The 144179-nt window shown below is 42.4% G+C and overlaps 3 protein-coding genes across 3 annotated transcripts; 1 reads left to right on the top strand and 2 right to left on the bottom strand.

Annotated features, from left to right (window-relative positions):
• Positions 1-38719: 38719 nt before the first annotated feature.
• On the bottom strand, positions 38720-115704 carry LOC147886197 (NAD(P)-binding Rossmann-fold superfamily protein). The gene is made up of 14 exons (XM_087395377.1): positions 115520-115704; positions 99410-99484; positions 99188-99301; positions 98692-98820; positions 91738-91806; positions 61676-61831; positions 60845-60881; positions 60554-60636; positions 60274-60348; positions 54898-54972; positions 54616-54702; positions 43614-43735; positions 39800-39855; positions 38720-39518 (listed from the first exon to the last, which is right to left on the bottom strand). Exons 1-14 carry the CDS (start codon positions 115607-115609, stop codon positions 39367-39369), a joined length of 1320 nt encoding a protein of 439 aa, XP_087251503.1. The 5' UTR covers positions 115610-115704; the 3' UTR covers positions 38720-39366.
• On the bottom strand, positions 83668-85800 carry LOC147886199 (uncharacterized). The gene has a single exon (XM_087395042.1). It carries the CDS (start codon positions 84715-84717, stop codon positions 83668-83670), a length of 1050 nt encoding a protein of 349 aa, XP_087251168.1. The 5' UTR covers positions 84718-85800.
• On the top strand, positions 88632-89375 carry LOC147886198 (uncharacterized). Its single transcript, XM_087395041.1, has one exon. It carries the CDS (start codon positions 88632-88634, stop codon positions 89373-89375), a length of 744 nt encoding a protein of 247 aa, XP_087251167.1.
• Positions 115705-144179: the final 28475 nt, after the last annotated feature.

The following is a 144179-nucleotide window of genomic DNA, read 5'->3' as shown; positions in this document are numbered from 1 at the left end:
CGGAGAGGTTGTATTGTCATTGTACTCATTGCAAGCGAGAAGTACGACATCAATGTTATATTGTCATGTGGCACTTGTGGATCTATGGAGAGGAGCCTAAACCAGTACCCACTGTTGGTGTTGCACATGGCGATCGATCATCGGTAAGTCAATGCTATTTGACTTCGTGATTAATATTGGATACCATTATGACACAAAACCTTGAGATGATATCTTATATTTACACAAAATCTTGAGATAGGATGAGGAGGGTGGTGAGGGTGTGCATATACCTTCACACTTTGAGCAAGACTATAGTCTCCCGGATGTGCCAAATGATGACGAGGGTATGGTGGACATGATGGATTCTATTTTTAGGGGCACTACATCACATGTATACGTGATGTCAGAGTCTGAGGTCAATATGCGAGAGTTGCAATCAACACAGTCACTTTTTCTCTTTTCACTTTCTCTCTTTTTCTCTCTTATCTCCTCTCTTTTTCTGTCTTTTTTCTCCTCTCTTTTCTCCTTTTTCTCCTCTCTTTCCTCTCTTTTCCTCTCTTTTCCTCTCTCTTTCCTTCTCTTTTTTCCCACGTGAAGCTTCAATAGCCTACCATTGAGCAAACAAATACATACTTTTGTCACTCTAATTCAAAGAATGTAGGAGTCTGTAAATGTTTGCTCAATGTCAGGTTGTAGGATTCTAAGCTTAATGCTCAATGTCTTACAGGTATTCTAAGCTATAGGATTAGTGACATGACTTATTTGTTGCTTTGAGAATCATCATTATTCGAAGCCTACGTATGTTTGAATTGTGATACATTTCTCTAGAAGATGTTGCCTGCATCAAATACCAATGCCCGCATCAACAAATGAAGCGAAGAAGATGCTAACAATGGTGGGTATGGATTATGATACCATCCATGCTTGCCGTAATGACTGTATTCTCTTTTGTTGTGAGCATGGAGATTTGGCTAGTTGTCCGAAGTGTGGGGAACAATGATATAGAGATGACTTGTAGGGTGAGCAGATCTTATGGAGAGGAGTGTGGGTTTTTGATATTTCCATAGCTCCTAGACATACCAATGATATTTTGGTCAGGGGTATCTTGATGTGGACCATGCATGACTACCCAGCATATGGAGAGTGCGCAAGTATGTGGTTGTGTCTTTACATGTATAATATAGGATTATGCTTTTATGACTCTCTTTTGCACGCATGTCATACTAACACATTCATGCACGCGTGCAGGACTTGTTACAAGTGGGTACCATGCTTGTCCTATTTGTGGACCGGGTTTGAAATCGCTTGCACGAGACTCCAAACATATGAGGAAAAATGTTTATGAGAATCATGCTCGATACCTTCCGTTAGACCATCTCGCACGTGGAGGCCAGCTTGATCCACCACTACCATATTTGAAGGCAAGTGACTAGATTTAGGCTTGGAGGGCGAATGGAGAGGAACCTCCTCGTGGTATGAAGAGGCTATCGATCTTTCATAAGCTTCCTTATTGGGGTCAGTTACAAATCAATCTTCTCTTGGATCCCATGCATATCTTCAAGAATGTGGGGGCTACTATTTGGGCACACTTAGTTGGTTCCAAAGACTCGAGAGGAGTGCGAGAAGACTTGCGTGCTATGAATAGGATGTCTCGTTTGTGGTCCCAATTGTGTGCTTTGGAAAAAGTTATCCTCCCGAAAGCAACATGGATCCTCTTCACGAGAGAGGAGGCAACGGTCAAGGTGGACATTGCCTCTTTTCAAACACCCACAGGGTACATGCGTTACTTGAAAGGAGCATTTTCAAAGGACAATAAGCTTAGTGGGCTCAAGTCCCATGATTGGCACAAGGTCTTACATGTATTCTAAGTTGTAGGATTAGTGTACCGATAATTGTGATGCATTAGTGTAATTATGATTATGTTATATTATTGACATGACTTCTTTCTTGCTTTGAAAGTTCATCCTCCCAATTACAATAAAAGAGTGCTTACAAGAAGATGTTAGAAATGCTATATTCAAGATCAGTGGTATTGTGAGGTATGCTTACTATCAAACCGCATTGATTGCATTTTCTTTAATTTAATCTGAATAATCTGTAGATTGATTATGAATAGATCTTACATGGGCATGTGAAATAGGTGGATATCTCAAAAAGAGATCTCCATATCAAGCATCGAGAAGGCTAGGGTGGAATCCATTGAAGCCGTATGCTTGCTTGAGAAGCACTTTCCCTCGAGCATTATAACAACTCAAGTGCTCTTGCTTGTGCACATAGTTGATGAGGTGGCCATTGCAGGTACCATTCATAGTAAGTGGATGTTTTTTCTCGAGCAGTTTATGAAAACTTTGAAGGGATTTGTAAGACAAAGAGCAACACCAAAAGCAAGCATGGCAGAGGGATGGCTTGTGCAAGAGTCATTAGTATATATCATGGAGTTTCTTGTATCCACGGATCCTGATATGCCAGAAGCTTGGCATAACAAGGATGATGATCGCATCATTGGTGAGGTTCCCCAAGTAAAAGGGATTGAAAGAAATATGAGTGAAGAGCAAATGGAGAAATTCAATAAGTTTTGTATCCTCAATAGCAAGGAGATGTAGAAGTGGATTGAGAGATATGAAGCAGCCAGAGTAGAAAGAGTAAATGCAAGGACGAGATTCAGAGTAATGTATAGGTGATCGCAACCATATCCACGGGATCTCACCCTTTTCCCCACTCACATGTCACTTGATTGGCTACAACTGGCTCTACGTAAAGCCGAACATGATGAAGAGACAATAAATGAGCGCGAGCAAGAGTTATCATTTGGATGTATGATGCATGTAAGTTTCTTACCTCTTGACGTAATTAAGTCATTATTTGTTGGCAATATACGCTATAAAATAGATGCATCTTCATTGTTTTAATGATGCTCTTTTGTAGTACAAAAAGTACTGTGCATTATGGTCATATGGATGACATTTTCACGTGGAACGCATCAATTCAAAGAGAGTCGTGTATGATTATGGAGTCATGGCTAACTTCACACAAGATAGCTGAGCAAGTGCTTCGGATACCAATCTTCTCTCCTCACAATTGGATTATTGTGGAACCATACGCGAAATCTATGAAATTGATTTCAGATGATTTAGTATTTTCATTTTTGATGTAAAATGATTTAGAACTATTCACAACGGTCCCCATGTGATAGTGAGAAAAGACAGTAGCAGTTTCTTTGCAATAGACTCCACCAAACTTTGGACCGATGAAAGTGATACTTTTGTTCTTCTCGAGCATTGTGAGTAGGTGCAACTAATGATTTAATTAATCGAAGCTTTGGTTTTTAAAGATCCATTGATACATGTACTTAAGCATAATTTCATATATGTAATTGATGGCATTTGACACCCATCTTCAATATAGGTGGTTTTTCATTTGGATCGTTTTGATCCAAGATGGTGGTACATGATCCAAGTTGCACCACGAAGTAAGCAAATTTTTTAAGATAGAGATGTGGATATGGAGATGCCACTACCAATGCCGAATCCAATTGATCCAGATGGATCTAGCGAAGAAGATGAAGATCATAATATGAGCCAAGAGGAAGATGCACATAATGACATCGTACGGGAGGAAGATGGAGATCACGATATTGAGGAAGAAGATGACGATCATCAACAATCACCACACTTTATTGAAAAAGATGATCAAGTACTCTTAGGTGAACGAAGATGCTAGATTATGATGATGATATAGGAGATCAACAAGATATAGAGTTAGACATAGACTTTTTGGCACGTTAGACTTGGCTCAGGATGAAGCCGTTGATGTAAATTCTCTTCATTGATTTTTTTCATCTCAAACTTGGACATGAATATATGAGCTTCAAATGCTTGATGTACGTGCTCTTGTACTTTTATTCTCTCAAAGGATTAAACATGTATGAAAAAGAAAAAAAATTGTCATTGGGAAAAACTATCTTTTAAGGTCGGTATGAGAAAAAACACTCTCTGTAAAACGTTGCTATAGGAAACTGTCTCAGTGTCGCTATATAGTGACCATTCACAAGTCTAATAAGTGTCGCTATATAGCGACCATTTACAAGTCTAATAAAGGTCGCTATATAGCAATGCTCTTTAAATGTCGCTATATAGTGACGTTTGCCTAAAGTTGCTATATAGCGACCATTAATGAATCCCGCTTTGATTACTGATGATTAGCACCCCACGCACGCTAATCATCGGTCCTTAAGCGTTGGAATAGGACCCATGTGTAGTAGTGGTAGAACTCAAAGTTATAGGTGCAAGATCCAATCCATAATAATTCAAAGTTTTTTCAGCATATAAGCTATTATGGAGAATAATCAAAACCCCAAAATACCTTATTGATGCTTTTGAATAATTCTAGGAAGTGTCCTAGGATATTTTTATGTCCTTCTACCAAACTAGTGTTAAGCCCTTCAAGTGCTTGAAATGAAAACAAAAATATAATACATTGACAGTCTAAACAAAGAGAAGAGCTTGATTTTATATTGTTCAATGGAAGGAATGGCCTTTTGACTTTATGAAGGTGTTAAAAGCACTACGATTTTCAAAATACCAATCTTTGTAATGGATGTTAAATTTTTTACAATAGAATATGGTGAATTATTTGAGAAAAGTTAGTCTAGCTTCCACCATATACTTCTAAATTCACATTCATTGTATGGAAACACTTTGTACCACACGTATGCAAGGGCAATTAGATTCCCAAACTTACATATGTGATTTCAAATAGGTGGGGTAGAAAATTTGCTTTTTATTTGAAGGTGTTAAAAGCACTACGATTTTCAAAATACCAATCTTTGTAATGGATGTTAAATTTTTTATAATAGAATATGGTGAATTATTTGAGAAAAGTTAGTCTAGCTTCCACCATATACTTCTAAATTCACATTCATTGTATGGAAACACTTTGTACCACACGTATGCAAGGGCAATTAGATTCCCAAATTTACATATGTGATTTCAAATAGGTAGGGTAGAAACTTTGCTTTTTATTTTAAGTTTAACAAAAAAACCACTTATGTCTGTCAAATTTATATGAATGATGGCCTAGTTTTATTAAACACGTGGCTTAGGGGACTCTATATGTGCATTGCTCCAAATTGCACTTAGAGGAATGATCTATAGACAAACTATAATTGCAAGCATGTCCTACTACATATGGGGCTACTTTTATCAACTTCTTGCTACATTTCTAGTGCTTAGAAATTTCTTCACTTAAAAAAGACAATTACCAAGAAAAATTTAGTAGAATCTCTGTTACAGCCATTGAGCATATGCTAATGGATCAGGCTCATCCAAACCCTGTGGATTTTGAGCCACAGATGGCTCAATTTCAAAGTACTCATTGTGATCGTCCCAATTGGCAAAGATAACACAAGAGCCATTTGGATCTCGTATATGGATAACACAAGAGCCATTTGAAGACAAAGAGAAGGTTTAGAGAATCATCATATGCCTTGGCACCATATGGGCCCAAGTAAGTGTAAGAAAAGACTGGTAACCCTCTCCCTCCTAGAGTCTGACGTTTTACTTTCATAGTTACAACCCCGATGTTTGGGGGATTAGCCTTCACATCCACAACGTCGGTACCGGAAAACCAATGGACCCCGCTACCATGGCAAGTCTTGAGGTTGCCTCTACATGTCCTATTAGGCCCACAATAGTGCCACCTCCACAAGCTTCCTAAACAGTGTTATCGGATAAGGGGATGCGCATCCTAGTGGACACACTATGAAGGGGGGCCGCTCTAGCCCCCGCTATACCTGTATTTCTAGGAGGGGACACCAGTGCCTCTAGGAGTCGACCCATAGCCATCTCCCAGATGATAACTAAATTTCTCAGGGAAGGAGATCTGGTCTCCCACGTGGAGCGATTTGAGAAAATATGCAAAGCATTCGGTGCTCCGGGAGATCTGGAAAAGGTTAATGCATTTGGCCTCAGCCTAGATGGCAAGGCAGGCCAATGGTATAGGGCCCTCAGCGTGGAGGAGAAACTCAACTAGGAGGCATTGCAAAAAGCCTTCATTGTAGGGTTCGCCCCTAGTGGTCACAAGTGGAGCCCGATTAATCAGTTGTATGAGGTGAAATAGAATGAGAATGAATCCCTTCAAGACTACATCGCTAGGATCAAACACCTCAATTCCCACTGCAAATCGCATGAGAGGATGAGTGACGAGCGATTGTTGCCATGCTTCCTCATCGGATTGGTGGACCCCAAGCTGCATCACCACTTAATGGTTATGAACCCCACCTCTTTTGAACTCTACGCAAGGTAGCCATCCATATAAGTGACAATATGATGGATCAAGATGTCAAGGACAAAACTACAACACCATCCAAGGTATCACAATCAATAAGGTCTTCCAGTACACGGAGCCTACCAAGGAGGATAAAGAGTCTAAGGGTTTAGATGTGGGTGAGTTGGCCTCTAGTCTACTGAATCCATTGGCCCAAAAGTGGAAGAATAAGGATCTCTAAGGAAACACCGAGTAACCCCCACTTATTCCCGAGTAGAGACAATGTTTTGTGTGGGGTATGCAATGGCAATCACCCCTCAAATGAGTGCCCCTGCCTCAGAGCAAGGCAAGCCCACTATTGTGCACACTGCTATAGATTGGGGAACCATGACACCTCTTAGTGCTGATTCCCAAAGGTCCTTCCCCAACCGACCTACCAGCTGAGGCCCCACTCACCCTGACAACTCACCCAACCCAATGAATGGGCAGAGGGCCCCACCCAACCCGATGAATGGGCAAGGAGCCCCTCTAGCCAATCGAGGGCAATATAGGGCACAACATGCTCCATTATTTCCACTCATACTAGGACCGCAACTGCCCCACCTCGCATAACTCCAGCCAACCAAGTATTGGTGGAAGAACTACCTAATGATTGGGAAGATCCTGAGCATGATCATGGACATATTTACTATCACCCTTATAAGGAGGGTAGTGGCATCATAAGTCACTACCTTTTACATGAGGATCAGCATGTCCCAGTATATCAGACAATGCCCATGACCTTGAGGGCAAGATACATGAATTCCTCACTGCGAGGCCCCCAATCCAATGCTATACATGTCAAGGTCCACACAGGGCAAGCATATAAGGGCGTAGCAAAACCCTATATCATGTTTTAAATGCCAAGGGCTGCACTTTTTAAAGGATTGTCCATACATGGAACTTACCCCTATGGTCCCACCCATAATAGGTCCCACGTGCTTGTGCGCTAAATGCAAAGTGGAGAATTTATTCAAGGATTGGCCCCTAAGGAGACCAGTGACCCCACTCAAGAGTAGTAACATCAATTTACTAAGCATTGAACAAGGTCAACTAGCGGCAGTGCCCTTGAAGATCATCACAAGGATGCAAGCAAAGGCCCTAGGCAAGGAAATGAAGAAGCATGCAAGGAAGGACACGACTCCCACGTCCCAATTTCCCGAGGCACCCCAACCCCCACAAACCAAGTCCAAGAAGGTCACCTAGGTGGGCGAAGGAACAAATCAAGTGCTTATCCAAGATGATTCAGATGAGGAGACAGCCTGTCAGCCACCCTCACCACCTCCTCTACATTCAAATGAGCCCCTTCCCTTGACGATCCTAGTATGATCCTAATATGCCTTCATATTCGGATGTAAACAAGCCATTGCGAGCCCAAGGCCTCACATCTCCACCTTCCCATAAGGGAGCTTATCTAGACCTAGTCTTAAAGAAACAACTCTTAATAGATGCTCAGAACTTAGTATGATAATGCCAAGAGAAGTTTGAGCCTAGCCTCAAGGTCAACAGAGGGTCGGATACCATCCACCCTAACCACCTAACCAATCATAGGGGAGCAAGGTCCGATAACTCATAGGTTCTGAACTTGATGCAATCGATGTTTCAAGAGGACCCAGTGCTGCAGAACCTAAGAGAGGAGGAAGACCTTTGTGGCTTTGAGGAGCCACTATCAGTGGGGAGGGAGACCTCCTAGGAGCCATGTGATATTGTCTGATTAGTGGCCTTCCTCTAGACATAGGTCAAGATGCCAATTGCATCCTTGTTAAGGGGTGGGAATCCTAGCCCTCCGGTGAGACCTCTGAAGATGGATGAACGGGCACGTTTTCACGCAAAGGATATTCAAAATGACACAAACATCAGGAAGTTTCTCAGATCAAGGCTTGGATATAAAGATTCCAATGCACTACACACATCAAAGGATTATAAGGACAAGCATTGAAAAAATGTTTTTGCAATGATCCGATAGCTTGGAATGCCAAAATTCTTTGTGACATTCTCGTGTGGTGAGAGACAATGGCCAAGTTTGGTGGAGTGTTTGCAAAAATTCAACCCAGATATCAAGCAATGTGACAATGAGAGTGAGGGAGGAGTGAGGGAGCATAATTTTAGCATCTCTTTTTCTCTGACCCTATTACTATGGCTAGGTATTACATGCATTGATTCAATATAATCAAATGACAACTCAAAAGAGATGACATAATTGTTGGCAAAGCACTCTAACGTCTTCCTTGTCACATAGTTTCAGCATAGAAGCAGTAAGCATGACCATGGTCTCCTATGGATCAAAGATGCTCCTACTCTTGCAACCTCAGATATAACAAACATAATCACATTTCTTGTAGAATTCATACCTGTTGACTGTGACTTGCTGCCCTCATCATTGTGTGATTCTCAAACACATCACCATTGTTAAGGGTGTAAGAAATCACAAAGGGAGTGTAGATATGGCTTTTCCAAGCTGCCAATAATAGAAACATGCATCCTAGAGACAATTGATCCTGACCTTCAGAAGAGCAATTTAGATAGTCAACTACTGGCAAAGACAATCAACAAACGACTCCATGATCTTGGTTGGGACACAAAAATTTTGTTTGAGGAGTGGCAATATCTCTTGAGACAATGAAACTTGCATGCATCCAAGCGCTAAGGTAGTATATTAGCAAGCCAAAAGTCTTCATAAAAAGATAGCCGACGGACATTTACACGAGCAATTTGAACCCAAAGTTCTTGGATGCAAGCATCGATATCCAGTTTATCCCCAAATCCACATGCTGTAGCTGCATATTGTACTTCTTATATTACAAAAGTAAAGACAAATACAAGCAAGGAAATGAAAGAAGCCTTCAACTATTACATCAGAATTAATCTCAATACATTCAAGTAGTTGTAAAAGATTGGAAATACTTTCATAAACACTCAAGAACTAAGCTTGCCAACAAGCTATCTATATTGTGCTCTCATTGCCCTTGACAAGTCTCTCGCACTAGTTTACATGTATCAATACTATGCACAAAAAGATAGAACTCTATTACTAAAATGCAAAGTAGCTTTACATGCCTTGGATGACCATGGCACAAGTGTGCTCTTTGAAGATATCATCTAAAAATATTCAAAGCACCAACTACTATTAGATGATCTTTGCTTGGTTGAATATGCATAACAAAACAAAACAAGGGAGACAAATAAAGCTAAAAGACACTCAAATCATACGATATGTGATCTTTAATCAATACAAGGAACCCATGTGATTCTATGAGGAGAATTGCTTGCTCTACTTACTAATGTCTAAGTACGACACATGGCATGATGCCTACAAAGAAAACTTAAGCATCATCAAGAAAAAAAAAGAAAAATTCACGAGATCAATTCTTGCAAACATAAGAAGCAATTAGATCACATAATTAAGAAACAATTGAACAAGCAAAGAATTGACCTATGATATTGCTCTCACCATTCCAAATGCATAGAAGCATTTAAAATGTGAGTTACAACATCCATAGGACATACATCTTTATGCCAAATGAGGATTATCATGCTGACATAAGGAAGCTCAACTTCCAATAGCGCATTCTTCACAACAACATTTTTCTTTGTAAGAGAGTGGAAGAAAACAACACAATCTATCTATTCCTCACGGGTGATGCTAGCACTAGTAAAACATTTCTGCTACATGTTGTTGTGCAAGGGATCATTTGAAACTAGTCATGGATGATTGGAATCGATACAAAATGCTTGCTAGAATGGCTTATGGCCTACATAATCAAGGCTTCTTTCAACATACATGTGGCAACAAAATCCACTCAGCCTTGCATCTTCCCTTACTAGCTCAAAACCTAATGAATCTTATAGGTTAAAAACTAGACAATCTCAGTATCTTATATAGAAACTTGAAGCTAGTTGTATTCAATGAGGCATCACTAATTGGACAAATAACGTGCAACATCATCGACATAGGCTATGCTAAATCAAGCACAATCATGGAAAACCATTTGGTGGCTTCGATGTTATCTTTTGTGGAGACCTTTGTCAAGCAACACCTATTAGAGATGCATGGAGATTCAAAAGGATATCCCAACCTCATTAAGCAATTATTCTAGGAAGATACAATTCGATGCTATATGCTAATGAAGATAATGTGCCATAACAACAACACATTTACAGAGGTCTTGAATAGAACTAGAGTTAGGCAACAACTGATCTATACTTGGCCTATATCAATAGCATGTTTCTTAAGAAACCCAATGTTGACACAGAGATCCCACATCTCTTCCTTAAGAAAGACAAAAACAATCCATAATTGATACATATCCGAAAAGCTTTCTAGTGCACCCTACATTCTAGATGCTATCGACAATACTTAAGCACAAAACCTACAACAAGCATATCAGACCATTGAAAAACCCACTGCAATAGCTGGGCTACATGCGACGCTAGCTTTGAAGAATGGAATGATAGTTGAGATATGCCTTGGGAATATAGACATTAGTGATGGACTCGCTAATGATGCAGATGGATTTTGGAGACCATAACAATAATTGGCCAGCAACACATAGTGTGGATTCAATTTGGGAACACAAGCATAGGTCCCATAGATTAAGTTCATACACAATTGTCAAATCTTTAAACACAGTCTCATTCATTGCACACAAACATGATATTCTAGCAAGTGATAATCTCATGTTTGCTAATATCTCATGTCTCCAAGAAACAAGTACTACATAACCAATAATTTCTTCTCTGCCAAACTTTATTGTGCTATCTTGCTTTGGCAATCATGGACTTTTACTTCTATACAACAATTGATCAATGATGCAATAGTAGCAAATGTTGCTGTTGAATTAATATATGCCAGCTTTGAGAATGAAACAGTTGTTGAGATCCAAATAAATTGGGCTATACAAGGCACCTAAAATGAGCGTGGTTATTTTCAGTACAATTCTTGAAGATGCCCTTCGAAAGCTAGGTAATAAAAAACTAGTAGTGACCCTTGGGGACTCCAACATTGATCAACAAAGCTCATCGTAAGGATACAACATTCTTGCAGTAATCATTCAATGCATCTCATGCTTCCAAGTCATCGATCATGCGACAATAATGTGTTAAATTACACGGCACAGCGGAATAAAAACTGAACAAAGAATAGAGAGTACACAACAAACTGGAGAGGAATAAACTTTTCTTTCAATACTGATGTAGTACAGATGATGGCTCCATCTACCCATGTGCTCCCACAATGGAGCTTAGATGGCGATCTAGACAGATACTAGGTAAAGAGCTACTAGCTGGAAGATCTGATCTGATCTGAACTGATCTAATACAATGGACAGGGGAGGTCGCCTCTTTATAGCTATGAGGGTGGTAGTCGGATCAACATAGTCGGTGGAGTCAACCAGTCGACCTAGTTGGTGGAGCCGACTTTCCTCCAAACTCGTAGGCTCCTTTGCTTCTACAATAATCTCAACCATCAAGGCCATATTGACTATGTGAGCAGAAGCCCTCGTTTGATCCTTGATTCTCTGAGACCACCTTGGTCCATTTTCATGCTACTCAATAGACATAGGCATCTGGTTATCATGGTCGTAGAGCTGCCTTACCCATCGTGACAATGGCTTTTTCGGTGGTGTAACAACAGGTTGGTGACTTATACCTTCATCATCTTGGGACAGGTCCATAGTGAATTACCTCTTCGCTTGATGATAAAGTGGAAGAGCTCTTCTCTACCTTTACTGTATGTGGCTGCTCCTTGAACACCACATCATGGCTCGCTATGATCTTCTTTGCCTCTTGGTCATACAACTTATAGGCTTTCTTCTCATCACAACAGCCTAAGAAGATACATTTGGTGCTTTTTGGTTGTAGCTTGTTTCTCTCTTTGTCTTGTACATGCGCATAGCATTCACACCCAAACTTTCTGAAGTGGGAGACATATGGCTGCTTACCGTTGTAAGCCTCATGTGGTGTTTTACCTTTGAGTGCCTTTGTATAGCTGCGATTAAGGATGTAAACCGCAGTATTGACAGCCTCAACCCAAAAGTGGTTTGGCAGTCCAGCACCTTTCAACATACACCTCTCCATCTCCATCGTGGTCCACATTCGACGTTCAGTAATTGAATTTTGCTGAGGCGTATGTGATGTCATCGTTTGTCGCTTGATCCCTTTGCTCTTGCAAAAATCTCCAAACTCTATAGAAACAAACTCACCACCACCATCCGATCTGATTTTCTTCACTTTTCTCCCTGTTTCATTTTCAACAAGCTGTAGCCATTCTTTAAATTTACCAAAAGCTTGAGCCTTTTCATGAAGAAAGTACACCCACATCTTCCTACTACAGTCGTCGACAATCAATGAAAAATAGGAAGTTCCCCCTAGGCCTACGTAGGCATCTTATCGCACAAGTCAACATGCACTAACTCTAGAGGAGCGTTTGCTCTATTCTTGCCTTCTTGTGGGAATGCCTCTCTCTGTTGCTTGCCCATCATGCAAGCTTCACACGGTTCTTTGATTTTTGTGACTAGAGGTAAGTGAGCAACCATACCTTGCTTCTGCATCTCCTTCAACACTAAAAATCCAATGTGGCCGAATCTTTCATGCCAAAGTCTGCTTGTGCCCACTCCAGTGGTGGCTATAAGAGCACTTAGCTCATACAGGTTGTTCCTCCTTACTCCTATGCCAACAAGATTGCCTGCACTTTCCATAATTTTTGCTCCAGTCTTGTTGAACCTCACCTCATGGTCAAGGTCAGTTACGGAAGCAACTGATAGCAAATTTCTCTTGATTTGCAGAACATACAGCACATTAGATAATTTCTTAACATCTCCATTTATAGAAACAAATGAAACTGTACCTATACCCTCAATAGGGCATTTTGCATTATTACCAACTATCACGGTGATGGGTTCCTATAGAGGCTGCATGGAACAATATAGATCCTTCTTGTAGGTCATGTGACAGGAGGCACCACTATCCAACACCCATGAATCAGTGGTTGAAGCTTCTTGAACTAAGGAACACTCTTCCTCAATGGCCAGAAATAGTAGATCCAACTCTGCTTCTACTATGTTAGCTGTCTCTTTCCCCTTATCTGTCTTCTTTAGGATACCATTCTTTTCATCTGCTTTCTTAACTCGGAAATCTGCAATCATATGGCCCTTCTTTTTGCAGTAAAAACATTCTCCCTGAAACTTCTTCTTGTCGCCCTTCTTTTTGTCACCACTAGTAGAGGACTCACCCTTGGTGGAGGAACCACCTTTGCCTTTTGCAGTGGCAAAGAAAGCAGCATCCCCATTGCTGCCTCCATCTCGAGCTTTAAGCCTCAATTCCTCCTCCATAAGTAAATCACAGAACTCCTCAAATGACAATGGTTGGAGTCTCACCTGAGTGTTAAGCGCTATTACCAGTCCATCAAACCTTGGTGGACATATCCGGAGACACCGCCGAGCTAGCTCTTCGCTAGTCTTTTGTATCCCAGCACCAGCCATCTGGTCACATAGATTTTTGATTTGGGTTATGAACACCTCTGCTATCTCTCCTTCATTAAACTTCTCAGCTGCGAGCTGATTCTCCAGGTTCTGGATCCTTGTCTGATTCCGCATCTCATACTGACTCTTCAATATGTTCCAGGCCACAGTTGCCTTAGATGTATGCTGAATCAAGGTCAAAACACTATCAGTAGTACTTGTAACCAGGGCACACAGAGCATCTACGTTCTTGTGTTTCTAAGCTCATAGAAGGTCGACATTAGGAGGTATCGTACTCCCCAGATTTTTTGCATCGGGGGTTCCTTGTGGTTTTGGGTCAGTCCCCAGTACTGTCTCCAGAAGCTCATATGAATCCAGAATAGCAGTATTTTTAAACTTCCACAGAGTGTAGTTCGTACCATCTAGCTTGCCTTCAGTGAAGGCTAGTGGGTGAATCCTCAACGCCTGGATTGTTGGTGCAGTAGCAGCTACTAAACTCAAGCCACTTCCTGTGGAGCCAGTTCCTATTGCCATCACTTTGTATGCTGTTGAAGCCCTCGCCTCTCTTCTATTCTTCGATCCTTAGAGCCGCCTGGGCTCTGATACCATGTTAAATTCCATGGCACAGCGGGATAGAACTGAACAAAGAATGGAGAGTACATAGCAAACTAGAGAGGAACAAACTTTTCCTTCAATACTGATGTAGTACAGATGATGGCTCCGAGGCTCTGATACCATGTTAAATTCCATGGCGCAGCGGGATAGAACTGAACAAAGAATGGAGAGTACATAGCAAACTGGTGGAGAGGAACAAACTTTTCCTTCAATACTGATGTAGTACAGATGATGGCTCCGTCCACCAGTGCACTCCCACAATGGAGCTTAGATGGTGATCTAGACAGATACTAGGTAAAGAGCTACTAGTTGGAAGATCTCATCTGATACAATGGACTGGGGAGGTTGCCTCTTTATAGCTATGAGGGCAGTAGTCAAATCAACGTAGTTGGTGGAGTTGACCAATCGACCTAGTCGGTGGAGCCGACCAGTCAACCTAGTCGGTGGAACCGACTAGTCATCCATGGAATATTCAAGGAATATTCCCTATACCATCGCCTCGAGGGCTCCCGCCCTTGAACCCCCACCAAGGGGGCCACTGGCCCCCTTGGGACCCCCCCTGTTGGGGGCCAACTGGCCCCCAGGCCCCAGTAAGAATAAGGGGTTCCCACACAATCACCTTTCTACCATCAACAATCTTGTTGATAAACCTCATCTGACATGCAAGTCAGGATCCATCCAGTGTCCCGAGCTCACACATGGCTTCTCCTCATATGGGGGCCTTACAACTTGAGCACCTTGGACCACTGGTGGTTACCAAGAGGGTGGGTCATTGAGCATATCTAACACAATATACGGATCAACATTAGACCACATTTGGACAAATATCTACACAACCCACATTCTAACAGGAACTAGTTTTTGCTATTGGTTTGACCACTTGAGCACATATGTACTAGATTCGAAGAAGATACACTAGGATCTTAAAAAACAACATTTTTTTTCTCACAAATATGTGCGCTTTTGAACCAACACAAATTCTCTTCAGATGTGTTTGTGCCTTCACCTATGAGTAAAACCATAACACTTAACATCCCTTCCAATGTATATGCTATTCCCAAACTCCTTCATGCATCCTCATTTTGAAGATGTAGCACTGTATCCCAAGTAAACTTTCTTACATCACTTGTCGTAAAATCTTTCTCTGTAGTCTCTAGCCATCCTTCCTTAGCCACCTCTTATTTAAAACATCAAAAACACTTTGTTGTTCGAAAAAAAAGGGGCGAATACAAAAACATCAAACACACCTAAAGATGTCTCCTTCTCGGCTACATTCCATTGGTACAAAATCAAACCTACAATTTTGCCTCTCTTACCAACCAATTGTCTTTGGTTTAGTATCACATGATAGTAACCACCACTGCTACCAATGCACTTTCTCTTGTCAACCATTTTCACCGATCCAAATACACAATCTATGTCCCAATACCTCCTAGACATCTACACATAAGACTTCCATACATGAACTGCAATAATTCAAATTGTTCACACTCCCTTCTCACATTTATCTAAACAAAGTCCCATACTGACTATCACACAAAATTCACTTTTGTTATGGAATTAAGAGTCTTTTCCAAAACTTCTTGTCACATCTTAATATTATATAAAACCAAAATATCAATCTCATGACCAACAAAGATATTTGAAAAATGTAAGAAAAAAAAAGCTTCCATTTTGTCCAACATAGCAATGACTTGGTTCGACATAGATTCCTCTTCCTTCAAAATCTTCTCCTAGTGTGACTTCAATCCTGAATCTATATTGCACCTCACACATGAATCTAGAAGACGATATGCCTTCTTGTAAAAGTGCTTCTTCTCATGATGATGGGACTTCCTTTGAGTAGCTTGATGCAACTCGTTTGTGAAGCGTCCTCAAGAACGTGCCACATGGAGTCTATCCCTCTTACTTCCGCTTGCAATCCCTTGCCATGACAAAGAATTTGATTGCAAACCAGATCGAGAGATGAAATAGAACAATTGAACACTAAATGATCACCAAAAATACCAAATAGGGCACCTCACACATGAATCTAGAAGACGACATGCTTCTTGGAAAAGTGCTTCTTCTTATGATGATGGACTTCCTTTGAGCAACTTGATGCAACTCGGTTATGAAGCGTCCTCAAGCACGTGCTACATGGAATTGATCCCTCTCCTTGCCATAACAAATACTTTGATTGAAAACTAGATCGAGAGATGAAATAGCATGATTGAACACTGATCAATCACCTAAAATGCCAAATAGGTCAAAAACAAAGAACATGCATATGAACTGGGACCAAACTGGTTGTTTACTTTAGTCTTTACCTGGATTTTTGAAAATAATGTTGCCCATTCACCTTCATCATGCAAACTATATGTAGATTTGAAACAAATCACAATTACCAATTTAACCCAACCAATTCATCCTCTTAACCATAACACCAAATTTGTAGTTTGCCATTTCACTCAACCACATTTGTCCTCTTAACTTGAGAGAAAAAACCCATTTGAACATCTCATTAAACCCCCATTGGCAGGCCATGTGAAATTTTCATCTTGTTGATCGAGCATCATGCATCCAAGGACCACTCAATAGTAATTCACTAGTCCTTGTCTAAGCCCATCGCAATGCATTTGAATCGGGTTTTGTATCACCGTGTCTTAAGATGGCATTTGTATTATAGCCTGACTCTAAGATCAATCGCATGTGCTTAATGTAGTCTATCCACAACTTTTCAGTGTCTGCAGTCACCATTTCCTACAAATTAGAAAGATTTTCTACATCCAAAAGGGTAAGCATAACCATTCACGTGGGCCATTAAAAATCAGGCACAAGATGAATGCTCTGTGATCTAGTCCTTAATGCCCTCCATTACTTGGACCTACTCTTCCATTTGCTAATAAGTAGTTAACAATTCTACCATCAACCCCACATTCGGCCTTTCCTAGACTACCAACTTGTACTGAGTCCTTGTTCCATTTTGCTTTAAGAGACACAAATTCCTCCTCTAAGCAAGACACAAGCTCATGGGATGCAGCTTCACATTCAACAAAGCAAGACAAACCTTTGAATACACTCTTGAGCATCTTTCAGACAACTTCATCCGTTACCATAGTCAACTATCCTTGGGCATCCTTCTTTGAAGCATCCAAAAACGGGGATAAATTGCCTCTTCCCTCCACCACATACAACTCCACATTCTCCTAGGACACTACCACAAGCTTGTGCTTAAGAAGAGTGGACATTAGCATTTTTTATGAGTCTCCCAGTCGTCGTCAACGTAGATGTATCCTCCATCCTACTTGGCTCTACAGTTCATATCTACATAGGTTCCTTATAGGATCCACTCGCACCATGTCACCTCAGTCTACTTATTTGCTACCAATATAATTTCCTTAGTACCCACCATCTTTGCAACCACTTTAACATGCTCGACTATTGTTGTAGCTTCATTTGAGTAGCAACACTATATGCCTTGACAACATAAAATTGTTGCTCTAGATGCACACCTTCTTCCTCAAGGAATAACACAAATAATAGTTGGCCCAAATGTGTATAAATATTGGGTTTCCTCATTCTTGTAATCTCCACATGAAGAAGTCTTGCACCCAAGCCATGATTTGCCTCATTTTGCCTTTGGAATCCATGATATATCTTGTTCAAAAACATGAGTTGTCTTATTTTGGATCCATACAAGCTCTAGAAAGAATTTATAGCATTGTAAATGTCTATTTGCATCATTAAAATTTCCTAACCTAAACTCTTTATCTATAGGCTCCCCAAAAATCTACATGAACATAGAGTTATCAATAGTTTGCACATCTTGGTGACCATCGATTGGCAAAAATATTTTCTTTCCTATTAACTCCAAAAGTATAATATGCTAGCAACCATTAACAACTACCTCATCCCGCTTCACAAATACTACATGATCTGCTCTATAGAAGAATGAATAGGAACTTGTTTCCATAGAGTCACCACACTATCATATAAATAGGAATTCTCTAGCCACATCCCCACCATCACCTTGGAGTTAGAGAAAAAAGAGAACCTGTCAAAATGTGGTAAGCAAAATCCTTTCAAGTGAAAAGTAGTAAAAATCAGAAATCAGGTTCTACAAATATGTTTGAATATTCCTCTTCCCTTGGAACACTAATCAATGCGAACCTTAAAAATATTAGTGACCCTTAACCCATTATTAAAGAGATATGCTAACAGGAAACCATCGTTTTGGAATATTTCTTGTTTCCTCAAGGGTTGTAATTGTTCTTAACTAATATACGTTGGAGTTAGGTATAAAGAAAACGGAAAACAGTCCCATACTCAAACTTCCCATAAGTTCTTTTTTTTTTGGTAGAAAAATAAAGTGACTTTATTACTTTATAACATTTTGTACGTCATAAGAGTTCAACTATACTAGCAGTGCTGATCACATCAGCTCTTACATCCTGGAATCATAGCAACAAAAAAATAACATCCTCAAAAAGACTGAAAGGAGCTTCTCAAAGGTGGAAGGAGAAGCTAGAGGAGTAACTGTGAAGGGAGTCTGAAGCAACAATAGCAGTACATCAATAGAATGACCAGGAGCAATAGTAACACCTTGAGAAGGGTCAATGGACATGGCATCCACATATTTCTTAAGATAGGTAGAACCAAAGAAAGTCCCTAAATCTAAGAGAAAGGGTAGAGGGTAGCTGAGTAGAGAAACCAACAGATTGGATGTAGGAGCCAGGAGAGGTAAAAGGTGGTTGATATGAGGTGTCCACAACCATAGAGGGGGATTTGCTGGAAAGGCTAACCACAAGGGGATCGAGAGAAGGGACATCAGCATTTGGGGGGCACTAACCATGGGCAACTTCAGTAGACAATTGATGTGGGAGTGAAGAGGCTCTGATAACAAATATCAATAGCAAGAGGGCTCTGTGTACCTACAACAATAGCAGTGGAAGGAGCTTTGGCTGACAGGCCAACCAATTCAGAAGGAGCTTGGATGGGGCCTTCAAAAGGTAGAGAGGATGATCTTGGAGAAGAAGAGGGTATCTGCAAGGACCAGCTGCTTGCTACTGATGTTTTCCTTTGTAAGAAGTTGGGCAGCTTGGCATGTTCATATGAGATAAAACAATGATGTTTATGTCTAGAGATGTATGCATTTCATCTCTGATGTTCAAGGTTGTATGCACTAATAAAGAAGTCTGAAAGTCTTTTGTTTTCATGTCCCACCATGAAGCAAATAGAGCATCAATACACATATCTTTATGATTAAATTGAAAATTATTTCTAGAGACCTAGATGAACCATAGAGCATGGGCCCTTATTAGAAACCAAGGCTCATGCCTTACTTTTCATGCATCCCCTAGTAAGATGGCTTTCCAGTTTATAGGCTAACCAAATTCAATGTGAATAAACTTCCATACTCTTCTGGCATGAGGACAAGAAAAAAATAAATCAAAAACATCCTCCATAGAGTCTAGGCATCTCATACATTTGCCATCTCCCTTACCAATGCTTAGCCCTCTAGAGTTTGACCACACTACTCTGTGAAGGATTAGCTAAGCAAGATAAGACATTTTCTCAGGCACATTGCTAGCCCAAATTGTGTGAAATCTGGTATACCATTTTGATGTATCATCATTCAGTTTCCATCTATTGTTGAGGGCTCTAAATAAATCCTCCATATCTGTTGTGGGTGTTGGTATAGGCAGTAGAGAAGAGGACCCTATCTAGCTCAACTCTTTGTGTATGCAGAGGACTGAGCCTCCCTTCCAACTCACTTCTCCCTTCCATAGGTCCAATATTTCCATGACCAATCTCTGGTGTTGGTTGGTTAAGGAAAATTCCCTTCTGATTTCAAGCCAAGATTTCCACCTGAAAAAGATCTTTATTACACAACTGACCCCAAGATTGGATACCCTTCTTGAATAAGATGGCTACCACTAAAAATTGCTCATTTGTCAAAGTGCAAGATCTGAATATTGAGGACACCCAAATTGAGTCAATGGGGCCATAAATGTTCCTTTACCAGAGAATTGGAGGAAAGCATTTATTTCTTTAAAATCCCCCAAGATACTTCCCACAAGGGACTCCCCTTGGATTTACAGGATTCAAGGTTAATGAGAGCAGAAAGAAAAGGGTAATTTTTCCAATTTGGAGCCCTGTAGGGTCTAATGTGTCTCATATTTCTCAAAAGTAGCTGAGCCCAATCCTCATTTGGATGAAGTGATGCTTTGATAATCCAAGTAGTAGAAAGCTTTTTGGCAGTAAAAGAGATGTCTATCACCCCTAGTCCCCCTTCTTCTTTGGGCTTGATACAGTAGTCCCACCTTACTTTAGATATTTTATTATTCCCTCCCCATAAGAATGATTTGCACAATCTGATAAATCTGTCTAGACCTGTTTTAGAAGGAGACCAATAGGAGAGAAAAAATACCAATGGGGTAGAGGAAATGATTAAGAACCTTTTTTCTTCTAGCTACATTTGCTTGGAAGCTTCTCCATTTTTCCATCTTCTTTTGAAATCTATCCATTACCCAGTCCCACCTCTGTTTCATTGTAACCTCAAATCCCATTGGAATGCCCAAAAGTCTAAAAATTATCATTTTTTGTATTTTGAGGCATCCTAACTATTGGAGAATCCCTTGCTCCTTGCCACTGAGATGTCATATCTTGTTTTGGAGTGGTTAATAGAAGATCTTGAGGCTTGACCAAAAACTTCAAGACAATCCATTACACATCTAACATCCTGATCAATGTTTCTAGGGGTCAAAAAGGTATCATCAACAAACTGCTAGGATACCAATTGTTTACCATTAATCAAATCAATGCCTTTCAGACTTCCCTCTTGGACTTGACTTCTAAGAAGCCATCCAAGGGAATCTGCAACTATAGCAAACAGAAGAGGAGCTAATGGACAGCCTTGTCTGATTGATCTCTTAAGAAAAAAAGGGTCACTCAACTTCCCATTGACATTGAACTTGGATGTAGCATTAGTGAGAAGAAGTTTGACACTTGACACAAAAGAAAGTCCCATACCCATGTCCTGTAGATATTGAATTATTAAATCCCATTCCAACTTGTCATCATAAGCCTTATCAATGTCAACTTTTAGAAAGCAAATATCATGTTTAGTTTCTTTAGCATATTCACATCCTTCCCATGTATTAATAATGGCTTCAAGAAGGTGACGTCCCTTGATAAACCCCTTTTTCTCTGAGGGAATCCACTCTTTAATTTTGCCTTGAATCCTAAGAGCTAAAGCTTTTGCAAAAATTTTATCACTACAGTTTAACATCGTTAAAGGTCTCCAGTTCTTAATCTCAACTTTGGGGCCCTCTTTAGGGATCAGTTTGATAATGCCCCCATTAATGTGAAGGGGAAGAACACCTTTCAATGAACTTTCTTGCCATAAAAATAATAAATATGGGCCAACTAGATTCCAAAAAAACTTATAGAACTCAATAGGTGACCCATATTCTCTAGGTGTCTTACCATTTGCCATCAGTGACACAGCTTCTTTCAACGCTTCCAAGCTGAAAGGTCTCTCCAAGTAGGGTAGATCAAACTTTTTGACAGCCTTCTCTCTTATGATTTGACATAATTGTCTTGCTCTTTGAGTATCCATTAAGGGGACTTGTATTGGATAGTAATTCCTAAAAATGTTGCTAGATGTATTCAATATTCTCATTGTTTATTGAGTGGGAGCTTTTAAGAAGTGGGATCTCCTCTTGCAACCTTTTTCTTCTGATTATTCTAAATGTTCCCTTACGAGAGGCATGCGCAGGTGATGACCCTGCAGTCGAAGGGGCACGAGGGGACAACTGGACAGTACATCTTGTTTGAGCTCTATTCTGTGCTCTTTTCTTTTTAGCTATTCTTAAGATGATTTGGGCATCCTTAACAGCCTGAGCACAAGCATCTGAAGCTGTGTTTTGCTTAGAGAAAGCACTATGCCAAGCCTTGCCAATTAGAGTTTGCACACTCTTTATGTGGAAGAGTTTAGGGTTAGAGCTTTGAACCAAGAGGAGCTCTCACCAGAGCCAAAATCACATTTAAATGAGACAGGTTTGTGATCTGACAAGCTTAAAGAGGAGTATGTTTCTATTCTCAAAGAAAGATGACTGTTCACTAAACCCTGAGAGACATAGAACCTATCCAATCTAGCCTCCCTTCTATTGTCACCAACTTGACTTTTGCACCAAGTAAAATCATGAATTGTACCCACATCAACCAACTACCAATAGAGCCTATCCAATCTAGCCTCCCTTCTATTGTCACGAACTTGATTGTTGCACCAAGTAAAATCATGACTTGTACTCACATCAACCAACTATCAATGATCCTTGCACTCTTCCCATGAAAGCGGTTCAAAACCTCTGGTGCATGTACCCTTTCCCATCCATCTGTCTGCCTTGCTCTCCACCATATTGAAATCCCCCTTTAGAATGCGGTTACCATCTGCCCACTACAAAGTCTCCCATAATGCCTTCCTCTCTAAGGCTGGTTAGAGGCATACATAGAAATAACTCAGAACTTAATCTCCTTCACACAACATTGCAGCATTACCCATCTATTGTGGTCATCTATTATGACTTGTAAAATGCTATCCTTGTAATGAAATAAAATTCCAATAGCTGGGGCCCCCTTTGCCCTCCTCATGTGAAGTGTAGTACCAAAAGCTTCTTCTTTCTATCACTTTAAGTCTATCATCTAAAGTATCCCTACAAGCTTTGATTTCTTTCAATGCTAGAAAAAGAGGTGATAAAGAGTTAGCTCTCAACCAGAAAGCTAGCTCTTCCCTTCTACCAGGGTCTATAAGCCCTCTAACATTGAGAGTCAAGAAGGTCAACACTTTATCTAACATTATAATTCAATCTCTTTTTAGCCTTGGGGTTGGGACTGTTCACTTGGACTGTGGTAGCCTTAGATTGCCTCCTCTTGTCTTGAACTATAGTGAAGGCCTTACCTTGACTAGTGTCCTCTTGAGATGGTGAAATGACTGGAGTACCCTTCCCTTGCTCTTTCTCTTATTCTTCCTCACTCCCTTCTACCTCTTCCATGGCATCTTCTCTATTCACATCTTCCTCAAACTCTTTGGACCATCCAACCTCTATAACCATGTTATCATCCTGGCTGACCATGTGATTGTTCTCCAGACTCTCTTCTTGATCCTTGAGAGGTTCAAAAGAGTTTTTATTTGTTGTTTTTGGTTGACTAAGATCCTTGTCCTTATCACTAACTATAGTGATATTCTCAACATTGATCTAGTTTTTAACAAGAGAATTTTGAACTTTGGGTACCCACTTTTCAATAGGAATAGTCTATTTAGTAGCAGGGGATTCTTTTTCTTTGACTTTGGTTCTCTTCAAAGGGTAGTTTTTTACCACATGGGTGGGCAGCCCACATAAAAAGAAAGAGTGGGGAAGATTTTTATAAGTCAGGGGCTGTTCTCTAAAAACACTACCATTTCTGTTGAGGATAGTGAGAGTCTTGGGCATCGCTATCTCCATCTTAATGTAGATTTGAGGAATGCTACTAGGATTAATTAAATTCTCTTGCTCCACACCCAATACTTCTCCCATCCTAGAGGGAAGCTGGTTGCACAAATAAAGAGGTAGATCAAGGAGTTCCACCCAAACAGGGATCTTAATGTTGGGATAAGTATGGTCAAGCGCTTACTCTAAGGTGCGTGTGTGCATCTAGGGGAGTCACATGTGTGTGTGTGTGTGTGTGTGTGTGTGTGTGTGTGTGTGTGTGTGTGTGTGTGTGTGTGTGTGTGTGTGTGTGTGTGTGTGTGTGTGTGTGTGTGTGTGTTGTAGAAGCACACCTAGTGCTATGAGGTGTCTAGTGTGTGACCTAAGTGATGATGTAAGCACAAAGGCCCCCACATGGGAGGTTCCTTTGATTTAGGCCAGTCCCACTGATGTAGGGGCTGATTGCCACTGATATAGGGGAAGTGCCTACACCATCCTCTCACTCTATATAATGGAGGATGTTCCTTCATTCTAATACAATGGATTATTCCTCACTTGAGCTCTCTCTCTTTGTGCCATGATGCATCTATTCTATCCCACATTCTTCTGCATTTGGTATCAGAGCTGGTAGGCTTTGGAAAACTCACTTTGGTAGTGCCACCTCATCATCTTCTCCATCACCTCTTTTTGAAGCTTTCTTCTTCCTTCCTCTTCAAAAATGGATTAGTTTTTTTCTCCCCATCCCTTGCGTCTTTTGCCAAGCCCTCCTAGCTGAAGACTTTACCCTATAGTAGTATGGGACATACCTCTGGCTCAGAGCATTCCTCTAGAGATGGTCTATATCACCCGCGCTGATTCAAGTTGACGAAAAATCGTGCAATTCCATGTCAATGCTCACTATTTGCTAGATTCCTTCAAGCACAAGTTATTTCATGTCTAGAGCTTGATGTTGGTGAATTTTGAAGACCAATTCATGCTAGAGCGAGGAGAAAACAAGAAAAGAACAGTCGAGGAAGGCACAACCCTTCCAAACAGAATGGCACACTATTTTGCCCAAGCTCTATGTTGAATCTACCTTGGTATTCAAGCTTTAGTTTTGCACAGAAAGCCCTCTCAAGTTCTTCTCCAATTGTGTGAATTCTACCCTCCAAGTTGAGCTAGTATTCTGCAAAGCATTTTTGATAGTTTTGGAAATTTGATGCTAAAGTAAATGCTAGGATGATGTTTGAGGAATGGAGTGATGCTAAGGTACAGATTAGAGAATGCAATTTTAGATTGGAGTTGGGACTAATCTCTTGTCAAGATGCAAAGTTCTGATTGTTCTTCAATGCTAAGCACTTGAAAAAGACTACAAGAAGGACAAAGTTCAAAGTGAAGAAGACCTCGGCCAAGAAACTTTGGGAGAAGCCAACTGGGTATGAATATGCTAAACAATTAGGCTTTTCTGAATTTATCTCTAGCAAACTACATTTGTATGATGAGGGAAAGGTAAGACCCTCTCATGGCTACTTATGAAATTGACAAGTTCAATGGCCAAGGCTTTCATACTTGGCAGATGAAGATAAATTTTATGCTGATGAAGGAAAATTTATGGGACTTAGTCAAGGTAGGACCTCAATTCTCTCAGGCTGGTGAATCAACTACAACCAAAGGTAAAGGAAAGGCCACTGAATCTACTTCTACACCTGCAGATGCAAAAAGGATAGAGAAAGCCTATGCAATAATTGCATTAGGTTTGGGAGATGATTATGTACACCACATTTCAGATTTGGAACCCCCTTTTGAAGCATGGCATAAGTTAGACATATTATTTGGTGCTAGCTCTTGGTGCTAGCTCACATACGTCCAAATTAAATTTGAAAATTAAGTTCTTTGAACTTAAAATGGAGGGAGACAATGTTGCTACTCATGTCAACACTATTAGTCGTCTTATGACACAACTAGCCTCAATTAACTCTCCTATCACTGAGGATGATGCTATGGCAGTGCTCTTAAAGAGTATGCCTCAAGACTTTGAATATGTGGTTACTACTTTGAAGAATCTTCCTCAACCAACATTAGAGGGCATCATCAGTGCCTTACAAGAAGAGGAAAGAAAGAACACTTCAAGAATGGGCAAAATGCACACAGAAGCACTTGCACTGAAGTTTTCAAAGAGCAGGTACAAGGCATGTAAACATTGTGGGAAAAATAATCATCTTGAGAAGGATTATTATAAAATCAACCCTTGCTCTTATTGTGGCAAGAATAATCACTCTGAGAAGTTTTGCAGAGGAGTATGACAAATCTAGTTGAAGAGAGAACTCCATCAACAAATGAAGCATCAAACTTTGTGGTAGAAGACAAGGACTTTGCCTTTTGAGAAATTTGTCTTTGAATTTTTGTTTATCATCACTTGGTCAAATTTTGAGGTTCTCTGCCTGAAGTAGTACTCCCAAAAGAATGTCATGTGTTTTGTCTTTTGTAAATCACCTCTGGTCACCATATGGTCATGTGATATGTGTGCTTGGTTTATCCCATATTTTGTTAACCTTGACCCTTGGGCACCTTTGCTAGCATGAGATCCTAGCCATGGATTTATCCTTGACCACCATGAGATGGCATGTGTGACCACCATGAGATTGCATGAGAAATTGAGACTAGATGTATCCTTGACATAGCAAGAGGCAAACCCTTGAGGGGGGGTATGTTGGGACAAGTATGATTAAGGGCTTGCTCTCAGGTGCATGTGTGATCTAGGGGAGTCACATGTGTGTGTGTGTGTGTGCGTGTTGTACAAGCACACCTAGTGCTATGAGGTGTCTAGTGTGTGACCTAAGTGATGATGTAAGCACAAAGGCCACCACATGGGAGGTTCCTTTGATTTAGGCCAGCAGTCCCACTAATGTAGGGGCTGATTGCCACTGATATAGGGGAGGTTCCTGCACATCCTCTCACTCTATATAATGGAGGATGTTCCTTCATTCTAATACAATGGATTTTGCCTCACTTGAGCTCTCTCTCTTTGTGCCATGATGCATCTATTCTATCCCACATTCTTCTACACTTAGTAGACCTAGGGGCATCAGGGGAAAATTCCTTGGACCACCATTCCAAGTACAAGGGTTGGTTTCTAATAGTCCATAGACCATAGCTCTAGGAGCCACCTTAGGTTTCTCAAAAAGAAAGACAAAAAAGCCTTTCTTTAGGAATCTTATGTTCAACACATTGATCCCTTTCCTAATCTAGTTGAACATTCTGATCCATGACCTGTAGCAAAGTGTCATCCAAGGAGGCCATTACAGTTTTACTTGCTCCATCTACTTGATTCTCTCCATCAGACTGTTGTGCTCCACTAGCATCTTGTTGTGTAGGATGCTTGGATTCTAGGACTGATGGTGCTGAGAGATCTTCAACTTCCTCCTCGTAGGTCGTGGAGATCCTCGACTCTCCCGGAGTCTGCCTAGAATTTTGCCTATCTCCTCGTTCGTCTTTGTGTGCTGAGTCTCCACTGATTGAGGGCAATCTCCGTCATCCTCCATCTCCATCATATGCCCCAATCCTCCGTCTGTATCAAAATTCCCATAACTTGGATTATAACTAATGCATCCTAGAGTCGGAACATATCAATCCAAAACTAATTCTTTAGATTGCAATGTTTTTTATTCTTTGAGATCAGTACAAGCACTTGTCAACCCACTTTAATTGAGAGATCAACACAAGCACTTGTCAACCCACTTTATTCAAATGATCTACAAATTTGTATGTACATTGAATTGCATCTAACAATATTCATTTGTCTGGAACAACGTAATTAGTGGAGTCTTCCTTACATGCCATATAGTTGTGCTGACCACTATTTTTATCACAGGCGTTGCATAATTAAGGTGCATATGTAGGAGTAGCTCATAATTAAGAGAACATATGGATAATCAATTTGCCGAGTAATCAAAATGGAGTTGCATACATTGAGAAGGTTGATAACCCTCGGCAAAGCTGCACAAAAAAATCTTGTTTTCGTTTTGTGAATCCCTCCATGCCCAAACTATTTAACTCTATGATATGATACATTATCAAATAGCATATTGAATTGTCAACTAGCTAGATTCACTTACAACTCAATCTGACGACACTTGTAACGATGGGAAGGCAGTAGTTTAAAATAAAAGTAGGCTAGACATGACCTCAAACATAGAATAGAATCCCCTACAATAACTCTCTTGATGTTGATGAATACACTCCAACTCGTAGAGGACTTGTTGTTTGCTGATGAATACACTTCATCCCATAGTTAGTAATTGTTTATGAGGCTATCTTCTGTGTGAAGCACGAAACGTGAGTGGCATAACAACATACACTTTAATGAACTTAACTTAAAACATCTACATTATTGAGATCTTACCTCAATAAATATGCCAGAAACACAGAGGAGAGAGAGAGAGAGAGAGAGAGAGAGAGGGAGGGAGGGAGGGAGAGAGGGAGGGAGGGAGGGAGGGAGGGAGGGAGAGAGAGAGAGAGAGAGAGAGAGAGAGAGAGAGAGAGAGAGAGAGAGAGGGAGGGAGGGAGGGAGGGAGGCAGGGAGGGAGGGAGGGAGGGGAGAGAGCAGAGAGAGCAGGGAAGAGAGAGAGAGAGAGAGAGAGAGAGAGAGAATTCCCAAATAAGATTTTTGTAATTTGATTTCATAAGAATAGTCAATATTCTATTAAAATGTTCAATAAGAAATGGATCCTTATATTAAAATACCAATTATGTAATGGGTTTATGTGTACCGTCCATGCACAGGTGAATTTGGTTGAGAATTAAGTAAAGTTGGAAAGAACTTAATCCATATGCAATATACCCCCTAAATCTTTAAAAAAGTGGCTACATCTGCTATCAATGCCTTTGGATCGAACATTCATGGCAAAAAATAAAAAATATTGTTTGAACTTACCACTATAGTGTCGTCGGCTTCTATCCCTTCCTCATTTGCAATGTTGATGGAACCAGGTGTTGGGTGATGTTCCATTTGGGAGGTGGAGGCTTTCTCCTAACCTGTCTTAGAGGTGGAAGCTTCTGCATGAGAGGGTTGTGCATCGTATACAGACATGTCTGCATCCCTCATTGAAACCAACGTTGTCAAGAGAAAGTCTTCCATTGTCTAGTCTTCGGAACCTAAAACCTCGGGATCTTTGACACTTGTGTCAACATAGAACCCCGATAGGACTCCGAGTTCTCCTAGTCCAAAAATAACCTCTATGTCATGGAGGAATACGTACTCTTCTCCATCAATGATGAGGGGGGACAAGGACCATAATTATGATTCTGGTTCAGTGGTCTACGATGCAGATTCTTGCTCTACTAGGGGCTCTTGAAGTAGGCTCAATGCTTGAGCTGCTTCCATCTCCTCTACTACATCATCAAGACTCTCTTCCATGTACATGTCCGAGTCTAGTCTATTGATGACCAGATCAGCAGTTCTACTAGAGGGAGTGCTAGACGATGAGGCTTCTTCCTCTAAATTTCCTTCTTGGAGAAGGAAGACGAATGTCATCTTCCATGAAAGGAATTTGGTGCTTGTATTTCCTATGATCCCTGTGTCTAGGATGTCTTGACCTTCGATTGTCCTAAACCCTTTGTCTGTAAGGTTGTCACAAAAGCGGGCCAAGTGCTTTACAAACTTGGGTTCCTCTACGAACATATACTTTACGTAATCTATGGGAATCCATCTCTTTGAAGAGTGGTCAAGTGTATAAGCAAAATTTGAGAAATTATCTTGCATGTAAAGGATGAGATCTGAGAAGTCATCCTTAGCTTGCATATATGTGCCTAGGACATCTAATGTCCTATAAAACACTAAAAATAGCTCTTCCTCACGATCTGCCAATGCAATTCATGAGATGAAATCTTGGAACACAGTTGTAGCTGAATCCATGGCAAATAGCAGTTGATGGAGGGAGTAACTTTTGAGAACGGGAGTTTCTATGGCTCTCTAAACATGAAAGTGAGAATGTGACGTAAAAAGGGCTCTTACCCCTTAATATATATCGAAATCCTAAAAATTAAAATTAATCATAAAATCCCCAAATTTTTTTGAAAAACATTTACCATGAACTGAAAGGAGAAAACGTTAAAAGAAATGACATTTTAATTTAATTGTCCATCATCTTTTGAAGCAATAACTAGGATTTGACAGATAAAAAATTAAATGTTGCACTAGTCAAACACATTGTTAGCAATCTTCAAAGTTGCAGGAGGAATTGAATTGGCACTATGCATGCACTTCTCCACATGGCAGCTGACCTTACCACCATTTAAGGTTTAGTAGAAGGACTCTGACATGCCGTCCTCCATGACCAATAGGTGTTCTCGCACATCCTTTAAAGTCCATTGTGATGTGACATTCACATTCTTGACATCTCCCTCTTCAACATCAATAGACAAACTTACCCCCATATTGTCTTCATCATTAGAGTCTAGGGGAAGCCACCAGCTATTTGTTTTCTTCCAGCGCCTATACCAAAAAGCTAAATACAACATTTGGCATGACAAATGGTATCTAATAACCACATTGTCTTTACATTCGTGACATTGAAACACATCACCCTTTTGGTCACTTGACCTGGTTTCCCAATTCATCCCAAGTAAATCTTCAAGAGCATTTTCATCTACACGCTTGTAGGACCACATAGTTTTTGTTCTATGCATATGTATATTCTGAAATAAAGAAGCAAAAATGTGAAGAGGCATAAACCAAGATAACGTTGCCCATTTGGATCCAAATGTAAACTTCATGGCCATGCCCACATCCTTTGCAATCTTGTCCTTGTACGATCGCAATGTCCTCGATTCCACATTGCTGCAATCCATGTCTTGAAGATGTGGTGGTGCAATGGTTTACAAACAACCATAGCTTGATGATGTCGTTTGATTATACCAGTACACATTCTTCATTCGCAAGGAGGCCAACTTCTCCCTGGCATGCATTTGCTTACCTAAATCCTCATGAATCGCAGTAGTGAACTTGCCTACGAATGATTCAACTGGTTCCCACTCCTCTAAGTCCGAAGGGAAAACATCTGCCACCATGTATAAGAGCTCTTAGAAACCAAACACAAAATTTCCAAATGGACTCATTACACTTACAGGTGAAAAAGGTACATAGATAGAAAGGCTCATTGTGTGATGGTATCCTAGATTGATTGAACGATGGAAGAAGCTGCATATCTTTTCCCATGTAAACATGTTGCACTTTTGCGAGCCATCCTTTCTTCCCAAACTTGAACTTCAAGATGCGGGCCTTCCACTCATGCAAGATGTCACCTCTCTTGCTCTTGAGAAGCTTATGTGGACCTTTGCCTGATCCTTTCATCACTATCCAAACATTTAAGTTGTAGGTGCAAGGGATCCACTCATCCAATGCATTTCTGGGCAATGCAACTCCAAAAGAGGCACAAAAGAGGGAGAAGGAGAGGGACAGAGCAGCAGCAACAGAGACATAGGAGAGGGAGAAGGAGAGGGACATAGCAGCTCCAACACAGGCACAAAAGAGGTAGAAGTAGAGGGACAGAGTAGCAGCAACAAAGGCACAGAAGAGGCAGAAGGAGAGGGACAGAGCAGCTCCAACAAAGGCACAAGAGAGGGAGAGGGGAGAGAGAGAGAGAGAGAGAGAGAGAGAGAGAGAGAGGAGCTGTAGCAACAAGCAGGCCAAAGCAGAAGAGAGCAGAGAAAGAGGGGGAAGAGGAAAAATGTGTGGGATTTGGTTCAAATGGAGTGATTTGCCAGGCTGGACCAGAACAGTGGGGGGCACAGGCCCTAGAAAGAGGGAGGGGAGAAGGAAAATTCACCAAAAGTGCTCTATCATCACATTGAAGGCAATTTTGGGCTCATGTGGGGGAGGTGCACCTGATAGAAGGGTCAAACATGGGTTAAGAGGGGGAGGGATGGTTTGGGTGGTCCCTAGTGTAAGAGGAGCAACCAATAGGGGCTCTCTGTAGGCCTACCCACCCTCAGCCTCAACATACCATTGCCCCACACCTTCTAGCACTCTCATTGGTGGACCTCAAATCACTCTCTAATCCCTTAAAATTAGGAAACACTAACTGGAGGCCCCTTTGAGACCCCAATTCTCCGCTAATGCTATCAATACTACATAATCTAGAGAACCAACTTCTCTTAGGGAACAATGGCACAGACAAGAAAGACATTTACAACAATGCTCGACTTGTACCTTTGGACCAGGTATACGAACTGTGCAAATACCTCATCAAAGTTTCTCAGTAATCATGTCGTCATAAATAAAGATCTTTAGTAGGCACTTTCTCATGGAATGAGAGCCTATGTACCATAGGATTCCATCCAGTAATTGATAAGCTTTGAAGTAGAAAACCCTGTTTCCCATAGATGCTGACATCATCAATGTGCTGAAAATTTGAGTTTTGTACATTGTAATTCAAGATGAAAATATTTCGTATTACATGAAGTGTGCAAGTAAGTGCACACGATAACTTATTTGAGCAGGAGGATTATAGGTTGGCATCTATTGATTGATTCCTTGCTTCATTGATGCGACCACCTTCAATTGCACATAGTAATGATTTGTTTTAGAAGATCCTGGTGAATTTAATTGTAGTGAAAATAAATTTATGGACCTGCTCTAGATGATCTTGGGGGAAGTATACAACCTGATTGCCTATACAAGGAAGGGTAACCAATGGCCTTGTGCAAGCATGCGAAAGCTTTGAACATATAATTTCTTTTTCACTCAGAGACACATCATAGAAAGTTGCGATTATGCTGCCATAATAGCAACACTGCCAAGTTAAATGCAGCATAGTTCTAGGTGTGTGCCTAGAATTGATTCAAAGGCTTATGATATTTCACTATCATACCTCTCCCCCCCTTCCTCCCCTCCTTAGTTCTCTTTTCTATCCTCATTTGGTTAATAAAGTACTAGTGTTTGCTTTGAGGGCTTTGCATTCCTTGTTAGAGTAAGGAAAATTCTAGTCATAGCTGCATTTTCTACATGGGATGTTGCTTTTACATGTGCATTGAAATGTTGACTTAGATTTGTGTGTGCACCCAATAAAAGAGAAAAAAATGCTTGCGATATTGCCAAACATTGTCACTATAATTTAAGTAAGCAATGTAGGACTGCAAAAATTGCAATGGATTTAAAGTATAGGTGTACTGATTTGTTTAGAAAGATATATGTATGCTACTTGTGCTTTGGAGTATCGCTACAAAGGTTTGCTCAAATGGCAAAGATGTTTGTGTACAAGCGATGATTATGGCGCATGTTGCCACGATTTTGCTACATAAGTTTGATGTGTATTGCTTGTACTTTGGAGTATTCCTGAAATATTGAATGTGCATGTAAAACTCCCCACATGAGTCATCAAGTATTCGTGAAACATGGATGTGCGTGTGAAATTCCCTCATGATTCATCAAGTGAAAAAATGTCTTAGCTTGCCCATACATTTAACTTGTGGCCATGATTGAAGCTTTGAAATTTATACAACTAATAACTATGACAAAAGTTGCAAATAGCCTTGAAGGAGTTGTATATATTTATTTAGCATTCACATGCTCGATCGTGGTATGCACCATGACATGTTCCTAGGCCTAGAGCTTTTGCAAGTTAAAGTGAGTGATTATCATACACTGTACACAAGTAACTAGACAAATGCAAAATGACATGTTATATAGAAACTTATCACTACATCACTAACTAAGAGGCTTTCATGACCAATAAGTAAATGTGCTAACAAAAGTAGAGAAATTTGAATATACCCAATTTAAATAGGTTCCTATTTATTTTTAATCATTCCACTCTCATTGTGGGGACGATTTGGTCTATGATGTAATTACAAAAACATTGTGGGGACGATTTGGTCCGTGACTTAGCATTTTTGTTACCCATTCATGAAAGGAAAAAGTTTGATAAGTTTGTCTGGCGTATATGGAGACAGAGTAGAGGCTTGGGTCTACCGGTAATTCACGTAGTGTTAGAATCTTTAGGGAATTCCGGGGAGAAAATGCCCTCTCTTAAGCCATTAAAAAAAAAAACCCCACAATTGTATTATGATGATTTTCGACTGCATACAAAAGAGCTATGACGGTACTGAATGTACATAAAATTGCTGCGCTAACTAAATCTGCGATTGCATCGTTGATTGCAATTTCAAACTGACTCCTCAAGCTTAAGTGTACTGTGCTAGAATTGCATTGTAATACGAAACTAAACCCTTACATGGAGACAGGCGATGGCCTGCGTAATTCTATATCGTACGTGTAAGATGTTGTTTGCGATATCAAATAAACAGAAGCTCATGCTGCAGTACATGTGGGAGAATTCTTTGAACGGATTGACTGCAAACTTTGAAAAGGCATACTTTTGCAGGAGACGTGGGAGAAAGGATGGACTGCAAACTTAGGTGAGGCATAATTTTGCAGTAGATGTGGGAGAATTCTTTGAGAAGGATGGACTGCAAACTTTGAAATCAAATTAGCTAACGGTCACTTGCGGAGGGAAAATCAAGGATTGATCCGGTGGCAAAGCACCTTCGTGGAAGTGATCTCGAGGACGGAGCCGGCTGAGACATCATCGGTGTCTTGGATGTGCGGGTTATCGAGCAGGATGAAGGGAGCATGGCACTTATCGCTGATTGTCTGGAGCGTTTCGCCCTCCTTCACGATATAGATGTCGTCACAGGGTGAGCAGCCTCGATCGCCCATCAACTTCCTGTGGTGATTCTGAGACGATGGCTGCAATCCGGAAGCCACCCGTTGAATTTCTCCAAGCGAGAGCAGCGACAGGGCGATGAGGGCTGCAGCAATATTCCTGCGCCGTACGTATGCGTTTGCCATTTTCTCTCTCGTTCTCTAATTTGCCTCCCAGCGAGAGTTATAGGAGCTTGTACATGCGCGCTCTCTCTGTCTCTCTCGCCTTCTCTCGATTAGCTTCGGATCTCAGAGATTTTGGTGCACTATAGTCTCTCCGAAGTGCACCCAGTGATACGTCTCGACCACCACCCAACCTCACGCAACGCTGGATTGCTTTGTGTGCTTCACAATCAGCCCCCCTCTCCGCGAAAGCAAGCTTTTTGTAGCTATCTAATTCAGCCAACCTCGCCTGTCTACCTCCCCACTTTTCTCCCTCTCTGGCTCTCGTGCCCTTCTACCTTCCTGTCTCTCTCAAAACCCACCTCTCAACTACACTCTGGCCTGCGACCGGTATTAACTCAACCACCCGCGGACTGATCCAGACTCGCACGCAACGCCCTCTCGCCAGGACGAATATAAGGGCGACTTTCCGAGAGGCCTTGAGCAAAGATTCATAGGCGCACGCATAGTCCGGCGAGAAAAGGACCGGAACCCGCACAAATTTGCGCCAACATGGACGAGGAGCCGCCGAGATACGTCCTTTAAGAATCAGATACACACAACAAACACATAGAATCCTTTGAACAATCAACTCTATCGAGCAATCAAATAATCACAATGGCAATATTGACACTCCGAAGAAAACCACCGTCAGCAACACCATCATCGACAAAAAGGCTTCTACTATCAAATATGTTTCTTGTCTATAATTCTTGACCTATTAACCACGGATACTCGAACACGTTGTAGTTTGGAATAGAGAGGCCAACAAAGACGTTTCCACACCTCCCTCATCTCTTCCATAGCCACATTGCATCCAAGTCCTCCCTGCCTTGCCATTCCTGAGCACCATGGCTGGCCCCTCTTCAAGGGTCTTGAGACTAGAGTCTTCACAATATCCCAGGAAAGAGACATTGGACACTGTCGCCACCGTGATGAAAGGCAATGCAGAGACGACTCAGGGAGTAAGGAATAATTAGTGAGATCATATGCTAGGATTGAGTATTCGTTCTCGCCCTCCATCAATCCATTTGACCTTCCAAGATTGAGTATTCGTTCTCGCCCTCCATCAAAAACCCATTTGACCCATCATATGCTAGGATTAAGTATTCATTCTTGCCCTCCATCAATAAGCAAAACCATTTGACCTTCCAATTGTCCAAGCCGATGAGCAACCTCCTCGACCTATGCATGAAAGTAAAAAAGGACGCTTACCTTTCTTCAAATTGCACATCGAAAGTAAAAGACAATAGATGAAAGCCACAATTTTTGAGAAATTTTCCTCATCTTTGTCCACCCTTAAGGTGCTCTTCTATTTGTTCACATCATTTTGAATCTTAATAGTTTGTTGCTGCTTTCCAAATTAGCGAATAGGCTTCGAATGTAAGGATAAAGCTATGTTGCCAAATTGCGACAGCTCATTGTTAAAAGGAGGTGTCAAGGGATGGCGATAGCGCAAGGCTGAGTAGCTGCTAAGATGATCAAGCCACCATGGCTTGGTTGTACTTTGGATAATATGGAGAGAAACTTGAGTTCGGCAGAAAGGAGACCCTAGGTGCTTGAGAAGGACTATTTGAGAGCTCAGGATTGTTAGCCCTTGACATGGCCAGGGTTCTAAGTGTGGTTACCGAATGCAGACTTACTCGAAAGCGGTGGAAGAACGTTTTGGACTGAGCACCATTTGCAACTAGAGGTGCATGAGATTGCGATAGATCAACCACAGTAGCAAGTAGCGGTCTGGCACACCGAGCGCGATGTCTTTCGTTTGGAAGGCGTTTTTGCATAGTTAGTAGAAAGAGATTGTAATGGCTAGAGGTAGCGACCAAGAGAGTAGTGTGCCAAGTTCTCTCCCTCTTACCTGAGCTTGCTAGGTAAGGAAGCTTACACTGAGTGTTCATTTGTAAGCCAAGGCAGCTTTGTTGTAAGTAGAAGATCAATATAAGTTGATTTTCTTATTTATAGTCTTTTTTATTTTTGTTGTTTGGAGACGATGGATGACTTGATAAGAAAATATGGGAGGATGATTTGGTGGCCGCAAGGAAGGAATAGTATGCTCAATGGTTGAAAGGATATATGATTGGAAGAGCTTTATTCTATCTTTCATACAAAAAGGTGGTGATGCCCTGATAGATCATGGTGCTCCATACTATTTTCATTTTTTCTTAAAGGAAGAAAAACCAATGATGCAGTGACAACACTATTCTCTTTATATAAAATGAGAACCTGAAGAACCTTACTCTCTCTTAACTTCAATTCTGAGCAAAGAAATGCATCCAACATGGCCTTCTATAAAAGAATTCAGCGAGAAATCCAAAGATGAAATAGAAGGCTTAAAAGCTTTTATTACATACAAAGAGGAAGTGCTCCGGAGATTTCCTGATTGGAAGCCCTATTGGAAGGACCACAATACTGTTGTAATTAGCAAGACCTACCAATTGATAAAGGACCTTGCAATAATGCGAGAAGATGATATTAAGGCAGAACGACCTTTATTTTGACCAAATGTTAGTAACTTGTGCCCATGTGGTCTCTTTGAAAATGAGTTTAAATTACTGCTCCCACGTCCACATTGTGGACCCAAGAAGGGATTTTATGCCACAAATAGACATAGATGTCCATTGTTTTATTGCAGCTCGACAATCGGATGATGAACATGAAAACGTGAAGTTTTGGGTTGCAAAAGTGGTGGACGTGAGAATGGATGACTAAGGGAGAGCTACAACATTTACATCGGTATGGTATGAGCCAAGAGATAGGAAGGAGAACCAGGATAACAATACATTGTATAGTAGTTGTCTGAAAAAGAAATGGGTCCCAAACCATGATGCAATTTCAAAGCTTTTCACACAGACAGTCATAGTATCTTGAAAATCAAGGATGAAGAAAACAAAGCACATGGAATATGATGTAGAAAAAAAAATAAAATCACAACTAATTATTTCGCACATTACAGATTTCATAAAGATGCTCGCCAAGGAGGAAGTAGAAGGAGATAGCGCAAATGAAGAATGCCCATGATAACACCATTTTAATATCAAGAAAGACTGAAGGTGGTGGTGGTGATCAGATGAGAGCGAATGAAGATGGTACCCAAGCGACAAGTGACGACAGAAAGAACATTCGAATAAGCAAATGTTTGGATCGCTCATTTCTATGATGACAGAAAAGGACATTTGAACAAGCAATGTTTGGATCATCCATTTGAGCAAAGGTTTTGGGTTCGAATCTTTTCTTGAAGATTTGGGGAAGCCCCCTTGCACATAGTCTATGCATAAAATAAATTAAGACATGCATAAATAAATTAAGCCATAGACAAACATAGCTACAAGAGTAAGTAAATTAAACCACAAATAAACATAGATTAATTAAGCCTCTATGCACAAAAACTATTTGAAATCAGTAGGAGAGGTGATAAAGTCGTAGTGATGGTGAGTTTAAGATACTTGGAGCCACATGGCATCCTATCAAGCCCCCACAAGCTTATTACTATTACCAAACTCGTTGCACTTCTATATGATTTAACTTGACTTCCATTTATCAACTTAGAAATTACCAATCTCTCCAAATTAGCTTAACTCAACTGTACCATTATCATGCACCTCAATCACTCTGTATGAACCATTCCAACCAAATTTAAAATTGGTCTTCATCTTGCCTTCCCTTACATTATACAATAAGACCAACATGCCTTTCTTTTAATTTTTATACACAATGTGTCAATCATGCCAAGCCTTCCTCTACCTTTGTACCTGTTGTGTCCACACAGCTCGTAGAGATAGTTCATTTAGCTGACTAAGTTGTTGCAAGCATTGCCTAATGGCACCGAGGTAATGATTGCAACACACAAACTCAAAACCAAAAATTCCATTGGAACCATAGCCTCTAATCCAAATGTCATAAAAAATGGAGTAAGGTTGGTCGAAATCTTGTCAGTTGTTCTATAAGCCCACAATGTTGCATGCAATTTTGTATCTTAATCTGGCGATTTGAATTCACGATTTTAGTAAGAACTAACTTCAAAGTTTTGTTGATGTAACACTTCATTCATAAAACGAGTACCTTGATCGCTGACAAACTCAATTGGGCATCTATACCTACGTATAATATACGATTGCCTGATTACTCATCATATAGATTCCACTATCTACTTGTCATATGTTGAGATCTTCTGATACTTTGTAATAGCAAGTTCTCTCTTTGAGAACTGCTTCTTTTAATATAAACAAATATGGATTTCCTCCCAAAAAAAAGGTAGGGGTGTGTGTGTGTGTGTGTGTGTGTGTGTGTGAGAGAGAGAGAGAGAGAGAGAGAGAGAGCATGAACACATGTACGTCTGCGAGTGCATGTTTGATGTGCAGCATCTCCAATAGTAAAGAAGTATCCCACCTGCATTTTGTAAACACACCATGTGTGTACGTGAGAGAGAGAGCATGCACACATGCACACCTGCGTGTCCATGTTTCACTAGGACTATGTGCAACATCTCCAGAAGTAAAGAAGTATCCACCTGCTATTTGTAAACACACCATGCCTACTCATGACATCTACCAAACATTTGCTGGTAAGAAAGGGTGGACCCTTGGCAGTTTTATGCCCAGAAGTTGAGCCAGCTTTATCAAGTTCCAAAATAAGTTAATTACTATAAGCCACTTGATCATGCAACGCCCATCTGATAAGACCAAATCATGTGGATGAATGCAATTTCAATCAATATTTAAATTGAAGGTTTGGCATTAAGAGCTTCTAGTTGCTTCTGTAAATCATCCAAATCTCCATTGGCTGCCACAAACAAGTCTTCCGATAGCACCGATTTGTCGATTACATCAGCATCTGGAAGCTCCCATATTAACCCCTCTGGAAGGCTTCCTGGAAGATAAAAAAGGAAATCAGCAAAGATGCTCTTCCCTACAAGAACATTAATAGTGAAAAAGTAAAGAAACTCAAAAGAGACGACTGGCTGAACAGCCATCGAAAATATTAATATTAGTATTCCCATCCATGCAGGGAGAAGGTGGCAATGATTTGCTTTCTTGATTTGTCATATTTTTTAAGGTTGGCAAGGACAGGGAGGGTGGAGAGAGCTCTAGAGCGAGAGAGACAGACACAGAGAGAGAGAGAGAGAGAGAGAGAGAGAGAGAGAGAGAGACCTGCAGAAGTTATGCACGTGGTTCCAGATGCAGTTTCATCCTTATCATCGACCACGCTGTTGCACAGTTCAGTTATTGGTTATTGCAAAAAAAGAAAGCAACATGTACACTGTATGCGATTTTGTACACTGTATACTTTCATCGAGTTATCACAAACAGCATATAGAAGATTGGTGTGGCTATAGGATAGAAGAAAAAGTAGTAAACAGAGTGTCCTAAGAGTAGATTTTTGACATTTGGAATGTTTGCTTTCCTCAACCATCTAGAAAAACAGCAGCTGACCATGTACATTGAAAAGCCAAATTTTGATGTGCCTGTTTATGTACAAAGGACATATGAAAGTTTTAACTGAGAAACTCTTGTGAGCACAATAAAAGTAGAAAGATGAAGACATACGAAGTATTGAGAGAATAGCATACAAAGAATAAAGCCTGCTCCATTCTGACAGATAGAACCCTTGGTCTTACTAGAGCATGTAATACATTTCCTCATACCACTTTGCAAGAACTAACCCCCAATGACAGAAGGTTCTAATCTTACCCCACAAAAACAGAAAACTGACTTGAATTTCGAGAGTATTTGTCAATCCAAATTTATTATCTTTCTCATTCTTATATGCTTTTCAGTAGACTCACTGCATGACCAGTTTAGACATTCCTTTATTAGAATATTTCCTTGCAACTGGTCATTCACGAGTCAAAGAGTTAACACCAGCTGAGCCTATATCTACCGTTAGTTGGCATGAAGGTTCCCCTAAAGGCGCTACATGGAAGAGTGCATTTGTGGGTCTTTCGCACTAAAGGTGGGCTCTTGTTCCCTACAGGCTACATCAAAGAGTGCATTCATGGTCTACAGGGACTCGTAAGAATGGAGGATATTCTCCCTCTAGGGGAGAATAAAAAGCTATCCTACGCTGATATGATCAAAAGAGTTAGCTGATATCCTTTATTGTGGCAACATGATGTCACAAGTCATATATTTTACATTAAGGGCCTTGGCATATGGGACTGGTTTAGGATTGGATTACGATAGGAATCCAATTGTCATCGTTACTCCCATCATAGACCACTTGGTCAGGGATGGGTTTGGAATGGAATTAGCCACTTTTTCTTCCATCCTAGACCATCTCGACCCTAGGAGCTCAGGAAAAAAATCTCTTTGTAGGTATTGGATGATGATGTGCATCAAATGATGCCATGGGTCATCTACCACCTAACAAATCCAACTCCTTGTGCATTAGCACATGGTGGACTAGATTGGATACGTATGGAACCACCTTTTTCCATTCCCATCATATTTTGCTTCCATGTGCTAAGACTCAAAGTCTACTTCATCAACCTTTCCCACTCCCTTATAGTGGCAATGATTTGTAATGTATAAAGAGCCATACAGTACAATGAAATTGTGTATGTGCCTCACCCTCTCCAAATGACCGATTTCTTATCCATTTAGGGGTCTCCTATGATCAAATCAATCATACTCTACATGTACGCAAGGACTTGCATCTACATGTTTGGGGGAGAGCATTCACATGCATACGAGTGTGTGTTGGAAAAGGAGGGAGTGAGTGTGGCCCTAGAGATGGACGTGGGCATGATAGGGGGTATGTACAGATGCAAGGGTGAGTGTGGGTGTTGGCACATGCGAGAGTGGATGGGTGTGCACACATGCGCACATCAACACACATAGAAAAAGGGATCCTTCTCAACTGTGGTGCTTTTTATCCCAAAGGATCCATGGATGAGTCTTCTGTTGCATCCAAAGGTTAGGGGATAGCCAATACTTACTCTAGGAAGAGTTCTTCCCTAGGTCCAATCCTCGGCAAGCCAATTGACCATCTTCATTTCCAATGCTTGAATCTCTCTCTCATAGTCCCATAGATCCTAACGGGTCTCCATTGGACTTTAATACAAACATTCCCTTCATCTCTCTCTCTCTCTCTCTCTCTCTCTCTCTCTCTCTCTCTCTGGCCCATCGCTCGTCATGCCCCTCAGGCAACCGTTGCCCCTCAGGCCTGTCGTCGTAGTCGTTCAACCCTCAGGCCCAGCCGCTCGCCGTCACCCGTCGTTCGTCACTCAACCCTCGCCAGTCGTTGCCCGTCGCTTGTTGCTCTACCCTCAAGCCTAGCCACCACCTGCTCGTCACCGTCAACCAGTAGCTCCAGACAGTTCATTGTCAAACAGGTCGAGGAGGAGCTTGCCATCGACAAACCTTAGAAGCCGTCTAACCTTAGTCGCCGCCACCGCCGAATCCTAACCCATCTACAAGGCCAAACCCTAACCCGTTTACTAGCAGAGGCAAACCCCACCCTAGGTTGGGCTGAACCCTTGGCCCAACCTAGGGGTTAGCCTTACTAAAAGGGATCCTTTAGCAAAGGCCACTAGATGGGATTCCCCAATACTAAGCCTTTTGTTACGACTCCAACCAGCAAGCAGCCCCTCTTACGCCTCCATAGCCTCAATGCCATCTCCCCATGCCTTGACCTACCACAGATTCCATAGTAAAGTTGATCCAGCACAGATTGATAATATTATAGCAGCAACCCCTCAAATTGAATAGGACTTAAAGAACATAGCCTGTTTTGCCCAAGTTGGGACACAAGCCAAAGTGGTTCTCAATGATAGGAGGGCAAGAGGCAAGATACTCATGCAAACCAATAAGCTGAGAGGTACCAAGATATGGATCTCGGAGGAGCTCACCCATGAAAGCCATAGAATTGAATAAAGTGAAGGACGCTCGCAAGGAAAGAAAATGGGCTGTCTATAGAGATGGAAAAACACTTATCAAAGACTTCAAAACCAAACCCAAGGACTCTCAGTCTTAAACTGATGTAATGCAGGCCGATTATCTTTTGTAGTATATCGTAGCTAGTCTATAATAACTTTGGGAGTGGTATATGCACTTCCAAGAGACTCTCAGTCTATAACTGATGTTTGGTGTTTACCCTTTTTTGTGTGCTTTGTCTCATAGGCCCGTGAGGCCTCCTACAGACGTGACTACATCTATCTATCAATCTATCTCAATACAATGCAAGAAAATATTGTTGACAATTAAGAATATTCCTACCTTGCGAACATATATTTGCATATAGTATAAGTTGTGCTGATAATGATTACCATCACAGTTGATGTTCATAGGTTCAGATTTTGCTGAGGGTCCCCAGTGATGCCAAAATGTGTCAGGTTCCCATACTTTACATGGACCCAAAAACTCAGCCTAAAGATCGGGCAAAATTTTATCCTATCACAATCTGAAGAGAACAGCCCTTGGTAAGTAACAAATATGGAAGGAAGAAACTACAAGTGCTCCTTTTCGAGCTGCTGCCGTGAAAACTGGGGCTTGGAAGAGCCTTTCTGGGTTTGATTTCACAAAAGCTAGAGAAGACTCAAAGTTCTGCTGCACGAAAGTGGACTAGGAGAGCATGGCAACTGACTCTTCCAAGGCTGAAGTCCGCATGAAGAGAGAGAGAGAGAGAGAGAGAGAGAGAGTGGAGGGAGGGTTATTTCAAAAGTAATGTGTGACTTTTGCGTGTCGGAAGCACTTTCTCTGAAACAGTAGGAAGAACACTCACGTAACCATCTAGCTCGCTTTCAACAGGTAACAAAGGAAATAGCAACCTTGGCAGTGCTCACAATGGCATCAATGGTATTTAAGCAAAAACGGAGTATTAATGTAAAGGATCACTTTACAACAGACTTCATTTTGAGAGGAATTAGCAATTATTCAATCATTGTCAAATATAACAATGTACAATGTACGCCCAACACTGCTATATGCTCAGAAAAGCAAGGTTCTACCAAAGCAGAGGAGATACCTTATATTCCACTCATTCTCTGCATGTAGAGGAGTGCTGGATAAGGCTTCGGCTTCTGCTATTGCTGCATCTGCTGCAGCCTTGGCAATATCTCTTGCAGGCTTGCTCTCCATGTATTCTTTCTGCCAGCTTTGGCTTATCAGCATTTATAAAATATAATTGCTGAGCTTCCATTTAAATCAAAGTGTTGCATACAGTAGCCGCATACAATGAACAATCACTCAATGAGAAGTGTCTACCTTTTGTTTCAAAAAGGGAACGTAGCTGTTCAAGCTTACCATCATAAACACCAACATCCTATCACAGACTGGCATGCAGAGCATAATCACAGTCTCTTTCAACAACAAACACTCTGAGAGATGATTCTGGCACCTATGTGTGCTCATAAGCAAAAAGACTCAGCATTCTATTTTAAAAGGACAATGGCAGGATATAAATAAAAAGAATTAGTACTGACCCGCACTTAAAACATCTTCAAAGAGACTCGCATATTTACTTGTGCCAAAGAAAATTTATTAGTTAAAAGCTCAGGTTTGTTCTTGGTATTAGATCATAAACAACTGGTCTTTTGTTTACAAGAGTGTTCTCACATGTCTTCAAGCTACAAACTTCAACCTACCTAGTGCACGCAGCACACTTCATGCTGTGCCTTCAGTATTACTGTCATCAATGCCCAAAGGTATGAGTAATCCAAAGATAAAAGGCTTTTGGGAGCCCTTCAACGTGTAAAAGATTCCATCATCTCTCTCTATACTTTTCCTATCGTTTAATATTGTTCTGTTCCATAAAATTTTACAAAAAAAAAGGACAGAGATAGAGAAAGCAAGAGAAACACACACACACACACACACTTTTTTGGTGAGAAGAATATTTTATTGCTGTGAAATAATTACATTCATAGGTACTCCAAAAGCGGAGTAACTACTACTCAACCGAAAATCTCAATATAAGCCATATATACATCATGGTCAATCAAACGAGTCTGAAAGCAATCATAAAACGATTGCCGCAGAGATCGTTTGAAAAAAACAAAAGATGGAAAAGTAGGATCACCAAAGACTATGATTTCTGTCCATCCATAGAGTCCAAAGTGCCCAATAGTGCACCCAAACAAAAAATAAATCAAAACCTTGTCTAGCTGGATGAAAACCAAATAACCAGAAGAACCTCCCAAAAGTAACAGTAGGAAATCTCGCTCGAAGCCCCTGACGAATGAGAGCGAGGAAATCACAAGTATGTGGACAGTGCCAGAAAATGTCAGGCACAGATTCAGCAGAATGTAGACATCGGTGGCAAACAGCCGGGGCAATATGTTGATGCACCAGTAACTGCGCACATGGAAAAATGCCAAGTAGGACTCGCCTGAGGAAAACCTGTTACCGAAGAGGGACTTTATAATGCCAAAGGAGATGCAGCCGCTTTCTCCACCACTTTGATGGGCAATCCATATGCCAAACAGAATTGGCTCTGTCAAAAACCCAAGACAGAGGTAACAATACTTTATATAGAGAAGGCACTGTGATATTGACAGCTTCAAAGGACGGGCTGAAGAAGAGGAAGAATGGAGAGTCCAATCCTCAAGCCTATCCTGAAGTTCCAAACGAGGTACCGGTAAGAAAGGTTGAAGCATTTCTAAAATTTTGTGCCATAAAGGACGATAATGAGCTCCCAAACCATACTTGCTAGCAGCCGCAGAAAAAGATAAAAGAGTGCCATCATCCTGAAGTACATCTGCCACAGAAGCAATACCTTTGAAAGATATAAAATAAGAACGCCTGGGTTCTTGTCTAGCCAAAGAAGGGTGGAATACTCTAGACCAATAAATCTTCTCAGCCCTCAAGAAATTTCCCCATCCCGAAACATCTGCCACAGAAGCAATACCTTTGAAAGATATAAAATAAGAACACCTGGTTCTTGTCTAGCCAAAGAAGGGTGGAATACTCTAGACCAATAAATATTCTCAGCCCTCAAGAAATTTCCCAACAAAGAATCCCTGCCATTCCATTCCAAGTGGGATAAAATATGCTTCCAATCAAGAAGCAAACGAGAGACAAAAGGGCAGCCTTTGATCTTGCCTTGAATAGGGCCAAGTAGAAAATCCCACTGTGTAGGCTGCCAATGCCCAAAAGCAGAAGTATCAATATGCAACAAAAGAGAGCGGATCATGAAAGCCCAAGGCTGATCCCCTTGCATAAGCTGCAATATCATTTTTTCCCTATGAGCAAGTATATGCACTTGAATATTGAGTATGTTCAAACCCCCGTGCATCTTTGGAGAACAGAGACAATGCATAGAGAGTAATCTAAGACTTTTCTTGCCATTTTTGGAACGCCAGAAAATCTTCATGATAGTAGACATAAAGAAAGCCAGATCTGCCTTAGTAAACATAATGAGGGACAGATAGAATTGTATGTATGCTATCAAAATGGATTGCGTTATTCACAAACGAACATGTAATGGCCAAGTTGCAAGCTTCCAATCTTCAAGTTTTTTCCTCAACTTTGTGAGCACCCAATCAGTTTGTTGAGAACGAGTGAGCCCCCAACCTAGAGGATAGCCAAGATGTCGAATCAATTGAGAAGGTGGAACAATTTCCCCAGGCCACAAAAGACTATGCCAGTCTTTAGCATGCAATGGCAAGAGCTTGGATTTCTGAAAGTTCACATGAAAACCAGCAGCCAAGCCATATGTGGAAAGAGCCTGCATAATCAAGGAGAGATCGCTCTGAGTATTTTTCGGGGTAAAGAAAGTATCATCAGCATATGCTTGAGCGATCATGCTGCGGCTGCCAGGAATTTCCAATCCATGCAACAAGCCAATTTCCAAAAGGTGGTCCATATATTGAAGCATTGGATGAGTAGCTATGGCAAATAGTAAAGCACTAAGGGAACAGCCTTGCCAAACAGAACAACCAAGAGTCCAAATTGTAGAAATATTCCCTAAAAGTATCCACGCATCTTTACTATCTTGATATAGCCAATTGATAACTTGCTGCATTTTTTTGCCCAATCCCAAGGCCTGCATTGTTTATGAAATAAAGTCCCACAGAACAGTGTCAAAAGCTTTGGCAATATCAACTTGCAATAGCAAAACATCCTACTGCATATATTTGGCATATTCTATTCCAACATAGGCATTAGCAATGTTGTCTATGATATGCCTATGAAGAACAGAACCATATTGCGCAGGATGCAACCCATCATGCAAATAGCCTTTTATCCGATCGACAATCATTTTGGTAGTAAATTTGTAAATAACTAGCATAAGCATGATAGGTCTCCAATCAATCAAAGATTCACAAATTTGCTTTTTTGGAGGAGCTTAACAAGACCTCTCTTCCGTGTGTTTGGCATTTTCCGATTTTGCCAAGCAAAATTCACCATATGTAGCAAAGTATGCTTCAAAAGAGGCCAATATTCTTAAAAAAACTCAATTGTAAGACCATCCCATCTTGGAGATTTCCATCTACCACAGGATTTGATTGCATCTGACAATTCCCTTTCAATAAAAGGTTCCTCCAATTCCAAAGCCTGAGTAGTAGAGATAATAGGAGAAACATGCTATAAAAGCAAATTTCTTGCAGACAAAACCTACTGTGAAGGAGGATCTGCATAACCAAACTGCTGAGAGAAATGATGTACACAAACAGAAGTAAGTTGTGACCGTGATGTAGTCCATGAACTATTAGGCATAAGCACTCTGCAAATGTTTGTGTTTAATCTCTTCTGATGCAAGCTTTTAAAAAATTATTTGGAAGAAGAGCCTTTATCTATGAAAGCTCTTTGTCTTGCTCTGGTCTCCCATTTGGCAAGTTTCCTGTGATCATTGATTTGGAGACAATGTTTAGCTTGGCATAGTGTTGTTTGCTCATGCAAGAATAAAGGACGAAATTGACTGAGCTCAGTGAGTTCTTGGCAAGTCAATTTAGCCTGAGCAACAGTTTCCCTCATAGTCTTCATGTAAGACTTGCCATAACCTCTAATTACAACTTGCATTTTGGAAACAAAAGAATCCCATGCATTATCAATATCAAAGTGGCTCTGAGAATACAGAGATTGATAGGCATTAGTAACCATTGCCTTGAAAGTATCATGCTGCAAATAGCTATTGTTCACAATCAGATGTCGCCTTTGAGGCAGTCTATCATCTGGCATATCATGAAAAGATAGCCTCAACCATAACGGTGCATGATCTGAATGCACAAAGGCGTAGTCAACCTACATTTTGCATGTGAAATCATCATTTTGTTGCGGGGCTAGACGTGCCTGGTAAGAAGAAAGGGCATTATGTTGGAAAGTGTATCCAGGTGACAAAGGCTACAATTCCTTCCAAAGATCAACCAAATTAAGATGAATCAGTAATTGAGACCATGCATGCCTTTTAGAGGTTAACACATGAGTATTTACTGATGTATTGTCACCCTATCACGGAGAATTATTGAAATCCCCACATATAAAGGCATGATATCTATATGGATATCGGTGCATGGCATCTCAAATTGTACTTCTATCTTGAGAAGATTGAGGTGCATATACAGAAGAAAATTCAAACACCTCGCCTTGAATGATGCATTGAAGAATAATCCATCTGCCTTAATTGTCATTTAAAGCAATAACTAGCTAAAGCTCATGCTTAATCAAAATGACTACACCTGAGAAAGAGTGCTCCCCAACATAAAAGATATCATAGCCACAGTAATGACCTGTCTTTCTTGCATAGACATGTTGATTGTGTTCTTGTAATGCCACTATATCAAGCTGAAATCGATTGATATACAGCCACACAGATTTCCATTTCCTACTGTCGCACATCCCCTGAACATTTAAGGTAAGGCATTTGATATGAGCAAGCATATTTATAGATATTTATAGGAAAAAATAGTTATGTACAACAGGATGTCAACCCTGCATTTCTACCTCAAGGTCAGGGCCTCTTCCCTGAGAAGAAACATCCGCCTGAGGATTGGACAGCAATGCAGCAACCTCTTGTTCAGGGGAGAGCGTTCTGCTAGCTGTCACTGCAGCCCACGTGATTCCGATTCCTGAATTGACCTCTGGAGAATTTCCACTAGAAGATGCACCATTCCAAGTGTGAGGGGGTGGTCTTCTAACAGAAATAACTTTTCTTGGACTTTGCCATCCATCAATTGGAGTTTTTTGTCCTTTTGCTGAAAGTTGAATAGCAGGAAGCAAAGGGAAGGAAGCATTCCCATTTCAAACAACTGGGTCTTTGCCTTTATCCTGATTCAAGAAAAGCTGCCTATTACCTTTATTTTTATTCCCAATAGAGACAGGAGCATCCTTATTGGGCATCTGAGAAAGCAAAGTAGCAAGAGGCATTTCATGTTGACTCATTGGACACTGCGAAGCCATGTGCCCAAATTTTTTACATTCAAAACAAGCCCCTGCAAACAATCCCCATTTCAATTTATAAAATGCACTTCCCATGTCAACATTGTTCACCGTGACTGAATAAGACTCCGGTATGGGATTATCAGTATCTTAGAGAATGCAAAATTGATTAGAGTTGCCGTTAGGCCACGGTGGGCAAACCACTTTGCCTAAAGTTGCTGCAATTTTAGGCAAAAGTGAAGCCATGCATTGCGGGAAGTCTACAACTTCAACCCAAACCGGACATCGATGTCGAATCAGAGCCTGATAATCCCTTGTGGGAGACCATGGCAAAACGTGCACCATTTGCTGTCCAAAAAAGACTGGCGAATGTTCCAAAAGCATTTGCCTGTGAACCTCATTTACCATAATGACCTCAAAAAAGCTTCTAGCTGCATAATGTATACACTTTACGAACAAACGAGCCAGCCAGTGTTCAGGTCAACCAGTTGCCTACCTCTACAGCAAGTGGCATCTAACCTGGGAAAAATAAAATGACTACATTTTTGGCATATTCTCTAATTGGATCCACAATTTCATCCTCTTCAACCATGAGACCAACCGATGGAACAGAGTCTTTCCACTCTTTCCTTGTGTCTGTAAATCCTTCGTGCATGACATCATACACCAGTTGTGCTTCAACAGAATCATGCACGGGGTCATGCTGACCCTCAGCCTGCTTTTGCTTTTTGCATTGAGCCGATCGATCCTTTTGAAAAGTTTTTTCATAAGAGTATTCAGCCATGTCTTCTGAAGAAGATGGAACCCTAAAAGGGGGTACCTGTAAAGTGATAAAAGAGAAAAAACAGCCCACAAAGAAGAAGGAAATAGTGTATTTGCAAGGAGAAGAAGAGGAAAGAGATATGTAGGGATTTAGAGAGAAGAAAAGATGAGTTCTGGAGAAGGAAAAGAGAAAAAACCAGAAAAAAATCCAAGATGAACTAGAAATTAGAGAAAAAAGAGGAAATCTGGCGATGGAAAGAGAAAAGATAATCAAGTAGAAAGATTGAAGTTTTGAGAACAAACACCAAAACAGCATACAAAGAGAAAGGAGAGAGAATTCGATAGCAAGAGCAAGCAAGATGTGAATTCGAACAAGAAGTGCCTCCCACAACTTGCAGGTCCCAGCAGCGTCAGCAACAGCAATCCGTACAGCTCTACAGTTCCGTACTGACTGCATGGAAACTGTACGGGCAGGAAGGGGGTCAAGCCTGGACTTTGGCGGGTTTGTACGGCGAGCAAGAGGCGAGCAGAAGGGTGCTGGCCATACCGTACGGCAAGTAGGGGCTAAGGCCTCTCTCTCAATCTTGCCCCCCCTCTCTCTCTCTCTCTCACCTTCACCACACACTTTTTTTTTTTGGTGAAATCATTGATTGATTATATTATATGAGTAGCAACCTCAAAAAAAGGTGCTACAATTACATCAACTGAAAATTTCAGTATATGCCAAAAAGACCTCATGATCTATGCAGCGAGTCTGCAAGCAATCAAAGAAAGATTGCTACAGAGAATGCCTAAAAAAGCCAAACACAGAGAAAGTAGGATCACCAAAGACTTTACAATTCCTATATGTCCATAAAGTCCATAGTGCCCAGTAGCGAACCCGAACGAAGAAAAGATGAAACTCCAGTCTGGATGGATTAAACCCAAATAGCCAGAAGAACTTCCAAAACGGAACAGATGGGAATCTCGCTCTGCCATGTTTGGATCGCCAGAAGAGTTTCATAAAGATAGACATGAAAGATGTAAGATCTGCCTTAGTGAACATGATCAATGGCAAGTAAAATTGAATACATGCCACAAGGATGGATTGCACTATTCGAAGACAAACGTGCAAAGGCCAGGTTGCCAGTTTCCAGTACTCAAGCTTTTTCCGAAGCCTAGCCAAAACCCAATCAGTTTGTTGTCGGCGAGTGAGTTCCCACCCCAAAGGGTAGCCAAGATGACGAACAAACTGAGTGGGTGGAATGATATCCCCGGGCCATAATAGACTATGCCAGTCTTTGGAATGCAAAGGAAGCAGCTTAGACTTCTGAAAATTAACATGGAGACCAGCTGCCAAACCATAAATAGAGAGGGTCCGCATCAAGGCACCAAGATCATGGGGCGTATTCTTCGGAGTAAAGAAAGAATCATCAGCATAAGCTTGAGCAATCATGTTGCGATTAGCATCCAATTCCAAGCCATGAAGTGATCCTGTAGCCACAAGATGATCAATATATTGCAGCATAGGATGAGTAGCAATGGCATATAGTAAAGCACTGAGAGGGCATCCCTGGCGGACCGAACAATGAAGAGTCCACTCATCAAAGATATCCCAGAGATAATGCAAGCCACATTGCTATCTCTGTAAAGCCAGTAAATAACCTGCTGCATTTTTTGTCCAAACCCCAAAGCTCGCATAGTTTGCGAGATGAAATCCTATTGAACTGTGTCAAAGGCTTTTGCAATATCTACCTGCAAGAGTAGAACATCCTGCTGCGTGTATTTGGCATATTCAATCCCAATATAAGCATTGGCAATGTTATTTGTGATATGGCGACGTGGAACAAAGCCATATTGGGAGGGATGCAACCCATCATGCAAATAACCTTTAATCCGATCAACCACCATTTTGGCAATGATCTTGTAAATGACTGGCATGAGTGTGATTGGCCTCCAATCACCTCCAATCACCTAGTGAATCACATAGCTGCTTTTTTGGAATCAGCTTGAGAAGACCCTTTTTCCATGACAAAGGCATCTGCTGATTGTGCCATGCTGTATTTACCATTTGCAGCAAGGTGAATTTAAGAAGATCCCAGAATGCAAGAAAAAATTCAACAGTGAGACCATTCCATCCTGCAAATTTCCATCTGCCACAAGATCTCAGTGCATCAAACAATTCCCTTTCAGTGAAGGGATGTTCAAGTTCCAAAGCCTGAGCATCAGACAGAATTGGATGAACATGCTGCAAAAGAAGCTGACGTGCAGACACAACCCGAGGAGAAAGAGTATCCAGATGCCCCAAATGAGTGGAGAAGTGCTGCACACATAAATCAGCAAGCTCTGAACGAGATGTTGACTAAGAACCATTACGCATCCGGATCCGATAGATATTGGCAGCCTGTCTTTTGTAGTGTCAACTCTTAAAAAATTGCTTGGAAGAGCAGCGTTTATCCAAAAATGCCCATTGTCTGGATCGAGTTTCCCATTTAGCAAGCTTTCTGCGATCACTAGATTGAAGAGAGAATTGAGCCTGACATAAGCGCATGCTTTCCTCTGAAGACAAAGGGCGAAGATGAGCAAGCTCAGTCAAACTCTGACATGTAAATTTGGCATGTGCTACAGCCTCCCTTGTGGCTTGCATATAGGATTTGCCATAATCTCGAATAACTGCTTGCATCTGAGCAACAAAAGCCTGCCAGGCATAATCCAAACCAATGCGTATCCGACAAGAGAGAGGCTGAATAGCATCAGAGACCGAGGCTTTAAAGTCAGCATGCTCCAGATAACTATTATTAATCAGCAAAAGCCTTCGGCAAGGCAATCTGTCAGCGGGAAATTCATGTAAGGAAAGCCTCAACCAAAGAGGAGCATGATCCGAACGTGTGAAAGCATGATCAACCCAAATTTGACAAGTAAAGGCATCACAATGCTATGGATCAATCTGATATCATCTGTCCAAGCGTGCCCGATAAGAAGATTGAGCATTATGCTGAAAGGTATAACCTGGAAGCATGGGCTGTAATTCCTTTCAGAGATCAACCAGGCGCAACTGAAGCAAAAAATCAGACCATGCCTGTGTTTCAGAAGCCAACATATGAGTGTGGCCTGAGGTGTTGTCACCCGATTGAGGGGCATTATTAAAGTCACCACAAATGAAGGCATGTTGTCGCCATGGATAAGTATGCATGGCAGCCCAGATCAAAGCTCTATCATGAGAAGACTGGGGGGCATAAACAGATGCAAATTTAAAAAATTTTTATTGAACAAGGCATTGAACAATAATCCATCTACCATGGCGATCATTGAGAGCCACAATAGGTTGAAGGTGGTGCTTTACCAAAAAAGCCACACCAGAAAAGGAGTGCTCTCCAGCATAGAAGATATCATAACCAGCAAAATGGCCTGTTTGACCAGCATACATATGCTGATTATGCTCTTGCAAAGCAATTATATCAGGCTGCAATTACCTGATATACATCCAGACCAGTTTCCATTTGCGACCATCACACATTCCCTGTACATTGAGAGTAACGCACTTCAGATGATCAAGCATATTTACAGTTATGGGACAGGTATGTACAGCAACTAACGGGCTGTCTACGTCTGCATTTCCACCTCAATGTCTGGGCCTCTGCCCTGGGATGAAGCATCGGCTTGAGGAGAGGACAAAAGTATAGCAACTTCTTCACAAAGACAAGGTCCGATTTGCAGTCACAGCAGCCCAGGTCAAGCCAACAAGGTCAAGCCAACACCAGAGTTTTCAGCAAGTGTTTTCCCATGAGAGGATGCACCACTCTAAGTCCGAGAAGGCAAAGGTCGCCTAGGGGAGATCACTTTGCGAGGAGTTTGCCATCCATCAGTCAAAAAATTTTCCCCCTTCCCCTGAGATGGAGAGGACAAAGGCACAGGAAAAGAAGCATTACCATGTGAGACTGCCGGGGCTTTGCCTTTGTCTTGAACAGAGGAAAATTGTTTGACCCCTTTGTTTTTTACCACAGAAGAGGCATTTGCATTCTTATTCAAAGGCTGAACCATTTCAGCTTGCACTGGCATCCGTGGAGCTCGGGAAGGGCATTGTGAAGCCATGTGCCCAAATTGCTTGCATTCAAAGCAAGCACCTGCAAACAGCTCCCACTTGACCTTGTAAAAGGACTCCCCATGGAAACATTATTCAAAGTGACCGAATATGAAGCTGGAGTGGAATGATCTGTATCCCACAAAATGCAGAAGCGATTCGAATTTCCATTGAGTCGTGGTGGACATACCACCTTACCGAGGGAAACTGCAATTTTAGGTAGAAGAGAAGACAAGCATTGAGAAAAATCCACAACTTCTATCCAAACATGGCAATGATGCCAAATCAATGCTTGATAATCCCGGGTGGGAGACTAGGGTAGAACATGGACCATCTGCTGGCCATAGAAAAGAGGAGAGTGCTCCAGCAAAACCTGATGGTGCTCCTTATCAGCCATGATGATCTCGAAAAAGCCCCTCGCTGCATAATGAACTTTTTTGACATAAGAACCACCCAGGGTTCGAGTCAACCAATTCCCAACATTTGCAGCAACAGGCATCCGTCCTGGGAAGAAAATTATAATGGCATGCTTTGCATACTCCTTAACTGGATCAAATATATCATCCACTTCCACCATAATGCCAGTGGTGGGAAGTGGATCTTTCCAACCTTTACGAGTGTCTTCAAACCCTTCATGCATAACCTCATAAACAAGCTGAGCCTCAGCACAGTCATGAAGGGAATCATCTGAATCCATCACCTGTTTTTGTTTCTTATTGGAAACCGACTTGTCTTTGTGAAAGATTTTCTCATAGGAATAATCTGCCATTCGAGTTAAGCAAAAAACTTGGCACACACACACACACATAGAGAGAGAGAGAGAGAATACTTGGCGTTCTTGACAGGCTTGGTTGGAGCATTGTGTGTTTGGCCACATTTCCATAGTAGGAAAATAATCTTTCAATGCACTATAGCCCTGTCATTCCATAAGTACACTTGTTAAGTAATCAAGCACACAATCAATGGGTAACATATCTCTATCATCAATGATGCATGCAGCCAGAACTGCTTAAGGCCCACATGTGCATGTGCACTATGAGGAGCCAATGAGGAGCTCAACATATACAGCAATGAAAATTTTCAACATACTTGAGAAAGCTGAAAAGGATACCAAGTATTTAGAAACATTGCCAAATTGAAGTAGATATTTAAGAGAGTTCTGGACAAGAAGCCCAGCCACAATGCCCTGCAGATATTAAAAAAATGAAAGGTTAACATGAAGAGAATTCAAATCTTTGAACCACAATTTGCATTGCTTGAAGACCTTCAGAGTCAGATGTAAATTGCCACAAAATATGCAAACGATAACACATGCACCTTCTGTTCCCATAGATACAGTTTTAACGATAACACATGCACCTTCTGTTCCCTGGGCACCGTACCCTAGCATCCCTAGTCTCTAACATAAAGCACCTTGTGAATTTCATATGTGACTTTAGGCACTCGAATATTGTAAACGTTCTCCAGACAGCCGATTCGTGTAATACAGAGGTTATTCTACTCATAATCCTCATTCCTTCAAGATTGAGTTTAAACCTAAATGATAGCTCCTTTTATTAGCACACTGTTATTGATAAAGCAAAATATATTTAAATTCAATGGTAATGTGTTCAGGGCTTATTTTATACGTGTGCTACAGATAATGATGGGGCATCAACTAGTGGTATTGGGACTTTCAAGACCATGCCTCTCTTAAAGGGGAAAACTCTCGGAGACTTAGGGATCATTACGAGAGTTCAATACGCAAGACTAATAGAACCCAGCTTGTCTCATATAGATGTAAACCTGGAAAAAGGAGAACATGAAAGAGGACCTCCACTCCTATCATCCTACCTACATCAAAGTTAAGGCCTAATGAGTAGATCCATTGATCAAACTATCAAATAGCAGTGGCTTTCGGGATTATCATATCCACCAGTATTATTAGCAGTTTCTTAGTTCAGGTCAACAGATGTCTCTCTTGAGGGGGAAAAGTCTCCAAGACACTTCAGCCCATTACAAGAGGTCAAGACAAACAGGTCCTTGTACCCGTAAAAAACATGCCTCTAATACCATCTACTATGTGCTCATACTCATAGCGCTAATGAATGTATCATTCAATACAAAGGAGCATGATACTTGTTACGTTGTGGAGCTCAAAGCACTTAGGATTCTAGTCGAATGACATTTCTTGATTGATTACCCTTCTAATATGGATAGCGTAGAATAAAAAACAATAAAGTTTCAATGCCACCTTAATTTACACGAAAAGAGACATTGAAATTTTGTTATTACAGATTGCCTCACTACTTTACTTGGATTCGAGATCCTTTTGTAAAACACTTATCGTTATTTTCCATTTCCAATCCATCATTCTTTCGTTTAATACAAATAATCTTTCTTAGCTAAGTTGGGCTTGAGGTTAATGATTTGACCTTGATTGTTAATATTTAAGGATAGACATTATGAATTCTGGGAAGAGTTTTCAGGTTTTCACCATAGCTCTTTATTTAATCGCTTTCAATCAACCACTTTCACTCGTAGGCCATTGTGGTGCCATCTTCAATTTTACAAGCACCTTGATTTTGGAACACTTTTATCGGCTGAAACATATGATTTCAACCATGGGTGTAGTGGTAAATCTAACTTACTACTTAGTATTGAGTATTCTTGAGGATCCAAAAAGTTCCAAAAGTATCATGGCCATAGCTTTGGCAATGCATATTTTGTACCTAGAGTTACAGACAACACTAAACATGCCATTTTCATTAGCCTCAAGATGATGCCTGCGTTTATGGCTACATTGATGCCACTCTTGCATCGCGACTTTAAATGTATTCATTTGATCCCCACCATCAGCCACTTGGAGCTTGTAAAATAGTCTTTGAGGTGTCCAGGAACATCTAATGACTAAGGTGATATGCCAGCCTATGTTGTACGAAATTGATAGGTACTATTAGAGTGAGTCCATGGGCTGCTTGAAATGGTATCATTTTGATAGCACAATGGAAACAATCATTTTATGCAACCTCAATGAGTGGCAGATACTCTTACCAAGATGATACTTGTGACTAGATTTAGTAATGCAAGATGTCTTCCAAGATTTGATTAATCCATTCATTTCACCCATCCACTTTTGGGTGATAAGATAACCTAAATCATAATGCTATGCCAAAAATTTCAAAAGAGAAATCCAAAGTGATTGATAAACTTTAGATTCGTCTATAAGACAATGCTCTTTGGCAAACCATGGAATCCGAAAATGCCACATATCAAAAATCGTGCGCTTGAGTACTTTTGTTGCAAGGTACAAAGTCTGCCATTGATTACCATAATCTATGCATTGCCTTTTTGAAGAACAAGGCTTCTTTAGATCTAGAAATTGGATATTCTCCTAGTACCATATCTTACAACTGCATGTTCACTGTTCAGGTACACCATCTGTCCGTGGAGATGCTTTCTGTGTTTTCAATTGGAAAAGAAGTAGTAGGAGAAGTGGCAGTCTTCTCATTGCTTTCATTTGTTGGCAATGCAAACAAAAGGTTACCATTTAGATTACATCGCTTTCAACCCTACGGCTAGTAGTAAGTTGCATTGAGTAATTCATAGATTCTGTCGACGCTGGGACATGTGGCATAACAATTTGCCTGGTACTCTCTATTAGCACAATTTGTCAAGTATGAGTATTATGAGGAAAACATGTATGATGATCAAAGAGAACATCATTTGTATATGAATAAGACAAGAAACTATCCTACTTGCATGGAGAAGGCTGATCATTCAGAACCCATATTGATGTGCCCAAGTCCTTGTTTTGAAGTTGTCTTTGGCATATTAAAATATTCACGAAATTGATGGTGAGGATTTTGAGAGCACAGTCACTAGATTTTCGATAGGTTTTGTATTGATGAGGAATCCAGGACATCCACAAAAAGATTGATGATCACCATGAGATCTACCTACTCACTGCATGTGCAACCAAATTGCGTAATCCTAGAATGTGAGCCAGGGCGCAAATTCTACCCAACATGCTTGTGTAGCATCCATAACTGCCCGAGTAAAAATACACTTTGGGTGAGCGTGATCTACTTCATCATATATTGGCACCGAAAGAAATAAACTGTCCATTTGAGGTAAGAGTGAACAATAGGAAGCAACTTTTTGTCATATACCAGGTATCTTGGTTGTATGTCAAATGCTAAATCAATACTTATCGTCTTGCATAACAGCGTCAATGCTTGAGTTCTTAGAAGCTACTCTCTATCTTAAGTAGCCATTGGAATTTGTTCTTCTTTCAAAAGTTACATTAGAGCAGCAATCTCAAAAAACTGATAAAAATTATTATGCATCTGCTGGAACCAAGTTGTTATCCAGGCCCTAGGATTAAGGGAAGCAGGTTGACGTGGGACTAGAGGAATTGGACACTTGCAAAGGGCCACTTCGCTATATTTAGCCAAGGTGTTTTTCATAAAGTAGGATGCTCTTCCGTTAAGAGTGGCCAAGGCTATTGTGTTGGTATTCAGTGTGCACACAGCACTGGATGGTCTGGTCTGGACTGATCCTATACCCCTGCCTTCAACATAGCAGATCATGAGATAGAGACGATGATTCCTTGGGACTGGTTCTCAGAGCTAAGGGTATAGGCTCATGGGAGTTTGAACATTAGCCCACATGCTCCGGGATGGCTAGGAGGTGAGTCGCCCATGGATTAGTCTGATTGTGACCCCAAATGCACATCCAAACGAATGCAGTCTACATGTAAGCAGCACACAGTTCACGCACATTATTTTTGGTGGGACTCTAGTTGGGATCCAATTTAGAGTCTTCAAGGTATCCATGACTACTGTCAAATGCTTCCCAAGCTACTCAATAGATATGACATTATTTCCTCATTTGATGCTCTACTCAAATTTCTTGGCATTACTCCTCTCCTTCCAATTTCATACAAAGATGCTATTCATGAGTTTTTATGGTTTTTGTATGCTTTTCTTACAATAGGTTGCTTTGGCCAAGATTTCAGAAATAACCTTTTTCCAAAGAAACAAAAATGTCAACATGGTATCAAAGCCTTGGTTGAACATTAGGCCTCCATTGATGTGAGGGGTTGATTAAACTTCCCATGCCACAAATAGCCATCCCAATGATGAAGATCTATGTCAAGGCACATAAAACATCTTAATATGGAATTGTGTCAAACACTCATTGGAGCTGAATTAAAGCTTCACTCATTGGAGGAGAATTGCTGGTGATGCCCGCAATGAGTGTCCATAAAGAATCAGGCACTATTGGCCCGCAAGGCAGACGTTTGTAGTGGCAGACACAATAGATTCTGGAAAAAGTTCATCGTGTAGGTGTATTGACCAGGCCTGAGATTGGTGCAGTGATGCCATTGGGTGACATTGCCTCCCTTAGTCATGTGAGAGATTACAGCAGGGCCGCTAAAATTAGAGACTGCTTTACAAGAGTTGAAATTGAAAAGCTCAAGAGGGAACATCACACCTAACCTAAAGACCACGGTCAACCCAAAAAGTCTGTGCAAGTGCACACCAAAATACCGAATAAATCCAGACATGTCCAAACTTACGTGTAACTGCATGCAAGAGTACTTGGCTAGACATAGTTGACAATCAATGGCAGCCATCTCAATATGGCCATGCGTTAGTCACATACAAAGCTCACACAAGTAACTTGATTGATCAAAAAGAGGCTGTACTTATTGTGATGGAGGAACAAGAAGCATCAAAAGAAGCTATTTTCTCATCTCAGGTTAAGTCTGCAACCCTGGCAAGCAGGATGACAAAGCTGAAACTCATTTTGGACTGATCCTTTCGAGCAGATTTCAGATTCATCCTCTGTGGTCAATGTTTGTGAAGTCATTCTGCATAAACAAACTTCCATCTAGAATCTATTGGGCATGGCTCACCCATGTTGAGCATGATGAAGAGTCTTTGTGTTTTCATGGTCCTACATCTTGTTTGGTCCTTTCCGAAGGTGGATCGTGTTGAAATAAACTAGCCTACGAGCAAGGGTCCCACCTTGGCCCCTCAACTGATGCCTATCTCTTTATGTGTGTGTGTGTGTGTGTATCGTCATTTCTTCATAACATCCAGGTCTCGCTGCTCTTTATAAGACTATCTGCAGTCAAAACTCTATGTCTTGTTTGAGCTTGTTTTTGAGCTTGTTTTGAAAGCTACACTACACAGCATGTTCATAAGAGTATCTATCTCAATCAATAGATCATAAAATATATAGTGCTAAAAGGTTCTCTAAAAAGGTATAAAAACGGTAGGTTTCACTGTCTTTTAAGACTTACTACCGTCAAGACTTACTAAAAAGGTATGAAAACAGTAGGGCTCCCTGTCTTTTAAGTCTTACTTCAGTCAAACATGCTTGCATGCATACAGAGGCAGTGCCAAAGACAGTATTATGGCCTGTAACTTATTTATGCTTGTTTTGAATTTATAGCTTTCACAATCATTCAGATGAAATAAAATATGATGAATGCTACCATAGTAGTGGGCAATGAAGCAGCACAAACTCCCTCGCGCTTCAATGTGCGCTCATCTATTCCAGAGGCAACAACCTGCAATAGAAACAGGAGAAGAAGTAGCCTTTCAAAATTTTCCTTCGGAAGTAATAGGGATGCAAAGTTAACGTCTTTTTACATATCAAACCTCGCACTACTTCGCTTTTCAAAAGACAAAGTTTTGTTCACCGCAGATCACACCCTTCTAAGATCCTACTAACCCAGTTCAAATTGCTAGATTAGCATAAAGACCAGAAACTACCAATGGAGGAGCACATGCAAAGCAAGCTGTTTCTCCAGGAATCAGCAGTTGTATGTGTCCAGAAACAGCATCCTCTGATACACCTGAATCAACACATTGCAAGTTAAGAAAATCAACGATCTCATGCCTCAGTCTGACAAAGGTTCAGTTTGGATTGTAGTAAATGAGATTAGCCTCTTGACAAGAGACCAGACCACCCCATGCCATCACAATTACTTATTCTAAAGAGCCAACGACCATGGATTATCAACAAACAAGGGTTCTCATAAGACATAAGAGTATATAGCAAACCTGATTCCATCCATGTCTGTCCAAGCTCATTACATGCCTGCAGAATTCATCGTACAGATTTAGATCCCTTTGGAAAATTAAGAGCAGACCAGTTCGTCATGATGATCCACAAGGACAAGGAATGTCTCTAAAACTTTCCATCACATTTAACCTCGCCTGATACAAAGGTGATGTGTTTACACTTTTGAATAGTGCTCTTAAATCTATTGTTGTGTAAAGAACATCTTGTTATGTGCATCAGAGTACATGGGATCAGAAATTGATAACCTTGAATCACTGATTTATGAGAGATTTGATAATAGATACATCTTAGTAACACATTTTCCAGGAATAAGCAGTCTGCTCCAATTTGCGTAGAATTTTCGAACTTTTTGTTTTAGAAAAAATGTTTATTTTACCAAAAACACTAACAATATGGCAGAGAAATGGTGCATAAAATTCCAAGAATCATGCTCTCAAATCTAATCCCCTCCAGTGTTGAATATCTTCCAGTATGAGTAGCATCAGCATCCTTTGATGCTATTCAACATCACAATTAAATGGAGGAGGTTTGTTTGAAAGTTTTAGATTAAGATTGCCAAAAGGACATCGAACCCTAAATTGCAAGGAACAACAACAGAAATAACCCCCAGTCTCAATTTTGAAAAGATGAAAAGGGTGTGAATACTCTTACCAAAATTGGCATAGTTCACACCTTTTTCATTCAATTACCCAGAATCAAGACTGCAGCAATAAAATTGCATCATGCATGCTCAAATAATTTTATGAATACAAAATAATAACACAATTGAACTACAACTGCTTTTAATTGGTGTGAGAATATTAATATACCTGGTTCACAACCATCCGTGCTTCATAATTGTCTACGCAGCTCAAAACCAAGTCAACACCAGTTGTCCTCCCTTGCTGCCCACTGACAATTTGACGTGTCAAGCTCTCCATGAACTTTTTGAAACCTTCGACTGTTGTGATATTTATTGTATAGCTCTATCATCATAAACATCATTTAGATTAGTCAACAAAAATATTATGTATCAGAAATGACGGAAGCAACTAAAATATCATTACATGTTACACATGCAGTATCTTAACACAAACATGTGTGTACGCAGGTGCGGTGCGCGTGCGCATGCGCATGCGCATGCGTGTGTGCGAGCAACTTTCTGTTTCTACTACAGCAACGTCTTTGAGCCAGATTGTGTGTTTGAGGGGTGTGTGTGTATGTGTGTGTGTGTGTGTGTGTGTGTGTGTGGGACTCTGGTGTTGGCTTGACCTGGGCTGCTGTGATTGCAAATCGGACCTTGTTTCCTGAAGAAGAAGTTGCTGCACTTTTGTCCTCCCCTCAGGCTGATGCTTCATCCCAGGGCAGAGGCCCGGACATTGAGGTGGAAATGCAGACATAGACAGCCCATTAGTTGCTGTACATACCTGTCCCATAACTGTAAATATGCTTGATCATCTGAAGTGCGTTACTCTCAATGTACAGGGAATGTGTGATGGTCGCAAATGAAAACTGGTCTAGATGTATATCAGGCAATTGCAGCCTGATATAATTGCTTTGCAAGAGCATAATCAGCATATGTATGCTGGTCAAATAGGCCATTTTGCTGGTTATGATATCTTCTATGCTGGAGAGCACTCCTTTTCTGGTGTGGCTTTTTTGGTAAAGCACGACCTTCAACCTGTTGTGGCTCTCAATGATCGCCATGGTAGATGGATTATTGTTCAATGCCTTGTTCAAGGGGAAATTTTTGAATTTGCATCGGTTTATGCCCCCCATTCTTCTCGTGATAGAGCTTTGATCTGGGCTGCCATGCATACTTATCCATGGCGACAACATGCCTTCATTTGTGGTGACTTTAATAATGCCCCTCAATCGGGTGACAACACCTCAAGCCTGTTGAGATATCGAGCTCCACTCGCGATATGCCAAGGTGACCGTTGTGCATTTATGTCACCGACTTGTTAGCTGCAGATGCGGTTGGTACACCGCCCATGAATACTAGCTGAATGACAGCTATTCTTATCTACTCTAGTTCGTGGCTCAGTTAGTATGCCACCTTAGTTAGTTGAGTTTGGTTTGAGACCCACATATAGGGTTCTTATATTTCTTTGTACTAGAGTTCTTTTGGCTTACACAACTAAGAAGAGGAAAACTGTTTTCAACCTCCACCTTTGTGTGTATTCCCCCATTGTGTATGTGAGAAAGCCGCAAGTGAGACTCCTTTCCTCTCTCCTACTATCTTCACATGGTATCAGAGCCTTGTTCGTGGTAAGGAGCTCAAGAAAGCAAACCAAGTTCGCGGTGTCCTGGTAAGAGGACTAGTGTTGCTTTCCTTTTTCGAGTTTGGGAGCAAATCTCTGCAGATAGCACAGTCGGAAGTGCAAGAGTGCACCGTTTCAGATTGAGACGCCCTTCGCGTTGTGGCGATAGGACAGTATATGCTGCGGGTCAGGGCAAAGCTCTTAGTGACTTTATTTTTTTGATTCGAGGCCATTTCGGGGCCCGTTTTGAAGGCAAAAGTTCTTCGTAAGCACTCAAAAAAAGGCCCTGTTTTTGCTGTGCGACCACTGCTCTGCTGGTCGATGAAAAGTTGCCGCAGAAATTGCACCGTATGCCTGTGTGCAGAGATATTGGGAGTTGCAGAATCATGCTTGTTACCTGTTGATGCATAATCGTCACTAGGAAGTGACTGTGTGGTCAAATACCACTTTCGTCCGTTTTGCAGATCTGCCCGTGTGAGGCAAAAGCTGTGTTTTTTGCAGTGACAGAATATTTTGCAGTGTTCTGTAATGGCGCCTGATTCTCTTTCACAGATTGTCACTGAAAAGCTTGACAAGAACAACTTCCAGGCATGGAAGTTTAGAATGATGAATTTCCTTATGGGAAAAGGCTATTGGGAGTTCATTACAGGAAATGAAGAAGAACCAGTTCTTCCTAATGTTCCCAATCAACAGGAAATGCACGCATTTAAAGGATGGCATGAGAGATCCAGAAAAGTTATGTATTGGTTGTCTATCAGTATTTCAGATTCTATGATTGTGCATATTCAGGATGCAAGTACGCCAAAGGAGGCATGGGATACTTTGACAAAAATCTACAGCACAAATACACAAGCCAGGAAAATGCAACTCAAGCAGGAGTTGCACAATGTGCAGAGAGAAAATATGAGCATCAATGACTACCACATGAAGGTGAAGAAAATTGCAGATGCTTTTGCTTCCATTGGGTCGCCAGTGGAAGATGATGATCTAGTTTCTGTGACCTTGAATGGTCTAGGAAAGGATTATGCACAGTTCCGGACATCCATTGCCGTGCGTGAAAAATTTCTTGATTTTGAAGAGTTGTTTGCTCTTCTAATTTCTGAAGAGCAGAGAAATACGGGGTGCATCTTCTTCAGGAGGAACTTTAAAAGAAACTGTCTTCTACTCAAATGCTGGAAGAGGTAGAGGTAGAGGTAGAGGTAGAGGTAGAGGAGGCCGATCTGGAGGTCGTGGTAGAAATCAGAATATGCAGCAAACTCAAGAAAACCAGTCCTATGGAGGAGGACGTGGTAACTCTAGAGACAGGGGGAGCCAAAGAGGCCGTGGTGGATGGCAGAGAGGCCAAAATGCAAACAACAATGTTGAATGCTACTATTGTGGTAAAATGGGTCATATGGCTAAGGACTGCTACAAAATTATGAATGGAAAATTGCAGCAAGGCAATTATGCATCTTCTAGTAGACAGGGTGATGACAAAAATGAGCATCTATTTATGGTGCAGCACATGACCAATTCTCTGACAAGTGCAGAAGAACAAAATGATGTGTGGTATGTTGAATCAGGTGCATCAAACCACATGATAGGTCATGCAGAATGGATGCAGGATGCAAGGAAAATGGAAAAACCAGGATTTGTGGAGACTGGTGATGATACTGCACATCCTATTGTGCAGATTGGTAAAATTCCTTTGTCTATGCAGGATGGGAAAATCTGATGTATTTCATGTCCCTAAAATCACCAAGAACCTGGTTTCTGTTAGTCAAATGGTTGAGCAAGGCTTGCAGGTCAGATTTAATCCTCATGGATGCTTTGTTGAGGACATGAAAAATAACGGTCGCTTGATAGCAAAAGGAAAGAAGAAGGAAAGGATGTTTACGTTGGATGGGATGCGGACATGCCTGAATTGAGTGCAGCAATGTTTGCACATGGGACCGGTGTAGTTACAGATATTGATATCTGGCATAAATGCATTGGTCATGTTAATATACAGCGACTTAAATCAATGCAAGCCCAAAATATTGTTGCAAGGTTGCCTATATTCAAGGTTGCAGAAATGCATAAGGTTTGTGAAGCCTGTCAATTTGGAAAACAGGCAAGGAAACCATTTCCTAGGCATGTTCAAGAGAGTAAAAAGCCATTGGAATTAATCCACTCTGATGTATGGACTACTAAAGCTGCATCTATTGGAGGCTGTCACTATTTTGTCACTTTTATTGATGACTACAGCAGAAAAGTTTGGATGTATTTTATGAAAAAGAAAAGTGAAGTGTTTGGGCACTTCAAAGCTTTTAAAGCTATGGTTGAAAAAGAAACAGGCCTGCAAATAAAATGCCTAAGGTCAGATGGAGGGGGAGAGTACCTCTCAAATGAGTTTGCAAGGTTCCTGCAGGAGCATGGCATAAAGCAGCAATATTCATGCAATCATACCCCATAGCAAAATGGACTTGTAGAAAGGAAAAACAGGCATATTGGAGAGGTATCTCGGGCCATGCTAAATGAAAAAGATCTACCAAATTATTATTGGGCTGAAGCAGTTGCTACAGCAGTTTACATAATGAATAGGACTCCCACTGCAGCAATACATGGCATGACGCCAGAGGAGATGTATACTGGTAGGAAACCAGATATTTCTCATTTGAAAATTTTTTGTTGCATTGCCTATGTTCATGTGCCAGATGAGTTGAGGTCCAAGTTGGATCCAAAAGCTGAGAAGTGTGTCTTTATTGGTTATTCTCTACAGCAGAAAGGGTATAGATGCTATAACCCTTCTACTCGTAAGTTAACAGTGAGCAGAGATGTTGTTTTTGATGAGATGAGCAGCTTATATAAACCAGTAAATGTAATGATTGATGTAGATGCACAAAATGGTAATGCTGCACAGAATTCACAGCAGCAATCACAAAAGATCAGTGGACCTGCAGTGTCCTCTAGCAGTGGTTCACATACTTCACCATGGACAGGCGGATTGAGATCAGGAGAATCTCCTCAAAGCAATGCAGATAGTGGTACGCAGGTATCACGAAAAGGAAAAGAGAAGGTAGATCAGCCCATGTTTGATGTGAATGCAGGTCACTCTTACGTGGATGGTGAATCCACTGGCTCAGAACAGAGCATTGATGATGAGTTGGGTATTCCTTCTGTTGTTACACCTGGAGTAAGGAAGACCAAGGATGTTTTGAGAGCACCTGGTGTTGGGATATCTCAAGGTGTATGCCTCAGGCACACCTTATGTTTCTATGTGTGAGTGCTAGAGGCACAGTTAGGTGCCCACAAGCACAGTTAGGTGGTGGAAAAGCCACATAGAATGATTGAGTGAATCTAGGAGCAGATTGAGGAGATGATTGAGGAGCTTTGAGGTCATCAGTGATGTCAGTGACCTTGTATGAGGTGCCTACTTAAGGACCTCTTTCTTCTTCATTCTATAAGCAAGTATTCTGATTTTGTGTCCACTCTACTCTTTCTTTCAGTATTCCAACATGGTATCAGAGCCATTTGATCCTCCTTGAGCCCATTTCTGCCACATCATCATCATCTTCTTCTTCTTCTTCTTCACCATCTCTCCCTCTTCTCCCAAAATTTTGCTTGAGCTTGTTCTCCTTCAATCCTCAACCATTTCCCACGCCCTTTCTGCTGGAGATCCCTCTGGTTGGGGCGAACTTTGGGCTGGAAGGAATCGACGAAATTCGCGCGCTGCTCGTCGCCATTGCAGAAAAGTCGTCGAAATCCTCTACTGCAAGTTCTCTGCACCTGCTCTGTCTTTTCCTAATTCCTTCCAGGGCAAGCTTCTCCATACCTAGAGCTACCTTGTGCTGAAATCTGAGCAGCAATGGCTGCATATTGAAGGAGAAAACAGAGAAAAACCAGTCGACTTTGTTCATGAAGGTGAAGGCGACCTGACGCATATTTTCGCCTCTTCCTTCCAGAGGATCTACTGTGGTATACCAGCTTTCTTTTGCCTCAGAAAGCCCTCTTTCTTTTGCTTTGAAGAGTGTGATATGAGCCCTCCAAGTTCAGCTCTTTAGTTTTGACAGTTTTGACATACTTTTGAAAATGATGCTACATAAAATGCTACTCTAGCATTTCTGGTCTTTTGAAGTTTTTAATAACTTCACTACAAGTGTTGCTTCAGCTTTGTTTTGACTTGCTAGACTTGGATGTGATTGGAAAGTGTTTATTTCATTCACTCCTATGAAGCATGCAAAAGTAGCATCATTGTTTGAAAACTAGTCACTACTATTTGCTACATCAAGTGGCTATACTTTGGAAGTATTTCAGTTCTTTTTGCCTTGTAAGAGAGATAGACACTGCCCAATATCTGGGTTAGACCCTCTCATGGCTACTTTATATAATCTTGAGAAGTTCAATGGAAAGGGGTTCCATACATGGCAAATGAAGGTAAAATTTGCATTAATGCGGGAGAACTTATGGGGACTTGTCAAACCTACTCCTACCGCCTCTTCTACGGCCTCAAATGCTGGGGAATCTTCCGCTCCGACACGACCAGCAAGGGATCCAGCAAGAGAAGAAAAAGCATATGGTATAATTGCTTTAGCTTTGGGTGATGATTACATACATCATATATCTGACTTGGAGTCTCCATCGGAAGCATGGCAGAAGCTAGATTTGATTTTTGGTGCAAGCTCTCATATTTCTAAACTATCACTTAAAATCTCTTTCTTTGAATTAAAGATGGCAAGTGATACTACTTTAGCTGCCCATGTCAACTATATGCGGAGTCTTATGACTCAGTTAGCTTCTATCAACTCTCCTATCACCCCTGATGATGCTATGGCAGTACTACTTAAGAGTATGCCTGAAAGCTTTGATCACATTGTAAGCACTTTGAAGAATCTTCCCAATCCAAACCTTGAAGGCATTATCTCAGATCTCCAAGAAGAAGAAAGACATATGGAGTTAAGGAAAGGCAATGACACTGCTTATGTTATGAAATTCCAGAAGGGCAAGTATTCTCCTTGCAATCACTGTGGAAAGACAAATCACCTTTCAAAGGACTGCTTCAAAGTTAATCCATGTAAACACTGTGGCAAAAACAACCATAGTGAGAAGTTCTGCAGAGACAAAGCAAAGACAGAAAATGCAAATCTACTTACAGTGAATTTGCCTCCACAAGATGAGGCATCCCATGAAGATTATGCATTTTAAATCATCTCTATGTATGCTCCAGATCACTCTTTTTATGTCAAGGTACTCAGCCTGGATAGTCCTCCAAAATGAATGAAAATAAATTATTGTGTGTTGTGATGTACAGACATATGGCATTGATTATGAAGAAACATTCAGTCCGGTTGCAAGGATGGCAACTGTAAGAGCAGTCATTGCTATGGCTACATCAAAGGGATGGTCTTTACATCAGATGGATGTAAAGAATGCCTTCTTGCATGATGATTTGCAAGAAGAGGTCTTTATGGAGCAGCCACCAGGTTATGTTCATGCTATTCATCCTGAGTTTGTTTGTAGGTTGAAGAAAGCCTTGTATGGCTTGAAGCAAGCACCTAGAGCATGGTCTGATAAGATAGGACAGTATCTTGTCACTATTGGCTTTCAGATTTCCAAGGCAGATTTCTCACTCTATGTGAGAAAAACAGAGAAAGGTATTATGCTGCTTGTCATTTATGTTGATTATTTGATCATCATAGGTGATAGTGATGAAGATATCCTTCATGTGAAAATGCTATTGAAGCAGAAGTTTGAGATGAGAATTTGGGAGAGCTGCGTTATTTCTTGGGCATTGAGGTGATTAGATCACCAAGTGGGATACAGCTCTTGCAGAGGCAGTATGGATTGGACTTGCTGTCCAAATATGGGATGACAGGTTGTAAGCCTATTTCAGTTCCTTTGGAGCAGAATGTGAAGCTGAGCACAGATGCAGGTGAGCTTCTAGAAGACCCTACTATGTACAGACGCATAGTAGGAATTTTGATTTATATGACTATTACCAGGCCAGATTTAAGCTATGGTGTTGGATTGGTAAGTCAGTTTATGCAGGCTCTAAGGAAACCGCATTTGGATGCGGCTAGACGCATACTCATGTATGTGAAGTCCACATTGCAGTATGGACTATTTTATGAGGCTGGGGTTCAGATACAGTTGCATGGATACACTGATGCTGATTGGGCTGGTAGTATTTCTAATAGACGATCTACCAGTGGATATGTGTTCTCTTTTGGGAGTGCTGCGGTCACCTGAAGCAGCAAGAAACAGCCTACAGTTGCCTTGTCGAGCACAAAGGCTGAGTACAGGGGTGCAATAATGGCTGCATGTGAGGTAGCTTGGTTGCATAAGCTACTTTATGATATGCATCAGCCTACAGATGGGCCAATTGTCATTTATTGTGACAACATGAGCAGTATACACTTGGCAAATAACCCAGTCTATCATGCTAGAACAAAGCACATTGAGGTACATTATCACTATGTGCGGGAGAAGGTTTTACTAGGTCTTATTGATCTAGTTTATGTCAGCACAGAGGATCAGGTAGTTGACATATTCACGAAGGCATTGGACGCAGAGAAGCTGCGCAAGTTCAGAGACCTGTTTGGTGTGCAGGAATTGGGATTGAGCTTGAGGGGGAGTGTTGAGATATCGAGCTCCACTCGCGATATGCCAGGGTGACCGTTGTGCATTTATGTCACCAACTTGTTAGCTGCAGATGCGGTTGGTACACCACCCATGAATAATAGCTAGATGACAACTATCCTTATCTACTCTAGTTCGTGGCTCAGTTAGTATGCCACCTTAGTTAGTTGAGTTTGGTTTGAGACCCACATATAGGGTTCTTCTATTTCTTTGTACTAGAGTTCTTTTGGCTTACACAACTAAGAAGAGGAAAACTGTTTTCAGCCTCCACCTTTGTGTGTATTCCCCCATTGTGTATGTGAGAAAGCCGCAAGTGAGACTCCTTCCCTCTCTCCCACTATCTTCACAAGGCCACACTCATATGTTGGCTTCTGAAACACAGGCATGGTCTGATTTTTTACTTCAGTTGCCCCTGGTTGATCTCTGAAAGTAATTACAGCCCATGCTTCCGGGTTATACCTTTCAGCATAATGCTCAATCTTCTTATCGGGCACGCTTGGATAGATGGTATCAGATTGATCCACAGCATTGTGATGCCTTTACTTGTCAAATTTGGGTTGATCATGCTTTCACACATTCGGATCATGCTCCTCTTTAGTTGAGGCTTTCCTTACATGAATTTCCCACTAACAGATTGCCTTGCCGAAGGCTTTTGCTGATTAATAATAGTTATCTGGAGCATGCTGACTTTAAAGCCTTGGTCTCTTATGCTATTCAGCCTCTCTCTCATCAGATACGCATTGGTTTGGATTATGCTTGGCAGGCTTTTGTTGCTCGGATGCAAGCAGTTATTCGAGATTATGGCAAATCCTATATGCAAGCCACAAGGGAGACTGTAGCACATGCCAAATTTACATGTCAGAGTTTGCTCATCTTCGCCATTTGTCTTCAGAGGAAAGCATTCTCTTATGTCAGGCTCAATTCTCTCTTCAATCTAATGATCGCAAAAAGATTGCTCAATGGGAAACTCGATCCAGACAACGGGCATTTTTGGATAAAGGCTGCTCTTCCAAGCAATTTTTTAAGAGTTTACACTACAAAAGACAGGCAGCCAATATCTGTCGGAACCGGATGCCTAATGGTTCTTGGTCAACATCTCGTTCATAGCTTGCTGATTTATGTGTGCAGCACTTCTCCACTCATTTTGGGCATCTGGATACTCTTTCTCCTCGGGTCCTGTCTGCGCGTCAGCTTCTTTTGCAGCATCTTCATCCAATTCTCTTTGATGCTCAGGTTTTCGAACTTGAACATCCCTTCACTGAAAGGGAATTGTCTGATGCACTGAGATCCTGTGGCAGATGGAAATCTCCAGGATGGGATGGTCTCACTGTTGAATTTTTTCTTGCATTTTGGGATCTTCTTAAATTCACCTTGCTACAAATGGTAAATACAGCATGGCAAAATCAGCAGATGCCTTTGTCATGGAAAAAGGGTCTTCTCAAGCTGATTCCAAAAAAGCAGCTATGTGATTCATTGGGTGATTGGAGGCCAATCACGCTCATGCCAGTCATTCACAAGATCATTGCCAAAATGGTGGTTGATCGGATTAAAGGTTATTTGTATGATGGGTTGCATCCCTCCCAATATGGCTTTGTTCCACGTCGCCATATCACAGATAACATTGCCAATGCTTATATATATATTGGGATTGAATATGCCAAATACACGCAGCAGGATGTTCTACTCTTGCAGGTAGATATTGCAAAAGCCTTTGACACAATTCCATGGGATTTCATCTCGCAAACTATGCGAGCTTTGGGGTTTGGACAAAAAATGCAGCAGGTTATTTACTGGCTTTACAGAGATAGCAATGCGGCTTGCATTATCTCTGGGGATATCTCTGATGAGTGGACTCTTCGTTGTTCGGTCCGCCATTGATGCCCTCTCAGTGCTTTACTGTATGCCATTGCTACTCATCCTATGCTGCAATATATTGATCATCTTGTGGCTAGAGGATCACTTCATGGCTTGGAATTGGATGCTAATTGCAGCATGGTTGCTCAAGCTTATGCTGATGATTCTTTCTTTACCCCGAAGAATACGCCCCATGATCTTGGAGCCTTGATGCAAGCCCTCTCTATTTATGGTTTGGCAGCTCGTCTTCTTGTTAATTTTCGGAAGTCTAAGCTGCTCCCTTTGCATTCCAAAGACTGGCATAGTCTATTATGGCCCGGGGATATCATTCCACCCACTCAGTTTGTTCGTCATCTTGGTTATCCTTTGGGGTGGGAACTCACTCGCCGACAACACACTGATTGGGTTTTGGCTGAGCTTCGGAAAAAGCAACTTCTGACTATCACAATGCAAAACTGGCATATCTCCTGTAATGCCCAAATCTCCCACCAGCCGAGTAAGCCATATTGCTTCCTTGCAAGCCTCAGTGGCTGCAATATATTCAGCTTCAGTGGTTGACAGTGCAATGCATTTCTGCAACCGAGACACCCATGATATAGGACCTCCTGCAAATGTGAAAATATAACCGGTAGTAGACTTCCGGTTATCTGCATAGTCTGAATCTGTAAAACCATGCACCAATGCATCCTGCCTACCATAGCATATGCACAAGTCTTTGGTACCCTTGAGATACCTCAAGACGCCTTTCACTGCTTCCCAGTGCCGCTTGCCTGGATTTGCCATATACCTGCTGATGACTCCCACCGCAAAAGCAATATCCGGACGAGTGGCAACCATGGCATACATCAAAGAACCAACTGCAGATGCATACGGAACCTTGGCCATCTCAGCCTTATCATCATCTGATCTGGGGCTGTCCTTACTGCTGAGTTTTAAATGTGGAGGCAACGGGGTACTAATAGACTTCCCCCCCTCCATTTTAAACCTCTGCAGTACCTTGCCAATGTACTCTTCCTGTGATAGAGACAAAAGTCCCTTAGACCTATCACGAGTAATCTGCATACCTAGTATGTGATTTGCATCACCCAAGTCTTTCATGTCAAAAGACTTATGTAGTTGCTTCTTCAAAGCAATAATCTCCTGCTGAGATTTGCTGGCAATCAGCATGTCATCCACATACAGAATGAGTAGCATCAAACTGCCATCCTTTGCCCGTTTGGTGTACAAGCAGTGATCGGTCTCACACCTATGATATCCTTGGGACTGCATGAAGGCATCAAACTTCTTGTACCATTCCCTTGGTGCCTGCTTGAGTCCATACAAGCTCCTCTTGAGCTTACACACAAGCTTCTCTTTTCCTTTAACAGCATATCCCTCTGGCTGACTCATGTAGATCTCATCATGGAGATCTCCGTGAAGAAAAGCAGTCTTCACATCCATCTAACATAAATCCATGTCCTCATGAGCAACAAGAGCTAACACTGCTCTCAAAGTAGTCATCTTGACTACAGGGGAAAAGATCTCATCAAAGTCAATGCCCTTCTCCTGCTTAAATCCCTTGGCAACCAATCTGGCCTTATACCTCGGTAAAGCATTTGAATCCACTTTGACTTTGTAAACCCACTTGCATGGCAAAACCTTTCTGCCTGCAGGTAGCTGCACCAAGTCCCATGTATCATTTTGAAGTAGGGAGTCCATTTCTGATTGCATGGCTTTCTCCCACTTCCTTTTCTCTGTTCTTTCCATAGCTTCCCTGAAGCTGGAAGGCTCACCACAATCTGTCAGCATGATAAAATCAGCCACATTATTGGCTCCTGGAACAAACCTGTCAGGAGGCCGTTGTACACGGGTGCTCCTCCTAACAAAATGCTCCGTATTAGGCTGCTGTCTAGCCTGTTCGTCATGCATGACGGGTGGCTCTACCACCATATTTGGCTGTCCTACAGCGCCATTTGCTGGCATATCCAGTGGTGCATCATTGGCAAAATTGTCTGGCTGATTTTCAGCCTGTATACCCTCTTGAACAGGGTTATTTACAGCAGCCTGCTGCTGCATATTAATGGGCATTCTTTGCTGTCCGACATCATCATAAACAACCCTCCTGTATTCCACAGGTTGCATGGGTTCTTTGTGTACACTATCCTCTTTAAAGATGACGTCATTGCTGCGTATAATCTTCCATTTGACGGGATCCCATAACCTGTACCCCATTTCACCTTCGTCACCGTAACCCATGAAGATGCATCTGAAAGACTTTGGCTCCAGTTTGGTGCGCAGTTCTTTGCGTACATGAGCAAACCACTCGCAGCCAAACACACGTAAGTGCTTATATGAAGGTGGCTTGCCAGACCACACCTCCTCTGGCACTTTCAACTCCAAAGCCTTGTTCGGCAACCTGTTAATTAGGTGAACTGCTGTTTGCACGGCTTCTGCCCAAAAGCCATGGGGCAATGCAGCGTAAGACAACATACATCGAACTTTCTTCTGAATAGTTCGATTCATCCGCTCACTCACACCGTTTTGAGATGGATTATGAGGGGCTGTGAGTTCCTGTTTAATGCCCTTAGCTTCGCATAACTGTACAAAAGCATGTGACACATACTCACCCCCATTATCGGATCTGAGGCATTTCAGCCTGCATCCTGTCCGATTCTCAACCTGAGCGACAAACTTCTTGAAAGCATCTAAGGCATCGCTCTTATGCTTCAAGAAATAGACCCACACTTTGCGTGTGGCATCATCAATAAAAGTAATGAAATACTTTGCACCCCCTAGTGATAGCTGTGGCATCTCACACAAATCAGTGTGCACTAGATCAAGCAGTGCTCTATTCTGGGGAGTTCTCCTCTTATGAGGAGTCATAGAATGCTTTCCAAAAATGCAATGATCACAAGTAGGCAAATCTGAAAAAGAAAGAGACGGCAGATAACCCAAACGTGACAGTTCTTGCATTCCTTTAACGGACATGTGTCCCAACCGGCTATGCCACAATGAAACCTTCGGCAGCTCGGTTATGGCAACAACATGATTACCTACACTGGAAACATAAAGAGGGTACAAGGTATCACTCTTATAACCTTCAGCCACTACAACCTGGCCATCAGTAATCACCCATTTGGAATCCCCAAATGTGGTATGGTAACCACTGTCATCCAACAAGCCAGTGCTAATCAGATTTTTCTTGATTTGCGGCACATGGCGAACACCATCAAGTATAAATATGCGTCCATCAGGGAATACTATCTGTATACTGCCAATCCCTGCAATCTGACATGCATAGTTGTTCCCAAGGTGAACAATTCCATGAGTACCTGTGTAGGAAGTAAACCACTCCCTATGAGGCGTAACATGAAAAGAAGCACCTGAATCCAAGATCCAGGTGTACATGTCATGGCCATCAACAACCAATGTATGTGCAATTACAGCAGAAGAACATAATACATCATGTCTGTCACTGTCACTGTCCTCTGCTGCAACATTCACTGCATCAGTGTCATCTCCCTTGGCCTTGCCTTTGCCTTTGCTTCCACTGCCTGCATCCTTTGCCTCAGCCTTCTTGGCTTTCTGATCCCGTATAAACTTGAAACACTTAGACTTCACGTGTCCCTTTTTGCCACAATAAAAGCATTCAATATCTTTCTTACCACGGGACTGACTATGGGATTTGGACTTGCCAGCAGATCTCCCCTTCTGCTGAGTCCTACCTCTATCTTGTACCTGCAAAAGCATTGGAAGACTTGCTGCCGCATTATTCTTCCTGCTCATCTCCTCCATGAGAAGAGAGCTCTCCACATCAGCATACATAAGAGTGACATTTGAATTTGACAGGGTGGTCTTGAAAGTGTCCCAACTCTCAGGGAGGGTACACAACAAGAAAGTAGCCTTGAACTCCTCATCAAGGTTCAATCCCTGTGCGATAAGCTGTGTAAAGATGGCATTGAACTCACTCAAATGTGAGGTCATAGCTGTACCTTCCTTCATGCAAAGGTCAGTGAGCTTTTTCAGCCAATAAACCTTACTGGCTGAACCCTTTTGGGCATACAACTCTTCTAGCCTCTGCCATAGGCCATAAGAGGTCTTTTCTGCCTGAACATTGAACACAAGAGAATCAGTGAGAGTAAGCATGATAGCCGCCCTTGCGGACAAATCAAGCTCCTCCCACTCATCATCTGCCATCCCAGATGGCTGGACACCCTTCAACCTTATGGGCTTAGAAATCTTCTTTAGCAGAAGTACATTCAAACACTGTTCTGCCCATAATGCATAATTGTGTGCCCCTTCCAATTTCTTTATGTTCAGTATTGAGGATTCACTTCCCCCTGATGCCATATCAGACAAGGAAAGTGCCCGACTCCCTGTAAGTCAAAAAAATGACTAAATAAAATTCTGATTTCTCAGAAAAACTGCTCTATGAAGAGCCAGGAGCACTCACAATAGTGCTGTTTTTTACTGTCAAAAATCCTGCAGCAAAACAGAAAATTTTCCCTCCAGTCATTGTTCCTTCTGACACACTGTACCGTGCTCAAATAGGCATAAAACAGTAACTACAGAATGCTGCAGCTGTTCCACAAGTGCTTTACAAGTGCATCATCATCTGACGAAACACAAAACACTGATGTCCTGAACACTTCTCCCACCTCAGATGAGGTATTGCACTGATTTTATATGCATAAACCACTTGGCATACACTGTTTTGTCCACTGAAAAAAGCTCCAAACACCTCAGCCTGTCACAAACCTGCAACAAATCATGGGACAAATCCCAACCAATCACCCTTCTGCCAAGGGGATAAAAGGCATCTGAAGTTCTCAAACAGTAACTCAAGTGCTCACAAGCAAAATCTGGGCAAAAGCCCCTTGATTTGACACCTGTACCAAGTGAAAAACACCCTCAACAATGAGGTAGCATACAAAGTTCAGCGCTCTCCTGGCACTTTCACCTGACAATGTAATGCATAAATTGCCTGTGTGCACAGTAGCAACACAGATCCCAACGTACAAACACCGAAAAGAAAGTCTTTTGAGCTCTGTCAACGATGGACAGTTAGGGACCGAGTAAACTCGATGCGCCCTGGCCAAGCGTGGCTCAACTGAGATTTTCAAAGTGTCGTACACAGAATGTGACCTGCAAGAAATGTCACTGAGTACACTGCGGAAACAAGACCAATGTGGGCACCCTGGCTCCACACTACCTCAAGGCATACACTACATACACTTCCAGGCAAAAGCCCTTTGTAATAGTCACCCGAAAAACTGAGATTTGCACTCAGTGTAAGCATAAAAGCCCTCTGCAAATCAAGACATCTGACCTTCCCGAAAAATAACTGTGCAACCACCACACACTGTGGCACTAGTCACCTCAAGCACGAGGGACACGAGTGTACTTGCTGTCCCTCAAACACAGTTTTAGAACTGAAAAATTCCGGAAATGCATCAAGAAAAAACCTCGTTGTACTTTTGTACCTGCGTGTACTTGCAAGTACCACGCAAAAGAGCAGAGTGCTCTCACTTTTTCCTTCTTCCCTAAACAAATTCTGTTTGTGCCTGTGCAGCTGTACCTTCTGTACCTGCGAGGGCACGGATCCCCAAAAAAAAATGTCAAAATTCCCTTGGCTGAGGGTACAGCCGGTACGGCTGTACCTGTACGTGCACGCATCCCGAGGACGCTGCTGTTCACAACCCGCTGATCGAGGTCGGCTGCCTGTGTGCAACCGGCTGCTGCTGGTCACACGACCCGACAGCTAACAGCTGCACGGTCGGCTGCCTGTCGCGGCTGGTCGCGATCGATGCTGCGCGCTACGCGCACTGGCTGTGCCCGCCTTGGAGCTGCGGACGCCGGTCGATGCTGCGCGCTGCGCGCGCTGGCTGCGCCCGCCTTGGAGCTGCGGCCGCCGGTTGCTAGCAGCAGCTAGCTGCTGCTGCACCTATGGCTGCTCGCGCTCCTGCTGCGCGCGGCTGGTCGCGCACCTGCTGCGCGCGACTGCTGCTGCTTTGAGCAGCGTGCGTGCTCGCTGCTGCCTACACCGAAAGGGAAAACGCTGGAAGAGAAGGGATGGGTAGACCGGAGTGAGAGGGAGAGGGTAGCTCTGATACCACTTGTGAGGGAAAGGGGGGAGTGCAACAGTAGGAGAGCATGACACAAGGAGTGTGGGTGTGTAAGAATGTGTTGAGCCACACCACAAACTCAAAGGTTTTAGTAGGATTAGGTATTCACCTATGACTGTCTTAGGACAGTCATAGCAGTCGTAACATTTAAAGGGTGGCAATGTGCCTTTACCCCAACACATCCTTGTGGCATATATTCAATTTTACTTGCCATTCATCATGTTCACTAAGGCAGATCTTACATCTTTCATGTCTGTGTTTATGGAACTCTTTTGGCGATCCAAACATGGCAGAAAAAGTCTCAAGCTACTTTTGATGCATCACATTTGTTCTCCCAAGATGCATGGTAGATTGAACATCACGGATATTCATGTGCATATTCTTGCCCACAGGGGGAAAATGTTGCTGCAATTTCTACAAGGTGATCAGCCTTGGGCTCTTATGATTAGGACTCTGGTCGCTCATATCAGTATTTCTGTGTTTGGTCATTGGCAATTCGATCACTGGGATTTCTTTTTTGGCTGCACTGATGGCACTTTGCCTGGATGCCCTTTTGTCTCCCGCTTGCTTCTTGACTGGAAGCATGTTCTTTCTCATCTGGAATGGAATGGACGGCAATCTTTGCTTGGGAATTCTTTGAGAGCTGAAAGCATTCACTGGTCGAAAGTCTTTCAACCTCCCTTGGCTTTACAGGAACCTTGACGTTCCTACTTTGTCTCGTTTAAAGGCATGACCTCGGTTGCTGATGTTATAGATGATGATGGTACTGTGCTCCCCTTTTCTCTAGCAGCCACTACATATGGATTGGGCTCTCATTATCGTCCTTTGTGGCGACAAATTACTTCTATGCTTTTGCCCTTTGTTCCGATTCCTCCTTTGGAACTCCAGGACCGACTGGAAGATTGGACTTTGACTTCTCTAGGGTCCTCTTCACGTCTTTGAGGCTATCTCAGATTATTGTACTTGCATTGTATAAAATCCTTTTGCCTCGACCTTGGGTTTCAGAGAGAGGTGATTCTGTTTGGCGAATGCATCACCCAACCAAGTGGTGGAGGAAAAGATTACACCAATTTTGGGCCTATAAAGTACCACTTCGGCAACAGGTTTTCTTTTGGCGAGTTCTTTTGGGAGTGTTTCCATCTGGACAGCTATTAGCTCATCGACACATTGCTCCTGCACTTTGCCATAGATATTCAGCTTCTTCGGAGACTGTGCCTCACTTGTTTTGGCATTGTCCATGCTCTCGTGAGTTTTTTGATCTGCTTCGACAGCACCTGCGAGCGAGATTCCCATCTGTTCCGTTTGGGAAATTCTTCTGGCTATTTGGGTTTCATCCATCCAGACCGGAGTTTCATCTTTTCTTCGTTTGGGTTTGCTACTGGGCACTATGGACTTTATGGACATATAGGAATTGTAAAGTCTTTGGTGATCCTACTTTCTCTTTGTTTGGCCTTTTTGGGAATTCTTTGAGAGCTGAAAGCATTTACTGATCGAAAGTCTTTCAGCCTCCCTTGGCTTTACAGGAACCTCGACGTTCCTACTTTGTCTCGTTTAAAGGCATCACCTCGGTTGCTGATGTTATAGATGATGTTGGTACTGTGCTCCCCTTTTCTCTAGCAGCCACTACATATGGATTGGGCTCTCATTATCGTCCTTTGTGGCGACAAATTACTTCTATGCTTTCGCCCTTTGTTCCGATTCCTCCTTTGGAACTCCAGGACCGACTGGAAGATTGGACTTTGACTTCTCCAGGGTTCTCTTCTCGTCCTTTGAGGCTATCACAAATTACTGTACCTGCATTGTATAAAATCCTTTTGCCTCGACCTTGGGTTTCAGAGAGAGGTGATTCTGTTTGGCGAATGCATCACCCAACCAAGTGGTGGAGGAAAAGATTACAGCAATTTTGGGCCTATAAAGTACCACTTCGGCAACAGGTTTTCTTTTGGCGAGTTCTTTTGGGAGTGTTTCCATCTGGACAGCTATTAGCTCATCGACACATTGCTCCTGCACTTTGCCATAGATATTCAGCTTCTTCGGAGATTGTGCCTCACTTGTTTTGGCATTGTCCATGCTCTCGTGAGTTTTTTGATCTGCTTCGACAGCACCTGCGAGCGAGATTCCCATCTGTTCCGTTTGGGAAATTCTTCTGGCTATTTGGGTTTCATCCATCTAGACCGGAGTTTCATCTTTTCTTCGTTTGGGTTCGCTACTGGGCACTATGGACTTTATGGACATATAGGAATTGTAAAGTCTTTGGTGATCCTACTTTCTCTCTGTTTGGCTTTTTTAGGCGTTCTCTGCAGTAATCTTTCTTTGATTGCTTGCAGACCCGCTGCATAGATCATGAGGTCTTTTTGGCATATACTGAAATTTTCAGTTGATGTAATTTTAGCACCTTTTTTTGAGGTTGCTACTCATATAATATAATCAATCAAAGATTTCACCAAAAAATGTGTGTGTGTGTGTGGGCGGGTGGGGGCGGGGAGGGGGGGGGTCGTTTTGTGTTGGTCACACCTATGTCTAAAGACTAAGCATTTGGTAGAAGGTAGGAGTAACAGATTCTTATTACTGATTTTATATGGAAGGAAAAATGAAAGCTAGAAGCCACTTTTGTGCAGCCTTAATAATATGAGAGATCCATGCAATCCCAGCCATCATCAAGGTACAATCATCGATTGTCAATATATAGTCAACACATCCCACATAAGCAAATATAATATGTCCTATTCCACCCTTCTTCAGGAGAAGAATTTATTAACATTTACTATAGAGAAACACAAGACCCCTATTGGAGGAATTTGCCTGTGATTGTGATTCTACATAGCAAGGATGCTCCTTAGAGTAAACACTCTTGCTCTCTATCTTGGGCAGCCAATGTGATTAGGCAATATTGATCATTTTCCTCATGTACATGGATGAAGACCTTATGCTAATCACTTTCAATTCTTTGGCACCATCGTTTAAAAATTGTCTCCAACCTCAACATGGCAATTCATGTCAAGATGCCTTCATATCAAGAAATGCTTGGTTTGCTCTACCAGGATGATATAATATGAGTCTTTTATACAGCCACTTGATGCCCAACCATGTGATTTTTCGGATGCATCTATAGCACAGTCATCTGATTCTTGAGGGTGAAAAACAGTCCACTCATGAGCAGCCACAAAATATGCAAGTTCTAATTATCATCTTGATGCCATCCTATAAGGAAAAGCTATGTCGGCAAGATCATCTCACGTTAGCATATGAGAGCTACCTATGGTAAACGCTGCCATCTTTGATTTAGTGTTGATAAGACTTAGGTACTAATAAGCACATGACAGTTTTAAAAAGTGGTTTCAATAAATAAATGAGTCCACAAGTAGCGTGGTGGAGGTTGCAAATACCTACAAGTCGAATATCAAAGGACATGGGAAGATCCCACTATGGGATTGAAATGAAAATATGTGAGTAATTGAAGAAGGTTAAATTTGTGCCAGGGCTTAAAAAGAACTTGCTTCTAGTTTCTACCATATGTGATCACGGGAATGATGTTCTTTTCACAAGCTTAAACTGCACAATTAAGGATTTGTTTTGTCTCATGCAACAGATATGGAGACCTTTATACATTTAATGCCAAAGTTATGAAGCCAGAATATGCATGTCTTACATCCGAACAGTTCACTATTGACTTTTTTGCCAAATCAATTCCAAAATCCTTTGCACGCTAACATGGTGGATGCCTTTGGTCCAGTACAGCTACAACTCTCTTTTTGTGAATGCTACGTTTCCAAGAAGATGCACAAGTTGCCTTTCCAAATATATAAGAAGATAAGGGCAAAAGCCCCTCTTAATCTTGTGCACACAGGATCTATGAACACCAAAACTTTTTATGAAAAGAAATATATCCTTACTTTCGTAGATGATTGTTTCAAAAAAATTTGAGTGGATTTGTTAAGCAAGAAATCAGACACATTTTCTCAATTCTTTGAATTCAAAGCTTCTTATTGAGAAACAAAGTGGCAAGAGATCAAAATTTTGAGATTTGACAAAGGGAGTGTGTACAAAAGTAATAAGTTCAAAAATTTTTGAAAAAAAAAAGGCATCAACAACAGTTCATCACTTCCTACACTCCTCAACAAAATGGATGTTGCAGACATGAAGAATAGACATTCATTGTTGAGCATAATCCCCACGCTCCTTTAAAGCAAAATGGTTATAGATGTCTTCCTTGAAGCTTAGAGATTGCACTAGCATGCATTACACTCACCGTTTAAAGAAACAAGTTATCCTATTGTACCACCAAGATGCTTGCGTAGGCCTTTGGCAAAATCTTGGTCAATGTACCTATTGAATTTTCCTTGGTAGAACAATAGATCATTGGGACCTACTGATTTGCTACCTTCACATGAATGAAGTGATATCTCATATCAATGTGCTTAGTCCTAGAATGATCCACAAAATTCTTGGCCAAAGCAATGCATGATTGGTTGCCACAACCCATAGGAACCGAACTTTGTCTTCATCCTCAAAGTGTCCAATTTTGAGTCACAAAGGTTCGGAAGCATCCCCTTCCACTTTCTCCTCTTCATCTATCCCAATGTCTAGCTGCAATTTTGAGACAACATAGTGGCTTTTCTTCTATATCCTGCTAAGGTTTATGTTGTGGATTCAAGATGGTACCGCCTATATGCTTTGCTTTGCTCACTGTACCTAATGGAAATGCAAGTCTTCTTTGTTGTCCATTCTTCCTTTGTTGTGTTGGAACATGTGCATAATAGATACAGCCAAAATCTCTCAAATGCATAACACTTGGCCTCTTATTTTACCACACTTCATATGGTGTCATGTCATTCACTGCTTTAGTGGGACACCTATTCAGTTCATATGCAGATGTAAATGTTTAGCATAGCCATATCTTTGAGCATCAACCTAGTTGCCCCAATTAGATGTATGTTCTTTCTCTCTGCAATCCATTCTATTGAGGAGTATAGGCAGTCATGAACTCTAAAAATTTGTTGTTGATGCCATTCTTCTTGCAAAATCATTTGAAATCATTGCTTTTATACTCACCTCACTTGTTAGATCTCCAAATTCTGATTTTCCTACCGCTTTCTTTCTCAACAAGAGCCTTCAATTCAAGCATTGAGAAAATGTATTTGATTCTTTGCTCAAGAAATACACCCAAAGCTTTCTGGAATAGTTATCTATAAGAGTTTGAATATATTTCTTTCCACCAAACGTTTCGTTGTTCATAGGCACAACCACGTCCATGTGCACAAGATCAAGAGAGATTGCTACCCTTGACTACTCATATCTTTGGAAAGGCAAGCTATGCATCTTACCATAAACAAATCCCTCACGAAAAGAGATATCAGGCCGTACCAGACCCAAGACGTCTACCATGTTAAGATTCTTTAGCATGCAAAGGCTTTTGGGAATGATGTGAGCCATCCTCTTATGCCAAAAGCCACTAGTGAGCTGTTCAGATCATAGTTTTTTCCATACATTACCAAACGCATACGTCATACGAGTACGGAAGTATGATTGGAGTATGGTTCAGCCCTTGGGGCTGAAACATACGTGACCCTAGTTTTACCTAAAAAATTTCAGAAAAATATAGATTGATCATTGATCATTGTACACATTAAATTGACATAGAGGTATTAAACTGAAACTTGAAACTTGTATTAATTTTAAAGTCATCACTCATGAGTCATGAGTCGTGAATCGTGATTCATCATTCATGAAAGACTCCAGCCTCCAGAGACCGTAGTCATCTAGATTCTAGATTTTGATACATCATGATTCATACATAGTGTCCACTGTCAAATGATGGAATCATAGATCATAGATTAATAATCAATACTACACCAAAACATCATGATCAAAGGAAGTAGGTACTAGTAACTACACCAAATTTCAAAACATGAAAGCCAAAACATCATAAAGAAAAGGTTGCCAGTGTGCCACAGCCCGGAAATAAAGCATGCATGACAATTCACAACAAATGAGGCTCAAGCCTCAAGCTGCATCTTCATCCTCATCGTCTTGCTCATCCTCATCCTCATCATCATCTGCATCAATGCCTGCATCCTCCTCCTCCTCCTCATCAGACTCGCCATGGAACTCCAAAAGACTACAGCTCCTTGAAGCTGCAGCAACATCCATCATTTCTGTAAGTGTAACAATAGGGGCTGCAATGTCTTCTCCCTCTGTATCTGCTTGCCTTGCTAGTAGCCTATCATCATCCTTCTCCTTGTTGATCATTTCTAGGGTCACTTCTATCTTCTCAAATCCCCTTTCCTTGATTTTGGAAATGAGACGCAAATTAGTATGGATGTATACTAATTTCTCGGTATTCTTTGGAAGCAACCTATTCCTTCTTTTAGTATGGATAAGAGATAATGTGGTCCAATTCCTCTCACAAGGAGAAGCACATGTGCCTTGCAAGAGCACTCGAAGAGCTAACCGCTGCAAATTTGGCATGTGAGTCCCAAATGTCTCCCACCATTTCACCCTTTGGTGCATTCTCTTTTCATCCTTTGCAATCGCACGAGCAAATGTGTCTGACATGGATTTGTAAATATCCAACTCATCACATAAGGTGCCTTGGCTGTCAACATCATACTTGGTGTACCGCTCTATGGCATCCATCCACCCATCGTGCACCTCCTTGTCGCTATCTAGATTTTTCTCTCTCCAAATAGGATGGAGAACAAACGCTGCCACATGCAATGGAGAATGCATCATATTCCACCTGTCAACACACAAGGCTCTAACATCAGCCAGCTTTGAGGATTCAATCCCATCAATAGTTGCCATCTTCTCGACCATCCGATCAGTGAGTTCATATACAAGTCCCATGGTAGCCCCTTTCCTATCAGCCAGGCGAAGGATCTTCAAAATAGGTGCACAAAGCTTCACAATGAGTCTTGCATCTTGCCAAAATGAAGCACCTAATATAATAGAAGACACCTGTTGTGCTTTCACAGTGCGTGACACCTTCTTCTTGCAATACTCATGAGTCATCACTGACAACCATGCGACGCAATCCATTGTATACCCTCTCATCCAACAAGTTTGCTAACATGATAAATATGTAAGCAAACCATGTTTGTGCTGGCTTCACCAATTCCTTCTTGCTGAATTTTCTATACATTGCTAACACGGTGTGTTTCCGGGTAACAAATATCACAATCATGTTAGCATGTACCAACACTGGCTTCACCCATGCAAGCTTTCCAATGTCCTCAAACAAGAGGTCAAGGCAATGGCATGTGCATCTAGTATAGAAAATGTGAGGCCACTCTTCCTCCACCAATTCTCCTGCCCGCACACAGTTAGATGCATTGTTCATACAGACCTGCACCACATTTTCAGCCCCAACATCAAGAATGGCATCTTTCAGTATGCCAAAGATGTACTCCCCTGACTTATACTGCCCACTTGTGTCCACGGACTTCAAGAAGGCTGAACCAAATATGCATGAGACCATAATATTGATTATAGGCTGGCGTCGAGTGTCAGACCAACCATCACAAGTTATGGTGCAGCCATATTTTTTCCACTTATCCCGGAACTCTAGCATCTCTTGATCTATGCATACTGCTTCATTAGTTAGCTCTGTTGGGCGCAAAACATTATAGGATGGAGGCTTGAAGGTAGGCCCAACTTGGCCAATGGCACGAACCATCTCCAAAAAATAAGGGCTCCTCACCTTCCAATGAGGAATATCCTCTGCAAAGAAAAAATGACGGAGAGCAATGTATGCATCCTTCCGTGCTTGTGACTCCCATGCCTTTTCCAAGGTTCCCTTTGACATCTTCAACATCTTTTGCTTTGGCTCATATGCACTGCCAGATGCCCACTCACTGAGGCATCTCCCAAATCAGCCACATCTTCAACAAGCTGTTTTGCAGCAGTTTTTAGGGCCGCCTTTGCCTGTAATCTTCGACAAGTATCTTTCACATTTTCAGGAGGAATGGTACACTTGTCAACCCCCAAGCCTGTGAGCCCAAAAAAATGTGCCCTTATACGGGTCAGTCCTCCATCCCATGAATGAGGGCAATATTTACATTTACAAGTGTATTGGCCCTTCCCCAAAGGCTTTAAGGCCTCTACAAATTCCCATTCTGGCCCTTTTTGTCTTCCCATTTGTAGATCTGCAAGCTGCAAATTTGCAAAAGAGGGCAAATAAGGCATTGGGCAAAGGAACAATTTCCAAAGAGGGCTTGAAGCCCTTGCAGGCTGCCCTGTTAGATGGCATCAACTAAAGAGAGAGCACTTGCTGCAAAACAGGAAAAAGGAGCAACCATTGCAATTACCTTGACGCTTGGAGCAGGTAGAGCGTAGAGGCAAGCTACGGGCTGCAACTGTACAGTGACCACTAACCTCCAAAGCAAGTAGAAGAGGGCAAAGGGCTGCCTAAATAGAGGGCAGCAAGGTGCTGAAGAAGAGGGCAAACTGAAGAAGAGTGAAGGGCTGAGGGGAGTCGGGAGTCAGGACTGAAGAAGAGGGCAAAGGGCTGCCTAAATAGGCTCTTGAGAAGAGGGCAAAGGGCTGCCTAAATAGAGGGCAAACGGCTGCCTAAATAGTCTCTTGAGGTAGCAAGGTCGGTGTGCAGGCAGAGAGTTGCTGATTGAAATTTGGGCGTAGACTGTAGTATGTACAGCCTTTCTTGGGATTCGGGAGCCTTCACAAGGACGTCGTACGGATTAGAAAATAGGAGCCAAGCAATAATATAAGGTACGCATCCCGATCCCCCCCCCCAAAAAGTGACGACCGGAAATCCGTACATACGGCCGTACGGAATCCGTACAGAAAATAGGACCGTATGCATGCGGATGCAACAGTGGTTCAAATATAGATTCCATACAGCCGTACGTACAGATGTCCATACAGATTTCCATACGTCACTTTCTTTTTTGGGGGGGAGGGGGGGGGAATCGGGATGCGTACTTTATATTATTGCTCGGATCCTATTTTCTAATCCGTACGACGTCCTTGTGAAGGCTCCCGAATCCCAAGAAACGCCGTACGTACTACACTCTACGCCCAAATTCCAATCACCGACTCTCTGCCTGCACACCGACCTTGCTACCTCAAGAGACTATTTAGGCCGCCGTTGGCCCTCTATTTAGGCAGCCCTTTGCCCTCTTCTTCAACACCTTTGCTGCCTTCTATTTAGGCAGCCCTTTGCCCTCTTCTCAAGAGCCTATTTAGGCAGCCCTTTGCCCTCTTCTTCAGTCCTGACTCCCGAGTCCCCTCAGCCCTTCACTCTTCTTCAGTTTGCCCTCTTCTTCAGCACCTTGCTGCCCTCTATTTAGGCAGCCCTTTGCCCTCTTCTACTTGCTTTGGAGGTCAGTGGTCGCTGTACAGTTGCAGCCCACAGCCTACCTCTACGCTCTACCTGCTCCAAGCGTCAAGGTAATTGCAATGGCTGCTCTTTTTTCTTGTTTTGCAGCAAGTGCTCTCTCTTTAGTTGATGCCATCTAACAGGGCAGCCTGCAAGGGCTTCAAGCCCTCGTTCCTTTGCCCAATGCCTTATTTGCCCTCTTTTGCAACTTTGCAGCTTGCAGATCTGCAAATGGGAAGACAAAAAGGACCAGAATGGGAATTTGTAGAGGCTTTAAAGCCTTTGGGGAAGGGCCAATATACTTGTAAATGTAAATATTGCCCTCATTCATGGGATGAAGGACCGACCCGTATAAGGGCACATTTTCTTAGGCTCACAGGCTTGGGGGTTGACAAGTGTACCGCTCCTCCTGAAAATGTGAGAGATACTTATCGAAGATTGCAAGCAAATGCGGCCCTAAAAACTACTGCAAAACAGCTTGTTGAAGATGTGGCTGATTTGGGAGATGCCTCAGTGAGTGGTACTGCAAGTGGAAATGCATCTGGCAATGCATATGAGCCAAAGCAAAAGAAGTTGAAGATGTCAAAGGGAACCTTGGAAAAGGCATGGGAGTCACAAGCACGGAAGGATGCATACATTGCTCTCCGTCGTTTTTTCTTTGCAGAGGATATTCCTCATTGGAAGGTGAGGAGCCCTTATTTTTTGGAGATGGTTTGTGCCATTGGCCAAGTTGGGCCTACCTTCAAGCCTCCATCCTATAATGTTTTGTGCACAACGGAGCTAACTAATGAAGCAGTATGCATAGATCAAGAGATGCTATAGTTCCGGGATAAGTGGAAAAAATATGGCTGCATCATAACTTGTGATGGTTGGTATGACACTTGACGCTGGCCTATAATCAATATTATGGTCTCATGCATATTTGGTTCAGCCTTTTTGAAGTCCGTGGACACAAGTGGGCAGTATAAGGGGAGTACATCTTTGGGATACTAAAAGATGCCATTCTTGATGTTGGGGCTGAAAATGTGGTGCAGGTATGTATGGACAATGCATCTAACTGTGTGCGCGCAGGAGAATTGGTGGAGGAAGAGTGGCCTCACATTTTCTATACTAGATGCGCATGCCATTGCCTTGACCTCTTGTTCGAGGACATTGGAAAGCTTGCATGGGTGAAGCCAGTGTTGGTATATGCTAACATGATTGTGACATTTGTTACCCGGAAACACACCGTGTTAGCAATGTATAGAAAATTCAGCAAGAAGGAATTGGTGAAGCCAGCACAAACATGGTTTGCTTACATGTTTATCATATTAGCAAACTTGTTGGATGAGAGGGTATACAATGGATTGCGCCGCATGGTTGTCATCATGAGTATTGCAAGAAGAAGGTGTCACGCACTGTGAAAGCACAACAGGTGTCTTCTATTATATTGGGTGCTTCATTTTGGCAAGATGCAAGACTCATTGTGAAGCTTTGTGCACCTATTTTGAAGATCCTTCCCTTGGCTGATAGGGAAGTGGGACTTGTATATGAACTCACTAATCGGATGGTCGAGAAGATGGCAACTATTGATGGGATTGAATCCTTAAAGCTGGCTGATGTTAGAGCCTTGTGTGTTGACAGGTGGAATATGATGCATTCTCCATTGCATGCGGCAGCCTTTGTTCTCCATCCTATTTGGAGAGAGAAAAATCCAGATAGCAACAAGGAGGTGCACGATGGGTGGATGGATGCCAAAGAGCGGTACACCAAGTATGATGTTGACAGCCAAGGCACCTTATGTGATGAGTTGGATATTTACAAATCCATGTCAGGCACATTTGCTCGTGCGATTGCAAAGGATGAAAAGAGAATGCACCAAGGGGTGAAATGGTGGGAGACAACACCAAATTTGCAGCGGTTAGCTCTTCGAGTGCTCTCGCAAGGCACATGTGCTTCTCCTTGTGAAAGGAATTGGAGCACATTCTCTCTTATCCATACTAAAAGAAGAAATAGGTTGCTTCCAAAGAATACCGAGAAATTGGTATACATCCATACTAATTTGCGTCTCATTTCCAAAATCAAGGAAAGGGGATTTGAGAAGATAGAAGTGACCCTAGAAATGATCAACAAGGAGAAGGATGATGATAGGCTGCTAGCGAGGCAAGCACATACAGAGGGAGAATACATTGCAGCCCCTATTGTTACACTTACAGGAACGATGGATGTTGCTGCAGCTTCAAGCAGCTGTAGTCTTTTGGAGTTCCATGGCGAGGCAGATGAGGATGATAGTGATGAGGAGGAGGAGGAGGAGGAGGAGGAGGGTGTAGGCATTGATGCAGATGATGATGAGGATGAGGATAAGCAAGACGATGAGGATGAAGATGCAGCTTGAGGCTTGAGCCTCATTGGTTGTGAATTGTCATGCATGCTTTATTTCCGGGCTGTGGCACACTGGCAGCCTTTTCTTTATGATGTTTGCCTTTCATGTTTTGAAATTTGGTGTAGTTACTAGTACCTACTTCCTTTGATCATGATCTTTTGGTGTAGTATTGATTATTGATCTATGATCTATGATTCCATCATTTGACAGTGGACACTATGTATGAATCATGATGTATCAAAATCTAGAATCCAGATGACTACGGTCTCTGGAGGTTGGAGTCTTTCATGAATGATGAATCACGATTCATGACTCATGACTCATGAGTGATGACTTTAAAATTAATACAAGTTTCAAGTTTCAGTTTAATACCTCTATGTCAATTTAATGTGTACAATGATCAATGATCAATCTATATTTTTTTGAAATTTTTTGGGTAAAACTAGGGTCACGTATGTTTCAGCCCCAAGGGCTAAACCATACTCCAATCATACTTCCGTACTCGTATGACGTATGCGTATGGTAACGTATGGAAAAAACTATGATATAGAACATGCACGTTTCAGCTTCATGAATTTGCCATTCAGTGTATAAACGTCTCCATATCTTTTGCTTTGAGCTTTTAGTTTAGAGTTTAGTTTAGTGTAGGACTCAACAAAGGGCTTTAGTGAGACCTTTGCCTCAGCCCACAGAGGCTTGTATGAGTTACTCTAATTTTGTATTTTGTCTCATAGACCCGTGAGGCCTCCCGAAGACGGTAATACATCTCTCTCTCTCTCTCTCTCTCTCTCTCTCTCTCTTGCAACAAGGCCTTAGTGAGCCCTTAGTGGCTTGTACAAGTTACCTTTTGGTTTTGCACTTTGTCTCATAGGCCTGCAAGGCCTCCTGCAGATGTTAATACATCTTTCTTTCTTTTTTTCTCTCTCTCTCTTTTCGGAGTCTTACACTAGACGAGACAAACCCTTCTATACAGAGACATACAAGAGCCCAAAGCGCCCTTTACCAATGGTCAATGGAATCATGGATACACATGGGAGATAGCCAAGTGGAGTACGAGGGTCAGAAGGAATGGCAGTACTATACATATCTTCCCTCATTGGGACCATCTCCGTAGAAAGGCGGGCCACGCACTACAGATTTCTAAGGATCCGGATCCACCACGCCTCTCGACACGACCTATTCATTGCAATATGCTACTTCCCCCTTGAGACATCTCATTTTGCTAAAGACTTGCGAGAGGGGACCGAGGTATCACCATACACAGCCATATACCAAGACATCATGGATTTCTCAAGTCACAGTGGGGAAGTTCTCCTTGTTGTGGACTTCAGTGCGAGGAGAGGCACACATTAGGTATCGCTTTTGGATTTTCGCGATCATTCTATCTTACTACCCGATGTTGATCTAGACGAGGCAGGTATGTCCCGAGTTTCCGCAGATAGACGAGCCCCAATCACATAAACTGGCCAGGCACTCTTGGACATGGGTAGGATACATGATCGTATCATATATATGATCTAGACCGACGATGGCCCTCCTCAGGTGGATTCATTTGTTTTCCACACCCGTGCACGGGGGCCGGGGGGCAGGCACTCCAACGTAATTAATTACCTCATGAAATCCCTTGCTGTCACCTCTCACATCACGGAACAAAGCAAAAACAAGAAACCAAAAGAAACACATATGCAAACACAAGGAAACAAGGTGTTTGGAAGGCTATCAAGCAAATAGGAGAAAGAATGCTTTGAACTTCCATCCTGTAAAATGGTCATTTGCAGCAGGTGGCACATTCATTCATATGTCAATAACAAGGTTCCTGCCGAGCTAGCGTAATCTGTTACATGTTCTTAATCTAAGTCTGTTCCAAAGAATGTGGCCCTGATTAATCCAGAGGTGAAACTGCCAAGCGCTATCTCCAAAAGAAGAGTGGCACTGATACTCTGTCTGTTCCAAAGAAGTGGCCCTGATTAATGGTGTGAAACTGCCAAGCACTACCTTCCTATGAATATGTGCATTCCTTCAAGTGTAACACTTACAATAAGGTGTTCACAAAAACACAAATGCACATATTGAAGATGCAATTATGTCTACAATTGCCCAATTCCAAGCAGTTAGTGCCAAACTATACTATAAATTCACTGTCCTTTTTAGTCCATATAAGTAAGATAATCTTTCTGCTTAATCAACTAGATTCTGCACGGAATGCAATCCGAGAAGTATAAAGTACATAGTAGACAATTAGATGGTATTTTTAAAAAAGCATTTAAAGATCTGTAAAAAATCTAGCTTGAACTATAACTATTCATATGATAGGACCTGCTTTTTAAAAATTCATCCAGTACCAATATAAAACTGTATATAAATTTTATCAGACCTCAAGGATGACATCTGGATTAATGTCTGCTAAAGTTTGCACAGCCGCATCTGTTTTAGTCATGCCAGCCTGCAATATGCATCGATAGTTATCATTAGGAGAAGACTTATGTGTCAAAAGCACAAAACCAATCTGACACTACAATGAAACATCTACCTTGCTTTGCTTATTCAGGATCAATTCAAAGCGAAGTCATTAAGTAGTCTCGTTTAATTTTGAAACTCATATGTCCAAACTTGTTCCTTCTCTTATATTCCCTCCCCGCTCTCACAAACTTCATAGCACCTGCTTGGCACCTAGATAACTGGCGTGTTCCTCATCTTTGGCAAACCCATCAGAGTGGTTGGCCTACAGTCTTCCTTCAGGGCTGTAAATATGTCTATCTTCAGTGCTGGCTGTCGGGCTGAAAGAGCCAGGGTCCAGGGACGCATCTAGAGGGTAGAGACATGGTGCAGAGCCGCAATTGCATGGGCTGCTGTGCAGGCCTGTATTGCAGGACAGTGTAGTGGGCAGATGGGCTGGCTGTTGGATCAGGGTTGGTCACCTCCTCACCTGTGAGCCCCCAAATAAGGAAAGCATAGAGGGGTGAACGTAGGGTTTGAGAGAAGATCTCAATCCTCTAACGTAGCTCATCCCCCTCAAGAGTCTCAAGAAGGATCTACTCCGGGATGGACTTTGGGTCCTCTTAGCTCTATCACCAGTCAGAATCTGGGGACCCCTCGTCGTCTGTCACTACTAATGGGGCTAACTCTGGAGGGAACTCCAGTACCGTGCCAAACGCTCTGCCAATGGAAGGGGGAAGTCCTGGAAACGAAGCGTCACTAGAAAGCGAGGCACATGGTAGGACGAGTCCATGTCCTACAGTCGTGGTACTAGGGGGAAAGAAAAACCAAGTGTGGGCTAAGATAGATGGGGCTCTGCTCAACTAGTGCCTGGGTGGTGTCAAACGAGCGCAGCTGGAGAAGGAATGACCTCCTGGATGTGGTTCCGCTCTATCGCTAAGCTTGCCTGTAACCAATCGCAGATCTAGCTCTTGGAAGGGGTGAGCCCTACTATTCGGCCCAATATTGTCTTGTGCGTGAGAGACTAAATTGCTTTCTGATCTGCTGCTTGTACTGAGGAGAGTAAAACCTTGACAGCTGGGGGGGTCGAAGGTGCTGCCACTGAGCCCTTCTGGCCAAACAAATGTCACTGCCAAGCTTTCTTTCTCCAAGACGTAAGCAATTAACCCGAAGCTGCAAGAGAAGGGAGAGGGTGTTAGAAATTACCCAGCAGAGGGTACACACAGCGGAAGACTAATAGTATTGCCCACAAGCTCACACAGTGTAGTGTGGAGTGTGAAATCACAAACTTCTTAACTTATGTGCATAGATGTGCAAGCCAGTAAATAGAAATGCTCAGAAACAAATATAGAAGCAACACTTTATATTTCCGTCCATCCACAAAGTAGGACACGATACAATACCAAAAGGTTCTCCTACTAGATGTCAAGCACTTCTAGATCACTGAGCCCACGTGCTCCACCTCGAGCATATGTAGACTCTCTGTCTAGAGTGTTCTTCTCAACCTTGCTGCCCTGAATGTCAGCCTAGGTAGGCAGCCCCTGCTAAGCTTTGTCTGCAGCACACAGGTCCTTTTGGTCCTCCTGAATGTAGGCCCCAAGATAGCTGTTCCACTGCTCCAAACCTTGTGAATGGCTGCTCCAGAATATATATGATCACAACACCTTGCTGCCCTGGAAGACAGCCAAGGTCCAGCCTCTAGGGAGCTCAGTCTGCAGCACACCTTCCACTCTCCACCACCCCCAGTGTGAGCCCAAGGGAGTGGCTTCTGGCTGCTCCTGTCTGCTCCTGCTCTTGCTGAATGTTGGATGTGAAATGAGGCCCAGGGCCTCTCCTTTTATAGGGCACAAGGCCCCCTTGAACCAACCAACCAGCCAGCCCTAAATGGGCTGACTGGCTGGTCTGTTTGGGCTGACCAGTCTGCCCCCCCCCCCAGTCTGTAAACCGACCTGGTTGGGGGCTATTCTTCAGACCCACCTGGCCACGTGGCAGCCTGCCATAGGCCCAGGCACTCTGCCCACCTGCTGGCCCTGTTCCCGGCCTGTTGCAGGCTCCATACAAGGCACAAAGGCCCTGCCATGCAGGTGCCTTTGGCCACTGCAGATCCCGCCTTTTGTCAGGCTTCCAACAGCCCTGTTTTCCATCCAGTAGGCCTCCGTACAGCCCCATACAGTGGGTCCGTACCCTGCTGATGTCATCGCGCCCTTCACAGGGCCCTGTTGCAGGCCGTACGCCTGCTCTAAGTTTCCGCCTTGCCAGGCCAGATCTAGGGCTACATGCCCCCGCCATCTTTCCTGCACAAGGTCTCTTGTGCTGTCCACATGACAGCTCATGTGCTGCCCATGTGGTCAGTCTATACATCCCTAGGTCCGCCTCCCCCATGCTCTCCTCATATGCGGGCTTACAGATGGGGAGGTGACCATTCCAACAGAGGGGTGGTGGAAAAGGGGGAAAAGGAAAAGAGAAAGAAAGGTCGTCGAGAACAAAGGCAAAAGGATGCCCAGGCGCTTGACGGTCTCAAAAAAGGCTTTGACTGGCTGGGAATCGAAGCTGGGATAAAGTTGAGCTGCAAAAGGCGGTGAGAACCAACTCCTCGAAGTCCTAAACTGGCTCCAAAGACTCCACCAGCTGTCCTACTTACTGAACTTGCCATGACAGCTCCTCGAGGTGCTCCCACAGCCTCGAACTATGCGAGCAAAGGCGGTCCAGCTACGGTGGCTGTCAGCCAGCACCTTGGAGGGGACACAGCGGGTCGGAAGCGGGTATGTGTCCTCTAGGTCCGTCGAGCCCCACGGGGGGCTGCTCAGCTTCAAGAAATGGCCCCCACACTGCTCGCGGGGGACTCCAGCTCAGAAACGCGGCCAGCATGGCAGAAAACAGGGGCGGGGCAGCGCGAAAAGCTGCGACAGGGAAGGGGGAAAGAAGAACGGGAGGCGGGGCAGTGAATCACCGCCGATGGGGAAGGGGGGAAGAAAAACCGGGGGGGAGGAGGAGAGAAGACGGCCCGGGGGAGAAGAAGGTGCTCAAGGGGGGAGCAAAGGCGGAAAGGGAGAGGGGGGCAAGAGGGAGCTAGGCGGGGGCAAGCGCTCATACGTATTACGGTCCTTACAAGATCATCAGCAAGGTTGGAGAGGTAGCATTATCAATTGGGGCTAAGTACCTCCAAGATCCATGATGTTTTCCATGTTTCCTTGCTGAAACCACATGTGGGACAGAATGTGCATGTCCTACCTGACTGGCCACCCATGGATGAGGAGGGTCACATCCTCTGTATTCCTGAGCACATTGTGGGGTTCAGAGATCGAGTACTCCGCAACAAGGTATACATTGAGTACCTCATTAGATGGAAAGGGATTACAGAGGGTGAACAGTCATGGCAGCCAGAGAGTATTGTTTAGGAGTACCCCTTTCTTTTAACAGGCTGATCAGCATCACCTTGATGTCCCAGCACCCTTGCGTAGCAGCTGGTTAAATTCTATGAGAGGGGATGGCTGTAATGAAGGGGGGGAAAGGGGCTACTTTAGTGGCCCTTCAGGTGGGAGGGAGGCTAGAATGCCCCTGCTCAGTGAAAACAGTACACAATACACCCACTGGCCCCAAATGCCTTGGCGCCCCTTTCGATATTTATTTAATTCTTCTGAATGGAAATGCCAGAGAGAAAGAGCAAAAAGAAGGTGGAAGGAAGACAGGAAAGGGGCGAGTGGTACACAAGCTTGCAGGTCTACCCAAAGCCTCGACCTTGGGATCCGAGCCTCGAACCTTGCTACTAACCAGCCACAGGTCACCTTGGGAACCGTACCTACCTTGGAATACGTGCCAAGGAGTCAGTACAGCAACCTCGAGGACTATGCCTCAGGTCTGTACAGATCCGTATGGCTGTACGGACTGCAATAAATGTGCCATAAACTATCTCAAAATTCGTGCCTATAGCCGTACACTGCCTTGAAAAGCGTGCCAGCAGTAGCTGGGCTGCCTAGCAAACTGTACCCAAGCAGCCTCAAGGCTTCACATTCAACACATTGTCCCTCTGGCCTTCCCTAGGCACACCCTTTGCTTCTGAGTGCTTGCTTACGCCTGTGGGGACCAGAAAAGACTCCAAACACAAGAAAAGCACTGCAGCTAACTTCAAAATGAGAAATAGCAAACAAAAAGAAGACAATAACCAAGTGCCCACTATTTGTGGCAGAGGGGCGAGCTCAATTCTCGCGCCTATCCCCTAACCAAGCTCTTAGCAGGGTGCAAGTGTCTTCCAGCCTCAGGGAGACGAGAGAAAGAGCAGAAAGAAGGCGGAAGGAAGGTAGGAAAGGGCTGAGTGGTACACAAGCTTGCAGGTCTGCCCCTAAGCCTCAACCTTGGGATCGGACCTTGTGCTCTCCTAAATCAGTTGTATTAGTTTGGAGGTTTCTTTGTTGTCCCATAGACCTATGGTCTCCCATGGACATTAATAAACTCTATGTCTCTCTCTCTCTCTCTCTCTCTCTCTCTCTCTCATGAGGTCAACTAGGTCATTTGTGAGGATCTTTTGCAACTACACACTTTCGGGACCTGGTTGGGACCGAGGGCGAGCTTCCAATGAAGCTCAGCTTCCATAGGGATCATTATTTACATATCACAGCAGAGGGTTTTATCGACCCATCAGGATATACGCAAATCCACCTACCCCACTCACTGAGGATCTCTATTGGGCAGTTTCGGGTATCTTCACATAGACTTTGCATAGAAAGTGCCAGGGCTGAGGGTTTGCCCAGGGAGAGACGCAGATGCACATTATGTGACATACAGGAGATTGAGTCGGAGGAGCATTTCATTTTCAGATGCCCAATATACTATGAGATTCAAGGATGCTTTTATTGCCTCTTCAGAGACAGTTCTGGGATATTGTCTCGCTTTCTCTCCTTTCTAGACAAAAAATGCTTAGCCGCCTTCATTAACCAGGCAATCAGACACCGCGAGCATCTACTTCGATCACAGAGATAGGAGCAGACCTCCTTGATAGACTCTTCTCAGAGCTCGATCCCTAAGTTCTTCCAACCAGACCATGCGGACTTCCACACCACGATCGTGACACAGAGCCAATGACACGACAGCTCAGATAGAGGGTTGATGCACGGATTACACCAACAGGGGTAACCGTAGCCCTTATCAGATGCAGAGCTACGACCAGGAGACGACACAAGAGCACGTCCGCGGGCAACCGCCAGCACTCTATCTCTGACTTTATGCCCTCACTACCTCGTCAACCTCGATGCTCTGATGATGAGGATGTTAGTGTTGTGTAGATGATCATCATTCTGACATGACTATGTAGCACTCAGCACTTATCATTTGCATTCTGCACTGGAGTGGATGCTCGTTTAGTAGCTCCACCCACACATCTTGTTTGTATCAAGATTTTTCACAGTCTCATAGACCCATCGGTCTTTCGAAAACTTTGATAAAGTTTCCTTCTCTCCCTTCCTCTCCCCAATCCCCACTTTCTCCAATCTGTCCCCTACCCCTTTCTACACCCCAATCGGCTAGCTAGTTGGCCCAAATAAGGGCTGGCTGGTTGGTTTTTTGAAGGGCCCTTGGGGCCTATAAAAGGAGGTCCATTAGGCCTCGTTTTGCATCACTTGGAGCAGCAACTTCCAGAGCAAAAGGAGCAGCAGCAGGGCTTCCCTTGGGCCGATATCCAAGAGGTGGAGGAGGAATACAAGAAGCTACACAAAGCTGCAGACTTAGCTCGAGAAGCTGCCCACCTAGGCAGACTACCCGGGCAGCAAGGTAGAGGCATCACTCGACAGAGAGTCTACATAAGCTCAAAGGAGCACGCGGGCTCAAAGATCTAGAGGTGCCAAGCAGATAGTAGAAGAGCTTTTGGTAAGATCAAAGGACGACAATCTGGTGAGACTCTGCAACTCTTTCGTTTGTGTCTGGTTTTGGACGGAAATATGCCATTGTGGATTCTATATCTTTCTTGGAGCACTGTCTATTTACTGGTTTGCACACATATATGGTTGTGAAGTACACAAAAGTAAAGAAGTTTGATTTCGTAGTGAAACACTTCGGTGTGTAACCTAACGGAAGTTCATGGGAAGTGGAGATTGAAGGCAAGGACATTGCTCAAGGACGGCCTTGATTCATTTCTCAGGGGAATTGACTTCGGCGTCTAAAGGATTTACCCAAGTGGAAGGCTCAAGTTCAGGCAAGTGTCTAAAGGATTGTACCCAGGCTCAGGTTCAGGCAAGTGTACAACATCTAACTTTACCTCTTTCAGTTCATTGTCATGGCCAACAAATATCAGATCCCTAATTTTGGTGAGATGGGCAAGCTCGATGGGACCAATTACCCATTGTGGAAAATGAAGATTCGGAGCCACTTATTGTTGACGGAATGCTGGGAGATTGCGGCGGGCAGGGAGTTAATACCGCAGCCCACAGTGACTCCAATGACGGGGTCCACCCCGGCGGTGACTGTACCAGCAGATGCTATTCTATGAGGGCCTAGCAGATACAAGATGCTGAGGCATTGGCTATCATTGTGGGCACCACGGTGGATGCGGTACTACCTCACATACAGATGGCAAACACTTCCTTCAGAAATCCTATTCAAGAGCAGACCAGTCAGGCCTCTCCAACTGGACGTAGTATAGAAAAACTTGCAAACCTTTACAGAGACAGCACAGATATTAATTCAATTGTATGGAGATTGCTTCACTTCCATAAGAGTTCCTAATCTGCAAATTTTGAAGTTCATCATTTTTTTCCCTGAAATTTTGAATTTCATCATTTGTTTTCATAATTATATATGAGGCTGTTACCATAAAAACTACTGTTGATAAGCTGCCAGAGAGCTAATCGAGACCTAAGTCATAAAGTTACAACACTATGGACAGCCAAAATGTAGTGCCTACCTGTTCTGGTCGGAAAAATAACCTATTCATGTTTGCTAGCTCCACAGTGTCATAATCGTAAAGCAGGAGACGGCCAATACCACACCTGGTAAGCATTTCAGCAGCCACACTCCCCACGCCACCTACACCCTGAATTTCAAGATTGTTATTGCAAGACAGATACTGCATACTGGAGTTGCACTGCAGAAGAAACAACAATTGTATAAAAGATGAGGAGAAAGTGAGCTAGAGAGAGAGAGAGAGAGAGAGAGAGAGAGAGAGAGAGAGAGATGCCCTTTTACCAACAGATAGAACATGACTAGGATGCATGCTGAAAAAGAGAACTCAGAACACAATGTTCTAGTATCTACCCTTCTTTAAAGAAATATGTTATATACTAGCACTAAGTACCATAGTTACCACAAATTTGTTCGAAGGCCTTCATAAAAATCCAAATTTATGTTTAATTCAAGCAGAGAAGCTTGTTGCAATTTTTACAAATCACATTCATCCATACCACAACAGCAACTGAGAAGCTCCGGATCAGTTCGTAGTTGTCCACTATACCCATGCGCTTAAGGGCCATCAGCCTACTGTAAGGATTGCTTTCAACCACTTCAGAGCTCATGTCCTGTAAATATTAACACCGTCTCAACACATCCATAATCACTTTTTATAATAGAAAGACAAAATTTGGTATAATTCAATTCACAAACTACTAGGAAGCAAAGTCAAGGACCTCGATCTTCTGTCGTCTGCTTGGTTGCACCAGCGTTTTGGAAAGAGATAAAATACGACCTGCATACTCTTGCAGCTACACAGCAAAAAAGAAAGCAATATCTCAATGAGTGACAGTGCATGAAATCCTGGAAAGACCATATTGATTGCAATTTTTCATACAAAGCGAACAACTTCTTGTGATAATAGAGATGTTATCAGCTCTTGACTCCAACCTAACATGGTATCAAGGCTAGCTTTGGAACACGATTAGATTCTTTGACATGATATGAAAGCCTTGGTGATCAAGCCTACCAATTTCAGAGATCGACTTCAACAGAAGACGAAAGTGGACTTCTGATCGGGTGTGACAAGAAAGTTTGTACATTTATGAATCATAGTTCTCTTTGCAATTAATCTCACAGTGTGACAATGGCATCCCACATGCTGATCCCTAATTTTGGTAAGGTGGGTATGTTGGATGGGGCCAACTCATGCTTCTCCTCCACTCTTTTGGCGATTCATGTGCAATTAGGTGGCTCTGGATCTTTATTTTCTAGACCAGAAAAGTTCAAGTGGATGTGACAGGCGAATTTGTGAAAGCTGCAAATTCGGATGAGGTCAAAGGCTGGATACTCAGAGACGCTGAGGCACTCTCAATAATCATAGGAAAGGTAACAAACTCAGTGCTATCACACATACACATGGAGGTGACGGCATTAAGCTTGGACAATTTTGTGTGATTTATATGAGGCAATGAATATGGGGATCGTGACGCTCCAAATCAGCTGTTCATGTTCCAGATGAAGTTAAGAGAGGGGTAACCGACAATCTCATCAAGGTAACAGTTTTGAAGGATCAAAAAGTGGATAGTAATCAGCAGGGCCATGCTCATGGTTAGCAAGCTGCCAAAGAGCCTCAATGGATTAGTGACAACCCTAGCAGATGGAGAGATTTCAAGCGGCAAGCCATCGACATTTGAGGAGCTCTGATCCAAGAGAAGGGTAGGCAGGTGTTGTTTGAGGAAGATGGCAACAAGAAGGCATATATAGCTACCACCAAGGGAAAAGGGAACGCCAAGGGAAAGTCAGACCCAAGGAGAAGTTGACGAACCTTCATAGCTACCACCAAGGGCAAAGGGAAAGCCAATGGATAGTCACGAAAGACAGATCCCAGAAGAAGTCGACGAACCTTCCGAGGACAGGGACCCTTCAGCCAGGGAAAGCAAAAAGAAGAAAAAGTACTACTACAGTGACATGCCTTGATAACTTGTGAAACATTGCTAGAAGAAAACGGCTGGTCAAAAGAAAAAGGTGGATGAACCCAAGGAAGATAAGCCTGGTAAACAGAAAGCAAACCTGGTATTACCTCGAGTAGCCCAAGGATTACATATGCTAACCAGGAAGTGACAGTGCTCATGTCAACATTGAGCAATGGTCGGAAGATCTAAGATCGTTTGTAAGGATGAAGGATAGTAAAACTTACTCAGATGACAGTAAGAACAAGGCCATGTTTACTGAGAGGATCAGGGTTTGTACTTTACAGAGTTCAGCCTTCAAAGGGGGGCAGCTGAATGAACCTATCGATTGTACCTTGGTGTCTGATCATGACAAGGTTTTGGTAGCGCATTAAAGGGTGGTTCTGAGTTTGTACCTACAGTTAGGTTTCTAATTGTTCAAAGAAGATATTAAGCTAGACTTGGAGGTGCAAGCCATGCGGAAGCCTGGAACAGTCACTACACTTGAGAGCCCCCATATGAAGACGGCAAAGGGGCAAAGGACCCGTGTATGATGGGGGTATTCAAATGCTTCCATGTGTACATCGTATTGGTGCCACCTAGGTAGATCAACATAGATATAGCCCAACATCAGGGACGCCACGTGACAGCAGATAGGCTGACATATGAGCAGCAAATAGCGCTGGATATGGACCACACAGGGCCGCCAGGTGGCCAGTAGAGAGACTGACACGGGCAGCAAAGGCTGCATGAAGATAGGCTGGCAGGACTGCGGCAAAAAGGTCTGGTGTATGGGCAGCATATACACGGCCATGTAAATAAAGGGAAGAAGCACAGGAGGACCCACGTGTTTGGGCAGCAGAAGCCAGCATGAAAGGGGATTACTTATAGTCCCAGCCTGTGGTCGGCCACCTAGTTGGCCCAGTCAGTCGGGCCAAAAAAAGTACCATACCATTTGGGATGCCATGTGGCAGAAGTGGCCAGAACTGCAGGCAAAACCTCCAATGGTGAGATGATACAACACTAAGAAGGGGGCCTCTCCCCCCGCCCAGTCGGCTGGTACAAGAGGGCTGACCAAGTAGCCCTAACTGGGCCGACCAGCTCAGTATATACAGGCTGCTGGGGGCTGATAACCTGGCCAAGCAGGTCGGGTTTGTTGCCCCATGCACGGCCCCCTTATAAAAGCCTACAAGAGGCACAGCAAAGAGGGCTGCCATTGCAGCAAACACACAGGCCCTTTGCAAGCCCTGAACATCCGCGATCTGTCCTACAGCCCCTTCTGGGAATAACCACCTCTAATGCACCTCCAATGGGCTGCCAGGATGGCGGCAAACAGGCCCATATGAGCCCTGATCTGACCCATACCCCTCCAAGTACAATGCGCAAGCCAGAAGTGCCTCAAAGGTGACTGGACACATCACCAGCCCCTGGCAGTCACGAATGCCCCGGTAGGCTCCAACCCTCTCCTAAGCTAACCTCACTAGGGGCAGGCGCACCCGCAACCAAGGCCCTCACTCTGTCAGCCCTTTAAGCAAGACATTATTTCAGTATTCTTTCCTCTTCAGAGGCCCATTATATTCCTCCTTCAGACTCTCACACTCATTCCACAGTTCCACTTGCGTTTTGGGCACATTATCCTCTCAGTTCAGGTAGTAGTGGGCAAGAGAGAGAGTAAGTCGGCTTTCTCCCTGTTACAAGTTTATCATTTATGTAAGAAATCCTAGATTTACTATATTTAGAAATGTGCTAAGGAACAGAAATGAGACTGAAATAGCAGAGAACAAGGAATATTTGTATTGCTTGAGTGTCTGTAGTGTAGTTGTAGTGTGTCATCCATACAATTGGGCCTCTCTTATATAGAGAGTGAAGAGTCACACATGAAAAGGTGTGTACTCCAAAGTGTATTTGCATGAAGAGGTGTGTACCCCTTGTGAAGGGTGTGACCCTTGATGAGAGGATACATTACAATAGGAGTGTCTCTTCCATAGAATGTCTCTTGTGAAGGGTTGTGCCTCATAGGAAGTGTCCCGTCGAAAGGGCATACCCTTCCACAAGTGTCCATTTATCAAACCATCCATAAGTCTAGATATAAAGAAAGGAATACGTCATAGATCGTGACATCCCCTCCCACTTAAAATAAGACCCTGGTGGAGATAATGAACTGATGCAGAAAATATCACAGTAAATTCTGAAAATACTGCTGTAAAAGGTCAGGGTACTGCTGTAAGTCTTCATCAGATTGCCAAGTAGTGTCGGAGTCGTCCAGATCTCGCCAAAGAACAAGGAATTCTGTGATAAGTCGATGTCGAGGCATGACCAAACATTCATAGTGTCCATACTTTGTTCGAAAAGCTGTCTTGTAGTCATCCCCTTCTCGTATGCGAATTTGATGATAACTTGAACGAAGATCAATCTTTGAGAATTGTGTTGCGTGTAGAAGTTGATCGAAGAGGTCATCGATGCAAGGCAATGGATACTTGTTTTTGATAGTGAGCTTGTTGAGGGCTCGGTAGTCCATGCAGAGGCGCATTGACTTATTCTTTTTTTCCACAAGTAGTACATGAGATCCGAAAGGGCTGCGATTGGACCGAATGTGACCTTTGTCAAGTAGTTCGTTCACCTGTCTTTGGCTTTCTTCATTTTGAGTGTAAGAAACCCGATAAGGAGGTTTCGACGGTGGATTGCTGCCGGGAATAAGTTCGATTGGGTGATCCACTGGTCGTCGAGGTGGTAACTGCTTTGGCAATTCCTGTGGAAAAGTATCCAGGTAGGGCTGGAAAAAAGATTAGTTGAGGTATTCAGGAGGATCCTTTGTTGGTGCCTCCTCTACTGCCGTAACCAACAGAAGTGAAGTCTTTACTTAACGTTTACGAACCCACTTCTTTACTTGTAGGGCAGAGGCAACTCGGATTAAAGGAGAGTCCCTAGAACCAGTTAGCTCAATAAGTTTTCCCTGGTGGACAAACTGGATAGTATGGCTGCGAAAACTGATTGATGGATGATAGTCATAGAGCCACTGTTGTCCAAGTATGACATCGTACCGAGAAAGAGGCATGATGTCGAAGTTCAACTTGTTCGTATAATGTTGGATGCGAAAAGACAAGTTTTTGATTCTGGTGTTGCACAAGAAGGTAGTTCCATTTGCGAGTTCAATCTGATAGTCCATAAGACTAGGACTGGTGGTCAACCGAAGTTTGTCGACCATAGAACTAGCTAGGAAGTTATGAGAGCAGCCACTGTCGATGAGGATAGTGACCGTTGTTCCACGAATCGATCCTTAAATACAAAGTACTTGAGTGGCCAGGGAAGGTTCGGGGTTGCTGGCAAGGCTCAGGTGGATGGTATTTGCCATTCGAACAACTTTGCCTTTCTTGTCTTGTACTGGGGTAGCATCTTTTGTTTGGGAAGTGCTAGGTTCCATATTGGAATTTTGCTTTGGTCGCTTGGGACAATCAAACCATCTATGGTCGCATGTACAGATGGTACAAAGTCCTTTTGTGCTGGAGTTGTTCTTCTTGTCAGTGGCCACACCTTTATGTTGGGGATGACGGTAATGACTTTGTGAAGAAGAAGAGGCTCGATCCTTGGAGGAGTGCTTCTGTTGGAATCCAGCATACGATTTCTGAGACTTGTGGGGATCTTGAGACTGTCGTTGACCTTGATTACCCGCGTTTTTTCTAAACCTAGGGTTATCTTGAGGGCGAGCACCTTTGGCCATAGTAGAGTTCTGTGTTCGATTAGCACTCTGTTTCCCTGTGTTCTGGAAATCTGTAATGCGCTTTGCGTAAGCAATAGTGCCAGCTGTGGTGGTGATGTTTGCTTTAAGGACATCAATGCGTAACGAGGGATTTAGGCCTGAGATGAAAGCATGAACGCGATCATCCTCAGTTAAACCATCAATCTCCAGTACCAATGTGGTGAACTTAGCGATGTAGGAAGACAGGGAGCCTGTTTGCTCCAACTGTCGAAGTTTTGAACGTGCTTGGAAGTCCGCATTGGCAGGTATGAACTGCTTACAGAGCACGTGTTCAAAACGTTCCCATGTTAACACAGTTTTGCCGTCCTTTAAGCGTCTTTGCCACCATAGAAAAGCTGTATCCTTAAGGAGGGAGGCTGCCAAGGCAATCTTTTTGCCTTCAGAGAGGTCAACAGTATCAAAGTACATGCGCAATTTTGCGAGCCATTGGTCAACTGTTCGGCAATTTCGTTGACCAGTGTAGGCTTCCGGAAGTTTAATGTCAAGTCTTTTAGTTTTGGAAGCTTGGAGTAAACGGTAGAGGGCACGAAGTTCAGTATTTTCTACCTCTCGTGGTAAGAGCCCACATAGTCGTCTGGTTGCATCACGTCATCCTCTGTATGTGTGGTACTGCGAGAATCTTGGAGTTGTTGGACTTTCTGGACCAAGCCGGAGATGCTCTCTTGAAGCTGGGAAATTTGAAGTTGCAGTAGTGTTTCGCCTTGTATGTTGACTTCAGGGGTCTTTTTTGGACTTGAGTCGCTTATCTCCGGAGAGGCTGCACGCGAGCGTTGCGACATATCTGAGGTCCCCATGAGAAAAGCACGAACCTGCGCTCTAGTTTGTACCATTCCTGGAAGAAGATTCGGGCTGCTCCCTGAGGTTGCTCATGTTGGAGGGGGCAGGCGAGGCAGGATGGGACCACCCGTGGAAATTTGGTAAAGGAGTTCCTGTCTGAGGTAACACTGGTGATGCCGAAATGGGTGTTACTGCTCGTGAGAGTACAGGAGTAGGTTGCAGAGTCCACGGATCTGAGAAGGGATAGGGAGCTGCTGTCGGAAGTGGAGGATATCCAAGAGGAGTGCCTTCAGAGTCTAAATACTATCTTGGGGAAGGTACAACCTGTATAGGAGGATATCTGGGAGCTGAAGGAGGTGGAGAGTACCCTGGAGATGCTGAAGCTGAGGGGTAAATTTCGGAGCTTTGGCATCGTGGGTCTTCTGTGTCACGTGCCCTCCTAGTGATTTGGACCACATCCTATACCTTCTGTGTGAGGCACCTCAGTTACATTACTTCCTCAGCACAGTCCAAGTTGTGTTCCATGAGACACGAAGATACCCAGAACCCGATATTCCTCACGAGTTTGCTGTCCATCTTTGGAGAGACTTTTACCCCTCAGCTTCAGCATCTCCAGGGTACTCTCCACCTCCTTCAGCTCCCAGATATCCTCCTATACAAGTTGTACCTTCCCCAAGACAGTATTTACACTCTGAAGGCACTCCTTCTCCTGGATATCCTCCACTTCCGACAGCAGCTCCTTATCCCTTCTCAGATCCGTGGACTCTGCAACCTACCCCTATACTCTCACAAGCAGTAACACCCATTTCGGCATCACCAGTGTTACCTCAAACAGGACCTCCTTTACCAGATTTCCACGGCTGGTTCCATCCTGCTTCTCCTACGCCCTCCAACATGAGCAACCTCAGGGAGCAGCCCGAATCTTCTTCCAAGAATGGTACAAACTAGAGTGCAGGTTCGTGCTTTTCTCACGGGGACCTCAGATATGTCGCAACGCTCGCGTGCAGCCTCTCCGGAAATAAGCGACTCAAGTCCAAAAAAGACCCCTGAAGTCAACTTACAAGGCGAAGCACTACTTCAACTTCAAATTTCCCAGCTTTAGAACAGCATCTCCGACTTGGTCCAGAAAATCCAACTCCAAGATTCTCGCAGTACCACACATACAGAGGATGACGTGACGCAACCAGATGACTATGTGGACTCCTTCCCACCAGAGGTGGAAAACACTGAACTCCGTGCCCTCTAGTGTTTACTCCAAGCTTCCAAAACTAAAAGACTTGACATTAAACTTCCATTAAACTTCCGGAAGCCTACACTGGTCAACGCAATCACCGAACAGTTGACCAATGGCTCGCAAAATTGCGCATGTACTTTGATACTGTTGACCTCACGGAAGGCAAAAAGATTGCTTTGGCAGCCTCCCTCCTTAAGGATACAGCTTTCCTATGGTAGCAAAGACGCTTAAAGGACGGCAAAAGTATGTTAACCTGGGAACGTTTTGAACACGTGCTCCGTAAGCAGTTCATACCTGCCAATGCGGACTTCCAAGCACGTTCAAAACTCAGACAGTTGGAACAAACAGGATCCCTGTCTTCCTATATCTCTCAGTCCACCACATTGGTGCTGGAGATTGATGGTTTAACTCAGGATGATCGCCTTCATGCTTTCATCTCAGGCCTAAATCCCTCGTTACGCATTGATGTCCTTAAAGCAAACATCACCACCACAGCTGGCGCTATTGCTTACGCAGAGCGCATAACAGATTTCCAAAACACAGGGAAGCAAAGTGCTAATCAAACATTGAACTCTACTATGGCCAAAGGTGTTCGCCCTCAAGATAACCCCATGTTAAGAAAAAACTCGGTTAATCAAGGTCAGCGACAGTCTTAAGATCCCCACAAGTCTCAAAAATCGTATGCTGGATTCCAACAGAAGCATTCCTCCAAGGATCGCGCCTCTTCTTCTTCACAAAGTCATCACCGTCATCCCCAACATAAAGGTGCGGCCACTGACAAGAAGAATAACTCCAGCAAATATAGAGTGCAATCTCTTTTTTCAATCAAAAAGAGAGGAAAATATAGAGTGGAAAGGGAAACCATCTGTACAGGCGACCATAGATGGTTCGATTGTCCCAAGCGACCAAAGCAAAATTCCAATATGGAACCTAGCACTTCCCAAACAGAAGATGCTACCCCAGCACAAGACAAGAAAGGCAAAGCTGTTCGAATGGCAAATACCATCCACCTGAGCCTTGCCAGCAACCCCGAACCTTCCCTGGCCACTCGAGTACTTTGTGTTCAAGGATTGATTCGTGGAACAACGGTCACTATCCTCATCGACAGTGGCTGCTCTCATAACTTCCTAGCTAGTTCTATGGTCGACAAACTTCGGTTGACCACCAGTCCTAGACTCATGGACTATCAGATTGAACTCGCAAATGGAACTACCTTCTTGTGCAACACCAGGATAAAAAATTTATCTTTTCGCATCCAACATTATACGGACAAGTTGAACTTCGACATCATGCCTCTTTCTCGGTACGATGTCATATTTGGACAACAGTGGCTCTACGACTATGATCCATCAATCAGTTTTCGCAGCCATACTATCCAGTTTGTCCACCAAGGAAAACTTATTGAGCTAACTAGTTCTAGGGACTCTCCTTCAACCTCAGTTGCCTCTGCCCTACAAGTAAAGAAGTGGGTTCGTAAACGTCCAGTAAAGACTTCACTTCTGTTGGTTACGACAGTAGAGAAGACACCAACAAAGGATCCTCCTGAATACCTCAACCAACCTTTTTTCCAACACTACCTGGATATTTTTCCACAGGAATTGCCAAAGCAGTTACCACCTCGACGACCAGTGGATCACCCAATCGAACTTATTCCCGGCAGTAATCCACCGTCGAAACCTCCTTATTGGGTTTCTTACACTCAAAATGAAGAAATCCAAAGACAGGTGACCGAACTACTCGACAAAGGTCACATTCGGCCCAATCGCAGCCGTTTCGGATCTCATGTACTACTTGTGGAAAAAAAGAATAAGTCAATGCGCCTCTGCATCGACTACCAAGCCCTCAACAAGCTTACTATAAAAAACAAGTATCCATTGCCTCGCATCGATGACCTCTTCGATCAACTTCTACACACAACACAATTCTCAAAGATTGATCTTCGTTCAGGTTATCATTAAATTCGCAGACGAGAAGGCGATGAGTACAAGACAACTTTTCAAACAAAGTATGGACACTATGAACGTTTGGTCATGCCTATTGGGTGAAACAATGCCCCGGCCACATTCATGACACTAATGAACGACATCTTCAGGCCTTTCCTCGATAAGTTCGTCATTGTTTTCCTCGATGACATCCTCGTTTTCAGTAGATTCCTACATGAGCACAAACAACATCTTCACCAAGTTTTTGAAGTTCTCCGCGCAAATTCTCTCTACATCAACATTGAGAAGAGTGAGTTCTTCAAGACCCAACTCGAATATTTGGGACATGTTATTTCAGCTCAAGGCATCTCTGTGGATCCCAAGAAGGTCGAGGTAATCCGAAACTGGCCTACTCCTAAGAATGTTCATGATGTCCGCTCTTTTCTCGGATTGGCAAACTTCTACCATACAAAGGTCTATCAATTTTCCGAAATCGCAGCTCCTATGTCCGAATTATTGAAAAGCACAGCTGTTTTCAGTGGCTTCCTGAAACAGAGTATAGTTTCCAACAACTCAAGCAAGCACTCACTACCACACCAGTTATGGCTATTGCTGACCCAAACCTTTCATTTGAGGTCATGACCGACGCTTCCGACATCGCCACAGGAGCAGTCTTGATGCAAGAAGGCAGAGTTATTGCTTTTGACAGCCATAAACATTCCGATATCCAAACCCGATACCCGGTTTATGATGATGAGTTTCTTGCCGTTGTACATGCTTATCGCTCTTGGAAACATTATCTCATGGGAGCCGACTCTGTGGTCAAGACAGACCATCACTCTTTAAAGTATATCTTTACTCAGCCAGTCACGAACGGTCGACAAGCATGCTGGGTTGAGTTTTTGGCCAACTTTCACATGACCATTGAGTACATTCCAGGACTATGCAATGTAGTTGCAGATGCTCTCAGCAGGTTAACTCTAGCATCAGCTATGGTAATCTCTACATTATCTCTGGATGTTCCGAATTCATTCAAAAAAAGGGAAGTATTTCAATGATAAAGACTTCGGCACAGCAATACAAGTTCTTTCAAAAGATCAACCTTCGACTTCCGAACAGAAGATTTTCTCATCCTATTCTTATACGGACGACCTTCTGTATTATCAAGATCGCGTCTGTGTACCACATATGACAAGAATGTTCGACGTCTTTTGATAGAAGAGCATCATGTAGTTCCTTATGCTGCCCATAGGTTACTCAGTGGAACATACTACTGGCCTCAGATGAAAAGCAACGTCATTAAAATGGTTACATCTTGCTTCTTGACTGGAAGCATGTTCCTTCTCATCTGGAATGGAATGGACGGCAATCTTTGCTTGGGAATTCTTTGAGAGCTGAAAGCATTCACTGATCGAAAGTCTTTTAGCCTCCCTTGGCTTTACAGGAACCTCGACGTTCCTACTTTGTCTCATTTAAAGGCATCACCTCGGTTGCTGATGTTATAGATGATGTTGGTACTGTGCTCCCCTTTTCTCTAGCAGCCACTACATATGGATTGGGCTCTCATTATCGTCCTTTGTGGCGACAAATTACTTCTATGCTTTCGCCCTTTGTTCCGATTCCTCCTTTGGAACTCCAGGACCGACTGGAAGATTGGACTTTGACTTCTCCAGGGTTCTCTTCTCATCCTTCGAGGCTATCTCAAATTACTGTACCTGCATTGTATAAAATCCTTTTGCCTCGACCTTGGGTTTCAAAGAGAGGTGATTTTGTTTGGCGAATGCATCGCCCAACCAAGTGGTGGAGGAAAAGATTACAGCAACTTTGGGCCTATAAAGTACCACTTCGGCAACAGGTTTTCTTTTGGCGAGTTCTTTTGGGAGTGTTTCCATCTGGACAGCTACTAGCTCATCGACACATTGCTCCTGCACTTTGCCATAGATGTTCTGCTTCTTCGGAGATTGTGCCTCACTTGTTTTGGCATTGTCCGTGCTCTCGTGAGTTTTTTGATCTGCTTCGACAGCACCTACGAGCGAGATTCCCATCTGTTCCGTTTGGGAAATTCTTCTGGCTATTTGGGTTTCATCCATCCAGACCGGAGTTTCATCTTTTCTTCGTTTGGGTTCGCTACTGGGCACTATGGACTTTATGGACATATAGGAATTGTAAAGTCTTTGGTGATCCTACTTTCTCTCTGTTTGGCTTTTTTAGGCGTTCTCTGCAGCAATCTTTCTTTGATTGCTTGAAAACCCACTGCATAGATCATGAGGTCTTTTTGGCATATACTGAAATTTTCAGCTGATGTAATTGTAGAACCTTTCTTTGAGGTTGCTACTCATATAATATAATCAATCAATGATTTCACCACAAAAAAAGTGTGTGTGTGTGTGTGGAGATGGCGCAGGAAGTCTCTGCGCCATCGTTTCCTTTTCTGTCTACGTCTCCTGCTGCTGTTTCTGCTGGTCCGTCCTCTGGTTCGCCCTCTACGTGTTCTGTTGGTCCACCCTCTGGTTGGCCCTCTAAGTGTTCTCCTGTTGTTTTTGCTGGTTCGCCTTCTGCGTGTTCCACTGGTCTGCCTCCTGCGTGTTCCGCTGGTCTACCTCCTGTATGTTCCACTGGTCTGCCTCCTGTGTGTTCTGCTGGTACGCCATCGTTTTCGTTTTCATCACCTTTGTTTCCCTTGGACCCTCAGTCAATTGCCACCTCGGCTGTTCCGTCTGCTGCAGCATCTGTTCCGTCTGTTGTTCCATCTGCTACAGCATCTATAGATACGTCAGATGTTCCTTTTTCCCTTCAGTCTCTGCTGCCCTTCTCTCAGCCTCTATTGGGACCAAACTTACAGTTCCGTCAGATGTTCCGTTTTACCTTTCAGTCCACCGCTCCCCTTCTCTCAGCCTCTACAAGGAAAAAATGGGCCCTTGATCTCTTCGATTCTCCTCAGCCTGACAAAACGCTTAATAAATCAGACTTCTCTCTTTATCCATCGCCATCGCTGCAAAGGGATCTTCTAAGCCGTTTATGTGAAGATTCTCTCTTGGAAGCTCAAGATTCGCTTTCACAACTATGTAGGGCTCTCCCTCCGGACTCTTTTCTTGATAGTATATGTCACGCACAACAACTCAGATCTCTATTTCATGGGCAAAGTAATGAATTCGGCTTCCCTACGTGCATGGTCGACAGCAGCTGTTGGGGTGGAGAAAATTTCCTTATTTGTTTTTCTTGAAAAGGTTTTTATTATGCGAGATGTATTGATGTGGAAACAGTATATCATTTGGTCAGTAACGCAGGGGTTCATGGCACAAGTTTCTTTGCATATGCTATGCCTTGGGATCCTCTTTTTGACCCAGCCAAGAACCTCATGCATTTCTGTCCTATATGGGTCACTCTCAAATCCTTGCCCGTACCTTGGCTCCTGCATATCTCCTCTATTGCAGCTCTTTTGGGCAGAGTCCTGCATCTTCCCAAGCGGGATTTTTTTATTTTGAGCAGGGACATCCGAGTCTGTGTCTTGTGGAATATGGATCAGGCCATACCTTCATGTTTAGTTCTTGATTTTGGTATGACCCATCCTTTTCGCATTTTATTAAAATTTGCTTCATTCCCGAATGCATGCTACAAATGCAAGCAGGTTGGTCATTTTTCTCAGTATTGCCCTACATCCGCAAGTCATTCGAATTGTGTAAAAGGTGTTTTGCCCCTCCCTCAGGTTCCTATTCCTCTCCAGTACGAAAAGTTGGAACAGCCCAAGCTTAAAAGAGAATGGAAACGGGTGAACACTCAAGGGAAAGATTCAATTACACTGTCTACCCCCTTCTTCTCTTATAGTGCGCGTACTGGCAAATTGCTCTTGGGGCTCTCCAGCGTAGGCTACCCACACAGGCACATAGTTGGTATGCCCACGGGATAGCTCTGGTCTTTCTTCGCACTTTCTGGAAGACTCTTTGGGCAAGCTGGCGGCCGAGGAAGATCTCTTACTTTCTTTGGATGGTGACACACAAGGGGCTACCAGTTGGCAGCTGGCTGAGACAAATGGGGCAGGAGGGGCACTGCCAGATGTGTTTTCAAGAGTCGTCGTCCCTGAAGCACTGCCTTTGGAGCTGCTCGCATGCGCAGACAGTTTGGAAGGGAGTCATGGGGATCTTAGCGAGGGCTGCACTCAAGCTAGGACCGATCACTTGGGGAGCCGTTTGCTGGTGCAGCACTGAGATAGGACATCACTTGGCTTATGAGTTCTCTAGGTAGGATCCCGTCCTCTTCATCACGTAGGCCACCTGGGCATACATGGACAGCTTCCCTTGGCATCTGACAGAGACAGATGCAGGAGCAATGACTCGGCACCCAGTTTGGGAGATCATAGGGAGCATTACAAGCTGGCATATCTGGACTTCCAAATGCGCGCAGACCGTAGGAGATCAGGCTTCTACTGCTACCCAAACCCTAGCAGACATTTGGAGCATGATCATTCACACGCTCAAGGGTCAGTGGCATCAGATTCAGGGGGAGTCCTGGGCAGGGAAGGAAAAGAGACGACGCTTCCTTTGCGACTGGGACCACCGAGAGTTGTTCTTCCAGCACTTTGCTCAGAGTCTTCAGTGGCATTACGCCCCCCCACCGTGGCTGTTTGTCCACTCTCCGATGATTATGCCCTGAGAGGCTTGTAATTAGCATTTTGGCTCCTCAGGCTGTATCCATTTTGTGATTGCAGCCCGCTGGCCTTTAGGCCCTCTTGTACTCTCGCTTTCAAGTAATATAACTAGCACTACTTTTTGCACAAAAAAATTACACTGTCAAATCCTTTCCACAGTCTTTCTTGCCAGGATACCCTTATGCCAGACTCTCAGTTGCAAAAGTCTCACCTCACTCCTATTGATGATCCTTCTTCCTCCAATGCTTCCACTTCTTCCATTGTTGTTATCTCTGATCTTCGGGAGCCTGAATTGTAGTTACATGTGGATATATCTCCCTCAGATATAGTTCCTGATGGTCATGAGGATTTGAAGTTGGATTGAAACAACACGACACACAGTTGGATCTCTCTCCTTCTGATATAGTTGATAATGATACAGTGGAAAAGCCAGTGGATTTGAGAGTGCAAAATACTCAGGATGCTTCTCCTCCCCCAAAAAGTACTTTTATAATTGAGGATATGCATCCTATGTTGCAACAGGTTTTTGACCCAGTGATTCAACGGTTCTGTCTTCCTGCTTTTGTCAAAAAGAATCACAAAGGTCAAAATAAATTACATTTTATTGATGGCACTACTACTTCACTCAATGCTTTTTTGGTACAACAGAGGATCACTTTGGAGGATATTGTCTTTATGACGCCTCCTGGAGGCTGGAGGCATGTCAATTCATATTTTCCTCCTTTTGTTTTTTGGAGTTTTTTGGTAAATTCCCTAGCGACTATTCAACTTTTCCAGTTTTGAGTTGACCTCCTGGCTTTTCCTAGGGGCCTTATTGTAATCTTTTCAATTTTGTACTTCATGGTGGGTTTTCACCTCTTCTGGGGTTTCCCACGAGAAATATATGATTTCACTATATATAAAAAAGTGTGTGTGTGAGAGAGAGAGGAAGGGGGGGGGGGGGGGAGGGGAGGGAGAGAGAGAAAAAAGCAGGAGCCAGCAGCCCTGATTTCGCAAAGCTGTGAGTGAGTGAGAGAGAGAGAGAGAGAGAAGGGGGGGGGAGAGAGAGAGAGAGATGGAGGAAGAAAACAGCAAGTGGGTGCTGAATAAGCGGGAGCCAGCAGTCCTAATTTCGCAAATAGAAGACTCTAATTTTCACTTTGGAAAAAGAGGGATCGTAACTAAGCCCTACCCCAGGCCAACAATGCTTAGACAATCTAGCTAATAAGGCAACGCATCACTTTAGATAGAAAAAATTTATCGCCATATTAGCAAGCAGCAACATGGACGAAAACTTCACGAGGTGAAATTTGCATGTCTGCTAATATGTCACAATATATCTAGATGAATCCATGAACATGCCCAAACTCATCCTCTAAAGACACAACACATAGTGCAGTTTCAATCTCATGATAGTCATGCATAAGCTTGAAAACCATAAACTCCATCATGCATAGGAGGGACTGGCTACCATAACATCCCCACTAATGTCATCAACCCCAACAGTGGGTGTAGACCATATAAACATATGCTCTCACACATACAAATCCACACATCCACACGTACTTGAGCATCCATTTATACGAGCATCCATTTATACAAAGGTCTTCGTACTGAGTTTCTACCAGCACTCTAGAGGTGAAGTGCAGACTCGAGTTGTGACAAAGGCCAGCACTAAAGGAGAAGGCTAGTCTACATTCTCAAGCTAGGATTGCTTGTGAAGGCTATACGATTTCATTTTTGTCTCTCCCAAAGGAGCATCTAAGCAAAAAAAATGTTTGGACACTCTAGTCAATAGGCCAAAGCACCACTTTCGCCATATTAGCAAGCCGCAACATGGACGAAAACTTCACAAGGCAAATTTTGCATGTCCACTAACACGGCAGAAGCGTATATCTAGATGAATCGAGGAACATGCCCCAACTCATCCTCTAAAAACACAACACATAGTGCAGCTTCAATCTCCTGATAATCACTCATAAGATTGAAAACCATAGACTCCATTATGTTGTAGCCTGATCTGCAACACCAGCCACGAGTGACGTTCCATAAAAAGCCCACAAGAATTAATTAGTGAACCTACCTAAGCTTATGAAGCCCGAGGTGCCCGTGCCCACCGTTCCCTACATGTGGAACCGTTTTGATTAGCATATTCCTTCATTGCAGCTCAAGGCTGCGTTTCGTCTTTAACACTCTGATGGTATTTGCTGTTCAATATGTGTAGATGACAACCCCACCTTGAAAGCATTTTTCAAAGTGTCAAAGCATAATGTTTGAGGTACTTGGCAAATTTCTCTCTCGAGCTTGGCCGACCTCTGACATGGCAAATTCCCCTCCTGACTTGGCCAAACCACCACAGGCTGGGGCGATGAATGGCCCCATCACTAGACATTACAACAGCACGTACAATGCCAATAAAACCATAGTGGGGAGAGAATTTTTTGCGACGCTGTAAACGTTGAAGAACGGACTTATGATGTTGGCATGCGTTGCATAAATCTCCTCGCCGAAGCGACCGATCATACCCACGGATCAGGGGTTTACATTTAAACGATTTTGGGAATAGGAGCAGAAATCACACCTGAGAGGCAGCCAAAAGATGCTTGAGATCTGCCAGAGCAGGCTGCAGGCGTTCCAAGGCTGCCAGGAGGCCATTCAGCTCGTTTTCCATGGGATCGATCGCGGCAGAGACTTTGGCAGGCGCTTGCAGTTTCGTTCGTTTAATCCCTCTCTAGTTTGGCCTGCCGTGGGGAGGCCTTAGTTAAGGTTCTCCTCGGCCCAAAAGTAAAAACAATTCTTGTATAAATTTTTTTCGCTTACGGACGTGTAATTCGCTCATTGGTCGTTGGATTGCATGGCCTGCTACGTGCCCCTCCTCCTTTTGGAGTTCGTCTACATCGCTGACATGGTTCATGTGGATTCTGCGAGAGTACCGATCTTTCTGCAGTCCTCTCCAAAATCGTCGATGCGCTCAGTGCAGCGCACGTGAACCTTTCCATTTCAGCGCGGGAGCTGTGCAGAGGCACCATGCATACAAGGTACCACTAAGGTAGGCGTTGCATGCATCGCTTAGGTTCAAAGGAGGACTAATGTTTCGTTCGAGCGCAATCTGCATAGTGCTGGCGCTTGCGAAAACCATGGCTGAGCGCGAGTTCACTGCGTAAAACGACCTTGGAGCTCATTCGGTGGAGGAAGGAAACGACTCGCCCCAGTCAATGGACACTGGGGAGAACACTTTTCACAGGGGGTGACCTTCCACCCCGTGTTTCGACTCTTTCCATTCTGTTTCTTTTCATTTCTCTTTCTGATTAAAGAATTGTTGTGGTCTGTAAAAATGGTGAAGCACGGCTCTGGAAAAGCAACAGCGGAGAATGTCTTTTCATTTCTCTTTCTTCGTGAGGGCTTGCTGTGTGCGATTTCAATAAGAAGGTGCTCTCGATTTCTAACATTGTTTCCTGGTGCATGCGCAGATGGAGTCGTCTGGGCTTGCTCGATGCCCTGCTCTGACGACAAGCAAGAGTTAAAGGTTGAGCTGGCAACATTTAGCTCTCCACTATTGCTATCGTCCAGTCTTTCAATATCTGCAACTCCGAGTAGTTTGAATATGGCATGCTTGAATCGCTTACATCTGCAGCTTACAGTAGTTCCAATATTTCATGGTTGATGTAGTCTATTTGGCATGGAGTTGCGACATATTGACGTTTTGTAATCTGTTTCTGTGTGGACTTACGATATATTGGCATGTATGATGTATCTAATTAAAACGAACATTTTGTCCATCTCTCATTAAAACGAACATTTTGTCCCTTGTTGTAGCAGAGCAAGCAAAGCATCTTCAACTAAGAAAATAGCATGCAATTCGTTAGGGGAATCATTTGATGCGAATGAGGCAATTTCCAATCCAGGTAAGAATTGAGGAACAAACTATAGAGCTCTAGTCGCCACAGATGGGAGGTTTTCAATGGCTGGGAATCCGTTGCCTGTACTGCACATTACTAAAATCACAAACGCAATCACACACAAGTTCGCTTTCAAGGGTAAGCTTCTTGTGAAGTATGGGACTTTCAAGGCCAAGAATACCAAGTACAACACGCGACTACTTGCGGATTTCACAGACAAGTACAATTGTGAGACAATCACTCTAGTTGTACCACACTCATTCATCCCACAATACAAAGACATCCTCGTTCCTGACTCTTTCTATAGGGTTGAGGGAGCCACAGTTAGTAGTAAGGGCACAGGCGAAGGGGGAAGCGCATACTACTCTTTGTGCGTAGACGCAACCACGCTCGTGGTGAAGGGGGAGGATTTTGATGGGACTATCAACCTTGTGAACGAGACAACAATAGCAAAGTTTGCACGAAGTGCAGCATGGACTCTGAGAATGAAACTTGGGACAATTTCAACTGTCATGGGTATAGTAAGTGTTGTCATCATTAAAGTTGATGGAGGGGGTGCTGCAGTGGACCAATTGATTGTTGCTGATGGGCCACGTGATGAAGACCACTTTGCTGTAAGTTCTCACTGTAGCTAGACGTTACTTATAGACATAGTTTCACCAACTTTGAGTGCTAGTGCCTAACTTCTCCATCCCTGCAATAGCTTGCATTCATAGGTGAGCGCAAGAGCATCCTTACGTGATTGGTCCAAGAGTACAACGAGGATGGGATCGTGATGTATGCACTCCGCAATATCTCTTTTATGACAGTGAAAAACACTTTGGGCTTCTACGACTTTAGCATTCTAGTGGAGATCTTGGATGGTGCACGGTACACGATCAACGCCTAAAGGTCATTCGATTAAACAATTACAGCAAAAACAAGGACCCCGAGAACCACTACAATGAACTTTGTTTATTGTACCTTCCATTCGTGCACAACAAGCATGCCCTAAGTGAAACTCTCCCAACATGGCGCAACTTCTTTACAAAAAAAAAGCAGACAATCGACAAGAACTTCAACAAGTTCAACATAAGCATCATGCCACCTAGCAATCATAACATAGCAACAAATTCATTGTCCAGGACAACAGGTGGCAATCCACCAACTGTTGCATCTGAATTTGACTTGAACTTAGAGCCGCAACATGGAACAAGACCAGGCTCGCACCATATCACGTCAAAGTTCACTTTCATTTCAATGCCAAATGAAGAATACTACCACGAGCTCTGCAGATTGAATGCCAAGCAACGCTTGCTCTTAGATGACATAATGCTTAAGAAAAGATTAAACCCCAGAGAGCCACTCTTCCGGTTCTTGTCAGAAAATGCTGGAATAGGGAAAACTTTCACCCTGCTCCTCTTAGTGCAAGCATTGCAACGACACTACACTCACGAGTTCTTTACTAATGTTGATCTGCCAAGGGTATTGCTTTTAGCGTACACTAGTAAAGCAGCATTCAATATAGGGGGCACAACAATGCATGCAGCACTGCATTTGCCTTTGCTCGCTTCCACGTACAAGAGCCTTTCAGTAGAAAAACTTGAGATGCTATCCCAGCTGTACAAAGACATCAAGCTAATCGTCTTCGATGAGGTCTCCCTGATAGGGCAAAACACATTCATTGATGCTGCTAACATGCGAATGCGCGAAATAAAACACAATAACCTGCAATCGTTTGGGGGCGCTGACATACTGCTATGTGGCGATTTTTGCCAAGCAAGCCCAACAAAAGACAATTGGATATTCTCTTCTAAGCCTTCAATGCTAGCCGCAACTCCTTCAATTTGGCGAGAGAATGTCATGTACTACGAGCTTGGCATGCCCATGTGGCAACATCACGGTGATTTTCTCAACCAGCTGAACCGGGCTCACATACACCTGCTAACATTGCACTAATCAACAACATGTACTATCCACTACCACCAAATAAGCAAGACACTCCCCGTCTTTTCTACACTAACACAGCAAAAGACGCACACAATTGAGACGTCTTTGTTGCCTTGCAAACAGAGCTGCACTGTATCGAAGCAAGAGACATCAAAACAAGACATGCAGCAGAACAGTTCGAATACCGCCAAACCCGAAGCTAATTGGAGGGCTACACAAAGAACTACTCCTTAAGCCGGGTATGATCGTCAAGATGTGTGCCGGGAACCTTGACATACCAGATGGTCTAGTGAATGGTGTTGATGCAATATTTAGGTCTGCAACAAAGGAAACAGATCCTCCTATTGCTTGGGTTGAGTTCGCTAACCCTGTCGTAGGCACAAACTCACCAGATTGAAGTATCACTTTCTCTTTAAAAATGACACACCCCGGTCGTGGACCCCCATCCTTCAAATTTCACAAGAATTGCAAATTGGGAAAATCCACCTGAACATTGTTTGCAGGTACCAGTTTCCCATCCAAGCAGCTGCGGCTCGCACAATCCACTGCTCACAAGGTCTGACCATGGAATATCTTGCATTCGACCCAACTGGAATAAAAACACATGGCCTTGTGTACACAGCACTGTCCCGTGTCCGAGACCCTAGAAATTTATACATATTGCAACCGCTACAAGAGAAAAACATCAAGGTAGATAGCTCCGCCCTCGAAGAACTGCATCGATTGTGTGAAACGCGCTTGTGGCATCCCCTCCAAGCAGACTTCAGCTCCAATGCGAACACAAAACACACCCTCCAATCACTAAACACAAGAGCTTTTGCATCACACAATGCAGACATTTTGTTGATGCCTAGCATCATGGCTGCAACGATGCTGTGCTTGCAAGAACTTCACGTTAAAGAAAACAACAAAGCCAAGCTCAAGGGCTTCAATAGCATCCATGGCGAAGGAGTTTCTGGGATTGCTACTTACTTCAAAGACAGTTGCACGCTCCTACATGACTTAGCTTGAGCAACAATGGGGTTGAGTGCCTCCTAACAACATTCAACATCACTACCTCTACAACAGTCGCAATGATTAATGTGTACAAATCACCAATAGCAAATGTGACAAAGCTTATTAATGCACTCAAATATCTTTTCAATCATGCCGGGCCAAACAACGGTACGTACATAGTAGGTGATTTCAACATCTACTTCACAAAGGCGTGCAATTCACTCAAAGCCCTTAAGGGATTCATGGCCACTATGGGAATGGAACAACTGATCAAACAACCAACAACATTGCACGGCTCCACATTGGACCACATATGGGTGAGCTGGAACATTGCAAGCAATGAACACGGTTGCAATTACATGCACTGGTCAAACCATTCCATCGTTTACAATGTACTCAACCAAGAAATTTAACTTAAAAGGCAAAAACAATACAAATCGCTCAAGGTAGGCCTGCTGAATATTATTCACCTTGTTTTTTTGCGGTACAAGGACAACAAGATCAACTTCATTCATGTGGCCTGTCTGCCCACGATGGTGCGCAGAAAAGGGGGCGAGAAGAAGAAAATAAAGAGAGACACAGAGAGAGAGAGAGAGAGAGAGAGAGAGAGAGAGAGAGAGAGAGAGAGAGGGGGGGGGGGGGGGGGGGAATGATGAGGTACAAATAGCAAGATCAAGGATACAAATCACATGTGCAACTTTAGCCAATCGTAAAAATGTGTGCACAAATTCATCAAAATGTAATGTTCGCTTTCGTTAAACGAGTGAGTCATCTTTACTATAGCCTACCTATCCAAGGCAAGCCAAAAAGGGAGATTAGCTTTCCAAGGAGGCAAAGGACGACTCTTAGCACATTACTTATCTATCTATACTACCTATACCTATTGCCAAAATACTTGAAGATTCTGACTATTTCCTCAATCACCACCTCTGGGGATAAGTCAGCATTGCAATGCTTTCCAAAAGCTACCCTATACCACTGTTTCCAAATTTGAAATAGGATAATTGCTCTTACCAGCTATCATACTAGATAGAGCCCATCATCTACTTTGCCTTTGTCACCTATTAAAGCAGTTTTCCATGATAACTGAATAAAAATAGAGAAACCCTCAAGCCATTTTCCAACTTTCCACCAGACCCCATGGACAACTAATCATTCCTTTCTTTCATTACACAAAAGAAATATTTAATCCTCAAGTGTACTACCCCTTATTTTGTTCATTGGTTAATAAAGCTTACACAAAAGAAATTTATAATCCTCAACTGCACTACCTCTTATTAGTGTTCTCCTGATATCTAGGAGACCCATTCTAGCTGGAATAAGCATGACTCTGCGAGATATGAGCTGGCTAGTAGTAGAGTTGGTGATCTTGTCTTTGGGATGTTGGTCTTTGTCTGTCTATTATGTAAGTCTGCATATGTGCGCAGGCCACATGTAGTGTGCCCTTATTAGCTAGCCAAATTTTGTATGAGTTGGGTTTTTTACCTTCCCCCTAAGTAATAAAAGCCATCTCTTCTTGTATTTTTTCTTTTAAAGTGTACTACCCCTTGGGTTTTCATTGTTGGGAATAAAATCTTAATTAGTCAAGCATAGCCATATTTCTAAAATAGGATGAGAGCCGTTGATTATATAGTGCCAAAAAGGAGATTAACAATAATATTGTTTTGATTTTATACATGAAAATGAGGCAAGTTTGGGCCACTACGATATGGCGTACATATAAAGTTCAAGGTTTAGGATTTTGGGTTTAATGTCTCTTGTCGAAAGTTTTTGAAAGAGTACATTCTCGTGATGTTTTGAGACATATCTACTTGGAACTTGAAATATCATTTTTACACAAGGCAACCTAGAGGAATCAAAGGGATCCTTAGCCTGTAATGAAGCCACACATGATTTGCATGTGACAGGGAAATATAAGCAAGTGACTAAAGATTCTGAAGGAGCTTGTAGAACTTGTGCAACATCTATTGGATGAGAAAGACAAATTTTACAAGCTATCAAATAAAATCGTCATCACTAATGGTGGCACGATTTTCGAATTCATCCTTTCAGTTTGCTTATGGATGGCAAGAATGGGCTTAAAGGGAGCCGGTGAGGAGGCTATAGAGAATATATTAGACAAATTAGTGAGGATGCTTCCATACTTGCAAGAGAAAGATGTCTTTGAAAAGTGTTAGAAAAAGCACCTTGCAAAGCATCTCTTGTATAATAAGAGTATTTCAACTAATGTGGAAAGAAGTCTCACTATGAAATGGAAGACACAATGTGATTACACTTTTCTAAGAAGTTGGAGGGCATGGTCTACCATGAAAACATTAAAGAACACTATGTAAGGCTTCAACTGGATGCTATCAAACATTGAGACAAAATGATAGTCCTACCTTATCAATGCAAGTTCTTACCCCATTTCTTTCCCAGTTAGCTAGGACGACCTGAAAGATCTGATAAGTTCAAGACATATTACATATATACCAACATGGTCACAAAAAATTGAAAGTAATGTCTAATAAGTGCTAGAGCATGTGCATCTCGATGATGTTCGATTTTATGGACCATTTGACAAACTGGGAGATTGAGCATGCTAAATAGAAGATTACTTTGGCTTGTGTAAAGGCACAATTGGAGTTTTAAGGACCCAGTATCAACTCTCCATGATCTTAAGGCTTACAAGCTAGGTGAGTGGCATCCTTCATGCTTCTCTTGAAGTCTTTGTTGAACTTTCAATCACCCCACAAGTATTTGCTTGTGGCTTGATATTGTATGATGTCCAACCTCATCCAAGTTGCTATTATGCTCCACCTATTCTGATTTATACATAGTTTAATTAATACCTAATCAATGTCTAATCCATATAGCATTCTAGACATTAAACTTTGTTAAGCATGGCATGACATTACTTTAATGACCTACCATCTTCTTATCACCTACTTTGTTGTTACACCTAGCACATTCATGCCACAAACCAACACGGCTTGGCTCGACTTTGGCATGGTAACTCAAGATCATGATAGAGCATGGGTTGGCTTGATTTATCATTAGTGTATTACAACGTGTAATATAATCATTGAAAATGGAAAAAGTACTCATGCTTTTTCCATATTGCACACCCCCCAGATAGCTATATCATCATGCCATGGATGAATAACTAGTGAATAACATAAAAGCTTTCAAATTTACATAATATGGATGGAAGAAATAGGTCCCTTCAATTTAAAAAATTATATTAGAGCCACCTTGAACTTTTCTCCTACAAGTTTTAAATATCTTTACTATTCCAAACTTGGTTTTCTTTCCTTACGTCTAATGTCCTTCCACTTTTCCTTTAGCAAAAACCATGGACTTATTTAAGGAGTTTCTTTCCTACATATTTTTTATTAACAGAAGTCATGCAGGAAGTTGGATTTTATCGTAGACAAGTTAAGGATGTATTTGATAGCAATTGATGCTTGATTTTTGTCGATATTTGTGACACATAGATGAGGACACATCACTTTTGTCCTAGTGGACCATATTGGAAAACTCAAATTCAGTACAAGTTGCCTAGTATATCACTTTTCACCTAGTGAACCATACTGGAAAACTTAAATTGAGTATGACTCACGAGCGGCCTAGATATAAATTATAGGTCCTATCTTATAGAATTGTTATCTTATTTGCATATCATGGTCAAAATGTCTACCATTATCATGATTGTACATATTGAATTAAGTAATATAATGGTGTTTCCATTGATTCTTTGATTATATTTGATATGACTTTGTTTAATACACATTATGGAGCTCTATTGTAATGTGTTTCCTTGCATTGTCAAAAACTTTAATATTTACATGCTTTCTTGTTAATGGGTTGTAGGAAATCAGCCATTTAAACATATTAGACATGTTCTTCTTTTTTTCATTTCCCACAATTCAATTTTGAAACTTGGATATGCTAAAAATAACAAACGCTACACACATGTTCAATTTTGTGATGGGAGATTAAGTTGCTTGGTTTTTCATGCATCATTTAGCTTCTTGACTACCTACATATCACTAAAATCATTTCCATGATGCTCATATTTGTGTGACACTCCTTTCCCATTTCTAAAATTTACATGCTTTTATATGATGCCCCTCCAAAATGGTGACTTCTTCCCCATCTCGCTCTTGGAATTTACAATCCCTCCACCTTCTTCCATTAAAATGTTATGGGTGGACTTGTCCAGTCCAAAGTAGTTCCCACTCAATAAAGTTTCCTAATAGTTCCAATTTCAAGTAGCATGATTTCAACATAGTTGCCTCCTTGTTTTCTCCCTTTCATCCTTATTGTGCATGAATAGAAAACTACTTTATATCCACTTGAGATGATAGCTCAATTGATGACAAGTCTTAGATCTTAATGTATAGATGTTACAGTTATGTGGCATGTATAGGCATAACCAATCTTGCAATTATTTGGGTCCATGTTGCAATGAGCACATGCTAAGATTGAATCATTAGTAGTTAGTGCAAGTTTCCATCCACCCAAAGGTCAAGATGCTTCTTCCCTTGCAATCGAAGACTGCGGAGCGCACTTTGAGGAGCTCCACTATATCCCAAAGAGCGTGTGCTTGCATATTCTACCTCCAGTTGTAGGTTCACATGGTACTTGTTGGATATGTCCTCAAATGGTGCCATGAGTACTCAAAGAGAGGTATCAGTGATGCAGGCTAAAATGTAGGGGAGAGCTGGCATAGATGGAGCAGTGAGAGGGAGAGAGTAGCAAGGAAGAGGGAGGAGGAGAAGCAAATGAGGGCAAGAGGAAGAGGAGGAGAAGAGTAGGGTGACAGGTGTAGAAGGGAGGGAAGGAGCTGCTGTAGAAGGGAGGAGGAGGGGAGAGATGCTATAGGAGGGAGGAGGAGGGGGGAGATTCCACAGGAGGGAGGAGCAGAGGAGAGGGAGGGGGAGGAGCAAGACGGAGGAGGGGAGAGGAGGAGCGAGGGGGAGGGAGGGAGAGGGAGAGCGAGAGGGAGGAGGAGGAGGGAGGGAGGAAGGGAGGGAGGGAGGGAGGGAGAGGGAGGGAGGGAGGGAGAGAGAGAGAGAGAGGGAGGGAGGGAGGGAGATTCAAAATTTGAAATTCAAATTTCAAAAAGTGGCCCCCTCCCCTCATTGATGGGGGAAGAGGTGGGCTCAAATGTGGGCTTAACCCGGGCTAGTTAGGCCTCTTTGGGACCCTCCAAGCCCCTTGCATTAGCTCACTAAGTATTCCCTAATCCATTCCTTATGAGGCCCTTTTGAGACCCCAATTCTCCCCTAATGTCAATTATGTCAGAATTTGCATTTTACTAATGTTCCTCAACCAACAAATAACCCATAGAGTGATGATGACGAGGAAACACCTGACATTTACACATCCAATATTGAAGATGTGGATTATCAAGTCCCACTCATAGATATGGATTATAAAATGCAAAGGATCCCCGAAGTACTGGTAGATGGTGGGGATCAGGAGTGAACATCTTCTCTGAGGATCTATTTAAATTTTTTTGTTGCAATGAACTTGCATCAGTACCATTTCAGGTCATAATGGCTGACCAAAGGAGGATACAACCTCTTGGAATACTAAGAGGATAAGAAATTACTATTATGGGACTATCCTTCACAATTACATTTGTAGTACTCTGGATGGAGGAAAGAGATTGTGCCTATTCCATGTTATTGGGGACGCCATGGTTGAGAGCTACCAAAGTAAAACAAGACAAGGGATCAGAAAGAATTACCGATCAGGAAAGGCAAAAAGAAGTTTAAAATCAATCTCTCTTCAAAGAGAAGCTTCCCAAAACAAGCTCAGCCACTACAAGTAAAGGGCATTAATATGATAGCTAAATTTGAAGAAGATGAGGAGGAAGTTTTCCTTAGGAGAAATACTACTCTTTTCCCCATATTTGAAATTGATGTAATCAAAATCATTGATCAATATACATGCTCAAATCAACAAACAAAGCTATCTGACCTACATCCGCCGATCATGGTAGAACAGAACATGGCTGAAAAATAGTCGAAAGCAGATTCTATCAAGCACAGTATCGCAAGTGATAATCAAGCCCACCCAAATGGCACATTACATGAAGAAAATAAAAAATTAGCTGCACAGGCCATCCTAGAAGCTGAAACTTAAAGAGCATATCCAAAAGAGTGCTAGAGTCCGATAGGATGACTTGGAGGAGATGAACCTTAGAGACCCCCACAACCCCAAGACAGTTTTGACAAGCACAAGTCTCCCTTTACCTTTCAAAATGGCTTTAAAAGACTTATTAACAGAGTATAAGGACATCTTTTCTTGGCATTATACTGATATGACGGGAGTAGACCCTAAGTTCTGTCAACACAGAATCAACTTAAAGCAAGATGCTGTCCTAGTGATACAAGGAAGGTATAGAATGAATCCCAACTATGCAAAACAAGTCAAAGAAAAAATTGATAACCTGTTGAGAGTCGGTTTTATATATCCTCTCACCCATGTTACATGGCTTTCACCTATTGTGATTGTGCCCAAAAAGAATGGAAAACTTAGAATATGTGTGGACTACAGAAAGCTCAATGCTACCACCATTATTACTGACTCTTTTCCTCTACCATTTTGTGATTCCTTACTAGATGCTGTAGTAGGTCATGAAATCTATAGTTTTCTTGATGGTTTCACTAGTTACAACCAGATAAGAATGGCACTTGAAGATAAAGACAAGACAACATTTGTTTGAATGGGGAGTTTTTGCTTCTAATGTCATGACATTTGGTCTTAAGAATGCTCGTCCAACCTTTCAAAAGTACATCCAGGAGGTATTTGCTGAATATCTTATCTCTTTCATGAAAGTCTTCCTTGATGATTTTTCTGTATTTGGGAAAAAAGTGGAGCATCTACAACACTTGAGTTTATGCTTTGCCAAGTGTAGAATGGCTGGTCTAAGCTTAAACCCAGCCAAATGTGCATTTGTTGTGAGTAGAGGAATTCTACTAGGGCACATTATCTCACAAGATGGAATGGAAATAGATCCAAACAAAGTTTTAGCCATTTCAACATGCCAAACCACCTAAAAACATCAAGCAGCTTCAGAGATTTATAGGCCAGATTAAATGGCACTATAGATTTCTTAGATTCCTTGCTAACATTTGCTATCCTCTCACAAAACTCACACAAGAAACAGAGCCATACATTTGGGGTGATGCACAGCAATATGATTTTAATATCTTGAAGAAAATTTTGATGATAGCACCTTCTTCCATTTGAAAATTCATAAGGGTGTTTTTGGATGATTTTTGCATTTATTCTCGGTGCATAGATCACATGGAGAAGTTAAATATGGCCTTAGCTAGGATTGCTGAAGCAAAAGGGTGTCTAAATCCTAGCAAGTGTCATTTGGCTCAAACAAAAGTAGTCTTGTTGGGGAATATTGTGTCTGAAGAAGGCCTGCAAATGGATCCTAACAAGGTTCAAGCAATCATGGCATTGCCAAGTCCTGAGAGTGTCACTGGTGTTCGTAGAATTCTAGGAAAGAGCAAGCATTATCAACACTTTTGTGACGATTTCATAGAGATAGTGCATCCCATGAACTTGTTGACAAGAAAAGGATTTTCTTTCCAATGGGCTGTGGAGTAACAAGAGCCTTTTCAGCAACTTAAGGAGGCCATGAGTAAGGGCCCAATATTGAAGCCCCCTAATTGGTCTCAAGATTTTTATGTAAATCCAAGTGTATCTTTGCATTCAGTTAGTGCCGTATTGCTACAAAAAGGAGAGGTAGGTAGAATACAACCCATCTATTATGCTAGCTGACAGCTTACAGAGGTGGAAACAAGGTATGAAGAAATGGAGCAACAAGTCCTCTCTTTGGTGTTTTCAGTCAGAAAGTTTCGCTCCTATTCATTACCTCTGCCATTTTTCTTCCTTACCTCTCACTTTGTATTAGCATATCTAGTTCGCAAGCCTAATCTTGGGGGGAGAATTGCAAAATGGTTGTCAGAGCTTCAAGAGTTCTCTTTCTCTTTTGTTACTAAAAATACCACTAGGTCCACTATGCCAGATTTGCTCACAAAACGGTAGGATCTAGGAGAAGAAAAGAAATATAGGACATTAATGATGAAAGGGAGACACCACCAACAACTTTAGTCTTGTATTTTGATGGGGCTTTTAGTCCTTCACGCCAACAAGGAGCCGGGGGATAGTCTTGATGAATTCTGAAGGTCAAGAGGTGTGGGCAAGAGGACAAGAGCTTCCAGGTATCACAACTAACAATGCAGCTAAGTATAATGCTTTGATTCTTAGTTTGGAGGGTTGTCTTCAAAGTCAAGTTAAAGAATTGGAAGTAAGAGGAGATTCTCGGCTTATTATAAAGTGAATGCAAGGGCATTACAAGACAAGAAGTCCTCATTTGAAGGAGCTTAATCAAAAGGCTATGACACTATGTAGTCAATTTGATTTTTGCAAGTTTGTTCATATAAACAGAAAAGAAAATCAAAGGGCAGATGAGTTAGCTACTCAAGTCATTGTAGTACAAGACCGGGGGTGGTTTCTTTGGTAAACACTGGATGGCCAGAACTGCTCATGTCCATGTGTTCCAATAATATAAGAGAGGCAACATGCCAAGCATGTGGAAGGCATGTGGATGAGTGTGGAGTTAAGAGGAATCCTTCCTATGCAAAGTAGGAGGGTAGCTGTGACATGCTCGTAGGCGGGTTATTAATCAAATGATGGGCAATAGCTCCCCATTGAGCTACAAAAGCATCTGGTTGTTTATAGGCCATAGCTAAAATCTCATCATCAAATGCGTTGGTTGCCCCCTCGTAGTGCATAACTTCCTTGGCTGGATCATAATTGGGATCTGAGAATGCTGACTAAAACCAAATGTTGTAGATAGGCTTGTCTATCCATTCCTCTTCTATGAAAAATAAGGGTTAAGGGGCAGTTACTTATGTCATGGCTCAAATGTTCTCAAGGAGTACCTGAGTGTAGTCCTCATAGAGATCCACTTCCTCTACAAATTTGACTCATCCCTATAGAAAAAATTCTTGGTGGGTACTATATCCTACTCCAGAAGCTGAAGGGGGGATGTCTGTGTACTGGCATCGACGTAGCAGGTTGTGTAACCCTCCTCAAACTCGGAATCCAACAAGAAGAGAGTCTATTGGTCTTCCAAACCCAGGTCTACCCCATTAGAATGTGGAGTTCCCTTCACAAATTTGCTATTGCTAGCACTGGAACTATTGTGGTTGCAGTTGCACTGCCACCTGCTGTCTCAAATCAGGTTGTGGTTGCAGCACTCGAAGTACGAGCTTGACCACCCAGCTCCATGCCATCCCCTTCATCATCTAGCTTCTGTCTTTTGGGAGGCACTCCTGGGTGTTCCATGGGCTAGTCGAGGTCTTGTAAATAGTAGAGCTTAGATTTGTTATAGTTTGGTGACCCTCTACTTTAGCACTGCATTCTCCTCAGAAGTTTGTTGTAACTTGGCTTCTATGCCTTCAACGGTCTTGATCTGCTCCTCTTGCTGGACCATGAGTTGCCTTTGTGAAGCAATGGTATCATAAGCGACCTTCAAAGTGCTCATTGCTTCATTATAATGGTGTAGAGCCTTGTCATGGTCAATTAAAAGCTACTTTTGAGCTATATGAAGTTGAGTGTACTTGTTGGTCTTCTTTTCTCTCTATATAGATCATGGTACCACCCTCGCATTCCTTGAACATGCTCCGTATGTTCCTAGCATTCGTTGAATAAAGCTTGCGAAGGTACCCATGTATGTGCCACATGATGGCCTTCCGAGCTACCTTCATCATATACTCACGTAGGCTACTGCTAATTGTTGACGTATGGTCTTGAAAAATCCTCTAAATAGAGCTTGTGGAGGTACCCATGTATGTACCACATGATGGCCTTCCAAGTTGACTCCATCACAGACTCTCGTAGGCTGCTGCTAATTGTTGGCTTCACTTGTGGGCTTGACAGGTCCTCTAAATAGAAAAGAGGGTTGATGCCCTCACCTAGCAATACAGTTCGAGGAGGAGGGAGTCAAGTTACTCGCTGGGCTGCTAACAAGGATGATCCAAAAACTCCCCGAGGTGGCAATTGTTCTGTGTCCTCCTCATCTATAATTTGGATCTCCTTGCCCTTGCCAGCCCTCTGTTGCTCTAAGTCATTAGTTGGCACAAGTGGGACTGCTAAAGTGGTAGTTGGCGGGTCTGTAGAGTTAGTGTGGCGCTCAGCCCCCATGGTCAACTTGGGCGACGAGTGTCTCCACATCCATAGGAGTCACATTGGCTTTTTGTCACGAGGCGTTGCCTTACGCTTGTGTTGCCACTTCAACCGCTATGTGTCTAACCCGTGTTGTAGTTTCTTTTGAGCTTATACGTGCAACCAGTTGGATTGGCTTCTGCTGTGGGCTCAGGGTTGGGCCCAACAGGCTCTTTCTCGTCTTGATGAACCGGTGGCACCTTTGTCTCTTAGACAATCCCTATAGATGGCTCTATTGTTGTGTTGGGCTTGGGAGTAGTAGCTTCTCCTCTGTGTCTTGGCAGTCTCCTTCTGCTCTTCTTTACCTGCATCTTCTGAGTCTACCGTGGCCTCCTTCTGTTCTGGTGAAGCGGGTATTTTAGGAGAAGTCGGGGGGGGTGAGCACATCTTGCTCGGGATCACTCTTTGGGGATGATGCAAGGACGGTGGCGGCAGGAGGGTCCTTTGGAATTGGCTTTAGTGTCTGTCTATGAAGACCCTTTGAAGATGAGCAGTCGTCGAACGAGTTTTCTGTAGGAAACTCGGAACAGGGAAAGGAGAATGGCCTTCTCGAGATCCTGTGTCCGCGACGTCATTCCTCCACTGTGGAGCTGGTTTCAGCCGTTGCGCTCAATTTACCTCGATAGAAGCTTCTCTTGATCCGCTCGGTGCACCAGTGATCATCAGTTGTGGAGCTAGTCCCTCAAGCCTGGGAGTACCTGGCCAATCCACTACTCCAGAATCTAAATGATGCCTGATCATACACAGGTGCGGGCCAAACTTACGTTGAACTTAGTGTGCCACACACACCCCCTTTAGTTGCTTATCAAGGTTTCAGTGAATATGTCGAGCCAATTGATCTGACGTTTACCATCGTAGGCTGCGAGTGCCTTGGCCACAAACTTCTTGGGAATGTAATCTGGGCTCTTCTTTAGCCTTGTACTCTGTCAAAAACCTGTAAAAAGGCTGGGGCATCAGCTTCTTTAGCCTTACTAATCAAGTATCCCTGCGACTGGTGGACCTCGAACTGCCAGTTGTAGTGGACGGTCGTTCATGCTGCTCTTTCTCTAAGTGCCCTATTGTCATTAGAGCTAGCCTAAAGATTTCTACATAGAGCCACCTGTCAAGATGGATTCCGCTTCCCGACACACTGATTTTCTAGCACTATCAAGTAGAACAATCAAGTCATAGCATTGTTAAGTAGCTAGAAGTGTCACCTAGGCTTAATAACTAGCTAGAATCTCCTATGTGACCTGAGGGCTCCACCCATGGAAAGTTCGCCATATCCAAAAGCTTATTAGTGTGGTTGCATGTCACTCGATTGTGTAGGGCCCTTGTAGCTACAGAGCCACTTGCTTCTGTCTCTTTGCATCTCATTCACTTTTCTTGAACGTGGGTGAGACCATGGCTATGGTGGAAATGGGGGAAACAAGGAAGAATCCTTGGAGTATGGGGTAACGAAGTTTGGTAAGAGAGTTGTGAGGGAAGCTGTAGGCATAGAGACAAAGAATGAACCAGATAGAGGTGACGTAGTACAATGTGTTGCATGAGCCAATGGCTCATTGCTGATGATTTGTTGCTAATTCAAGCATCCCATGTGACTCCTCAGCCAAAACCTACTGGCTATAGTCCTCCGGATTTGTGCCAGTAGTGGTGAGTTTCAGAGACTCCGTGCCACATGGCATTTGATTAGGCCTTTGTGCACTGTCCATTGTGACTAAACTCATTGTGGCACTGTGATAAGGCTTGACTTGGATCTCATTGATCAGGTCAAGAATCACTTTGCCTTCCAGATTAATCAAAACAATAGTACCTTCATCATGAACTTCCACCTACTTGTATGGACCATCCCAACCAAATTTAAATTAGGTTTCATCTTATCATCTTTAAAATTTAAAATTAGGCTCCATCTTATTCCTTATATTGTATTTTAGATTTTTGGGCATAATGTAGTTGTCAAGACTTTCTCTCCCTTTTAATTACGTGTTGTGTCCACGAAGCTCTCAAGCATAATTCATCTAATTTGGTAAGTTGTTCTTATCATTGTTGTACTGTTTAAGGTTCCTCTAGTTCATGTTTAGCAGCTATACGTAAACTCAAGGCTGGAAACTCGACTAGAAAAACATCTTCTAGTTCATGTTTAGCAGCTATACGTAAACTCAAGGCTGGAAACTCGACTAGAAAAACATCTTCTAATCCAAATGTCATACAAAATGGAGTAAGAGTGGTTGCGACCTTATGAACAGTTCTATATGCCCACAATGTTGCATGCAATTTGCTATCCCAATCAATGTGATTAGAATTGATAGCCTTTGTAAGAACAAGCTTTAAAGTTTTGTTCCTAGACTCGGCTTGTCCATTACATCTAGGGTAGTAAGTAGTAGCCACTCAATGTGTAATCATGACGTCCTTTGCCAAGATTTCAAATACTTCATTCATAAAATGAGTGCCTTGATTACTTACAAACTCAATAGGATAGCCATATCTGCAATTTATATTCTCACAGAGGAACTTAGTGGTAATGCAAGCCAAATTATCTCTGAGAGCTTTTGCTTCAGCCCACTTGGTCACATAATCAGTATCAACAATAACATACTTATTTCGATTTTCGATTGTTTTGAAAGGACCCATTGAGAAGATTCTCAAGGCTCACTTTGTTGCAAAGGGACATAATCAGGCAAAAGCATCCTTCTTGTACCTTGGCAAGCATTAAACTGAACAGTAAAGGTATGGGCATCCCAAAATAGTGTGCTCCACCACAATCCTGCTTGTAACACCTTCTAAGCTATAAGATCACCTGCAAAATGACCTCTAGCAAGACCCTTATGAGCCTCAATGAGCACCAAGGTGCACTCGTGCTACAAAACCCACCAGCATAATACAACATTAGCACATTAGCGATATAACTAACGACCACCAATCAACCGATAGGCCTTGACAACAATTGGGCTTACCATTTGGAATTTGCATAGGAAAAGTATCTTGAGATAAATATTGTAGTCCTCACATTTAGTTTCACTAAAATCAACAGCAAAGAGATTAGCATCAATAATCTTAGTAGTAACTCTTGACTTGGTTGTCTTTCATGGAAGTCGAGACAAAGAATTTATCGGGTTTATAAATATGGGTTTATGAATAATCCAAAAATTAAACTTCGACAATAAAAGCATCCACCTCACCAACCTAGCTTGAATGACAGTTTTTTGGTAAGATATAACAAAGCCTGATGGTCCACATAGAAATGAATTGATTGCACAACAAATAGTGTCAAAAAATTTGAACAGTATAGACCATCCTGAGGGTTCATGTTTAGTTGTACTGTAATTACAGTACTCAAGCTCGGTCATCAATCTACTAGCGTAGTAAATAGGATAATCCATCTTAGCCTTTGGTTGAGCTAGAATAGTCCCAATGGCATATCCAAAGGCATCCACATGCACATGAAATATGATATCCATCTTGGTTGCCTAAGAATGGGTGTTTTAGAAGATTTGTGCTTGAGTGCATGAAAATCTATAGACAATTTGAGCGTCCATTGGAACTTTACATCCTTCTTAGTGAGCTCATACAATGGGGCAGCTATCTCAACAAAAGCCCAAATAAAATGCCTATAAAATTGGTGAACTCAACAAAAGAACTTGGTTAAGTCAAACTAGTTGGCTCAAGCATAGTTTCTATAGCCTTAATCTTGCCTAGCTCAGTCTTGATTTCATCCTTCAATATTACATGACTAAGCAACACACCAACTCGGACACCAAAAAAACTCTTTGCTAGAAAAGAGAAATAGCAACTTGTATGCACCTATCAAAGACCTTACTAAAATATTGCAAATGAGTTGAAATAGTTGACTAAACACTGAAATCATCCAAATATATGGCAATAAACTCAAACAAATAATCCCTAATGGTTTCAACCAGAAATCTCTAAAAGGTAGAAGGTGCATTTTTTAGTCCAAGGGGCTTATCCCTAGTGGCATACACACCCATTCAGTCATAAAAGTAGATTTTGTTTGGTCTTCTAGTGCACCAAAAGTTTGATTGTAGGCATTATAGCCATCCATGAATGAGTACATATGATGTCCTGCAAATTAATAAAGTATAACAGCTATGAATGGAATAGGAAAAGGGTCATCTTCGCATTTAACTTCCTATAGTCCACACAAACTCAAAGCTTCCCATTTGTCTTAGTTACTACCACAATAGGAAAAATCCAATCACTTCTATCAATAGAATAGATGAAACTGCATGAATGAGCTTATTTAGCTCGGCTTAGCATAATTTGGATTCATTCTATACCTCTGCTACCTAATAGGTTTAGCATTAGGTATCAAGGGAATTCTATGCTAGCAAATCTCTATAGGAACCCCTTTCAAATCTATATAAATCCATGCCAAAACGTCCTCTACATGAACAAGTTATTAACTTCAACATTCAAAAGTCATCAACCATAGAAGCATTGATGACCACTATTTTTAGCTCTTATTCTAATCCCAAATTTAGTTCTTGAGTTTGCTCTAGAAGCTATTGCTCAGAGCCTACTTAGTGAGGTTCAGTGATTTCTCTTTCCCCAACCACATCTTCACTGAAATTGCCTGAATACAAATGTTGTTGCACAACAACCTTTTCTCCCTTAACCTTTTGTTTTAGATCAGCTGCAGCAGCTATCTAGAAGATGTCAAGCTCTCCCATTAGTAAGATCTAAAGCTCCATTAGGGAAATTTCGGACTCAAAAAGAGCCTTATAAGGGGAAGATTAGGGTAAGGGTAATCTTCTTAATTTGAGAGGGAAATTCAAACTTGAGGGTGGTGAAATGTGTTAAATGAGAGATTCTTACATTTTATGGGTGTCAAAACTTATTTAGCACTGTTTAGATGGTTGAGATGGAAGAAAATATTTGATCCAAGGGAACAAATGCATAAAAAATGCACGCACTTGGAGGCTCTTAGATCATTTTTTATCAAAGGGCTCACAAGGAGCGCCTGATAAGAACCCTTAGATCAAAGCATTGATCTAAGGGTGGAGAGGCTCCACTTTAAATGTGGCACAAGTGGCCTTTAGGTGGGTTGCGAGTGACGTGTGGTGCCATGGCAGTGGATTACTTAGAAAGGGCTCGCATTCCTCGGATGGAACTTTGATCAATGATCTATGTGCAGCAGGTCCAAATTCCCACTACCCGATCTACATGCGCAATCTAATAGCGAGCGATTCGTGCCGTTCCTCAACCATTAAATCTTCTATTGATCTAATGGTTCCTATGCCTTGCCCACGTATACTATCACTTGCATTAAAATAGCTTACCATGGCTATTAGATCATGTATCATCCAATGGATCATATATGATCTAATTTCAAACTACCATGTAAATTGGGTTGTTTTGGAGTCGGTGTTAGTGGGACCATGTTTCTCCATGAATCAGGATGAAGGAAAAATCATCCATGTTTTTAATGCTCATGCCTCCTCATTGGCCTACACCTTAATCCACATTTTTAAGCCTTTGATACAAGAGGCCCTTTTTGAGTCCAACTTCCCCTCTGGCATAAGCTAAGTTTCAACATCTTATGGAAACTTATCCTTAACTTCTAGATCTTGAGGTCTGCAACTTTTAGATACCATACTTGGATTGCTTAGAATCTAGATTTCCTTATCTCTAGTTTTGATTGTCATGAACTCGATTTCCCAATCATGCAACACCTTGGCACTCTTCAACTAGGTCTTCCTACTAATAAGAGATATGCATTTTCTACTATGGGAATAAGTAGCAAACTCATTGTATATTGATTACCACCAATAGTCAGAACAACATCAAAAAGCATACCTATACATTCCAGAAGTCATTGATCATTCATTCAAACATGGAATGGAAATGGCTTCATGTTCTCAACTGCAACTCATTCACCGTAGCTACAAAAATGATGTTGACTCCAAAACCACCTACACAATAACTCCTGAAACCTATTGCTATTTGATTTTAATAGTAACCATTGGAGTATTAATGATGGGAATAGAAACTAGTGAACCCATACTCTTGATAGGGGTTCTTTGGCTTGGAGTTGTTGGATAGAAAATCTTGTAATAAGGTGCAATTTTGAGCAACTCTGCTATAGTGAGATTGACCTTCATTTGTTGAGAAATTTCCCATTCTTTTTTCATTTCAAGACTGGAGTCCCCTTTAGAACTTGGGATTTCCTAAGACTAAGTTGTAGAGGCCTCTACCAAGTTGTTTACTAGTGGCACCTTACTCAAATCAAGAGGTAGGTCTACTGCTAGAGCTTTCCCTTTCACTTCTTGAGTGCTTTGGAAGGCAATCTACTTCTATGCCCCCTAATTGAGATCACCGATTATAGGTGAGGCTTATCCATCTTCATCAACAACCTGGTGTTGTGAATGAATTAGTACATGAGCATCAATTGAACTCAAAACGGTTAGCTAAGATTACCTGGCATCGAGGGTCAACTTCTCACCTTTCTCTATTGCTTTGGAACAATTTTAAATGCTCCTGCCACAAAGGGCATTTAGACTTCATGTGATTTTTGTTGCAAAAGTAGCAGTGAATTTGTGAAGGTCCTTGATTTTCATCTTTGATGGCAATTGAACATTATTCTATTTGCAAATCTGTTCTTTACATATGATAAAAATGAGTTAATACAAGTGATATCATAGGATATTGAAAGACGCACAATATGGAAAACAATCTGACTATTTCTCTTCAATAGTATGAGCATCAGGGAGGTAGCAAGCTAAGGGTGTCCACTTCCGAACCACTTTCGGGTGAGTGTGACACCCGCTCGAGTGAAAATACAAAGGTTTTGCTTCGGTCTGCAATACCTCAATCGAGGTATTATCTCCAATGAAAATCATACACGAGGACAACCGAGCCAAGTCAATACCTCGATCAAGGTCCTGGACTTTTTTCACCGAACTGAGCCTATACCTCGATCGAGGTCTCCTGGCATGCCACCTATACCTCGTTCGAGGTATCGTGGCAATCCAGCTATACCTCGATCGAGGTATTGGTTCAAGTCCACATACCTCGATCGAGGTTTCGTGGATAGATGTCTTCGATCGTGTCAAATACCTCGATCGAGGTATGTGCCATCCGATAGGGCAGTCGACATACCTCGATCGAGGTATGCTGGACCGATGACTTGGCCGCATGTCCAATACGTCGATCGAGGTATGTGGCATCTGGCTGGCAGCTGACATACCTCGATCGAGGTATCGTGGTAGGTCCATACCTCGATCGAGGTAGATGGACCGATGTGTATGGGGCATGTCAAATACCTCGATCGAGGTATGGAGGTATGACGGAGCGATGTATATGTGGCATGTAAAATACCTCGATCAAGGTATGATGGATCGATATGTATGTGGCATCTGAAATACCTCGATCGAGGTAGGGAAACCCTAAATTTTTGTATATAAAGAGAGGGACCCTCCTCATTCTTCATACCTCGATCGAGCTCCTCCTCATCGAAATCGACGGATTTGCGAGAGCTCGACGGAATTGCGGCAGCGACGGAGAACGACCGACGGACAACGACGGAGATGGACGGAGCGGGAGATTCCGGGTAAGGTTTTTTTATGTAGCATTTTTTTTTGCGAAAATTTATTTAAATTTTAGTTTATAGGAATAATTATAAAATATTTCTAAATTTTAAAGGCATTTAGAAGTTTTTTTAAATTATTTTTTGAATTACGTAATTTTTATTTAAAATGTGAAAATGTATATATTTTGTTTTTTAAAATCATTAAAAAAAAAGAGATTAAAGTTATTTTTTAAATTAGTGCTATTTTTATTTAAATAAAAAAATGTTTAAATTTTATTTTTAAAAATCATCTTTAAAAAAAAAAGAAAATAAGAGTTTAAGGTAGCTTTTATGTTATTTAATTTATTTAAGTTAGTGAAGTTTTTATTTAAATGTCAAAAAGTATATAATTTATTTTTAAAAATCGTCTATTAAAAAAATATATACCTGAAGTTTATAAAAATTAAATATAACGTTTAAATTTTGTTTTTAGAAATCATCTATTAAAAAAAAGAAAATAAGAGTTTAAAGTAGCTTTTATATTATTTTAGTTTATAGGAATATGTAATCTAATTATAAAATATTTTAAAATTTCAAATGCATTTTAAAGTTTTTTTAAATAATTTTTTTAAATTACGTAATTTTTTATTTAAAATGTGAAAAAATATATATATACTTTTTTAAAATCATCTATTAAAAAAAAGAGAGATTAAAGTAGGTTTTATGTTATTTTTCAAATTGGTGCTATTTTTATTTAAATAAAAAAATGTTTAAATTTTAGTTTTAAAAATCATCTTTAAAAAAAAAAGAAAATAAGAGTTTAAGGTAGCTTTTATGTTATTTAAGTTGGTGAAGTTTTTATTTAAATGTCAGTAAGTATATATTTTATTTTTTAAAATCATCTATTGAAAAAAAAGAGATTAAAGTAGTTTGCATGTTATTTTTTAAATTAGTGAAGTTTTGAATTAAATATAACGTTTAAATTTTATTTTTAGAAATCATCTATTAAAAAAAAGAAATTATTACGGTGTGCGTTTATCTATCTTTATGTGGAATATTATAGATTATATAGTTGGTTAAGAGTTGTTTCATAATTTAGGTAGAGTAAGTAGGCTGAGTTAACAAGCTAGAGCAAGATGATCTAGTTAAGGCCTAGTAAAAAATTTGTTTAGGGCTAGCTATTCCCAACTAGCTAGGAGCCAGTCATGCCAACCAATCATTCAACAGATGCTCCAAGTCAAGCAGTATAACCAGGGTTATCTCAATGACCATAACCTATCTCTATCCTATAAATATTGTCATTTCCTATATATTCTATACATTTCAAGATGCTATTCTACATTAGTTTGGCATATGTTTAGAGGTGCAATTTGACTTCCACTTGCAATTATTGAGAGGTGCATTTGTCCACCTTCATGTGGAATATTCTAGTATGCAGGTCTTGCCTTGGGTTATATCTTTCAAGTTAGCATCTATTCCTTGTAGTCCATTATAATGTATTGTACTTAACATTTTCTTTCTATCACTCAGTATCTTTACATCTCTCTTCCAAAAATACACCTCTACTACATACTTTGACATTCTAGTAGAGCCCATGGTAGTCTAGAGCCTCGAAAAATGGAGGGAGCATCTAGAACAAAAGCTATTTGCTATTAATTACAGCAAGGGTGGGTATTATAAACAAGGAGAATGAGCTTGAAGAAACCGACTTTCTAAAGTAAACAACTTGTAAATAATTGTAAATACGAATTGAATTTGCAACATAGCACTATTGTAGGCATAGCCACACATTTGGCCCATCTACCAGTAGGTGCATAAGATGATTCCAACGACATCCTACCTCATCAAGGAGTACGTACAAATAGTTTTCATTACGTAAATAGATTATAAGTCATATTGAATAGAATATTATTTTCATTACCCAAATAGAATATTAATTTCCATGTGTTTTTTTTGTGCATGCGCTAGCCAACGCACAGGTTCTGGCACCACTATTCATATGCAAATAGCGATTCTGAGAGCTGAGATGAGGGCACTATAGGATGCTAGGGCACCCCCTCACTTGGTTCCAAGTCTAGATTCAGTCATTGAGGCTCTAGGAGGTCGATTGGACACAGTTGAGGACGTTGTGGATATCTTTCAGGCACAGGCTGAGGCAGAGATCACTGGTCATGGCTTGGATTGGAGAGCCATTCGAGAGTTGTTTGAGCATGAGTCACCTCATAGGCAGGCCTTAGAGGATATGTTTTGGGATGGTCACACTAAGGCGATGCGACCACTATCAGGGCTGCCCTTTCATATTTTACGTTGTAGGCACCCCGTCATAGCAGCACACATTTATCCGAGATATCTCGCTGTGAATGGTGGTCGATTGCCTCACAACCGTCAGATAGCCAGGTCATTTGCCATGTAGCTATACACTGAGTTTGTGCTTGGTCATCGGGTAGACTACCTTAGTACTCGTCCAAGATCAGGAGCAGGACATGGTAGGATGGGGCGTCAGGAGCATCAGACTGCAGGTGTTCGAGTTGATGTGAGGCACCAGAGTTGCACACTATCCCTGCACCGGCATTGCGAAGCTGTTGGAGGATGGATTAGGGGGGATGTTCATTCAGTGGCATCATCCTTGCACGACATGGTCTCTGCCCTATCGAGATCACTTTCGATTCCACCTCCCCCACCTCCCACATCTATGGAGCCTCCCACATCTACACCACCTCCCACATCTACACCGCCTCAGCATGAGTTGGAGACTTGAGACGCACAGATTGCAGAGTTGGAGGCATTGTTGGCCGAGTCTAGGGACGAGGTTAGTTGTTCTGATATTTTTAGTTTATTTTTTTGTTGCGTGTTTTGAACTGAAGTTTTTTGGTTAATTCTCACCATCTACGCGACATGTTTGCATTGTAGGCACATCTATTGTGACAGGATATAGAGTCTCGTTGTACGACTGTTGGAGGTAGATTTGAAGGAGCAGAGGATTCAGACACGCATAGCATACCATCGTGCAGAGCACTATATTTTGCAGTTGAGACATATTAGTCGTGATCCATCTTGCCATAGGATCGACCCCAGTGTGGCCCTATATCGCGCTCCTCTTGTAGATGTGCCGACTAGGACACCCATAGACGCACCAGTCATAGCCAGGCTTCCTACCGCCACTTGCGTCCTTTGCCACGAGGAGTTTGACACTGTAGGGTGGTTTGGAGTAGGGTGCGGCCACATCGCACATCTCCATTGCATGACCTGCCACATGGTGGCATGATCAGTGTGCTCTGTATGCTTTGCTGACATTGATGTGGCCACATACAGAGGACTAGGCATGGATGATCTGTATCCTGGTCATCGTCAAGCCATTGATCCATTCGCCGCGTGGTCTTGACAGAGCACTACAGGGAGGAGGCACAGAGAGCTTTGCTGCAGCAGGAGGGTGCTAATACGTCAGTGGTTTCAACGTGTGTTCCGTGATGCTTCTCATATGGTGATTTCATGCCAGGTGACGAGGCACAAGCAGAGGAGGCATGCTGTATTGAGCGAGAGGCAGAGCTTCAGACATCATTGCAGTAGTGGGTGGAGTAGTAGCTTGGGCAGGGCCGAGACCAGCGTCTTCTACATGTAGAGACGATTACTCGCACTGGACTTGAGGCACGAGTATTCGTAGATGCACGACTTTGGAAGCTGAGACGCGCATACATAGAGGAGGCGAGGGAGGCAAAGATGGTAGCGGTGGCTCGTGCAGCATGCCCTCCTCTTCATCAGGATGAGGCTGGCCCATCTCATGTAGGAGATGAGGCTGGCCCATCTGATCCGGCTTTGCCTGAGGGCACACAGCAAACAGTTGGGCAGCGGGTCATATAGGAGCCATGTCACAGGATGACTAGAGGATCATATATGGAGTTATCAGATTTTGATTCAGGATGATTGTTTAGGCTTCACACATTTCTTGTTTAGGGATGCACTTCTGCACGATGATGATGATGATGTACACATTCATTTTGGTACTTTCATGATATTGTTCTTACTTTTATGATGTATGAGCATTTTCGTACTTTCATGATCTTCTTCTTACTTTGTTTATCTCAGTTTATAGTTTGTTCAAATCTAACATAAACATTTAAAATTAGGAGTATGATTTTGAATTTCAAATATCTCAATTCACACATCTAATACATAATGTATTTTAAAAAGAATGCCATGTGAAGTAATTGTAAACATTAAGCATTGAAAAAGTGTTCAAGTATAAGGTCTCTCTCTCTCTCTCTCTCTCTCTTTCTCGTGCTATGAACTTTATCATTTTGAATATCATATTGAATTTCTATTACACTAAAGCTAAGAGCCGTGCGAAGTTTCATCCCCATGTGCGTATTTAAAATTAAGAGTATGATTTTGAATTTCAGATATCTCAATTCACACATTTAATACATAAGGTATTTTAAAAATAATGCCGTGTGTCGTAATTGTAAACATTAAGCATTGAAAAGGTGTTCAAGTATAAGGTCTCTCTCTCTCTCTCTCTCTCTCTCTCTCTCTTTCTAGAGCTCTCTCGTGCTATGAACTTTATCATTTTGAATATCATATTGAATTTTGTATATATCAGTGCTTGCCATTTTTCATACGTAGTCACTAGTAGGGATTATACCTTCCACGTGGCACATACGAAATCAGTTGGAGACCAAATCTTGCATGGATGTATGCATTATACCTTCCACGTGGCACATACCAAATCAGTTGGAGACCAAATCTTGCATGGATATACGCCTACAGTAGCCTAAGAGCCGTGCAAAGTTTAATCCCTAACAGATAAGTCCACATGCATATTTGGTTAGTACGTGCGCTATTTTTCATACACAATCACTAGTAGGGAGTGCTTGCAAAAATGTATGCATTATACCTTCCACGTGGCACATACCAAATCAATTGGAGACCAAATCTTGCATGGATGTATGTCTAGGGTAGCCTAAGAGCTTTGCGAAGTTTCATCCCCAACAAGGTTTAGGGTTTAGGGTTTAGGGTTTAGTCGTGCTAGTAGGGATTGTAAAATGTACGCATTATACCTTCCACGTGGCACATACCAAATTAGTTGGAGACCAAATCTTGCATGGATGTACGTGTAGGGTAGCCTAAGAACCACGCAAAGTTTCATCCCCAACAAGGTTTAGGGTTTAGGGTTTGGGGTTTTTTAGGGTTTAGGGTTTAGTCGTGCTAGTAGGGATTTGTAAAAATTTACACATTATTATACCTTCCACATGGTGCATACCAAATCAGTTGGAGACCAAATCTTGCATGGATGTATGTCTAGGGTAGCCTAAGAGCCGTGCAAAGTTTAATCCCCAACAAATAAGTCCACATGCGTATTTGGTTAGTACGTGCACCATTTTTCATACGCAATCACTAGTAGGGAGTGCTTGCAAAAATGTACGCATTATACCTTCCATGTGGCACATACCAAATCAGTTGGAGACCAATTCTTACGTGGATGTACATCTAGGGTAGCCTAAGAGTCGTGCAAATTTTCATCCCCAACAGGTTTTAGGGTTTAGGGTTTAGTTGTGCTAGTAGGGATTGTAAAAATGTACGCATTATACCTTCCACGTGGTGCATACCAAATCAGTTGGAGACAAAATCTTGCGTGGATGTACGTCTATGGTAGCCTAAGAACCGTGTGAAGTTTCATCCCCAATAGGATTTAGGGTTTAGGGTTTTTTAGGGTTTAGGATTTTTTAGGATTTAGGGTTTAGGGTTTTTAGGGTTATGGGTTTAGGGTTATGGGTTTAGGGTTTAGTCGTGCTAGTAGGGATTTGTAAAAATCTACGCATTATACCTTCCACGTGGCGTATACCAAATCAGTTGGAGACCAAATCTTGCGTGGATGTACGTCTAGGGTAGCCTAAGAGCCGTGCAAAGTTTAATCCCCAATAGATAAGTCCACACATATTTCGTTAGCATGTGCACCATTTTTCATACGTAGTCGTGCTAGTAGGGATTGTAAAAATGTACGCATTATACCTTCCACATGGCACATACCAAATCGGTTGGAGACCAAATCTTGTGTGGATGTACGTCTAGGGTAGCCTAAGAGCCGTGCAAAGTTTAATCCCCAATAGATAAGTCCACATGCATATTTCATTAGTACATGCGCCATTTTTCATATGTAGTCGTGCTAGTAGGAATTGTAAAAATGTACGCATTATATCTTCCACGTGGCGCATACCAAATCAGTTGGAGACCAAATCTTGCGTGGATGTATGTCTAGGGTAGCCTAAGAGCCGTGCAAAGTTTAATCCCCAACAGATAAGTACACATGCATATTTCGTTAGTACGTGCACCATTTTTCATATGTAGTCGTGCTAGTAGGGATTGTAAAAATGTACGCATTATACCTTCCACGTGGCGCATACCAAATCAGTTGGAGACCAAATCTTGCGTGGATGTACGTCTAGGGTAGCCTAAGAGCCATGCAAAGTTTCATCCCCAACAGGGTTTAGGGTTTAGTCGTGCTAGTAGGGATTGTAAAAATGTATGCATTATACCTTCCACGTGGCGCATACCAAATCGGTTGGAGACCAAATCTTGCATGGATGTATGTCTAGGGTGGCCTAAGAGCCATGCAAAGTTTCATCCCCAATAGATAAGTCCATCTGCGTATTTTGTTAGTACGTGAGCCATTTTTCATA

Source organism: Dipteris shenzhenensis, chromosome 24 (genome assembly GCF_047967505.1).
Source record: "Dipteris shenzhenensis isolate YYH24624 ecotype China chromosome 24, Dip_SZ_1.0, whole genome shotgun sequence".
Taxonomy (NCBI): Eukaryota; Viridiplantae; Streptophyta; class Polypodiopsida; order Gleicheniales; family Dipteridaceae; genus Dipteris; species Dipteris shenzhenensis.
The sequence above is the reverse complement of the archived record's forward strand: the minus strand, read 5'-3'. Positions and strand labels throughout refer to the sequence as shown.

Excerpts from the sequence above, each read along its gene's own strand:
- LOC147886199 (XM_087395042.1), bottom strand. The coding sequence starts at position 84,717 with ATGAGAGGGTATACAATGGATTGCGTCGCATGGTTGTCAGTGATGACT.
- LOC147886198 (XM_087395041.1), top strand. The coding sequence starts at position 88,632 with ATGATGCATTCTCCATTGCATGCGGCAGCCTTTGTTCTCCATCCTATT.
- LOC147886197 (XM_087395377.1), bottom strand. The coding sequence starts at position 115,609 with ATGGAAAACGAGCTGAATGGCCTCCTGGCAGCCTTGGAACGCCTGCAG. Across the intron at positions 98,821-99,187 it reads GCTTCTCAGTTGCTGTTGTG|GGTGTAGGTGGCGTGGGGAG; the intron begins GTATGGATGAAT and ends CTTGAAATTCAG. Across the intron at positions 60,349-60,553 it reads TTGCATGTGCTCCTCCATTG|GTTGTTGCCTCTGGAATAGA; the intron begins GTAGTTTCTGGT and ends TTTCTATTGCAG.